The sequence below is a fragment of the Hyaena hyaena genome, unplaced genomic scaffold, assembly GCF_003009895.1.
Source record: "Hyaena hyaena isolate Hyena2069 unplaced genomic scaffold, ASM300989v1 scaffold_517, whole genome shotgun sequence".
Taxonomy (NCBI): domain Eukaryota; kingdom Metazoa; phylum Chordata; class Mammalia; order Carnivora; family Hyaenidae; genus Hyaena; species Hyaena hyaena.
In genome coordinates this window covers 321,748-465,926 of record NW_024081148.1, presented here as the reverse complement: position 1 = coordinate 465,926, position 144,179 = coordinate 321,748, and the positions used below count along the sequence as shown (strand labels likewise).

The window sequence follows — 144,179 nt, the reverse complement described above, 5'->3', positions numbered from 1 at the left end:
TAAACGACTGAACTACCCAGGGGACCCGATGTGATACTTATTTTACTGTTGTTATTAATATCTATGGTGAGGAAATGTCATTTGTGTTATTTCTGCATTCTATTTTTCTTGTATCTTTTTTGTTTATTTTTGTATGAGTCTTTGCTGTTATTAGATGCAGGCATATTTAATAATTCATATCTTTATTATTAAATATAGCCTTTAATATTTTAAGTGTTCTTATTTGTCTCTTTTAGGTCTCTTGGTCTCATTCAATTTTGTCAAATACCAAAATCATGACCCTTGTTTTTTCTTTTTCATTTGCAATTGTCTTCTACATCTTTGTGCACTATTTCATTTTAAACATTTCAGAACCTGTTTGTTACAGATGTATTTCTTGTACGCAGCACACAGCATGACTTTCTTTGCTAACTGTGATATGTCGTTAACTCCTCTCTGATGCATTTCCCAAAATCTTCTTCTCTGTATGCTTCTGGGTAAAAGACTGTAAAAGGAACTTATATGAATTTAAAAGATCAAAATGAGTGAAAACATATGATATCTGTCTTTTTCTGACTGACTCATATGTGGAACTTGAGAAACTTAACAGAAGACCATGGGTGAAGGGAAGGGGAAAAAATAGTTTCAAACAGAGAGGGAGGCAAACCATAAGAGACTCTTAAAGAAAAAGAGCAAACTAAGGGTTGATGGAGGTTAGAGGAAAGGGGAAAAAGGGTGATGGACATTAAGGAAGGCACTTATTAGGATGAGGACTGGGTGTTGTATGTAAGTGATGAATCACGGAAATCTACCCCCGAAACCAAGAGTACACTGTATATGCTGTATGTTAGATAACTTGACAATAAATTATATTTAAAAAATTAAAAAATAATACAAATAATAAAAGACCAAAATGAAAGAGAAGGCATTCTTCTCTTTAAGCAATTGTAGCTGGACAATGGGCATAGGAGAAATTCCTGACAACTCTTATTAAAGAGTTACCTTCATCTCCCCTACAGGTTGAGATATTTGGTGTGGAATTCTCAGATTCTTAAGAATTCCTGTAGCTTCCAGTCTGAGAATGATCCACTTTGGTCCTTCCAAATGAAAGTCAGAGTTGACTCTGACTTGAAATGTCAGAGTTGACTCATCTGACTTGCAGGAGACACTCTGACTTTCAGCAGGAGCTTCACTTCCAACAGAGATTTAAGCCCTTTATTCTACATTAAAACAATTATATCTGAATATATAGGGTGGCTTCTCTCTTCCTGACAGAACCGTGACTGATACGTGAATTGATTTGGCTTTCTGAGTTCCATAATTTGTTTCACCTTATGTTTACCTCTAAATGTCCTTTTACTTGAGTCTCTCTCTCCCCTTCCTCTTTCACCCTCCTTCCCTCTGAATATCTTTAGTATTTAGCCAAGTCTGTATTATTTTGTAATAGTTACCTTTATACTACTTTCTTTACATAATACTCTACATTTATTCTTTTTTTTCTTTTTGAATGTCTACTTGTTTTCTATTATAAGCAAGCTTTTTTGAGTAAAACCTCTTCCTTCTCTGCCTTCTCTTTGTACTTAATTTGAGGAGATATACTTTAACTCCCAATCTATGACCATTAGGCAATCAATAAACTCATTCCGCTTTCCTTCCTCTCTTCATTCTTCCTAAACTGATTTTAGTTCTATTGATAAAATTATATTCAATGCTTACTGTAAATACTTATGACAGTGCTTCTTTAGGCTTTTTCAATTTCCTACGATCCTTCTTTAGTCTATTTCTTATGAAAGACTCACAAAAAATAATTGACACTATGCATGTTAATAATAGGATGTCTGTGTTATGTAAAATGTATTTACATTTAAAGTCCATTTGGATATGCGACTGTGGGCTTACATTTTATTCTCTCACATATGTTACTACATTGTCTTCTGGCACAAAATAGTACTTGCATAAATTCTGATAACCATCTTATATTATTTTTCTTGCAAATGACTCCATCTTTTGAGGTGATGGCTAAAAATCATTTCTTTAAAGCCCATAATTATGCTAAAAATTAATCTTCCTGGTGTAGTGTATCCTTTCAATATGTAGTTTCAAATAATTTTTTATTCCAAGAAAATTTAGTTGAATTCTGATTTCTAGTATTGTTTCTTCTCCTCTTTCTCCTCCTCTCCTTCTTCTTCTGCTCCTACCATTATACATATGTTGCATCATCATTACCTATTTCTATATCATTATCTCAAAGCCTTTTTTCTTTATATCTGTTTTCTTTCCTTTTTTCTCTTCTTTCCACTACCTACATCCCTATGACTTATCTGTGGTCTTCATTCTTATTTAAACTTTACTTGAGGTTATCTTTTTTTTCTCTCATTCCTTACTATTTTATGAAATCTGTTTGTTCTTTATATTCTCATTTGTTGAATGTATTATCACCAAGTTTTTCTAATTCTGATTTCTATTGTTTCATAATTCCTTTTTTGGCTGATTTCAAATACTAACATAGGTTTTATCTCTTTTTGTGTATGTCTTTCTGGAAATAATTAAATGTCTACAGACATGTTATTTTGCTCATTTTACTCCTATAAAAATTTAAAAGATTTCTATTGCAATATATTTCAACAGCTGATTTCTAAGTGAAATAGGTTTTCCTGGATTCCTAGAAGGGGAGGGTTGGCTAAACTATTGTCTAATCACATGACCCTAGAGCCATTTTCTCCAGTGTGGTCACTTAAGATTTAAAAAATATGCCCTTGTATTTTCTAGATGTGCTAGCTTTCTTCCTTTTCTGACTCTTTAAAAAAATTTTTTTAGCTTTTTTTATTTTTTAATTTATTTCTGAGAGAGAGAGACAGCATGATCAGGGGAGAGTCTGAGGGAGAGGGAGACACATAATTTGAAACAGGCTCCAGGCTCTGAGCTAGCTGTCAGCACAGAGCCCGATGTGGGGCTCGAACCCGCAAACCATGAGATCATAACCTGAGCTGAAGTTGGACGCTTATCAGACTGAGCCCACGTGCCCCCTTTTTGCTGACTTTTATATGAAATATCTCCTTTGTACTTCAAGCCTATTTTCTGCTCCATGTGCATTCTACTCACTGCAATTTTACCTACATATGGTGCTTTATTCTAAAAGTGAGGATTTCATTAACCACAAGCCTCCATAGTGATTAGACTACCTCAATGTTGTCTGAAATTCCTTTGGTCACCATTAGTTTCCTTGAAAAGCTAAATCTCTGTAGACACTCTTCTAGTTGAGTTGCTTAAGATTTTTTCCATTAAGTTTTCTACAACAAATGCACCAATTTCTGGATTCTTCAGTGCTCGGGGACATTTGAAGATTATTTACTCTCTGTTTCTGCTTTCTCTTGCAGATCTGTTAAAATTATACAGTTCTTACTGCTGTTTTTGGTTTGACCGCACACATAAAAGAATAGTTTTCATATAATTTTACTGTAGATGTTACCTGTTATATTACTAATATGTTATTTCCGTGGTTGTATCTACTTCTGTGAAGAGGTTCTGGACTATTCAAATCAGCTACCACCAGCTACCATGCAAAAAGAATATTTATATTTGTAACTACTACCCATACACAAAATGTAATTAAAAGTGAAAGAAAATATAGCCATTATAAAAATACTTTTCAAATGTAATCTTTAAGATATACTTGGAGCAACAAATCCAAATTTTATTGTATTTGTATATCTTTTAGCAATGCACATTGCTGTGGTCAAGAGAAGGTTAATTTCACTAAACTGAAGGAAAAAATACCTGATTATTATAAGTATAGGTGAATCCACCTCCCAAAAATGGAGTATTTTTTATTGTCCATGAAACCACGTAAGCTCTGCGGCTTATTTTGATGTGTATCCAACACAAGGTTAGATTCTTTTAGCTCTTTCTCTTTAAGATTTTGGTAAAATAGCTTCCCTGGTGTATCTAACAAGACCCAAACACATGTAATTTATGAGGGACCATGAATTAATCTCATCCCTCTCCTTAGTGGAAGAGTTTTCATGTTATGTAAAGTTTTCTCTTGATATTAATGATGAGTGATAACAATAATATTTAATTTTCAATTAATCTATAGGACAATAATGTGGATTCTAACATGGACTAAAGTATTAAGCTGTGTTACCAAAAAAAGAGACTGTGAACTCAAAGAACAAATCCTTAAACTAATTTTAAGGTGTGTCACTCTCTGTATCAGCCAATAAGCATTAAGTAGACAGCATTTTTCCAAAATGTAGGCTTTAGAATAGGCTTTATAACCTTCAATTTTATAAATCTAAAAATTTCCTCCCTACTCACAATGATTTATCTATAAGATAACATGTGATTTAAGTCAGCTCTTCTCTGATCATGTGCACTGTGGCTGAATTACAGATCCAAGGTTATTTTTTAATCATTTGAAATGCTCTTAAATTCAGAGAATACAGTTGGAAGCAGATTAGATTGAATTCTAGGAAAAGCCTCTTCCTGTGGTACTTAATGAAAAGCAAAGTGAATCAAATTTCAGTTTGAGTACTGTAAACCCAAATATGCAAACCCTATCTTGGCTTTCAAAAATCTTTGTTGGAAGAATCATAGTGTTCAAATTTGGAAAACCTGCTGATTTTTCCCTATCTGGCATAAGTGGTCAATTTTGGCCTTTTTCCCAGGGAAATGTTGCACATAGGATTTGATAAAGAAGTTTCATATTGGGCTATTTCCCAAATGCTTATAGAAGATGTAGTTCCATTCTAGACCAGAAAGGCACAGAGAAAGAACAAGGAAAAAATTAACTGTGTTCTGAACAATCAGGATAAAGTCAGGAAATATAAACTGAACAAGATCATATCATTCTGAACCACAAAAACTTGCTCAGTCCAAAATTCCATTTCTTTATCCAGAAACATGTGCATTATCCTTGAAAGATCCCCCAGAATCCCAGAGCACATCCCTTCCTAACTCAGCAAGTTCCCCTTAAGGTATTTTTTTTTAAATTAACAACGATATGATTATTCTAAATTGATTGAAAATAAATAAGAGCCATGCTTTGCTTAAAATCAGGAACATATTAAGCCTCACCACATGAGATATAATCCATGAGCACAATAATAAAACAAAAATGAGTGGCATTATGTCAGAGACTTGCAGCTGTGAAAATTTCTGCCTCTGTACAGCATTCACTGTCTTCCCAGGTTCTTGGGGGAAACAATCAAATATAAAGGAAATCTGATTAGAATGCACATAGCTCTGTAACATAGACTACAACTCCGTCTTTCTGTATCTAGCAAAACTCTCTTGACATTACAAACCTAACCATCAATATTAGACAAATTTCAATAAGCAAGCTTGACAAACACCCCAAATCTCAAGATATCTTTAACATTGTCTTATCCTACTTTTGCCCCACATTATTGGTAGAGAGAGGACATAATTTCTCCAAGCGTATACAGCTACATGCAAGAGCCCTGACTAGCATACCATTTCCCATGTTGGTATTATCTTGAAGACAGTAGCACTAGATTGAAGATTCTGAACAAATTCCTATCTCTAATTCACTCCTTGGAGTCCTCAGTCCTGTATTTCCAAGTTCTTCATGAATGAACAATAAGCCCTCATAGTCAACATTTTCCAAAATTAAATTCATTTTTTCCCGTCACCCAAATAAAACTCTTTCTTCTCCTATATTACCTCTTATAGTGGGTAATGTCAGCATTCATCCAATCTTCCCATGGAACCCCACAGAGGTTATCTTAGCCTTTCTCTTTTCCTTTATCTTATATGATGATTTGCTTCTATCTCCTGCCCCTCTGTTTCCCAAGTTTCTCATCAGCCTGTTAGTCCTCTATTTAATCCACAGCTGCTTCTGAATTCAAGTCACCACTATTCTTACCTTTTAATTAAAAATAACTCCTAATTGAATCCTTGTCTCCATTACTTCTTTGACTCATTATCCATTCCGCCTTGAAAGTGCTACTTTTAAAATATAAATCTTATTGTGCCATTCATTGGTCTTGAGTTTTCTATAGGGGCATCTCATTATTTTTCTACAAATTTTTCAATCTCCATTCAATGACCCTAAAGAGGTCATTAGGTTTCATATGAAACAACTAGCCCTTACTTGGAAAGGCCATTCTGGTATTTTCCCAAAGCTCGTCCATAAAATACATGAGTTTTGCTTTTAAAAAAGTAAACTAAAATGTACAAATTAATCAGTATAAGAGTAAAAGACACAAATGCATTGACCTTCTCAATTGCTTACTTGTCTCATTAATATGTTGGGTTTTGCTTGCTTGCATTTTTGTTTTATTTTGTTTTTTGTTTTTTTAATCATCCTGGAAATTATCTCCAAAACCATACATAGTGTTCACATATCTATTGCTGATTTTCAACTCGATACAATATGTTTTCCTAATATAAAATAAAGTGCTTATAATTCAATTACCTCTTGTCATCTATCCATATACCCATTCTTTCTAAATTATGCCAAATTTTGTTTCCAGTGTCCCTACTCATTATTTATATAGATTTGGATACTTACTTAAATTCTGCCTTATATCAAATGAAAACATGATTTCTTTAGTTTTCATGACATTAGCCAATGCAATGCCCCGTATACTTCTATGTTTTATTTACCACTACTTTTTTCATAAATGCTTCTGATATTTATTCTTTTTATTTCTATAAACTGAGTTCAATTACCAAATATTTATTGAACACATACCACACAACACAAAGATAATGGTACTTCATCAAGTTTGAAGCTGCTGCTAAACATCCTGCAATTCACAGGACAGCCCCTCACACTAAAGAATTATTGAACCCCAAATGTCAATAGTGTCCAGATTCAGAAAAACTGCAACAAGGTCATATAACTTCCATATGATTTTATTTATAACAGTGAATCCATTTTCTTCAATGACTTCCTTAAACTTTTGACTTGCTGTTCTACTTTAGTTTATTCATTTTCTAAGCCAACTGCACAGTTAACAGCTGGATCTTTAAATTTTACTTAAGTTTAACATGATGTGTTTTGAATCCCATGTCTTCCTTTTTCCTGTATTTTGTCTTAAATTTGCTGGAGTGCATTCTAGAAAATCACTTTAGGAGGTTAGTGGTAAACTTTAGGAGTCAATATATATATCCAAATATGTGTCTAAGCTGTACTTGCCCTTGATATTTTGGCAAGAAATAGCCTTTTCCTTTGGAACTTAGAATAACTTTTTCCCCCACTGTCACATTCAGTTTTGCTGATGAGAAGTCAAATGCCATTCTAATTCTCATTTCTTTGTGAGTAGCCAGCTTGTTGTTTTGTCTCTGTGTATGTTTGGAATCTTTTAAAATATTTTTTATGCTCTGAGATTTCATGAGGGATATGCCTAACTGGGAATTTCCATTCATCCGCCTCTGTCCTTGATGGACTCTTTTGTGCTGGTGATGCCCATCAGTTTAGCTCTAGGAAGTTTCATTTTACTATTCTTTCCCTTTTCTCCCTTCATTTTTTTTTTACTATCTTAAGACAATCTGTCCAACTCTTATTAGAAACCAAGTATTGAATCATATGGGGTCTAAAGCCAGAATGTCCCCGAATCCCAATTATATCTCTTATTATCTGAGTGACTTTGTATAAGTTACTTTACCTCTGTGTGCCTCAGTCTGCAAAATGGAGACCACAATAGCACCTACTTAATAAGGTAATTGTAAGGATTGTAAGGATTGTAAGGATTGTGCTGGCATTGATTTAAACAAATTAAAGCTTACCTGGCACATAACACCTTTAAAATTTTTTCTAACATTATTTCTATATGTTTAGTATACTATACAATACTATCTCCATAGGTCAATGAAAACTATTTCTGGCCATTGTAAAATGACAATTATACAACTTTTCTTCTAGATAAGATTAGACAGCAACTAGCAAAAATAATACATACGTAATTTACTTATCAGTTCTGTGTTTCTATAAATACTAGACTGTCAATATGATCACAGATCCATTTTAATTACTTCTGCTTTGCAAAACCACTCCAGGAGATTGTGAAAAGGAAGTTCTGATGAATGAATCTCTCCACTGACAGATGCAGATGAGTTACGAGTTGCTACACACATGCATGTACACATACATACAAAAAACAAAACCTCATACAACAATTCAACAGACCTTAACAATACCATCCCTTCTACATCTACTCCATTAAGGAATATTAGACATTCCATTTCCCCTTTGACATTCATTTTTCAGAATACCACACCCCCAATCTGAGGAAAGAGCAAATCAAAAGATTTAAGTTCCTATCTTATCTCATCTCCCTCATGTGCTACCTGCAAAGTCATAAGTAAGGTACCTCTTAAGGCTTCAGTTTTCCTGTAGCTTCTGAAATGCAGTTAACCAGGTGGTGTAAATGAGATAGGCGGTATATACATGTGCATGGCATATAGTAAATACACAAACTTACTCTCTTCTTTTCTAAGCCTAATTTCATGTAAATTATGGGAGAAAGAATGAGGTGAAGAAAGTGATCACAGACCATACCTGAACCTGTACATAAAATTCTCTAATATGGTTCTACACCTGTAATTCATAAGTGACTATGGTATCATCATATATTTTACATCTCTCTCTTTATATTTCACCTTAACCAACATTAACATTTCTTTCATGTTTCATTTTGTTGAACTTTAAATGCTCATGATATACAGAATGTTTAGGTTCTTGTGTTTAATTTCTATCACTTTTAACCTGTCAGAAATATTTATGTCTCCAAAGAATCATAGTATTGAAAACATGGGCTTTCTCCTTAAAAAGAACTACTGTTTTCTTTTCCTTAATGGGAATTCTTGATATTTTGGCACAAATATATGGAAAAATAAAATCTAGTTGGAGGAGTCCCAAAAGGAGAAATATTTGACAGGCTTATTCTGTTAATAGTAATTAACTTAAAATGCAAATTTTAACATCATTCTCTATATAATAAAATCTCTTTGGCTAACCTCAAAGTATTAAGTGATTACAATTTTAATGGAAAATTTCTGGCAAAATATTCACCATTGGCTTGTATAATGTCCCAAAGAAGGTCTTTTAATACCACCAAAGGGAGAAGGTTAAAGTCCATTGAAAGTGCCCTTCATTTTCCTGGAATGGTGCCTAGCTCTTGGAAAGCAATTTACAAAAGGCCTTTCTTTCTACTATAATCTTTTTTTCCCTTCCTGATGACTCTTTTATCTTAATGCTTATATAGAGTGCCAGATAGCCACTTAATGCAATGTTCTGGTGCATTAGGCAGTGTTCATGAATGACTGAAAAGATCTAAGATATGGAGAATGTGAAGATTGGGAAGGACATGAAAAAATGACCTAGTATCATGGCCAGTATCATTTATTAACAGCAGCTGAAGAGATCCATTGCTTTTGCAAAGGCAGGTACCGACCACCTCACTCGTTAAAACAATTCCACTCAAAGTAACCACCAGTAAAGGAGGATGTTCTCACTCCATCTTCTCCCCCTTTCTCTTTAGCCTATACCTATGTATCAAAGCCATCACAACCATTATAAAATTCCTTAGCTCCCTTCTCTGAACACTGCCAAATTCCAGATTTTTTCAGCTAACATTTTATTTAAAGGAGGTAGAATAAAAATATGTATAATTTCAGTTCTTCACCCCAGTGGTGGATTAGCTTCCTACTGCCTCTGTAAAAAAATAACCACAACTGCATTGGCTTAAAACCATACAAATTCATTCCCCATAGTTCTGGAGGTCAGAAATCTAAAATCAATGTGTTGGCAGGCTCTGTTCCTTCTGTAAGATTCAGAAGAGAATCCATTTTCTTGTTGTTGTTTTATCTTCTAGATGCTGCTTGCACTTCTTGACTCATGCCCCCTTCCTCCATCTTACAATGTATCATTTTATCCAAGGTTTCCATCATCCTCTCATATTTTTCTTCTATACTCGAATCTCTGTCCCTTCCCTCTAATAATGGCACATGTGATGACATTAGCCCCATCTCAATAGTACAGGATAATCTTAATTTCTCACAATTTCATCATCACAACTGCAAGGTCCCTTCTTCCATATAAGGTAACACAGTTTCCGGCAAGTGGGACATGGACCTCTTCAGAGGACCATTATTCAGGCCACCACAAGTAGAAGTGAATATTCAGACTCAATGAGGCATTCAGAGAAGTTTCAAAAATTACGTATTTGCCAGGGTATTAGACCTATCTAACATAGAAATATAGGAACCATTATACTATCTATAATATCTTCCCATATAGAAAATGACTCATCAAAACTATTAAGCAAGGTGCCTGGGTGGCTCAAATGGTTAAGTGTCCGACTTCAGCTCAGATCATGATCTCACAGTTTATGAGTTCAAGCCCTGCCTCAGGCTCTCTGCTCTGAGCGTAGAGCCTGGAGCCTGCTTCAGACTCCGTGTCTCCCTCTCTCTTTGCCCACCCCTGTACCGTTCACACTCTGTCTCTTTCGCAAAAATCAATAGACCTTAAATTTTTTCTTAAAAAATATTAAGCAAGATGAGTACAAAAACATTTTAGAAATTAAGAGTGGAAATAATAAATCCAAAATAAAAATGCATACTCACACTCGAAATGTAAAGATTTCAATATGATTCATATACTTATTACTTCAAAAGTTCCTTTTTTGCTGTTTTCACTAAAGGGCTAAGGCTATTCATAGTAATTAATATATTTTAGGTGCTAAAATAAGTTATATGGCTTCCATAAAAATATTTAGATATTTTATAACTATTTTATAATGATTTGGTAAGGTCCCTTTTGAGGAAATGTCTTAGATGGCTTGGGCCCTATTTACAAATGTCTGGAAGGTCAAATGACATTTCTCAATTAGTCATATTTTTTAAAAAGTGTGTTCAACTTATGGCCAAAACTGGATACTGTGATTGAGCTGAAAAAGTTCTGATCTCCAGGATAGTGCTATGTTTAAGGCCATTGAAATGAATTTTCCAGATAAACTTGGAATTTAAAGGTCAAGGGAAAGAGTTCATAATGAATAAATTACCAAAAGAGTGCTTCTCTTTTGTTTTTCACAAACTGCTATGCCAAGTCGAGGTTTAAATTAATAGTGTCATAAAATGATAATGATGCTGATAATATTACTGGTTGGCATTTTATACATTGACATGCACAAACATACATAAACATATATCCATGGAATGTTTTATAAAATCTTCATATACAATACTGAATCTGGATATGGAAATAATACCATAGATAAATGAAGCTCAGAGACTGCGTGCATAAAATTGCATTCTAAATGCCAAGACCAGGGTAACTAAGATTCTGCAGTCTCTTTATCTCCCACATATCTAGTTTGGAATACAAGTCTTTGCAATCTGATTCCAGCAGCTACCTGGAGTTGATACATATCAGTATCATGAACCCTAAGTTTGAGAGGAGTTTTAAGAAAAACAGCATATTTTTTGAAAAATTTAAAGACCAAAAGATATAGGTTCAGGTCCAACTTCTGTTCTTATTAGCTGAAACTCAGGAAAATCACTGACTTCTCCTAAAGTCTGTAATTTTTTTTTAATTATTTAAGTTATTTTTAAATTATATCCAGGTTAGTTAGCATGTAGTTCAATAATTTTCAGGAGTAGATTCCAGTGATTCAGACCTTACAAATGTCTTCCTTAATGCTGCTTATCCATTTACCCCATCCCCCAACCCACAGCCCCTCCAGCAACCCTCAGTTTGTTCTCTGTATTTAAGAGTCTCTTAATCCATTCATCTGTCAATGGACATTTGGGCTCTTTCCATACTTTGGCTATTGTCATCAAATAATTTCTGGAAGAGTTTTAAAACTTGGCAATGGGTACGAAAGAGGGAAGCATATTAGTCCTTAAATTCTTAGTTCAGAAGTTATATGCTCAAAGATGTAGAGTAACTCAAACATTCAACTGGAAACATAAGTAGCTTTTTTCACTAGTCTGCATGCCTCAACTAAGATACTCCACCTATCTACAAAAGTTGAGTTTATTTTACTAGTTCACACAGAATCCTCTGTATGTGTTATGATTATGCTACACATAAACCAGCTCACTACTCTTATCTCAAGCAACTGGTAGCCATATAAGCAAGTCCAAGCGATGGTTTCCAGTTTGATCTATACATCACATTGTACACATGATTTATTTTAAAGGTGATTTATCAGGTATGTGGTTTCTAGATACACAGGTACTTCTCTGGTTTTTGTTATTGTCAAGGTGGCTGTCTTATCCCACCCCATGTATGCTTAACCACACCCACAGCATTAATACTTTCTATTTCTTCCTAGTCTCTTCCTATTCTCTCCTTGCACCTCTGTTCTAAGGAAAGTCTACAGATGAAAGGCTCCAGCTGAAGATGCAGATATCACCCAAAATCTCTTCTTCAGTTCATGGCAAACACTACATATAAAAAGAATTGGAGACATTTTGTGGATGAGATGAGCCTATGAATGATTGTCTCTGGATGAAAATTTATTGTACCCAGTCTGTCAACAAAACTGACAAATTGATGCAGCAAAACTCAATTCTTTGTCTATTGACAATATATTACAGAGTCCAGGCATGGATTCATTTGTCTTTATTTCAAAGTTTCAAGCATACAGTTTGCTATAAGAAACTGCCCTACTCTATATGCACATTTGTACATATGCAAATATATAAACATTTTTGCAAAACACAGATCGATAGATTAAAAAAATTAATTATCTTTACAATAATTTAATTTCATTTTAAGGGCTTTCTGACAATGTTCTGGTTAGAGAACTACCACAGTATCAAAAGACTTTGCCTTTTCAGTCCTAGAATAAATACAACAGCTTGCTCCCCTTTGAGAGATATTGTAATTTCACTTAAAAAAAACTTATGATGAGTGAAAGTAATCTTGTCCAAAGCCGCTCTGATGTTCTTCTGAAGCCAGATATGGCAGTATTTATTCTCAGAAGAGAACAGGTTGGGAAGAAATGCATATTTAATTGATTTAACTGAGATGCTCTATATTGGATGGTAATTTCAACCAAATATTTTAGATCATAATAAAGGTCTTAAGATATCAGTTTTAATCACTGAGTGCATTTATCATCCTGGTTGTTTCAAACCATCAAAATCTAGACAAGAGAAGTCAGCCACCTACAAATCTCTTTTGGAAACAGTAAACTTTATGGTTCTTATGTATTTACTCCCATTTCTAAGCTTACATTTCCAACAAAGCTTAAAGAAGAACGAAAATTATTTCTTTTAGATGCGTTCTAAATTACAAAATAATCCATTCCAGGTGTGCATGCTCAGGGGTTGGGGTGATCTGAAACTAGATTTCAAGCTTTGCACAATAATAGGCCCTCTCCTATCAGCTGCCTTTGATCTGGATACAGGAGCCTTCAGTACCGCCAACTTACCACATCAGGTAACAAGGCAGGAATTGTGGGAATTTACTGAGTTAATTTTGAGTGTTCTAGAGATCCTAAACAAGATTGGCTGGAACTGTAAATATTTGTACTTTTGAACAAGTTCATGGCTCCTTGTCATTTTATGACAGCTATCTTTGGTATAAACAACAGGATCCAATTTCCCTAGAAATCAAATTATTGCATTTAACATATATCTTACAATATTCAAAAATCAAAATCTTCTTATAAAACTGAAACATTTGGAATATTTAGAATAAATTTATTCTATCTACAAAATTGAACATCTTAAATAAAACTCCACAGTGTCCATGTCAAAATTCAATTGTTATCAGGTAGTTGGTGGCAAAGATGGTTAAATAATGAAGCAAATTTGAAACTGTATATTTCTCTGTTGAGACGATCATTATTTGTCTTACCCAAGGGAAATGACTTGAACTGGATGTCTGAAATACAACTTATTCAGGAATAGTTCTGTAAACATATTTAAATAAACTGTAAAGATTTTATGAATATAGTATTTATACTAAAACATGGTATTTACTACTTCTTTTGAACTTTAAATCAGAAACATAACAGAAGAATTAACACAAGTCTTCTAAGTTCTGTTCTGAGGCAAACTATCTTAAATTTATTAACTTTGACACTCTCTTATGTTACTTGAAGACATGGGATAAAAAATAAAAGATATTTAGTTCCAAGATAATTCCTAGGCCACAACAATCAAAAACCATAGGCTTTCTTAAAATAATTTTTTAACCTTTTCCGTAGTCAGTGTTGTGATCTCTCCCAAATATGCATGTAAGTAAGACTGGTATTAAATATACGGAATCAATTATTTGATAAGAAGTACAAAATCTAATTTTGGGTTTGGCTGCAATTTCAGTTTCCAAGAGTCTCTCTTTCCCACCCAAATATCTCGCTAATATGTTTATCCATTTTGATTTAAAAAAAGGAAAGGAAGAAGGGAGGGAAGGGCAGAAAGGTAAAAGAAGAAAGAAGGAAGGAAGGAAAGAAGGGAGGGAAGGAGGTTGATTATATTCCACAATCAGAAATAAGGTTTAATACTTACTAAACATCAATTATAAATGGTTGTTGTATTTTTTTACTGAAAGCAATTTCTTTTAAATATACAAAATAAACAGAAGAGTATTGGTACAAGACTTCCTTGAGAAGTTGTACTTGACGACATCAAATATTGATATCACCTACCCAATAATTTTGTCTAGAATAAAGACCCAAGGAAAGGAAAATATCAGCCAATTCTTGAGATTCTTAATGAAATAGTAATAAGATTCCCCAATACTTATTTTAAAATAATTAATTTAAAATAACCATTAGAAATTCAGAATAAGACTATTATATTTTTGATTGCATAGGCATTTTTGCTTTTAATTTAGAAAACACTGGTTTATGACTTGCCCTATGTCAGCCCAGTGGCCAGAACTCACATCACATTCACTTGCAGGAATCTAGAACAGGAAGTCCATATTCCCAGCATAGCAGAATTAGGCATTTCTGTTGGGTGAAAATATTCACTGGAGCACATGCAGCAATCCTCACACCTATACAGCAGTTACCTTCTTTGTCCCCACTAGATACCAGTTACAATATGAAAGCAAAAATTCACACGGAGCAAGTGTGGGAGCTACTTTATCATAGAAGTTTCATTCTTCATAAAAGCCAATATCTCATTATAGCCCAAGGGCTACCCCAAAGAAATGCACTCAATTATAAGATTCACTTGTGCTCAAGGGAACCCAAGGCATGGTTTCCATCACATATTTATAATGCACCCAGGCCACTACCATGTGCCAAATCAGAAGCTGTCTTTACTGTAAATACTAATTATTCATTATTATCAGATCTCCAGGTAAACTAGCAAAAGGAAAAAATGCTTTATTAATCAAAGGCTATAGAGTAAAATATGTGTTATTTTCTGGTACTTGTTCTTAAATTCTTTTGCTATTGATTATGATTGATAGTGTTTTTAAATCATAAAAATAACATATACTTACCTGCATTCAAAGGATTCCAATATGTATAACATGTAAAATACCTGGGTAGTTAAAAAATATATATAGAAGCAAGAGAAAGAAGAATATATCTACAATCATGCCAAATGGAAACACCACTGTTTGTATACTCATTTATTTCTTTTCAACCCTATTAAATGTGTTTTACACAATGGAAACCATTATTCTCAGCATTTTCCAGCTTGCTACTATATTTTAGCTCAATATTACATCATAAATGATTTTCTCTGACATTAAAATGAATTATAAATCATCTCATGATGGCATATTTCATCACGTAGATATATGAAATGTTGATTTCTTGTCAAGTTTCTAACATGTAGGTACTTTTCCACTATTTTTAATAAATATTTACAAAATTTCACAAAATATATTCATTGAGTCCTGTGTTTAATTATTTTTGTTTTGCTTTGTTTTGTTTTAAGTGGGCTCCATGCCCAGCATGAAGTCCAGTATCAGGCTTGAACTTAGACCCTGAGATCAAGCCTGGCACTGAGATCAACAATCAGATGCTTAACTGACTGAGCCACCCAGGTGCTCCTGTGTGTTTAATTCATTTTGAAATATATGAACACAAAACTCTCTATATAAATGTATCTATGTATACATGTGTATGTGCGTGTGTGTGTGTGTGTGTGTATTTATTTGCAGACTTGGGTTTAAGGAATAATATTGAATAGATTAACAGTTCACCCACCAAGTAAAAAATCACCAATATAGGGGCGCATGGGTGGCTTAGTCGGTTAAGCGTCCGACTTTCACTTAGGTCATGATCTCGCGGTTCGTGGGTTCGAGCCCCGCGTCGGGCTCTGTGCTGACTGCCGGCTCAGAGCCTGGAGCCTGTTTCAGTCTGTGACTCCCTCTCTCTCTGACCCTCCCCTGCTCACGCTGTCTCTCTCTCTCTCCTAGAAATTAAAAAAAAAAAAACATTGAAAAAAATTTTTTAATAAAAAAAAAAATCACCAATATATTTCAAGCCCACCATGTATGCTTAATCCCAGTCTTCTTCCATATAAGAGGTAACCTGTCATTAATTTTGTTTATTATTGTGTCTCCTTTCTTACTGTCTTTGTCATGTTTATATTCCCTAAAGAATGCATTGCTTAAGTTCTCATTGTTTCTTTTTTTTCTTAAGTTTATTTATTTTGAGAGAGAGATGGGGAGAGGGACAAAGAGAGAGGAGAGAGAGAATCCCAAGCAGGCTCAGTACTGTCAGAGTAGTGCCAGATGCAGGGCTAGATGTGAGAACCTTGAGGTCATGACCAGAGCCAAAATCAAGAGTCCGACACTTAACCAAATGAGCCACCCAGGCACCACAGGTTCATGTGTTTTAAGCTTTATATTTAAAAATATATATTATTTGCTTGCTTTCAGGACTTGCTTTGAGGCTTGTCCTCCTGATTTTTATATTTATCCTGGTTGATATATGTGTCTAAATTAATTTGTTTTCACTCCTGTTTAGTATGAGTTGCATTATTTTAATGTTATTTATGTATTTATTTTATTATCATGAGAATTTTCCCCCAAGCTTCTAGTATTACAACTGATATTCCAAGTAATGCTAAGCTTGAAATATTTAAAAGAACCAGAAGTTTAAGTATTAAAAAGTATTAGCTCAGTATTGTTTTCAATTCTTTTAGTTGCACGCTTCCACTTTCTTATGCCTTTTATAATTGACTTGCCTCTGAATTTTTTTTTGAAGCCATTGCTCAATACCACTGTCTGTTACCTGGAGATTACATTCCTTTTGATTACTGATATATTTGGATTTAATTCTATTTCCTGTTTTGATTTTTATTTATCCTACATGTTCTATGAGTCTTCATTTTTTCTCTTTTTAAGAAAGCATTTGAATAGATATTAATTTTTTCCTCATGACTTTCTTCTCCCTTCACTAGATCAGAAAGTATTTCTTTTTTTACTTCCTCATTTTACTTCCAGACAGCTTAATATGTCAAATTTTTAAACAAAGATAACATTAATCAATATCTTTATCCTGTTCCTCCTCAATATATTTGACTATAGTCATCTTTTTTTTATTAAATTCGTTCAACAAAACATTCTAGTATTCTTTCAGGTTATTAAGATGAAGAAGACATGATCTGTATCCTCTAAGAATGAGCACTCTTGTGATAAGAATTATACAAAAAGATCTTCCTTGTTCATGGAAGTAAGTGAAATGAGAGCACGGTAGAAAGTGTCATAGGAGAATAGTCCATCCATCCTGAAATGTAAATATTCCTGTAGGACATGATGTCTGAGCTGGTTCCCTAAAATGATGAGGAAAAAAAAAATAGAAGAAAGTTCAGGGAGAGATATTTCAGGCAAAAAAATGCATATGCATGAACTGTCAAAAACTGTAATCTAGAAGTAGACAGCTTCCAAGTATATTAAAGGTGCTGAAGCCTAGAGGACAGATCAAGAAGTAGTACATTTTTCTAGAAGAAAGCAAAAAGGAAAGAGACTCCAGTAATTTAGAACACCTGATGTATCCAGAGCACCTAGAATACTAGAAAGGAAATTGCTAGGTCAAAGGTATAAATGATGTTAAAATTCTTGATATATTTCAGATAGTTTTCATAACTGTATCTTCCATTCTCTTGATGTTCCTCCTATTCCCTTATATCTTCCCCTTCAAGGCCAACTTTCCTGCTTGCATTTAAAATGCCAGCCTTCCCAGATTTAGTTTAGTATATTTAAATGAGTCCAAGTGAACTCAAAACGCCTCCCTTTTCATGGGAATTTCCCCATCATCATTCCCTGGAGGAAGGAAGAGCAACAGGCTGTTTTATAATGTGTGACTCTGAGCACCAGGTCATGCTATTAAACTCAACAAATCATCCAACACTGTCTATACCTACCATCTTCCCTCTCACAGAAATTTGGGGTTCAGATTAATAGTAATTTGTGTCAGACTCAAATTCTGTATGCACCTGGACCTATGATTTACAAATTCATTAACTGTGAAGTTGTCATATTACACAATGTAGAAGAAAGGGAGTAGGGTATGGAAAGAATATCTATTTGGGGTAGACAGATTATTTCAGATAACTCAGGTCTAGTACCACAGCAAGGTGGAGCAGACACTCAGAGGAAGAGAGAAACTTGCCAGACTTCATCCCTTCTCCAGGCCATTATCAATGGCTATCAAAGTGTAACCAGATTAATCTCCCTAAAACTCAAATGGCTTTGTCATTTTCCTGTTTGGCAACTTGTCCATGATTCCCTACTACTGCCTACAGGAAAAATGTCTAGCTCTTAATAATGTTATAGAAAGTCTTCCTATCTTTATCTTCCTTATTTCCCAGCTTCAACCATTAAAGACACTCTCTGCACTCACTAAAATCCAGTCATGCTGAATGTGCCATGCATTCTTTCACTTCTAGAACATTACAGTATCTGTTCTCTATGCATGTTTATTCATGACATCAATTTCAGTATACTTTTCAGGACTCTGCTCATGACCTCTCCTCCCAGAATCCTGTCCTTAAACACCAGACTGTGGTCTCAGAAAGCTCTAAAATTTTTCTTTAGGAGTTATCATATTACACTTGCATTTTCTGCATGTGTGCAAATGCATGTTGAACCTCTACTAGCCTTTAAACATGTCTGTAATACCTAATGTTACTAAATAGATGTAACTCACTCCAGGGTTTATGGCTTGATGGGGTAGAACACTGCATGGTCTTTAGGACTCCATTTGAACCTTAAACTGAGTACTCTGTGCAGTGTACGTCCTGCATAATCATGCATTGTGGATCTACTGGTCTATTTTTCTCACACACAACTCAACCCCCCCATCCCCCAAAAAAGAAGGTGATTTATTTATTTGTGTAAAAGACCTAGAAATAGTACCCAGTGAAAGCAGGGCTTCAGTTCATTTGCTGAATTACTGATGGGTGAAAATAAGATTATTATTTAATCCATTATTTTTATTTAGCACGTCTTTGATTACAAGTTGATAAAACATTTAATTACTTCCTGATGAATTATGGAACTTTTTCCTTTTTGATCGGTATGAACTTTATGTATAAATGCTATTAACATTTAATGTGTCATATGTGTTGCATGTAGTATTTGTTTTCTATTTGTATCTTAATTTTATGAGATTTTCATAGACAAAATATTTCAAAAGGATCAAATCTGATATATCCTTTCATGATTTTTCCCTTTTATGATGAGAGCTTCTTCTCATCCCATCTTAGAGATAAAAGTATATTTATACCCATTTCATCCCTTTTTATTTAATCCTGCAACTATTTGGGGTTTGTTTCGTGGTGTGCTGTGACTTAAGACTTATAATTACTTTTGTTGGAGAGAAGATAATAACAGTTTGTTTCAGAGTCAAACTAAAAAGGAGAGTCTTTATTTGTTTGGCCACCTAACTACAAAATGCAAGTGAAGAGTATGTTTTACTTTTTCAAAACTGTATTTAAAAATTTCATAAAAAAGGTTATGAAAATCACTATTGGCTGAACCCTGAGGCTCTGTGTTCAAAAACCCAATGTGTTGTATGCTGTTACTCTTTCCATATTCTTGTTAGCGCTTTGCTTTTATTTTTTGTTGTTGCTGTTAGCACTTTTAAATAATTGAATAAAATAAATTATCATGTTGTTTTGCAAGAAAGAGTGCCTACATGTGATGTCTGAGGTTGATCCAAGGATTGGAAATTATATTTCAGTCCCTTCTCTTGCCAAGATTACATATTTTAATCTAGAGACCATTTTGCCTCCCAACACAGCATTAACTGCTAATCCTTCTGAAATCAGGGGAAGAACATAATCTTCTAAATTCCACTGAAGAAAAGAGAAAATATTCCAGATAGGTCAAATGAACATAACCAAAATCAAGAATAAATACTTCAAAATTGTAATTTTTACGTAAGTTTTTGTGAGCTAGTATATAAAATTTGGAGTCAACCATTAAGATGTTGGCTATATTGGGCGCTTATTGTAAGCTATTAAGGAGACACATTCGGCTGATCTCTATCATCAGGTGTGTGCCTGACATAAGGTGTTAGGCAGACTGGGCTTGTTGGTTTCAAATGGCTTCCTGGGTCATATGTGATGACTGGCTCCTCCCTCCACCTGATCCCTTGTCCTCCAGCTGGCTAGCCCAGCTTGTCCACATGCTCAGTTCCAAGGGCATGAGCTTGGAAACTGTAACACCTCCTGGGACATTGGCTTGAAACTGTCATATGTCACATTTGTCACATCCTCCGGATCAAAAGTTTAAACAGATACAAGGCATGGGGAAACTGAGACCACTGCTAAATGGGCAGCATTGCAAGGATGATGGCCATTTTTGTAATTTAGCACAAATAGATGTGGCTTTTTGTTTTATTTTAGGAATTTCTACCTTGCAGTTGGGATGGGGCAAAGCAGGAAGGATCGCATGATGCTGGTGGGCTCTATCCAACACTTCACTTGTTGACCTTTCCTCCACTACAAATAAAAAATCCTCTACTACTGCATTTGTGTAAGAAAGATACCAAGATTATATTCTTTTTTTAAAATATTTTATTTATTTTTGAGAGAGAGATAGAGATAGCATGAGCAGGGGAGGGTCAGAGAGAGAGGGAGACACAGAATCCGAAGCAGGCTCCAGGCTCTGAACTAGCCATCAGCACACAGCCTGATGCGGGGCTCGAACCCACGAACCATGAGATCATGACCTGAGCTGAAGTCGGACATTTAAACGACTGAGCGACCCAGGCGCCCCACCAAGATTACATTCTTTACTGAAGCAGCAGTAAAAATTATCATGGGCCTAAAGTATTGTGTATAACGTGCCTTTTGGATAAATCAACCCTTATTGCAGAGGACAGAAAGATCATTTACTTTTTCACTAAGCTACCTTCTGTCTTTATGAATTTCTATATTCTGATATTTCTCACAAATTGACTCATACAATATGTGGTCTTTTTTATCTGGCTTCTTTCACTTAGCAAAACATTTTCAGGAATAATCTTTTCATAGTATACGGAAATACTTTATTCCTTTTGACGGCTAAATAATATCCCATTGTATAAATACACTGCATTTTGTTTATCCACTGATTAGTTGATAGACATTTTTTTTTCATAAGTAGTTTAGTGTCAAGTTGGTTTCCAGGTAACACCCAGTGCTCATCCCAACAAGTGCCCTCCTCCAAGCCCATCACTCCCCCTTTTCTCCCCCCCCATCAGATCTCCATTTGTTCTCAGCATTCAGAAGACTCACGTGGCTTGCCTCCCTCCCTCTCCCCAACCATTTTTACCCTTCTCCTCCCCCATGGTCCTCCGTTAAATTCCTCCTAATCCTCCTATACTTGCAAACGTATGGTATTTGTCCTTCTCTGCCTGACTTTTCTCGCTCAGCATAGTACCCTCAAGTTCCATCCGTGTTGCTAAAAATGGCCAGATTTCATTCTTTCTCATTGCCATGTAGTATTGCATTGTATAGATAAACCACATCTTCTTGATCCATTCGTCCGTTGATGGACACTTAGGATCTCTCCAGGTTTTGGCTATTGTTGAGAGTGCTGCTATGAACATTGGGGTATATGTATGCCTATGCATCAGCACTCCTGTATCCCTTGGGTAAATTCCTAGCAGTGCTATTGTGGGTTCATAGGGGAGTTCTATTGTTAATTTTTTGAAGAACCTCCACACTGTTCCAGAGGGGCTGCACAAGTTTACATTTCCACCAACAGTGTAGGAGGGTGCTCGTTTCTCCACATCCTCGCCAGCATCTATAGTCTCCTGATTTGTTCATTTTAGCCACTTTGATCAGTGTGAGGTGGTATCTCAGTGTGGTTTTGATCTGCATTTCCCTGATGAAGAGGGACGCTGAGCATCATTTCATGTGTCTGTTGGTCATCTGGATGTACTTTGGAGGAGTGTCTGTTCATGTCTTCTGCCCATTTCTTCACTGGATTATTTGTTTTTTGGGAGTGGAGTTTGGTGAGTTCCTTATAAATTTTGGATACTAGCCCTTTATCTGATATGTCATTTGCAACTATCTTTTCCCATTCCGTCAGTTGCCTATTAGTTTTATGGATTGTTTCCTTTGCCATGCAGAAGCTTTTTATCTTGATGAGGTCCCAATAGTTCATTTTTGGTCCTGATTCCCTTGCTTTTGGGGATGCGTCAAGTAAAAAAATTACTGCGGTGGAGGTCAAGGAGGTTGTTTCCTGCTTTCTCCTCTAGGGTTTTGATGGTTTCTTGTCTCACATTCAAGTCCTTTATCCATTTTGAGTTTGTTTTTGTGCATGGTGTGAGAAAATGATCTAGTTTCGTTCTTCTGCATGTTGCTGTCCAGTTCTCCCAACACCAGCTGTTAAACAGGCTGTCTTTTTCCATTGGATGCTCTTTCCTGCTTTGTCAAAGATTAGGTGGCCATATATTTGTGGGTCCAATTCTGAGTTCTCTATTCTAGTCCATTGGTCTATGTGTCTGTTTTTGTGCCAATACCATACTGTCTTGATGACTGCAGCTTTGTAGTACAGGCTAAAGTCTGAGATTGTGATGCCTTCCGTTTTGGTTTTCTTCTTCAATATTACTTTGGCTATTCAGGGTCTTTTGTTGTTCCATACAAATTTTAGGATAGTTTGTTCTAGTTTTGAGAAGTATGCTGGTGCAATTTTGATTGGGATTGCATTGAATGTGTAGATTGCTTTGGGTAGTAACAACATTTTAACAATATTTATTCTTCTGACCCATGAGCATGGAATGTTTTTCCATTTTTTGGGTCTTCTTCAACTTCCTTCATAAGTTTTCTATGGTTTTCATCATACATATCTCCTATATCTTTGGTTAGGTTGATTCCTAGGTACTTTATGGTTTATTGTGCAGTTGTGAATGGGATAAGTTTCTTGATTTCTCTTTCTGTTGCTTCATTGTTGGTGTATAAAAATGCAACCAATTTCTGTATGTTGATTTTGTACACTGCAACTTTGATGAATTCATGGGATCAGTTGTAGTAGGCTTCTGGTGGAATCTGTCGGGTTTCTATGTAGAGTATCATGTCATCTAAGAAAAGTGAAAGTTTGGCTTCTTCTATGCCAAATCTGATGTCTTTTATTTCCTTTTCCAGTCTGATGGCTGATGATAGGACTTCCAACACTATGTTAAACAACAGTGGTGAGAGTGGACATCCCTGTCGTGTTCCTGATCTCAGGGGAAAATGTCTCAGTTTTTCCCCATTGAGGATGATGTTAACTGATGGCTTCTCATAGATAGCTTTGATGTTGTTTAGGTAAATTCTTTCTATCCCGACTTTCTCGAGGGTCTTCATTAAGAAGGGATGCAGTATTTTGTCAAATGCTTTTTCTGCATCTATTGAAAGGATCCTATGGTTTTATTCTTTTCTTTTGTTAATGTGATGTATCACATTGATTGATTTGTGAATACTGAACCAGCCCTGTAACCCAGGAATGAATCCCACTTGATCATGGTGGATAATTCTTTTTATGTGCTGTTGGATTCGATTTGCAAGTATCTTGTTGAGGATTTTTGCATCCATATTCATCAAGGATATTAGCCTGTAGTTCTCTTTTTTTGCTGGGTCTCTGTCTGGCTTGGGAATCAAAGTGATGCTGGCTTCATAGAATGAGTCCAGAAGTTTTCCTTAGATTTCTATTTTTTGGACTAGCTTGAGAAGAATGGGTATTAACTCTGATTTAAATGTCTGGTAGAATTCCCCAGGGCTCTAATTTGTTGGGAGATTTTTGATAATTGATTCCATTTCTTCACTAGTTATGAGTTTGTTCAGGTTTTCTATCTCTTCCCGTGTGAGTTTTAGTATTGCGTGTGTGTTCAGGAATTTGTCCATTTCTTCTAAGCTGTCCAGTTTGTTGGCATATAATTTTTCATAGTATTCCCTGATAATTGCTTGTATTTCTGAGGAGTTGTTTGTAATCAGTCCATTTTCATTCATGATTTTGTATATTTGGGTGCTCTCTCTTTTCCTTTTGAGAAGCCTGGCTAGAGGTTTTTCAATTTTGTTTATTTTTTCAAAAAACCAACTCTTGGTTTCATTGATCTGTTCAACTGGTTTTTTTGGATTCTATATTGTTTATTTCTGCTCTGATTTTATTATTTCTCTTCTCCTACTGGATTTGGGATGCTCTTGTTGCTCTCCCTCTAGTTCCCTTAGGTGAGATGTTAGATTTTGTACTTGCACTTTTTCTAATTTCTTGAAGTAGGCCTGGAGTGCAATGTACTTTCTTCTTAGGCCTGCCTTTGCCCCATCCCATAGAGTTTGCATTGTTGTATTTTCATTTTCATTTCTTTCCATATATTTTTTAAATTTCTTCTCTAATTGCCTGATTGGCCCATTTGTTCTTTAGTAGGGTGTTTTTTAACCTCCATGTTTTTGGAGGTTTTCCAGACTTCTTCCTGTGGTTGAATTCAAGTTTCATAGCATTGTGATCTGAAAGTGTGCATGGTATGATCTCAATTCTTTTATATTTATTGAGGGCTGCTTTATGTCCCAGTATGTGATCTGTCTTGGAGAATGTGCCATGCGCACTTGAGAAGAAAGTGAATTCCATGGCCTCAAGATGTAGAGTTGTAAATATATCTGTCAAATCCATCTGGTCTAAAGTGTCATTCAAGTCCATTGTTTCTTTAGTGATTTTCTGTCTAATCTATCCATTGCTATATGTAGAATATTAAAGTCCCCTGCTATTAGCACATTCTTGTCCATAAGATTGTTTCTGTTTGTGATTGTTTTATTTATTTGGGTGGTCTCATATTCGGTGGGTAGACATTTATAATTGTTAGCTCTTACTAACAATTAACAATTGTTAATTAGCTCTTACTAACAATCTAACTACAGGTTAGTCCCTGTGATTATTATATAATGCCCTTCTTTATCCCTTGTTACTGCCTTTATTTTAAAGTTCAGTTTGTCTGATATAAGCATAGCTACTCCAGCTTTCTTTTGACTTCCAGTAGCATGATAGATATTTCTCCATCCCTTTACTTTAAATCTGAAGTTGTCCTCAGGTCTAAAATGAGTTTCTTGTGAACAGCAATTGGATGGATTTTGTTTTGTTATCCATTCTGCTACCCTATGTCTTTTGATTGGAGCTTTCAGCCCATTTACATTCAGTGTTATTATTGAAATATATGGGTTTAGAGTCATTGTGTCCTTTTTGGGATTCATGCTTGTGGTGGTGTCTCTGGCATTTTGTGTTCCTTGCAACATTTCCCTCATAGGGTCCCCCTCAGGATTTCTTGTAGGGCTGGTTTAGTGGTGACAAATTCTTTCAATTTTTGTTTATTTGGAAAGACTTTTATCCCTCCTTCTATTCTGAATGACAGGCTTGCTGGATAGAGGATTCTTGGCTGCATATTTTTTCTGTTCATCACACTGAAGATTTCCTGCCATTCCTTTCTGGACTGCCAAGTTTCGGTAGATGGGTCTGTCACCACTCTAATAGGTTTCCCTTTTTATGTTAGGGCCCTTTTCTCCCTAGCTGCTTTCAGAATTCTCTTTGTCCTTGTATTTTGCCAGTTTCACTATGATATGTCATGCATAAGACTGATTCAAATTACTTCTGAGGGGAGTTCTCTGTGCCTCTTGGATTTCAATGTCTGTATCCTTCCTGAGATTGGGGAAGTTCTCAGCTATAATTTGTTCAAGGACTCCTTCAGTGCCTCTCCCTCTCTCTTCCTCTTCTGGAATTCCTATGATTCAGATATTGTTCCGTTTGACTGTATCACTTAACTTGCTAACTCTCCTTTCGTGTACCTGCATCACTTTATCTCCCTTTTTCTCGGTTTCCTCTTTTTCTATAATTGTGTCTTCTAATTCACCTATTCTCCTCTATACCTCTTCACTCTGTACATTGGTCACCTCCATTTTATTATGCATCTCATTTATAGCATTTTTTAATTCATCACAACTATTTTTAAGCTCCATAGTCTTTGTAGCAATAGTTTCTCTGATGTCTTCCATTCCTTTTTCAAGCCCAGTGATTAATTTTATGACTATTGTTCTAAATTCTTGTCCAGTTGTGTTGCTTATATCTGTTTTGAGCAGTTCTTTAGCTGTCATTTCTTTCTGGAATCTCTTTAGAGGAGGGTTCTTCTGTTTCATCATTTTGCCTAGCTTCTGTCTCTTGTTAGTTTTAAAAGCTTGCTATGCACTCTGTACCTGAAAGTACTGCTGTATTAAATAATGCTCTTCGATTGTCCAGGTCCTGTCCGTTCAGGAAGTGTTCTTTGAATGGTTTCTCTTGGTCTCTTTTGTTGAGACTTTGGTTATTTTATTTCCCTACTTGTAGTGGTATTTTGGACTCTCCACCATGTGTACTTTGGCTTGCTTCTTGAGGTAGCCCTAGAAGGTTGTTTTCTCAGCAGAGTCTGTCTCCTTTTCCTTCCAAACTTCTGTGGTTCTGTAAAGGTTCCTATGGCTTCAGGCCTTCTCCGTTTGAGAGATAGGGTGAGTGAAATATAGAGACCTCCTTACTTCTCCGCCATCTTGCCCCTCCCAGTTGATAGACATTTAGATTGTATCTACTTTTTCCCTAAGCTTTTGGTGGAGAGATGTTTTCATTTCTCTTTGAGATATATATATAAAGTTTATTAAATATATGTACACACCTTAGAATGGAATTGCTAAAGTGAAACACTATGTTTCATTGTTTTAGGAATTGTCAGATCATTGCCCAAAGTAGCTGCACCGTTTTATATTCCCACGTGCCGTTTACATGGGTTCTGTTTTCTCCACGCCGCTTACTATTATTCTTCACCAGTACCTGTTACTATCTAACTTTTTTATTATAGCCATCCTTGTGGGTAAACAGTATCTCACTGTGATTTTGATTTCCATTCCCCCGATAACTAACCAGCCTACCCTCTTTTCATGTGCTTATTGCCATTCACATATCTTCTTCAGAGAAAAACCTGTTTAAGTCCTTTTAACCTATTTAATTAGGTTGTTTCTTATAGTTTACTTGTAAAAGGTTTTTTTAATATACATTCTATATGCGGGTCTCTAACCAGATATATGATTTGCAAATATTTTCACCCATGTATACGTTGTCTTTCATCTTCTTGGTTGTGCTTTTGTAGCACAAAAGTATTTTAACTTTTAATTGAGTCCAATTTTTCCGTTTTTACTTTTGGTGTAATATTTAAGAAACCATTGCCTAATTCAAAGTCAGGGAGATTTACTCCCATGTTTCCTTCTAGTTTCAGCTATTACACTATATCTTTTGATTAATCTTGAGTTAATTTTTGTATATTGTGTAAGGTTGGGGTCAAATGTTATTCTTTTACACATAGATACTCAGTTGTCTGGATCGGTTGAAAAAACTGTTGTAAAAACTATTTTTTAAATTGAAGTATAGTTGACATGTAATGTTATTCTCTTTCCAGGTATGCAACATAGTGACTGGGCAATTCTATACATTATGCTATGCTCCCCTGGGTATGTGTAGTTATCATCTGTCTGCATACAAAGCCATTATCATATTATAATATGATATGTATATTACATATACATATGACTATACTTCCTATGTTGTATTTTTCATCCTTGTGACTGATTAATTTATAACTGGAAGTCTATTCCTCTAAAATCTATTCTTTCTCCTAGTTAATTGTCTTGGCAATTGGATATTGATAGAAATTACCTTGAGTTTGTAGATTAATTTTGGGAGTAGTGCCATCTTAACAATATTAAATCTTAACAATATTAAATCTTTCAGTCCATAAATATAATGTCTTTCCACTTACTTAGGTCATTTAAAAATTCTTCAGTGATGTTTTATACTTCCCAATGTACAAGTCTTACACTTCTTTTGTTCTAGTTTATTTTTAATGAATGTATTCTTCTTGACATTATTGTAAATATTTTAATTTCCTAATGTAGTTTTAACCTTAGCTGCTATCTAGAATCAGTTATAACATAAAGACAACTTAGTTAAGTATCTAATATATGTATACTAAAAACCTTTATGCACAGTTTTTGGTTTATGGAGGATACAAGGATAAATAAATAAAGCGTGAAATAATATGAAAAACATATGTTGATCTTTGGCCCAAGTTCTTTGAACAGAGCTCCTAAAATCCTTATAAATTTCTAAGTAATAGGAATAGTAGGAACATCTATTGTTCTATATTTGAACTTTGGCCTTGGTTCCTGATACAAAGCTCCTAAATCCCTTAGAATGTCCTGGGTAAGAGGAATATCTTTTGTTCTACTGAGGCAACTCTCAGTGGGCTCCCAGATGGCTTCAGGATGGGAGCTGGTCACCACAATAACCAAGCCATGATTAGAAGTTTAGAACTTTCCATCCTACCTCACACCTTCAGGGAAGGGGAGTGGGAGTGGACACTATGCTGTTTTATCATACCTATGTGTTGAGGACCTCATAAAAAATCCCAATAGTACAGGGTTCAGAGAGCTTCCAGATTGGTGGACACATCCACGTGCTGCAACTCCTGGGGCAAATCCCCTGTGCTAGAGACACTTCTGGATCTTGCTCTGTGCATCTCTTCATCTGACTGTTCATTTTTATCCTTTATTATTTCCTTTATAGTACACTGATAACATAATGTAGTATTCCCTGAGTTCTGTGAGCCATTCTAACAAATTACTGAATCTAAGCAGGGGGTCGTGGGAACCCCAAATTATAAATAGTCAGAAGTACAAATGACAGCCTGAGACTTGCAACAGACTTCTGAATTAGGACAGTCTTATGGGACTGAGCACTTAACCTGTGAGATCTGATGCTATCTCCCAGTACTAGACAGTATCAGAACTGAACTGAATTATAGGACACCCTACTTGGCGTCACAGAGTATTCACTGATGTGTAAAAAATCCACACATCTGGTTTCAGCAGTATTGTGAGTATGAGAATAAAAAAGAAACACAGGAATGTTTCCCCAAACTGTTCTAGGACACTCTCATGCCACATTAAATGGCAGAGCATCTGCCATATAATAAATGCCTGTGAATAGTAAGTAAATGAATGACATAATGATGACAGTGGTGATAACAATGCTTGTTTTATTTTTTTAAAATTTTTTAAAAAATTATTTATTTATTTTAAGATAGTGTCAGAGCTTGAGTGGGGAAGGGACAGAGAGAAAAGGGGGGAGAGAATCCCAAGCAAGCCCTGATGTAGGGCTCGAACTCACAAACCATGAGCTCATGACCTGAACTGAAATCATGAGTCAGATGCTTAACTGCCTGAGCCACCCAGGTACCCTGATCTTTGCTTTAATAAAGACAGAATATGTAGCCTCTCAATCTATTCATAACCCTCCTTCCCAATTCCTGTCTCTTACTCTATACTCTAAAAATTCCAACTACTTCTGTCTCCTAGAATGTGCCATTTCACTCACACTTACAGGCTACTATACATCAAAGAATATGCCTGGAATACTTTCCTGTCCCCTGCCCAAAGCTCCCTACCTTTGCCTACCTCTTTCTTACCTCTCTAGTCTTCCTAACTGCCACTTCCATTAAGAAGGCTTTCCCAACATTTTCAATTTGGGTTAGTGGGCCCTCCATTTGTCTCCCACGGTGACTCCCAATTATCCCCGTGGTGGCACCATCACATATCTCTTTGATTGTCATGCCCACTAGGGTGTAAGCTCCTCGAGGTCTATCTTCACCATCCAGAACAAAGGCTGCTACATAGCAAGTGTTCAAAAGATAATCAAACACAAATGAATTAAATTATCCAGAGCAGTCTGTGTCTCTAGGGCATTGGATTTAATGAACATTTCTCCCTTAATTTTCCTGTTTTCTCTGTTCTTCCATTACATTTCTACACTTGTCTTACTCTTTAATTTTTATTGTCATGTGTCTATTGTCAAACATGGTCCTGTTGAAAGCATAGTGAAAGATTCCCTCTGGGGCACCTTGGTGGCTCAGTCAGTTAAGCGTCCAACTTCAGCTCAGGTCGTGATCTCACTGCTCGTGGGTTCAAGCTCTTCATTGGGCTCTGTGATGACAGCTCAGAGCCTGGAGCCTGCTTCAGATTCTGTGCCTCCCTCTCTCTCTGCCCCTCCCCTACTCGCAGTCTATCTCTCTCTCAAAAATGAATAAATGTTAAAAAATAATAAAAAAAGAAAGATTCCCTCTGACCCTAAAATGGGTCATAAAACCAATTAATTGGTACATAAAACCATGATGAAACTACTCTAAAGATGGATGCAAATCCATTTCCAGACCCACTGACTATTACCACAATACCCATGTACCAAGGGGGTTGAAATAATATCGTGCATTGGGAGAGATAATTTTTGACTCATTGAATGTGGTGCTATTTTGTATTTTTAAACCATACATAAAATCGGTAATTTTTCAAATCAGTCTATTGTTTTACCCTATTCTCTTCTCTTCACCAACATGTTCTATATATCGCACATCCGACCCAAGGTTTACTGACCATGAGATGTTAGGCATGTCATTTTACCTCTCTGACTCCTAGCAATGATACGTGAACACTAAAACCTGTTTCTCACATCATATGGAAGGAATGCAATCTAAAACGATGTGTAAGCTGCCTTTCCTTATTCCTCACATGTTGGGTATGTACAATGATTTAGTTCCTTCTCCATCCTCCCCACTTCCTATATAGACACAACTATGGTTTTCAGATAAATGCTTGAGATAGAAACCTTATTTTTTAGTAAGCATGTGGTTGATGGTCACTTTGAACCACTTACCAATAAAAAAAATTCAGCATACCACGAGAAAAACAAAAGTAAATTGATTTCTTACGTTCCTTTTCTTTGCTATTTTTATAAATGTTACTTAAATCTAAGAAATTATTATGTTTTCTTGGGATTGGCTCTGGTTATTCCTCAATACATGTACCTCCTTGTAGAATGTCAGTGTTGTTCATGGACACTACCATATTTTTCTCAAAGAGTTGAGTATTTTCCAAAACCCTGCAACCTATTTCCCCTATAAATTATTCTTATTAATGTTCCTATACTACAATGCCTACATATTGCATTTTTTTAGTGCAGGGGGCGATTTCAATATTTCAAAGACCCCTATAAATCAAACATAGTGTTGTAAAAATGAAGCAATTTGGCTGGAAAAGCAAAGACATGGTTCCTGTCTGACATTTGCATCAGAAAGTCAGCCAAGCTTCTGAGTGCATTAGTCCATGGAAACAAGAGTCCTCTTATGATAAACAAGCGCTCTGGGAGACAGGGTATTATCACAAAGAGGATTATTTATGCTAGTTCGAGAAACAAGAAAAGGGGAAAAATGTAATCCCCTTCAGATCTTGAGGCTGCTGATCAAATAAAAATTTCAAAGTAAAATTTTTGAAAATTGGCTCTGAGAGTGCTTATGGTGTTAGTGAGAAAATAAGTGGGCAGAGGGATCTGGGGATGGGAGAATATCGACAAATAGAAGAGCTAATGCTGAATTCTCTTGAAGCAGGATTTTTAATTCTCTTAAATATCAGAAGCTACCCCAACTTCATTGTAGACCTCACTGGAAATAAAACCGTCTCTGTGGGAAAAAAACAGACTTGCATATACTCATTCAGAAACGCACAGTCATTTGGAAACACAGATATGAAGCCCAGACTAGAATACATACCCTCAAAAAGCACCCAAATATGCCCATTCACAAAATTTGCATAGCTATTCTGAGGTCCTAGATAGGCCGAGGGATGAAAAACAGGGCCAAACATTTAGTCAAACCCTTAATGTTCAAGAGCATAAAGTGTCTTTAAAGTTAAAATGCCAAACAAAAATTAATACCTTCTATTTTTTCTTTAACATGTTCAAGAAAATTCTCATCTAGATTGGTCTTTGGTATTCTTTCATTCAAGCCAAAGAAAACTTCTTCTAATATATACAAAGGGGGCATGATTTTTATTTATATCATAGGCATATAAGGCAATTTGGATCTGTTCTGAAAAACAGATGAAAAATGAGGAAAACAATAAAACCAAGTCTTTCATACATACTATGATAAAAACTGACTGAAAACAAAACAAAACAAAACACCCAAAAAGTTACTGTAGTGATTGTGGTCACCTAGGAGAAAGTGAGACTCATTTCAGAAACCATAGAGTAACAGTATGAAACATATCAGAAATGATACACCGTATCAGCCATGGCTTCAAATCTCATCCCTGTCTGCCATTCATAAGTTCTGGAGCACTGAAGATGTTTAGCCTCTCTGTGCCTCATTCTCTGCATCTTTAAATGGAGGTAACAAATATATAACTTACAGACCTTTGTTAGTATTACATAGTCTCGCATTTTAGTATAATGCCGGGTACGTATTAGGTACTCATTCAATATAATTATTATATACTAATATAACAGTTGCCTAAAATAGTTTATAGATTGCATTCAACTTAAATCAACTCTAACATAATCTAATACAAGCCACATTAAATGAGTAATAAAAGATGTTCAAAAGAGCTTAAGAATTTGAAAGCACAATTATATGTCTAAAACACTTTTTTATTCAAAATAGTTGTTTATCAGTAAAAAACTCAGGAGAAAGGGAGCCCTTGATGTATAGCTACAGTAAGATAGATAAGCAGAATGTATTGTACAGGTTAGATTAGGGGAGATGATAGGTCCCCAGAAACACTCATATACAATCTTCCTTACAATAGTAAACCACGACCTAGTGTCTGGTGGAAAATCCACCCCATCAAGCAGTTGTCTTCATTACTAATTAGCACCAAGAAAAAGGAGGGGGGTCTTCTGGATGTTTCCCGGTGAACTGACAACCTGCTGCCGTGCTTTTGTGTCCTAGGGACTCGGGTTTGAAGCAATCTTCCATTCTATGTCTCTATAATCTTATATCCTAAGATATACCCTAAAGGGCAGGTACAGCTTGATTATGAGACAAGAATATGGCAATACAACAAGGGACACTGGCTAAATGAAGAAGATCTAAACTCAATACCAGAAGAGAATGGAACTAATAAAGAACATAATGTTTGGAGCTATGATGAGAAAACAATGGAAAGATTAATATAGACACTTAGCACATTATAAGTTCTCAGGAAATGAAGGTAAATGTTTTTATAGATAAGTGTACAAAAGTATCAATTATTATACTTAGAGGAACATATTAAGTTATTACTTTAATATTATGTCTAACAGGAACTTCTGTCAACATGTCTAAGGAATGAGATTAGGATCAAATGTCAGAGATCAAACACATTGAAGACAACAAGGCAATGAGACCCAAGTAGGCGATCAAGATAGTGACAGTAAATTATAATAGGGCATTACTAAGAACTTTTTGTTAGCCAAAAAATAGAAAGGGAGATGGCTTATGCCAGAGGAGCAATAACGGGACAAATATAATTCCCACATCCCATTTCATATCCCTGTTCCTCATTTCAACTTTCAACTACCTGTGCCCCATGAGACCTTTGCTACCTGGGAATGGTATATTGTCTTTTCCTAGATCATTATACCATAACCATGTCCCACACAACCAAAACCTTGCCTTGTGATTTCAAAATGACAGCTGACAAATATGTTAAAACTGCCCATGTTGGGGAGATATTTTGTTTGTTTTATTTTATTATAATTTAATTTTTAAATGCTTATTTATTTACTTTTGGCATAGAGAAAGAGCACAGGGTGGAGAGAGACAGAGAGAGAGAGGGAGATACAGAATACAAAGGCTCCAGGCTCTGAGCTATCAGCAAAGAACCCAATGCAGGGCTTGAACTTACGAACCTTGAGATCATGACCTGAGCCAAAGTCAGATACTTAAATGACTGAGCCACCTATGTGCCCCTTGAGGAGGTATTTTAAAAGTCTATGGCTTCCTTCTTCACTCAGGATATAGATTTATTTTCTCATAGTGTTTGTGGGAGGGGGAGAAGCACAGTCTATTATGGACTGAAATGTATTTCCTCAAAATTCCTATGTTAAAACTCTACCTCCCAACGTGATTCTATTTGGAGATAGGATATTTAAACTTAAATTAAAAGAGTTCCTAATATAGAGATTTCTCTCTCTCCCTGTCTCCCCCCCAACCCTCTTATTCATGCATGGAAGAAAGACTATGTTAGGACACAGTGAGAAGGTAACCTTCTGCAACCCAGAAGAAAGGTCCCACCAGACACCAACTCTGTCAGTACCTTGCTCTTGGAGTTGAAGCCTCTAATACTGTTAAAAATAAATGTCTATTGTTGAAGCCACCCAGTCTGTGGTATTCTGTTACTGGGGAGGAAGAAATTTTTCTCTGTTCAAAGTTCTTTTAGCTGGACTAAGTATTATATTTGCATGAAACAGATGAACAGGAGAAAATAAAATTTAGTTTCCTAAGTATAAGGAATCCACAGACATGAAATTCCAAAGACAGGCAACAGGAAGCTTACCTGACATCCTGGGCTAATGGCTAAGGAGAGGAGTAGGAATCTTAAAGAGGAGGGAAAATCATTAGTGGAGAGGTAAGAGGAGATATCTGGGGAGAGGGGGGGGAGGGAAGTTTGCTCTGTTATGCAGATGTTTCTTAGGTAAAAAGGAATCTCTTTAATAGCTCTCTTTGTGGTAAAGTTTCTCAATGCAAATTGAGGTAGCTGAAGGGGAGGTTAAAAGATTTTCCTGAATTAGTTAGGTTTTGATTGCATTTTTAGTCAAAATAATCTTCATGCCTAAATGACCCATATTGGAGCAGGCTGCCCTTGGCCCCTACACTGTCATGGTAGCCCTAACACACTAATACGCACACAGCCTTACCCAAAGGACTGAATAAAGTGGTAAGAATTTCAGACATCCTCAAAGACAGGATAAATAGAACATAAAGGAAGTGGATTTTATAAAATCCTCAAATTAAGATGCATAAAGTCTTAACTCCATTTTTCTATTATCAGAGTTAAAAATTTTGCCTAATTCTGCACACTGGAAAATTAATATTACAGGGCTCACTGAGTGTTTATTATTCAAATATTGATTGATGACCACGGAGAGAAATCTTTCCAAAAGCGACTTATACTAGGATTCTGAATTTATTTATTCATTTATTTTTAATTTTTTGATGTTTATTTATTTTTGAAAGAGACAGAGCATGAGTGGGGGGGGAGGGAGAGAGAGATAGAGAGAGAGAGAATCCGAAATAGGCTCCAGGCTCCAAGTTGTCAGCACAAAGTCTGATGTGGCACTCAAATCCATGAACCATGAGATCATGACTTGAATTGAAGTCAGAAGCTTAACCGACTGGGCCACCTGGGCACCCCAGAGAATTCTGACTTTATTCATCAGCTTTCGGTGAATCGGGGCACTAAAAGGAGGAATCTATAGAGGTGATGATTGTAATGTGAGATGCTGAGGACACAGCATTCTTTTGTTGTGGCTCTTATTAAACAATTAATTTCACTAAAGAAATCAACTGAGATTCTCTTTTCAATGATGATACTCCATATACATGCACATCTGTTTTCAGATTCTAGTTTCTTGGTGTGGAGTATTTGTTGCCTCCTACTAAAACTTCCCTACAACCCTCCAAAGTTACCTTTCAACTTTTCTTTAATGAGGATTGATAAGGTAAAAATAGGAGTGTAAAAACCAGTGGAATCTGAGTCTAATACAATACAAAAAAGTCAAAGGATTTTAAAAAGCTATAACTCATTTAATAATTGATAGTTGATTTAACACTTTTAATGCCTAAAAGTTTTTAAGTTTTTGTTTTGTTTTGTTTTGTTTTTTAGAGAGAAAGAGAGGTAGAGAGAGAGAGAGGGGCACTCTCTCACTCATAGGTGAGAGAGAGAGGGGCACTCTCTCACTCATAGGTGGAGAGAGAGGGGCAGATAGAGAGAGAATCTTAAGTAGGCTCCACACTCAGAGCAGAGCCTGGGATCATGACCTGATCTGAAATCAAGAGTCAGATGCTCAACCACCGGAGCAACCCAGGGCCCCCATAAGATTGTTTTAAATTAATTGAAGCTTCTGGGGCACATGGATGGTTCCACTGGTTAACCATCTGACTTTGCCTCAGGTAGTGATCTCATGGTTCTTGAATTCCAGCCCCACATTGTGCTCACTGCTGTCAGCCTGTCAGCGTGGAGCCTGCTTTGGATCCTCTGTCCCCTCTCTGACCCTGCCCTGCTTGCATGTTCTCTCTCAATAAAACATTAAAGAATACTTGAAGCTGCTCAGAAATTTCTCCTCATTAATGGGAGGAGTGAAGCAGTGATCATGTACTGCTGAAAATGTCATCTTTTTTTTGTTAAATTTTATATTTTATTTATTTCTGAGAGAGACAGAGAGACAGCGTGAGTAGGGGAGGGTCAGAGATCGAGGGAGACACAGAATCTGAAGCAGGCTCCAGGCTCTGAGCTGTCAGCAGCTCAGACGTCAAGCCCCGACGTGGGGCTTGAACCCACCAACCGTGAGATCATGACCTGAGCCGAAGTCAGATGCTTAACTGACTGAGCCACCCAGGTGCCCCTGAAAATGTCATCTTAATGCATGGATACATTCCCTAGTATTCTTATTATCACTGGCTCTACAACATTTTCCCTCTCATTTTCCTAAGGAGAAAGCTCAAACATCATTGTGTAAGCAACCCTTCCAGACATATATTTATTTATCCGGGGCAATTTTTAAACAATTTCATGGCTCATGGACATCTGACCTCAAAATTTTGGCAAATGGATAGGCTTGTCCAATGTTTTTGCTCCTATGTTTTTTATTACCTTGTCATCCCCATATTTTCAGGGTTGAATCTGTTCTGTGTGCAAACTTGTATTATTTGTGTTCCCAGGTTTTCCTCTCAAACTGAAAATTCAACTAAAGCTGATGGTTTAAAAAATGGAGATTTTAACTACCCAAGGCATATAGGAGAATATTTGAGACCTGTACAATCATATCATCAAGTAATTGAAAACAAACCATGTTCCCCCCAGCCCCCAAGGGCTTAACTCTAGCTACCACTTTCAATGATTTAATTTTCTTCCTGTTATGTCATCTCCCACAAGATTGCCTGAAAAACAGGCTTGCCAATGGCATGTGAAAACTGCAGCTGCCTGCTTTCGGATGGGTGGCAAAACAACATTAAGTAGCTATTTATTTTTCTTCTCTTTTAGAGCTGAGAACCTAGTATAGTGCTGCTGCCTTGATTATAATCATTCTTCTTTGATCTACATATTTAAGTGACTTCTGACAAGTACTCTCCTCTCTCTGAATTTCAACTATCTTATCCATTGAATGTAGACAATAAGATCACCCCGAGAGAACTGTGCACTGACATGCATGTGATACAGATGACTAATTATTCCTTAGTATCCATTCTTCCTTTCCTATTTTTAATAATGAAACCGCCGGGTTTCAGCAGAGTGCTGGCCTCCTGGTTGAAGACTATAGATTCCGGGCTCCCTTGCAACTAAGGTAAGGCCCCGTGACTAATTTGCCACCAGCTAAAGCCAGCTAATTGTGATGGAAGTGGTATGTTCTACTCCTGGGTAGTGTCCTTCAATGCAGTTTCTTCTTCTCTTTGTCTGCTGTCCTCTTTTCCATGGCCAAATTTAACATTCTTTCTGGGTGTGTCTGGGAGGTGTTTCCAGATGAGATCAGCATCTGAATCACGGATCCCTTCCTTCATAAGGTGGCACCATCCAATCCAGTGAGGTCCTGAGTAAAACAAAAGGTGGAGGAAGGTGGAACTCACCCTTTCCCTACCTCGCTGTAGGAGCTGCATCATCTCATCTCATCTCATCTTCTCTGGCCCCCTGACTGGGATTTAGACCACTGGCTCCTCTACTTCCCAAGTCTTCTAATCTGAACTGAATTACCAGCTAGTTTTCCTAGTCTCCAGTTTGCAGATGACAGATTGTGGGACCTCTCAGCCTCCATAATCATGTGAGCCAATTCCTCATAAATATCTCATGACATAGATACAGATCTGTTTAAAAAGAAACAAGCCCAAAATGGAACCATTTGCCCCCACCCCCAGGACAGCAAACCAAGATTACTTACAATTTCAACAATTTCAACCTATCCCAAGAATGTGACCTTTTAATAGTCAATCTAAAATTTCCTGATCAGCCCTAGTGAAGTCATCTGCATAATAAAAACCCTATCATTGCCTCCATCTCATAAAGGGGTCCTGCACGCTGAAACAATCCTTTCTTTTCTTTTGCTAATAACTTCTTGCCCCACCCTCTCATCTATAAAAACCTTTTACTGTGTACAACTCCTCAGAGCGGCTCTCTACTCACTGGATGGGATGCTGTCAGGTTCATGGATTGCTACTACTAATTCTGTTTCTCTAGAGAACCCTAATATACTTGTAAACATGCAAATTCTGTGAAAGTACTTAGATAAAAGAGCTATTTAATCATATATTTAAATACCTGTGATTTCCCTGCTTTGATCTGATTTATCTTTAGGTATCAGATCAAATACTCCTTTCTCTCTGAATTCTTCCTTGATTTTCTTACTCATTTAGACACTTGCTGTGCCATATTTTCACATGATGGGTTATAATGCTTATCACATCCTATTATGTATCTTGTCATTTCCTGGTCTTCCTAAAGTCAAAAACTTGATTTCCTTAACCCTTAGCTCAGGCCCTGACTATAGTAGGTGTTCAATAAATATTTTAAAATAAATAACTAATGCCAGTAATATTGCCAATATTATTGTTTTTTTTTAAATATTTATTCTTAAAAGAGAGACAGAGTATTAGTGGGAGAGAGGCAGAGAGACACAGAATCCCAAGCAGGCTCCAGGCTCTGAGATGTCAGCACAGAGCCTGATGCGGGGCTCAAACCCACAAACCATGAGATCATGACTTGAGCTGAAGTTGGACGCTTAACTGACTGAGCTACCCAGGTGCCCCGCCAATATTATTTCCAACCTTTACAATGTACCAACCACATTCTGATCCCACAAGGTACGGGGCTATTATTTGCCCCAATGCACAGATGAAAATCTAAAGATTAAACTTGTTCAAAATCATACAGCCAGAGCTTTGCGGAGTGGCAGCATTATAGCCAATGAGGTTTATCCGAGGCACAATTATTGCTAATTCGAAATTACACAGCCAGTAGGAATCAAAGATTAGACCCAAGGTTTATATGATATCAGTTCATGAACACTTAACCACAACTTTACACCCTTCTCAGCTGACTGAGAACATGAGTCAACTAGAAGTGCTAAGCACCAACTATATGCCTCTTATTGTGCTAGGCACAAAGGTAGTAAAAGAGTTATAAAAATCATTACTTCTGGCTCTCAAAAACAGATGTCCTATTTAAGCAGAGGCAAAGAATACACTCGTAAATTCTCAATCCTGTGTGGTGGGTGGAGAGAGAAAATGACTAAAAACCAAATAAATATCCCTTAATGGTCTCTACCAATTTCATCTAAATTCATGAAGGGAAATGATGAAGTTCAATGATCTGCCATATTGTGGTGGTATAAAAACTCTTCTCTCCATAAGCACATTTATTTATAGCTTCACTAGAATGATACACTACTTATTCATGAAAATAGCCTGGTAAGAAAATACACTAAACTATGAGCTAGGATTAGCATAGATTTCCAAAGAAACTAATCATGCTCGAAAAAATGAGTCTTTGTGTCGTGCCATTCGAAGATAAGTCGATTGAAGATCATCGAAGAAGTACTGGATTATATTTCATTTATTCAGACCCAAGTCAGTGTCTCAGGATAACTTGTGCTCATATTAAGCAAAATTGCTCTAGGTGCTGGATGAGCACTGTCAAATAGATCACATACTAACTGAAAGGTCATAAAACAAAGAGTAGTCACAAATTGCCTGGCATTTAGATGAAAATGCTCCAGCTACAAGAATTTACAAAACAGATGTAATGCAGAAGTCGTGACTGTGCCATATAGTTCTATAAACCTAAACGCTCTTATAAATGGAAGGGCTGGAATGAGAGGCTGTCGTCCACCTATCAAGTATTTGTTTTCCTATATAATATACATAGTACACACATATTATCATTTTCGTGATTCATTCAACAAAATAGTAAGTATCCACTCTATGGAAGGCATTAGAAATATGTAGAAATAGGGGCACCTGGGTGGCTCAGGGGGTTGAGCATCCAACTCTTAATATCGGCTCCGATCATGATCTCATGGTCGTGGCATTTAGCCCTGCATAGGACTCCGTGCTGAGCATGGATACTGCTTGGGATTCTCTCTCCTCTCTCTCTCTCTCTCTGCCCCTCCCCAACTCGTGCTCTCCCTCTCTCAAAAATACATTAAAAAAAAAAAGAAATATGTAGAAATCAGGGACTTTGTCTTATAGAAAGTTACACATTAAATAGTTTAATTAAGAGTATGCCATGGCTATTATAGGCTGACCATGTCCCTTCAAAAGACCCCCTGACCCCATAAATATGACTTTACTTGGAAATACATTCTTTATAGATGTGATCAAGGGAAGGTCATTAGGATAGGCTAATTCAATATGATTAATGGCCTTATAAGAAGAGAGGTGACACCAAGACAGATAGAAAGGTAGATGGTTATGTTAAGATGAAGGCAGAGACTGGAATTAGGCTGTCAAAAGCTAAATTAGAACCACTGGGGCTATCAGAAGCTGGAAGAAACAAGGAAGGATTCTTCCCAGGATCCCTTCAGGAGAACATAACCTTCCTGACTCTTAATTTTCAGACTTCTAGACTCTGGAACTGAGAAAAGAAACTTACTATTGCAAGAGAAAGAAAGAAAGAAAGACAGCCAGTGATAGAGAGAGAGAGGTCAGCCAGCCGATATTTATTTGGTGCTTAATATGTGTCATGCTTTGAAGTAGGAGCTATCCATAATGTTATCTTTTTTAAAGTTTATTTATTTATTTTGAGAGAGAGTGAATGAACAAGGGAGGGGCAGAGGGAGAGAGAGAAAATCCCAAGCAAGCTCTGCACTGCAGGGCTCCACCCCACAACTACCCTGAGCCAAAATCATGAGTCCAATGCTTAACCAACTGACCCCTCAGGTACCCCCATGATTTATTTTATTTAAAGACAGTGTAGTTCTCTACTTCAAAGCCTGGTCTCACATGCCAGCTGTCTGCCCTTGGCCAAGTCAGATAACTTCTCTGTTCCTCAGTTTCATCACAGGCTTGCTGTAAGGATTAAATATGGTAATACATGTAAAGTGTTTACATTATTGCTATCTTGGTCTCACAACTCTAAGACGTAGGGAGCCAAAAGAGCATATGCCTTAGTATTTGCGAGACCCAAAGTCATATGCTGTTACACTAGTTTTTGTTTTGTGACCTGTGGCTAGTCTGGTCAACAATTTGCACTTCAGTTTCTTCATAATTAAACTGAGGACCATACCTATTTTTTAAGATGATTTTAAGGATAAAAGGTAATGAACTCAATTTGCCTATCATCATGCCTGGCAAAATAAAAATTCTCATCGAATAGAAGCTGTTATTGTTAAGAAAATTGCATTGCCCTTGGAGCTCACTGCTTCAATTTCAAATTCCAATGGTTGTTCGGAAGCTATTTATATTTTAATAAAAAGTTCTGATTGTACGTTCATAATCTTCCATGATTAAAAGCATATACATCCATAATCCCACAGCCCACCAAGCTTATAACCCTAAACCCTTGAGCAAGTTTTTCTTCTTTATTACTTTTTATGATACACTATTTATTAAAGACATACCAGATGTCTGAAGGGTGAAGGGGTCAGTTACAACTACTGTTCAATGTCAGACGTGGTAAATTACTTATCCTACACAAATATGTTCTTAATATCCAGAAGCATTTTGTATAGCTGTTGCTTGCTTAAAAACCAAAGATAAAAAAATATATATTTGAGTTCCTCAGTTCTGATTTATGTCTTATATGAGATTAACTTAGAAATACCTATTTTCATGCTTGAAAATGTTAACTTGTTTTGGTTTCAGGTTTATAACTAATTTTAAGATTATTTTATTCTATATAAATTCCATCTGCCTTTAATTTAGTTAAAAGCAATTAATATTTACTAAGGACCTACTGTGTGCTAGGTCCTGGGAATAAAAATATAAAATGGTATATCCCTTTCTCTCTAAGAATTTGAATCTATTGTCACAGACAAATTAGAGACTTTGATTATCATTAGAGCAGGGTCATTATACATTTGGTACTCTCTCTAAAAGTGTTCAAAACTGCTAGTAATTATTATAAAAACAAGACTAATTCTATTGCTCTTTGACTCAAAGTATACAATTCTAATAGAACATAAAGTTGTTACACAACTTAAGGTCTTTTTATAATTAGTTATAAATATATATGCAGTTTCAAATCTTCTAGTTAATTTTGTTTGTATACTTGTTTGCTTGGTTTTATCCATTTCAGTTAATTCTATCAGTGTTTTATGGTTGGGTAAGAAGGTATAGTGTTGAATCTGGGACACTATAGAAATCCTTGTCAATGATAAATCATCTAGATTATCAGAAAATTTGAGTTATTTTCCTGATTATAGGGGGAAAATATTTTAAAATAGAAAAACTCACAAAAATATCTTAAAATGAGATGTAACATATCTCGTACCATAAATACGTGGTTGGCATCCAAAGATTCTCTATAAATATTTATTGAATAAAACCATCTGCCATATTTACTTATCAGACGAGGCATCTGAAAATAGGTAACAAATATAGGAAAGTGAATAAAGCAGTTTCAAATGTCATCCAGCCTCCCATTTATAAGACTTGAAAAAAGATGGCTGCCCCCTCAGTATACCACAGACTGAGTATCCCAAGTGTTACATGAAATTGATCTGAAAAATGAAGGTTGAGATGTAAAGGTCAAAATGACTCTACCCTTCTCATAGTGTTTATGCATTATACCAGATAGTTTTCATATGATCGTTTCCTCTCATCTAAAAAAAAATGTCTGGAATGCAAGATAGCTCTTCTTATATTCGTTTTAAAAATGAGACATCTAACACTCAGAGAAAGAATTTTTACAAGGTTACATAGTTAGTAAATGAAGTATAGAAAATAAGGTTCAAGACTTTTGGCTCTATAATTAATCTGGTAAAAATATGTAGGTCATTTTTCGAATGGATCAAGAAGATGTGGTTTATCTATACCATGGAATACTACATGGCAATGAGAAACAATGAAATCTGGCCATGTGTAGCAACATGGATGGACCTTGAGGGTGTTATGCTGAGCGAAATAAGTCAGGCAGAGAAGGACAAATGCCATATGTTTGCACGTAGAGGAGGATTAGGAGGAACTTAACNAAATTTACTACTTATATAATAAGAACTCTTAGCGTATTAAGAGTATTAGCCTGAGTGAAATAAGTCAGGCAGAGAAGGACAAATATCATATGTTTGCACGTATAGGAGGATTAGGAGGAACTTAACTGAGGAACAAGGGGGAGAAGAAGGGGGGAAATGGTGGGGGAAAGGGAGAGAGGCAAACCATGAGAGACTCTTGAATGCTGACAAAAACTGAGGACTGATGGATGTTGGGGGGGAGGAGGGATGGGCATGGAGGAGGGCACTTGTGGGGATGAGCACTGGGTGTTTTGTGGAAACTATTTTGACAATAAACTATTTGTAAAAAAAATTTAAAATTCAAAAAAAATATATGTAGGTCATTTTTTAACCACTTTACTTCTGGGCTACTTATACTCTCTCTAGCATACTAGATCTGTTTTATGTGCTAGACAATTCTGATATACTTGTGTAGATTATTCTTCCCCCTCTTGGCCTCTCAACTGCTGTATGACTCTCTTCCAGTGTTGATGTCAATTCACCTGCTACAGTCACTCATCCCCATGGCTCCACCTCAACCTTGTCATTTCCAGCTATGACAACTGTCCCACGTCTTTGTTCCATGCATACACCTCTCTGACCAGCATCCCTTCTTTCCAACGCACTCTATTGTTCCAACTCTACCAGTCCTTATGTAGAATCATGACTTAAATCCATTCATCCTACTCTTTTTTTCTCCTTGAAGGGCTCAATACTTATAGGCATTATCTTCTTTACACCCAGAACTCTCTTGTCTTTCCCTTATTGTACTATTACACTGATCTGAAAAAATAAAGGTGAAAAATGTTAAGAATTTACAATATACCCCATTGGCACAAAGAGCTGGGAAAAAAACAATTCTATCTTCCCAGCATGCTGAGAAGTAGATGACTCTATCTTCATTTTACCTGAGAGAAAATTGGTCCTCATGGGATTAAGTGACTTACCCAATGCAATAATTAATTTTGTGTCAACTTAACTAGACTAAGAGAAGCCCAGATAGCTAGTAAAACTACTTCTTGGTGAATCTGCGAGGGTTTCTACAAGAGATTAGCATTTGATTGGTAATCTAAAGGTCACCCTCTCCAATGTAGGTAGGCTTCATCCAACCAGTAGAGGGACTAATAGAACAAAAAGACAGAGGAAGGGTGAATTTGCTCTTTCTTGAGCTGGAACATCCATCTCTTCTGCCCTCAGACATTGTTGTTTCTGGTTCTTGGGTCTTTGGGTTTGAAATGGAACTACACCAATGTCTTCCCTGGCCTCCAGCTTGCAGATGACAGATTGTGGGACTTTACAGCCTCCATCATCACACAAGAAGCCCATCATAATAAATCTCTTTCTATGTATCTATCTCTCTATAGATACATACCTATATCCATATATACTGGCATAGAGAACAGATACCCTATTGGTGCTTTTTATCTGCAGAATTCTAGCAACATTTAATATCAAAACAATTTACTTAACTTCTCTGCAGAGGTGAAACTTGGTGAAAAGATTACCATTTTAGGAATCCAGAAACTCCTTGACTGCAATTCAAAAACATACTCTGTGAATTAGTTTAATAGATTAAAAATATTTGAAAAATAACTGCAGATAATAAGCTATGTTGAAAATATTTTTAAAATGTCTTTTCATCTATTTATTTATTCACACAGACGATAGATTCAATACCTTCAATTTAGAAATTTTGGGGTTAGGATCTTCAAATTCAAAGCAATTCATCATATGGTAGGAAAAGCATAGATAGATTGTATCTATATATCTGTCTTTATTTTTATCTTGTCTGGAGAATCCTAACAACTCTGACTGATACAGGGACAAAAAAATAATTTTATAATGAAACAAGCAAAAGTTTCCTGTAGTTTGGGGAAAATTTTTAGTGATAGCTCTGAAGGGAAATCGCCATATTTGAAAGAATTTTAAAAATAGAATCAATAGAGTTTGGTGGCAGATTTAATGTGGAGGAAATCTAGAAGTGATTTAGTTAAGTAAAAACATGGAGTTTCTCGTTATATCTATTTGGACTATACTGACACTACTCAAAATGAAATCTGACTTGACATCAGAGATTTCTCCAAGACCCTCAAGAGAAGAAGAGATGCAGGCATGACAGTAGGCTCTGTCAGTCTGGAATTCAGAAGAGAAATGTGGGACAGGGGTATAATTTGTGGATCATCGGGATACAGTCAATGATTAAAGGTATAAGAAGTAAGGTGAGCAGAGAACAAAGAAGGGGAGGAGAAGGGGGTACAAAATTGAGCTGAGAAACTTCAACAGTAAGAGGTCTTGGGTCCTACATTATTCTTGACCCCAATAGAGTACACTACAAGGGCCTAGGCCTCTTTCCCAGATTTCATGCTAAAATTGGGACAGTTTTAGCTAAAAGAAAGAACTGAGCCCATCAGGCACAATGGCTGACATAGCCAACTTTATCGAGTTTCCAATATATTGTTCTCTCCAAAGATAATTCACAGGTAAACTCAAAGGTCTCCTCTTCCATGATGTCCCTACTGATCACTCCTCTCTTCCCTAGGTACTCATCCTTTGAGCCTCTTTTAGAGGAGGCTGTTACAGTTGAGGATTTCTACTCTGCCTGTCCCAGCAGATGTTTTTCCTCCATAAGGGCAGTAGCCATAGCAATTATGTCCCCACTATTCATCTGGCATTTACTGGATATTCAAAGAACCATTATGAAATACGTTCATGAAACCTTGTAAGTATATTCTTTATTTTACTATAGCTATCATCACGAGATTCATCAGAGTACAAATATTTTAGCAAAAATCCCACTTCCAAATTAACTTTCTAAGGGTTTTCAAAGGCAGAGTATAAAGTGCCATAAATCTACATTCAAGCTATGCATTTTTCTTACATAATGTGTTTCCCTTAATGATAACATTTTAATCAGTACTTTGTGGATCCTTCCACAAAGGTCATTTTCTCCTGATCTCAGCAATCCATCTCTTGTGCAGCAGAAGACCTTGTGTGATGGCTCAGGTACATCAGGAAGCCAGAGCCCAGGGGTTTGGCAATGATAATAGAAAAGATGGTGTACTCTACGCTCCATGTCAACTTATCACCATCCAAGAAAAGAAAGTAATTTGAAGGCTTTCATTTTGTTCGTGGACACTGAGGTCAGCATTAAACATTTTATGGAACTGCCCCCAAAGTGACCTCCTCTAACAACTTTTCCTAAATCTGTCAAGTTCTATGTGTTCAAAATAAGAATTGTGCATTCTACATCTCTACTCAAGGTTACTAAAAATCCTCTTTTGAAAGTGCATCAATGGTTTTAAAAATACACATGGAGAGAAAACTGAAACATGCACTTTCTAAGAAAAAGAAAATTAAAAAGTTTCTTCCTTGTTGTTTTTGTGGACTTTTTTTTGTTCTGTTTTGTTTTTTGTTTTTGTTTTTGTTTTTGTTTTGTTTTGTTTTGTTTTAAGATGGAATCAGCTTTGATGTGAAGGGCACACTGAACATGTCAGACAGAATGTTATCAAAAGAAATAGTCTGAAGCCATTCCTGGGGGAATTTATATTTTGATGTCCAACTGTCCTTGTCTTACATAAAAGTATTTGGTTTAGACAAAAATTTACTTTGACCAAGAAATGACAAACATGTACAATTAATGTAAAAACAACAAATCTAGGCCTTGGAATAGGGGACTTTGAACTCTTTGATTAAAGATAGTTCAAACAACCTTACAATATATTGCTTTTGTAGGAAACCCCAGTTTGTAAACTAGGAAAAGAAACTGTTTCACTAGGTCCTATGAGAAAATGGCAAATCTGGAAACTGAATCTTGAGTATTCTTTTGATCCCTGAAAGATGACTAAAATCCTTTGCTTCAGCAAGGGTAAATATCCACAATGCTTGACTAAAAATCTTAAGCAGTTAAAGGAATACCTCTCTCTCTCTCTCTCTCTCTCTCTCTTTCTCTCTCCCCCCTCCCCTACTGTCCCCTCCCCTTTTCTTCTTTAACAAAGCAATTTACAATTTACAAGAAAATGAGAGCAAAACAATTCTTGTTAGAGACCGGAGATAATTGGCAACCCATGCTGTTTTTCCCTACATTTTTCTTTTGCCTGAAGCTAACCTCAACTGTGAGTAAGGACCCTTGTGCATGCTAAAAAAACCAAATCCTTTCTGATTATAATCAAACAAAAACAACATTTCATGTATAAGACTTCAGCAACCACTGGGCAACAAATATGGCCTTTCAGTGGGCAAGACCATCCAAATCTCAGACAAGTTTCCTATCTGACTTGACAAGCATAGAAGAAAACGATATGGATCCTTAAATTCAGCCCTGTGGCTCTGCCTGGGGAACATGGCTGGAGCAGTTGCCCAAAGGAGAAATGCTGCTGAAAGAGAACTTTTCAACCCCTTGTCTTCTTTCTTTTCTTTAACAGCAAATTCCTGCCCACCCCTGTTCAGCCTGGAGGCATTTGTCTGACAAGTGGAGGCACATCCTCAAAAGGCAGAAAGAGAGAAATGAAGGCCCCCTCCACCTTGCCCTGGACGATTCCAGTAGAAGCTGAGAGAACTGACCAGAGGTGGGGGAACCAGGAGGCAGCTCCCAGCTTTGTGCACAGTCATGTGCTAACCTCCAGCAGACAGACCACCGAAAAGCAAAGAGGAGCATGGGAGCAGATGAGGAGGAGATCTGGGGGAAGACAAGAGAGGTGGGCTGTGGGGACAGGAGAGGAGGGTTCAGGGCTCAGGTCCCTGGTCATTTTATTTCTTTTGGGGAAAAAAATGCACATCCAAGAAAGGAGTTCATGTACAAGATGAGGAATCCCATTTAATGTCTGTGTGTTCTATATTTGGGGTTTACATTTATTTTATGCCTCAATACAATGGAGAAGGGTCAGCCATCCACATCCTGACAGCGCTTACACATTTAACTCAGTATAAACCATGCCAGTTTTCTCAGTGACATGGAAAATCCGAGGCATTCCCATTTCACAAAGCTCCTGCTATCCTAGAAAATGAAGTCACAGAATAAGCTTATAAAAACAGGTTCTATTTTCAAGGCTCATGTTTAAAAATTAAAAGGATGTAATAAGCATCTCTTCTAATATTGTCTAGGCAGACACAGATTGGGAGAGTATGTTTAACTTCATTTGCAAATGATGCCCAAGTAGAAAAGAACAGGCTTGGGCAAATAAGGTCTCCCATCTTCCTGCCTGGGGGGCACAGAACTAATCCCTCTCCACCCCTCACTACCATCCTGGGCTTCACCTAGGGAGGCTTTGAATCCAGGTGCCAGGAAGAAGCCTCAATCATCTGAATCAAAGAGAGGCCCCTGTTCACTGGGAATCATCATTAAATCCCCTGTATGATGAAACGGTGAGTGGTGGCCCTTTAACAGCGCTTAATGGCAGGAAGAACCCGCCTCTGGGAACTACTCACCACCCTCCAACAGAGAAAGTCACTTTTTAGTAACGTTGCCATCTCACAGTGCATAGGACTGGGCTACACGGAAGTGATTTGAAAGCCATCCCCAAGTGTCACCTTTCAGGCAGCAGAACTGAATTAACTGCAACAAAGCCCACTCACCAATACAAATGCACACTCTCCTGCACGCACAAGGGCCACAGGAAAAATAGTGACCCTTATAAAGCTACGTCCCAGGCCCAGTGTTGATGCTGGCTAGCAGCGGCTGCTTAGAGCAGCGGTGGATGAGGTGAATGCTGCAAGCCCAGCTCCTGGATGCCTGCCTGGCACCGAAATCACATACTATTTGTATTCTGTCACTTAGGTCTCATTTTCTCGTCTGTAGAAGAGATCATCACAGCACTTATGATTACGGTTGTCAGGAGGACTAAATGGCTTAGTTCATGTGAAGGTATCCAGGAGAATGCCAGATGCATAATGAGTATCTACTAAGAGTTAGCTGTGAATAGGATATGCTCACTCCTAACCATAACTTCAGGCAGTTTCTATTACTGGCCCATTCTAACAATGTCACCGAGATGTAGACCAGTGAGGAAACCGCCTATGTCACACCATTTATAAAAAGGCAGGTGGAGGTTCAAGGGCAAGTGTGTCAGACTCGAATGTCTTCTACACTGATTATTTTTTCTTTTCCCACGTTACTGACTCCCTCCGAGAACAAGCTGAAACTGATGCAAAACTAAAGGGAAAAATGCAATACACAGCATTTTTCACCTTTTCTTTTCTTTTCTTTTCTTTTCTTTTCTTTTCGTTTCTTCCCTTTTCTTCCCTTTTCTTTTCTTGAAAACAGGAATAGAGAGCGCTGGACAGTTCATTTTACTTCATTTTACTCATCGGCTTCCCTTTGTCTCCTCTGGCTCCTGATCTTTCTCTCTTTTCCCTCACTCTCTTTCTAATGATAAAATGATCTGACATAACACAAAATGCAAATTATGAGCTACCGCCTTAAATTGTTCCAGTTCATTTAGCTCACCACGAGCATTCATTACAGCTAATTATCGTAACAGATTTTTATTATTCATAATTATTTTTTCATGTTGTAATGATCATAAATTTTAAAAATTCTGGCCATCATGAGTCACCATTCATGCTTGTCAGGGATTTTTTTTTTCTTTTTCCTTACAAAACATTTAGATGCTCATTATCATCAAAATATTTGTAGGTTGGTATTACTCATATGGAATAAAGCCCTTTCAGGGTATGCACAGTGACTTCAGAAAGACAGTAATTCTGAGGCCTAATGACACACTGATGCTGTGCTTAATTTTAGAAAATCAAATTAACCTCTTCTGATTAAATGTACGGCAGGTTTCACTGTGATAACTGTGTCAGGTTTAGGACTCCAGGCAGAGAGAGATACTTCCTTAACTCATCACTATGCAGAAAGTTTTTTTTGATTTTTTTAAAAGATCATCTTCTCAAATTGGTACACTAGGCAAGTACAAGAATTCCCTGGGACTGAGAAAAGTGTGAATAACAACAACCACACAACTCAAAATCTCCTTCGGTTAATCAGATCAGTGTATTTGCACCATCAGTGATCAGAGTCAGGGGTAGCAGGTACAAATCTCAGGCGACACGAATCAAATCTTACTTCATTATTTTCTTTAGATCAACTTAGTTTGGTTTAATTGCCCCATTCCTTGGCTAGCTCATGAGAATTTCAGCTCTTCTTAGCATATCACATTCTCTGAAGTGCCCAGGGCACTTGAAGGGCACGTCCTATCTGCTGGGGTGGTGTCAAGAAAAGGGAATTATTCAATGCCGAGGTGTCAGATGCGCATCTCTGGTGGCCTATCCCCCACCTCACTCCCTCCCGCCCACAAGCCTCTCCTTCATGGTTCTATCAGTTTGTTTTCTCTACCTCAACCAGGCAGAAATCTTTGACTTAGCTGGGAGTCCAGGACACATAATTCATCCTGATACTGGCACATCCTCAGATGTGGTCTTAAAAGGTATCAGTCCCACTCTTCAGCTAGACCTACAGCATTCATTTCTCCGTGGCACAGCGTGCAGGAATTCACTATGAGGCAGTCTCTTCTCTGTCAACATTCTCATCATATGGAGATCCCCTCCAGGTGAAGGGCATGAAGTAGCCTCTAAATACTCAGGATTCCTACATATGAATTGCAAGTTCTCACCTACTCTCTGAGCTTCAGACTCTATACTTTCTTAATATCTCTTCTTATGTATCTAATAAACACTCCAAACTTTGTATGCCTAAACACAAATACTGATTAGCTTTCCAAAACCTGTTTCTTTTTTTTTTTTTTACAAATAGTTTATTGTCAAGTTGGTTTCCATATAACACCCAGTGCTCATCCCCACAAGTGCCCTCCTCCATGCCCATCTCCCCCCCCGCACATCCATCAGTCCTCAGTTTGTTTCTCAGCATTCAAGAGTCTCTCATGGTTTGCCTCTCTCCCTTTCCCCCACCATTTCCCCCCTTCTTCTCCCCCATGGTCCTCCGTTAACTTCCTCCTAATCCTCCTATATGTGCAAACATATGATATTTGTTCTTCTTTGCCTGACTTATTTCGCTCAGCATAACACCCTCAAGGTCCATCCATGTTGCTACACATGGCCAGATTTCATTGTTTCTCATTGCCATGTAGTATTCCATGGTATAGATAAACCACATCTTCTTGATCCATTCGTCCGGTGATGGACACTTAGGCTCTTTCCGTGTTTTAGCTATTGTGGAGAGTGCTGCTATGAACATTGGGGTACATGTGCCCCTATGCATCAGCATGTCTGTATCCCTTGGGTAAATTCCTAACAGTGCTATTGCTGGGTCATAGGGGAGTTCTAGTGTTAGTTTCCTGAGGAACCTCCACACTGTTTTCCAGAGGGGCTGCACCAGCTTACATTCCCACCAACAGTGTAGGAGGGTGCCCGTTTCTCCACATCCTCTCCAGCATCTAGAGTTCTCTGATTTGCTCATTTTAGCCACTCTGACTGGTGTGAGGTGGTATCTCAGTGTGGTTTTGATTTGTATTTTCCTGATGAGGAGGGATGCTGAGCATCAGTTCATGTGTCTGTTGGCCATCTGGATATCCTCTTTGGAGAAGTGTCTGTTCATATCTTCTGCCCATTTCTTCACTGGGTTGTTTGTTTTTTGGGTGTGGAGTTTGGTGAGTTCCTTATAGATTTTGGATATTAACCCTTTATCTGATATGTCATTTGCAACTATCTTTTCCCATCCCGTTGGTTGTCTATTAGTTTTGTGGGTTGTTTCCTTGGCTGTGCAGAAGCTTTTAATCTTGATGAGGTCCCAATCATTTATATTTGCTCTTGATTCCCTTGCTTTTGCAAAACCTGCTTCTTTATTATTTCTCCATTCTGGTAAATGGTGCCCCATCTACTCACTAACTTGGCCTGAGAGTCATTCTTGATTCCTTTCTCTCCTTTCCTCAGCTCAGCTATCTCTCGGCAAATCCTGCCAACACTGTCTCCAAAATACGGTCAGCATCTGACTATTTCTCACGATCATCACTGTCAAAATCCTAACGCAAGCCCCATCGCCTAACAACTGGGTACTTGCAACTCGTCCCCAAAGCCTCAACCCAAAGGTCAGCAGTATACTGTCAGCCTAAAAGTAAGTCCATTTTTGGATTACCTGTGCGCCTCAATTGGATCTTGTCTAATCTCTAAGCCTTAGTCCGGTTCAGTGCCTATTCATTGTACAGCCCCACTCAGCCTTCACTCAGAACACAGTAATTAAACTTTTGTAAGGTATGCTGGGGAGAAGAATAACAGAAGATAGAACTGACAAAGTTCAGATGGGAAGCTTTCTCGATGTTATTGAGAGAGAGCAGCAATTCTATCCCCCAGGTCCACACAACTAGGCAGCACTCAGGCAAAGCTAGATCTGGTACAGTTTTGCCAAAACACAGAAAGTAAAAGCAATTCAGGCCTTAAAATCCAGGAGTAATAATAGTGTTTGGTCACCAACAGGAGACCAATTAGCCTGGCAATTTTCTCTTCGTACCCTGGAGTCATGACCCTGGGTACAGCTGTAACCTTTGGCAGTCATCACAGACTCCACCTCCCTAAATTCAAAAGTCATTTGTCAGCTCTCAGCCTATGCCTAGTGACACCAAAACAAACCACTTTACTTTCCTCAGGCAAATGTCCAGTCAGCTAAATGTGAAATAATCAGCCAAAATGATATTTAACTGAAATGACTAGGTGTTTGGTAATTTTTTTTCCCTTTACTCTTCTGAACTGACAGGTCAAATTAGTCAGTAGGAACTGCCAGCCCCAGGGAGACAAAGTCTAAATTATTCCTCCACGCTCCTTGCAAAGGAAGGTTAAAATCACCCTCCCTGGGCACCTGGGTGGCTGTCAGTCGAACATATGACTCTTGATTTCAGCTCAGGTCATGATCCCAGGGTCGTGAGATCAAACCCAGTGTCAGGCTCGGTGCTAAGCATGGAGACTGCTTGGGATTTACTCTCTCTCTCTCTCTGCCCCTCTCTCTAGCCATGGTCTCTCTGTCTCTTTCTCAAAAATAAAATAAAATAAAATAAAATAAAATAAAATAAAATAAAATAAATAACCCACCACAAAACTCACCTCCACTTTCACTGCATTACTAAAGTCACACTCAAGAGAGGCAAAGAAAAATCAGTTTTGTTTAACAAATAATTCATTAGAGTTTACTATCCACTAGATACTTTCCTAAGCTCTTTATTGGTATTAACTACGTCAGTCCTCTTCACAATCCTTGAGGAGCCTTATAAACCCCATTTTACAGATGAACAAACTGATTCACGTAGAGGTTAAATCACTGAGAGAAAAAGCAGAAAGCTAGTTAGTGCTAGAGCCAGAATCACTCCAGGATACCCAGGTTCCTGGCCACTAGTGCTACACAATTTGACCTTAGACCCACTGTGGTCAGATCACACACCTAGGTTCATGGCTGTCCTTTGGACATTCAGAAGTCTGAAGATACTAATGAGCTGGAAGTCATGGATCCCAGCAGTGGCCAAGATGGCAAGATGTTTTTGCAGAAGAGATCTGGTAGGATTACAGTTGCCTTTCACAAGCACTGACAAGGTCATTATTTATAGAGTTAACATATCGTGCTGTTTCTCCAGCAGACCAGGCTGGATATAATGAGGAAAAATGGATATGATATTTCATTCATTCTGTTTGCTTATTTTTTTCTTTCCTCCACTCAACATTTTGTGAGTGTGACATAGTAGTTAAGAGTTAGGTCATTAAAGTCGAGCAGACAGGGGTACAGGTGGTCATTGCTCTCATGTTTAAAAGCTGCAGTTGCCATGTCTTCTCTATCTATTCATCGAAAGACATCTATGTTGTTTCCATATCTTGTCTATTGTGAATAATACTTAATAAACATGGGTATAAAGATATATGTTTGAGATTCTGATTTTAGTTCCTTTAAATGTGTGCCCAGAAGTGTGATTGCTGGATCATACTGCAGTTCTATTTGTATTTTTTTAAGAAAGAAACAGAATGGTGGTTTCCAGGATTGGTGGAAAGGAAAATGGGGAGATGTAGGTGAAAGGGTACAAATTTTCTAGTGGAGGGAGGCAAAGGCAATAAACACAAACATATGTAAATATATGATGAGTTTTATGATGATAAGTGCTGTGGAGAAAATAAAGCAGGAAAGGGGTATAGGGAACATTGTAGTGGGGTCAGTGCTTTATATAGGGTGATCACAGAAGGTCTCTGAAAAGGTGACATTTAACCTGTAGACTATGAAATCATGGGTCAGACAAGAAGCCACCAAAGATATAGGAGGTAATAAGAGAGTGGATCCCAAGAGCCACATGAAGGTGATATGGCAAAGGGGGTGCAATTATCAATTTTCCTAAATGTTGCTGAGATACAGATTCATAATAGATAATGGAGTTGCCAATGAGATGGTAACTAGGGTAGATCAACTGTAATGAGTTGCTGTAATGGAATGATGAGGACAGAATCTGACGGGCATGGGTTCAAGAAAAGACAGAGGAGAGGGAAGGAAGATAATAAGTAAAAATAACTCACTGAGATTTGCTGTGAGGGGAGCAGAAAATGGAGCTTTGGCTAAAGAGGAATGTGAGGTTAAAGAGTGAATTTTTTTCCTTCTCTTTTTTAGATGTCACATGACAGCACATTATATGCTGATATGAGCAATTCATCAAAGAGAGAAAAATTAATACAGAAAAGAGAGGAAAGGATTGCTGGGACCTTCCCTAAAGTAGAGAAAAGGGTATGAGATCCACTGCACAAGGGGCCCTGTTGTACTCAAAGAGAAACATGGATGTTTCATTCACAGTGATATGAGAAAATGCAGGGTAAAATGGGCTCACATCCAGCGAGGTTAGAAGATGTGCTTCTTTCTTTCTGTTTTCTTTTGATATTTTACTAGAACAGAGACCAAAATTAATTAGCAAAGACTTGGCATGGAGTGGGGAGTAAATGTAGAAGGTCTGAGGAAAGAGAGAAGGTACAAAATAGTCACCAGGACAGCAGAAGTTTGGTCTGAAGAAAGGCCACGAACCTACAGCTTGTTCACCAAATCTAGCCTTCTGTTTGTTTTTGTAAATACTTTTGTTGGAAGACAGCCGCACCCATTTATTTATGTGCTATCTATGGCTGCTTTCCTGATCAGATAGCCAAACTGTGACAGAAACCATATGGCTCCTAAAGCTGAAAATAGTGTCTATCTGGCCCTCCACAGAAAACATTTACCAACCCCTGGTCTAGAGTTCAACTGGATTTTGAGTCGGTGTCAAGAGTCACAAGGTTATGGTCACAAATTTGAAGGGAACGTAGTAAACATGGATGTGACTGTGTGCATATGTGGGGACAGGAGTAGGGAAGGAAAATTCCCTCCAGATATCTTGAGCAGTTCAGATACATGTATAGAAGAAGAAGAGTTGGAATTAACCAGGATGGGTGGTCAGTCAAGACAAATACAATAAAGGGAAAGAATACTAGAGAAGCCGAGGGAGTATTAAAGATATGAGTAATGGACCCTGGAATCAATGCTGATTAAGTGAGGTCATGAGAGGAAGAGTGTCAGGAAAATGAAATGTCAGGGGATTCTAAGTCTTAGTGGGCTCCAGGAAATATTAAATTAAAGGGAATGAACACAAAAGCCATGAGGAGAAAGAAGATTTTTGAAGTTAAAATTATGGTGGGTTTACCATTTTGGAAAATAAGGAAAGGCAAGGGAATCAGTTTAATGAGGTGGGGATAAAATAAAGCAAATGTAATAATACTCTTCCAAAGGAAAATCTCATACAAATGTAAGAGATTATTTCCAATCTCCTAGACCTGTATTTGCACATGGTATAGCATTTCAATTTGGGGAGCACACTTAGAAAGCATAAGCAGTGAAGAACTTCCCTTGTTTGTCTAGTTTCCAAGAGATTAGTGAAATTGCATTAGGAAAAGGGAAAATCAAAAGCAGGTAGGAGAAAGTATATGAGTTTTCAATGTATGTCTTATTAATAATTCCATCTCTCTAGGGAAATGGCTCCGAATGAAAGACACTACCCAGGATTACAGTCCCTGGAATGGTTTAGATGACAGATAGAAAGCAGGAACTGCAGATTTTGTTATTTCTCTACACTGTTGATGAAATGGAGCCCAGCCTGAGTTATGTGAGGTTTTTCAGGTCTTTCCAAACTAAACATAGTTTGTCAGTTTTCAAAATTGTAAAGAATGACCCATCTTCCTACCTTTACCCCTGACCTCACTCATAGCTTTTTCTTTTTTAATTATTGTGCCTCTTACATCAAACACTTATATGGGGAGATTGCTCATCTTAGCTGACTCTATCCATGCTTGCCATCCTTCCTCATCTACCTTCAAAGTTACGGATGCATTCCAAACTGATTAAATGGGTCATAGCCTTTAGGAGAGGTCAAAGCCAGCTGGTTCCAGTCAATTGTATTCCTTCCAATTGACAAACGATAAATGGAGGTTTTGCTCATGAGGTTGGCTCTACAGTTGATGATTGATGACTTGATATTATGCCTTTCAAGCTGGAGTAACATCTCACTCCCAGCCACAGTCCATGAATCTATCTAGATCTGGGGTTAGCCCATCTCCCCACACTACAAAACACCGCATATGAGATCATTTCTAAGTTCAGTTATGTAGTCAAGGAGATATTTATGAATTCATTTCCCTCAATATTTATAGAGTAGATAAATATACCAATCTACTGCCTATGAAAAAATAGAGCTTGATCTTTAAGGATAAGTAGTCAATCTTTAATAAACAGAATAAAAATACGATTTTTTTTAAAAGTAAAGAAAAGCACATGGAGAGAGACTATTCAGAAAATTTAAGTAATCTGATGTGGCTGTAGCATAGACAAAGAACATTCTGGGCAGAGAAGGGTAAACTGCAAAGATAAACTGGACCCAGATTAATCAAAACATTCATAATTGGAATATATTTTTGGCAGTTCCAAAACAAGACATATTATCAGAATTACCTACCTAGATACTTAAAAACATAGCTCTCTGATTCTAGTCTTACTAAGTCAGAATCTCTAAAAATAGGACCCAGGAATGCCTATATATTAAAAACAGTTTAAGGAATTATCAGAGCCTTGTTACTCAAAGATTGGATACTTGATATAAATGCTGGATCTCAGAGCAAACCTGCAGAATCAGTATTTGTAATTTCACAAAATCCCCAAATGATTCCTATACATGTTAAAACTAAGAAGCACGATCTAGTCTAGAGAAAGTCTTTAAGAATATGTAAGTGTGTGAAATTAAAGGCCAGAAATATACTGTAGGCTTGTTCAGCACTGTCAGTTAAAAAACAAGAGGAATGCATATGAAAACATGCACATTTGGATCACCCTTTCCAAATCTGTCCCACATGGTAAATTGAATATTTACCAGTAATATAAAATATGACCAGCTTTCATAAAATCATATGGGAAAGCAAGGGAGGCGAATATGTCACCATTGATCACAAAATAACCTCTTATGACCCAAAATCCAATCTTGACATAAATCTGCATCTCCCAGGATCAAAACACAATTTTAGAGCCAATGAAAGACATAAGAAAATTTACACAGTTCATTATACAATGAAAAGAAATAGATATTACTTTTAAGAGCATTTCACATTTGTCCTTCCAGATTCACATATTCTTCCTCCTCCTCTTCATTATCATCATCAAGAGAGCATTTGCAAAGTCCAGCACCGTGCTAAGATTTCATACCAGTGCTGGTTTGTCACAGGAATTACCACTCCATTTAACAGATGAAAAACTGATATGCTGAATGAGATGTCTGTGGTCACGTGGCTAATAAGCAGCAGAGTCAGAATACAATCCCCTATCATCTGACTTCCTATGTCTTGCTTCTGATCAGTCTAACTGAAACTTAATTGTAAGAGGATATGCATGCCAGCCCCAGCTACACCACGCTGCAGGCTAAATCATAAAATGTCTCAGTCAGTTTCTCCACCTGCAAGTCAAAAACAGAAATATCTAATCTACCAGGTTTTTAATGATTAGCTGAGATTGAGTCTGAGAGAAAAAAAGCATTGTATGATGAAAATCACAATAAGCAATCAACAGAGAGCTGTTGTTTTGACCTTGCATAGCTGTCTCTGAATAATTGTGATTATCCTATAAAATTGTGTTTCTATCAAATGCACACTTCTTAAGAGTAGGAACCTCTCTAATGTATCTCTGGAGCATGTGGTCAGGTAGACAAGTTAGACACCTGGTGAAGGGATTCTAACCAAAAGAAATGAAAGACAATTACCTGTGAAAATAGAAAAAAGACATGGTGATGGTTTGGAAAAAAAACACTAGATGGGGAGAAAGCTGGTCTAAGTTTTTCTCTAACTCTTCCTCTGATAAACTATATAGGATTGCACAAGTCATTCCTTGTCATACCACAAGACCCCATACTGTCATCAGTAATATGGCCACATTGGTCTATGAGACTTCTAAGCTCTCTTTTAGCCTGTAAGATAGTATGAATCTGTGTTTAGGCATCAAAACTGCTGTGCTCAGGGACCCTGAGGTGTTATACCACTTTTACAAAAAACCTTCTGGACAATGGATTTCATCTACTCATTTCTGAAAAGCAGCAGAAAGGACAGATAAAGTTTCTGCTTTCATGGAGCTTACAACTAAATAGATAAGATAGAAGAAAACAATAAACAATGTATTAACTGCATTCTGATACATGCTATGAAGGAAACAGGGTGCTGAGGTCAGGCAGGAATCAACGTGTCTTGGTGAAGGAGAAGCTTAGGCAGGAGAATGGTCAGACCTTCATTTCAAGTTGTTGACAATCAACTGAGACCTAGACCTCAAGGCTAAGAACACAATATAATTTCAGTCAAGGAAGACAGCCAACACTAAAATCATGACATTAGAAAGAAGTTGGCATGTTGGAGGACCAAGAGAATTCAGCGTCATTGGTGCAAAGAAGTAAGATGGAGAGAGGCACAAAATGAACTTGGTAGGAACCCTGACCCTGGAGTCCTTAGCTAAAGGATGATCTATTATTTAACTTTTCTGATATGGGTTTTTAACCAGAAAATTTATACCAAATATTCACTGAGTTCTTCGTGCTTATTATGTGCTGTCCTAATTGCCTTTCATATATTAATTTATTTAATTATTTCAACAGCCCTATGAGGTGGGAACTGTTATCATCCATAGATGAAGAATCTGGACAAAGAGAGGTTAATTAATTTGCTGAGGATCACACAGCAAGGACGTTTCTGAACCTAGATCCATTACAAGGCAGCCTGACTACAAAGCCTGTGCTCTTAACGAATGTGCTATTCAGGTGTGTTTTATAACTTGGCGGTTTCAGGTGCTTGATTTGTGTTGACTGAGAACATTCCAGAGCCAAGTTTCATTTTTCTTTTCCCTACCTTATGAAGAAGCACTGCTTGACACAATATAACAGTACATGGAGTGTTTGTGAATGCCATGAGCCCACCTCCTTCAAAATGAAAAGTGCAACCCTTAAAAGAACAGACTAGTAAACAGGGGGTTGCTGATATCTGAAAGATTATTTTTTTAACATGTTTCATGACACGTTTACCTTGTGTCTTCAGACTCAATGAAATTAACCTCACTATAAGCTTGATTGATATTATTCTGGACGTGTTTTTTTTTCCTTCTTTTTTTCGGTTAAAGAAAAACTAAGATTTGCTGAATTAGATTTGCTGGCAGAGTTGCTCAGAGTTCTTTGTGCCTCATTTGGCACACATATGAGATGGAGATTATATATCTATGTGTAAAAATAGATAAATAGTTCAGACAGATGAGTAGTCAGATAGATAGACAGACAGCTGATGGACTGACAGACAAACAGGCAGGCAGATTGGGATAGATATCATATGTGAGGGTATCCAATGACACTTCTATTATTAATATGTTAAGGGAACAGTAATGTCAATTTACATGTATACTGAATGTCCAGTGCGTCAATTGGGTTCCAACCACTTTACATGAATTCTTTTAGTCCTTTAAACAACTCCGTAAGTTACGTATAAGTACCTCCATTTTACAAATGAGGAAACTGAGGTACAGAGAGATTAAGTAACTCCTTCAAGGTCACAGAGTTATTAGCAGGTAGTGGTGTCAGGATTCACGCCCACCAAATCCATCTTTAGACTCTGTTCTCCTGACCACTACCTCTACTCAGTCTCATGCATATCTTAATTAGCCTTCCTTTACTACTGTCAGGGAAGACTCTTTTTGCTTTTCCTAACTTCACTATGTACAGCATAGAAACACCGAATAATATTTCTGATAGCTGTCAAAGAGAGTAACTAATTAAAAAGGAAGAATATGTCAGTTTATTCTTTGCAGGGGAAATCCTTAAAATAACATTTATCTCACCTCTCTGACTTTGTGCTTAAAGAGGCAGGCCAAGATATCTGGAAAGAAGTCAGCCTTTTCTAAGGCACCCTAAGGTGGGTGCTCATATGCTGTCCCAGGTTCCTGTGAGACTTTCTCCCTCCTGCTCCCGCAGCCTTATCTGGAGTCACTCAATGTGCATCTAAAGGCTTTGCCAATTTACCCAGCCCGTGTCTGTCTCCCAGTTGCTTCCAGCATAGGCCACAGCAGACTGGTCAAACCCCCGTGGCATGAGAGTGTTCAGAGGGAGAACTTATCCCACTGGGATCAACTGTGTTAACGACAGACCGTTTTCGTTTTGATAGCACCCAACGCATCCTCACTACGGAACAATTATATCATGAAGATTGCTGTGCTTCAGGCTTATATCTCTTTCTCACACTATTGTGTAAGTGATTGAGGATAGGCACTGTCTCTTGTTTCAGAGAATGTCTGGATTTTTTTTTTCTGTAAGAAAGATATAATTATAGACATTGTTAAGAACCTCTCATTATTTTTGTGTCATCTGGCTTTTTTTGATTGCTGGAAAAAGCTTCAATTTTATGTTTTATTTTGTAGAAGATCAAAACTGGCATAACTGGGTATCTTTGTGTATGTATCTCATGCTTTTTGGTCCCCGGAAAACTGAAGGTCAATTCTTTCGATCTATCCATTCATCCATCAATCTATCTACCCATCCATCCATCCATCATTAGCCTAATCTAGGAAAGAACCATTTCACTAAACATTAGGAAGGAATTAATATCATAGCTATAGACTAATGTCCTTTACTAAGTATCTTGAAACAGTATGTCACAGATGAATAAGAAAGGGACTAGATGACACAATCCCATCTGTACAGTTGGAAGAAATACTCAATTTTAATATCATTATTTCAACTACATATTCATATTTTTGGTCAAAACAAAATAAGGCTAAATACAGAGATAAAGAAATGCACACAGCTTTGGCAAACCATATAACCAAGAGAACACGTCTAATCAGTCATATCTATAGTGGTTATATTTTGGTAAAATTCTGGCTATACCTACACTTAAAACATAAAACTTGCCACGGCAAACACCTTCTGAAATATGTTCACTTCCTGCTATGCTTTCTGCAGTAAACAACTTTTGTCTAACACCCCCTGTTCCTTGGGGAAATTGCTTCCTTCTAACTTGATTAATTTGATTTGAGTACAACTCTTACTCACTACCCATAAGCACCCTCCATTCCTGAGCAGAAAAGCTGACCTGGACTTAATGAATCATAACAGCCCATTTTACTTGCTGCACTGTCTGATCCAGGAATGGACAAAGGAACAATGTGGAGCCAATGAGTCTTCTGGGAGGACTCAGTTTGGAGCTGGACATAAAAGGATCACCAAACTACGGTAAGGTGAATCGAAGGTGCTCACTGTCACCTTCTCCATGATGTAGAAAAGAGTGACAAGTACAGCATTGGAGACTTGACAGTGTACAGGGAGAAGAAAAGGAGTAGAGGGAACAAGATTGAGACTAAGGACTTCATTGGACTAGTTTGTCCCTTGTGTGCTTGAAATCAGCTCCACTTCTAGACTCAGACTGAGCTCGCGTTCCCACACTTAAACCTGCAAGTGTTCTAACCAATATAGTTCCCAAGAATTCTTTCTCCAGCCACATTAAGGTATTCAACTACTTGTTATTCAGGTTAGAATGTATTTTTTCATACCTACCTCTTCATTCTGCATACACACCCTCTATTTCAGTTATTTATTGCTGTGTAACAAACTAAACTTAGTGGCTTAACGCAGTCTTTCATTTCATGGTGCTGAGAATCAGGAATTTATAAAGGGCCTGGATCCATGAGGCTTCAGCTGAGGTGTCAGGGGCTAGAAGACATACTTATGAGACAGTCTCTTCATGTTCGTGTCTGGTGCCTCGACATGAGGCTCCCTGGCCTCTCGTTGTGAGTGTGATGTCCCATCCTCTGTATCTCTTGCCATGGCTCAGGCTTTTCACACCACTGGGGACTTCAAATAGGTGCTCTTCTGGCGTGCCTTACAAGAAGGAACAGCCTAAGAGCAATAGTTCCAAGGGGCCCAGGTGGAAGCATAACATTTCTTAAGATCTAGCCTCAGAAGTTACACAGCATCAACTCTGCTACAGTGAGAGGCAAAGGGCCAGCCCCATTTAAGGACTGGGGACCACACAAATGCAGGAATACCACGAAGTATGGCTCATGGTCTCAGGGGGAGATCTTTAGAAACCAGGTATACCCACCCCTCTCTGTCTGGAATTGGATATCCTTGTTATCCTGGTCACTCCTACACATCCCTGGATTCAGAGCTCAAATACTCCCTTCTGTGACAAATCATTCTTTCTTCCCATATACATACTTTTGTCATAGTTTGTTATATCTCCTTGTAGTATGATTTATACGTTTGTCTCTATACTAGACTGTAAACACCTGGAGGACGTTAAAGATGTCTTAATTCATCTTTATATCTGAGACCTTAACTTATCGCTGGTGCTCAATAAACGTTGTCTGGGTGAAGAAGCTTATATATGTCAACACATTGACTCTGCAGGTTGAAAAAAATTGCAGAAGATGGATTCAAGTGGAATTCTTGCTCCCAGAGAAGTTTCTGGGTCAGGACTATGTCAGCTTGTGGACTATTTCCCACACGTGATGGATATATTCACACATGATGTCAACTAATATCAGGATATAAAAAATTGACTCAGCCCAAAGCAGTCAAAGCGACTGATGTCAAAGTATTACAGGATCTTGTCATCTTGATGAGACCTGTCGTTCTCACACACTTCAAGAAAACTTGTGAAGCTGTATTTATCTAGACAGTAAGGTCCACAAAAAATGTAGCACAGGACAAAACACAGCTGGGATTTAGTCAGAGGAAAATTATTTTCCACGATTTCTCTAATTTGTTATTTCAGAACACTTGCTGAGGCTCCACATTACTATGAGCCATGAAGGTACTGCCCTTACCAGGATGCATTCATCATAGAACCTCCTGCAGATGAGACGATGGGAGCTGATACATGCAAAAATACAGACACTTGCACTTAAGTTTCAATAACCATGAGTTCCAATCATTGCCAACAGAAAATTAGATTATTCTAAGCTTCCTTTCTTTCACCTTACTGAGTGTAAATCTAAGAAATCACAGGAATTTCTGTGTCTGTATGGTTTGGTGTATGTATATGTGTACGTATGATACAAACATGTTACATGAAATCTACTCTCTTAACAAATTCTGAAGTACCCAACCCCATATTATTAACTATAGGCACTAGGCTGCACAACAAAACAAATCTCCAGGACTAATTCACCTAGCATTATTGAACCTTAGTACCCACTGAGTCACAACTCATTATGAAAAACAAAACAAAACAAAACAAAACAAACAAAAAAACCCAAAGGGATACAACATTCTGGAAAGTGTTGGATGTGTTCTATTCTGCTTCTTGTTATGATATCAGAGGTGTCTGCAGATGCCCAAACTCATAAAATTGTATACATTAAATATATGCAGTTCTTAGTATAGCAATTACATCTCAATAAAGCCATTTTAACAAAGAAATCAATTAAAATTTTTCATTTTCTACTGCTATACTTTTTGTTTCTATAAAGAATAAGGAGGGACATACACTGAGAAGGAACCAAAAAAACCAATAAAAGGAAAAACAGCACAGAAGATAACTGAATGGTGAAATCTGTAAGAAAGATCCTTAGAAACAAGGCGAAAGAAAGCGTAATCTGGGATATAGCATGGGTAGAATGAAGACCCCATGGCACCTTGAAAAAACTCCATGATAGAATTTTTTTCCAAATTGTGGTTTGACCCACCGTGCCGCTTAACTAAGTGTTAACCTGCAGGTTCAGTTCAACAAGACATTAGAAATAGTAAGATAAGATGAGTCCACATAAATATTTAGAGAACAGCAAAAATACAATTAAAAAGAAAGCTAGAGGGGTGCCCGTGCAGTTCAGTTAGTTAAGCATCTGACTCTTGATCTCAGCTCAGGTCTTGATCTCAGGGTTGTGAGGTCAAGCCCTGGGTTGGGCTCTGTGCTGGGTGTGAAGCATGCTTAAAAAAAAAAAAGAAGAGGAAGAAAAGAAAAGGAAAGGGGAAAAAAAGAAAAAAAGAATCTAGAAGTGTATGACAGAGAATGATAGTGCTTCACAAAGCTATTTGATAATTGCCAAGATGTTCCAGGTCCAAAACAGGACACACAGTGTAACTTGATTGGATGTTTACAGTTTTGGCTCATGTAGCAGTGAGTGTTCCTATGCTTGCTGACTCTGAAACCTTACTGATGTCACTTCCCAGAGAGGAGTTATTGGCACCTTTCATCAAAGTCTCTCCTTGAACACTAGAAATGGGTCACATGTGTCCAAAAATTTTAAGAACTATAAAACAGAATTTGGATCCCTTAAGAGTATGGTTGTCTACTGGAGACACCAAACACCAGGATCAGACTGTAAATATCACAGACTTTGCAGGCCACACAATCCATCACAATTGCTTAACTTTGCCTTTTAGCATGGAAGCAGATAAATACAACATGTACTGAAACTGGTATATTTTGTGTTCCAATACAGTTTATGTACGATGATGGAATTTTGAATTTCATTTAATTTTCACATGCCACCAATTTGTTTAAAACTTTGCTTAGCAATTTAAAAACGTAAAAATATTCTTAGCTTGCAGGCCATACAAATATGGGAGGGGGCAGACTGGATTTGGTTCATTGTAGTTTGGTGACCCGTAATGTAATATAGACTATGTCTAGTCAGTGACAGAACAAAGGGATTGATTCTTTTTGCATGTATATATATCCAAAAGTGTCAGCTAGAGTTATCTTATCTTGCTTTTAAATCAGATTACTTTGGACTACTATTCCACAAGGTGGAAAGCAAAAGTCCAGAGTCACTCTCGCTCTCTCTCTCTTTCTTTGGGCAGATGTGCCTTTTCCTATCTCCAACATCAGTTTCTATCTCTGTCTCTGTATCTCTCTACAACCCTCTCACTCTCCCCACAATATTTATCATTGCTCTTTCATCTCCACTCATCCTCAGTTCCAATCAGCTATAACAAAGTACAAACTGTAGTACAATTTCTTGTTGACCTATATTTGTTAACATTTTTAAATGGTGGAAAAATTTTACAGGAATAATGTTTTGTGTCATGTGAAATTACATTAAATTCCAATTTCTGTGACCACAAATAACACTTTTGGGGGATATAATCTGTAAATTACATTATAATAAATACATTTTTATATGCAGGAAAAGAGTTCTAAGAATCAGACAGTCCTGAGATCAAGTGAGAGCCCCACCAAATAAGTAGTATATATATAATCATTGCTAAGAAACACAACTACATTTCAAGGTAATTTAAAAACATTTTTTTAAGCAGGGGAACCTGGGTGGCTCAGCCGGTTGAGTGTCTGACTTCAGCTCAGGTCATGATCTCACAGCTTGTGAGTTGGAGCCCTGCATTAGGCTCTGTGCTGACAGCTCAGAGCATGGAGCATGCTTCTGATGCTGTGTCTCCCTCTCTCTCCACCCCTCTCCCACTTATTCTCTCTTTTTCTCTCAAAACTAAATAAACATTAAAAAATTTTTTAATCAAAAACTGGGGAAAAAAAAAAGCAAAATGAACAGAGTTCTATGTCAATTAAATCATTCAGCCAGCATTAAGCCTGGTAAATGACACAGCTGAGATTCAAACTCAAGTTGGATTCCGGAAACATTCTTCCTCTAACAATGATGTATTACAGTTTTCAATCAAGTCATTTTTTCTCCCGTAGGCAGTCCTGTGTAGGGAATTCTAAAAATAATCAGGATAGAGAATGATTTCTTCATGGAGCAAAATCTCAGAAGAAGAAACTGAGGGTCAGAGAGCTAAAATGAATTTCAGAAGAATCCTTTCCATTTTCCATGCACTGCCACAGGGACTCTAACTGGATATGGATGGAAAGAAGTGTAACAATTACTTGGGTTGTAGTTGTTGTTGTTGTTTAATTGGAAAAAGGTAACGGTCAACAGTTTTAAGAAATGGACAAGACAGAAACCACAATGTGAGTGATGAGACAAAGTCCTGGCTCTGATAGTCCAGAGAACAGAGACAGTGGGGAGAGTGTCTTTCAATGGCTCCTTTAAGTGGAGAGACCACCCCTTCTTCCACAGAAAGCTTTACTACAGACCTTAGAAGAACAAATAAGTGAAATATCAAAAATCACAGAGCAAAATATACAAATCTGCCACACTTAAGAGGAGAAATTTGGAGTCCAGATCCCTGTGGTAGACACACTGATCAACCACTTAGGTCTTTCTTTACTGCTCTAGCAATAAGTCCCTCAGGGTTTGCTTCAGCTGCAGAGCCCCAGCAAACTCTCCTTAGGGTCGTCACATATAATGGCCGATCAGTTCTTGGATATTAAGGCCTAACCATTTTGGCTCAACTTTGGACAACTCTGACCATCCATGTTTGTCCCAGAGCTTGTAAGACTGGAAGAGACTCTGCCAGGCCTTGGACATGATTCAGGGTCTCCTTTGACCTGATCTTGTTTTCCTCTCCTCTCTTCCAAAGGAGCTAGTTCCTAATAAACATCAAGCAGGCTCAACTTCATCTTAGCATCTACATCCAGTGATGCCAAACACCAACAAATGGTACTGAATTTGGTCTGAGGAAGCATGTACAATGAGGGGTTCTGGAGATGGACCACTTGCTGCCCAGCTGGCAGGAAGGACAGCCTGCCTGTGGCAGGTGGGACATCAGGAGACCTTGTTACCTAAAGAGAGCACACTTTCTCCAGGAGACACAGCAAAGGTCCTATAGAACCACTGGCTGCAACAGGCACCTGGGCACTCTGGGACCCTTTGTCCAAGGACCAGCAGTGAAGGAAAGGAATCACCATCTTGACAGAAGTAACTGATTATCAGGGTGACACCAGACTGCGGTCACAAAATGGGGGTACAGAGGAATAGGTGTGGCACCCAGGTGATCTACGCAGGCTTGTTTTGGTAGTTTCTTGCCCAAATTGTCATTTAGCAAATGAGATTTCCCAACAACAAAATAGGTAATAACATTTATGTTTTACTGTGGAAAAATATCTGCAATCTAAGAATATTATCTTTGGCCTCATTTTAAAAAAAGTACATATTAGCAGTTAGGAATAAAAAAATTTAACTTAAAAAAACATGACTTAGGGGCACCTGGGTGGCTTAGTCGGTTAAGCGTCCGACTTTCGCTTAGGTCATGATCTCACGGTTTGTGGGTTCGAGCCCCGCGTCGGGCTATGTGCTGACTGCCAGCTCGGAGCCTGGAGCCTGTTTCAGTCTGTGACTCCCTCACTCTCTGACCCTCCCCTGCTCGCGCTGTCTCTCTCTCTCCTAGAAATAAATAAAACATAAAAAAAAAATTAAAAAAAAACATGACTTAACAATATAAAAATTTAGAAATAGAGCTCCAAGAATGAACATTTTCCCACCATGAGATCATTTAACACATTAAGAATATTAAAAATTGAAGTTCAATAATACTAACTATTGGAGAGGATGTGCTTGAAACTTGTCTCAAAGTTACATTTTGTGGCTCATAAAGTTGAAACTGTTGACATCTTTCACTCTTCTATGCAGACCCTGATTTTTGTATGTGAGAGACTATTGCTTCTATAGGTGCTGAGATAACTGGGAAACTCAGGAAATTCTGCAAAATGAACAATATTCTCAATTATCTTTTTTTCTTTGTTAAACTATATGAATTAAAACTCAGATGTTCTCACAGATACTGTTTTTTCCTCCATTCAGAGTATATTTCTTCAACAAATACTTTGACAGGGTAAAACTCATCACATAACTTCTCCATTCAAATTTTCTAATGTTTCAAAATCGCATGCTGCAAAAGCAGGCCTCATCAATTTTGTTTCACTGTTATCAATATAAATTCAACTAGTAACAACTGCAATGATTTTTTTTTTACCAATCAAGACATTTCAAACACAAATAGGGAATTTCAAAATTATATCTTATACATATTTGAAAACTCATTTTCAATTTGTTAAATTACATTGATTTTGTTGTAATTAGTGTCATTGACTTCTCATTTGCAAGCTTTGTTTTCAATAATATCATTCAATAAAAGTGTCAAAATCTGAAGTTTCATGGATTCCATTCATTAAACATTTGATTAAAATATTGCAAGATTCTAATTTTTAAAAAAAGCAACCAAAATTGAGAAGATTCAGTTATACGTGAATAACTTTCAATGTAATAAATTTCAATGTAGGTCACATGACGACTTTCAAAATAATTGTTCTAAGGCTTCAGGTTTCCTAAAATCTAAGTGATGATGGACAGCAATGAGAAGCATGTACTCTCTTGAAGACTATTTAAATTTATTTGTAATGGTGATTAAATATAACAAAATTTACCATCTTAACCCTTGTAGGTGTACAGTTTAGTAGTGTTAAGTACATGCACAATGCTGTGCAACCAATTCAAAGAACTCTTTGAAAACTGAAAATTTATACCCACTGAATAAATCCTCACTTCCCCTTCTCCTCAGACACTGGCAACCACCACCCTATTTTCTGTCTCTTTTAATTTGACTACTCTAGGTATGTGTAAGTGGAATCATACAGTATTTGTCTTTCTATAGTTGGCTTATTTGACTTGCCATAATGTCCTGAAGGCATGTATCAGAGCTTCCTTCCTTTTTAAGGCTGAATAATATTCCATTGTATGTATCTACTGTTAATCTGGAATATAAAACTGTCAGTTATTTTACCAGAAAATATATTTTTTGGGGGGGTAATAGAGAATTGCAATTTGGGGCAAGTAAGATATGGCAAAACCATAGGCAAGTCAAACTTAGGAGAGAAACACTATTTTACAGAGAAATAAGAAGTTGGGAGGGATAGTTTTGAATGAAAGTGCACTGGAGTTCAGGGTGATGACAATTTCTTATTGGCTGAGTTGCAGGGGTAGTTGACTTCTTGCAGGAAATGCAATGTACATTTTTTACCTGTTGAGGTCTGTAACTGATAATCCTTCCCCTTTGACAATTCTTCTGTTGGGGTCTTTAACTGACAATTCTTCCTGTAACTGATGTCAAATGGTATGGCTCCTCCTTCTAGCTTCCCAACTCCACTTTAGTGAGGTTTCTACAACACCACTGACAGAATCTTTCTTGACTAAACTTTAATCAGACTCCTCTGAGCCCTCTTCTCAAAGAGGCCTCAACCTTGGCCTCTGTCCTTGCTGAGATTGTATAGCTCAGTCTTAGCAAGAATCCTGCTAAATCTGTATGAAGACAATACTCAACTCTTGATATCTGATCACTCTTGAGATTGGATTAAGTTCCTCACCCTCCATTCTGATATCTAATCCCTTGTCCTGCTTTCAGCATGTTGGTTTATCAGGAATACCTTCCCTTGATGCCTCCTCTTTAATAATTCACTCACTACTTCACTCTGCTCATGGACGATAAATCCCCACTTGTCCTTTAATTCCTGATTTCTTTTCCTATTGAAATGCCCCTATTGCAATAGTCTTGAATTGAGTTTCCATTAGCTGTCTGGACAAGTGTCAGAATAATTTTATCTTTAATAGGACATTTTGTTTATCCACTCATCAGATGGACACAAGTTGCTTCTACCTTCTGGCTGCTGCAAATAACACTGCTATACACATGTGTGGACAAATATCTCTCAGCCATTGCTTTCAATTCTTTTGAGTATATACCCACAAGTGAATTGATGGATTACATGGTAATTTTTTTGTCCAATTTGTGAAAAATGCCTATACTATTTTCCATAGTGGCTGTATCATTTTATATCCTCACCAAAAGTGCACAAGGGTATCAATTTCTCCTTGCCAACACTTTGCTATTTTCTGTTTTTTTAATTACTTGTTTGTTTTTTACAGTAGCCATCCTAATGGAAGTGAGGTAGTATCTCACTGTGGTTTGATCTATGTTTCCGTAAGATTCGTGATATTGATTATCCTCTCATGTCTTTCTTGGCCATTTGCATAACTTCTTTTAAAAATGTATATTCAAGTCCTCTGTAAATTCAAAAATAATTTGTTATTTTTGAGAAAGAGAGAGAGAGAGGGAAGAGAGAGAGAGAGAAGGGGGGAGGGACAGAGAGAGAGGGAGACACAGAATCTGAAGTAGGCTCCCGGCTCTGAGTTGTTAGCACAGAGCCCAACACGGGGCTCAAACTCACAAACTGTGCCTGATTATGGCTTGAGCCAAAATCGGATGCTTAACCCACTGAGCCACCCAGGTACCCCTTTGTAAATTTTTAATTGGGTTGTTTGTTTTTGTTGTTGAACAGTAGGAGCTCACTATACGTTCTGGATATTAATCTCTTATCAGATATATAATTTGTAAATATCTTCTTCCATTCCAGAGGCTACCTGTTCACTTTATTGATTTTGTATTTTGAGGTACATAAATTTTTAACATTGATGTAGGTCAATGTATATTTTTACTTTTGTTGCTTGTGCTTTTGGTATTATATTCAATAAATCGTTGCCAAAAATTATGTCATGAAGTTTTTCCCCTATGTTTCCTTCTAAGAGTTTGGTAGGTTTGTCTTTTATGTTCAGATCTTTAATCCATTTCTGTTAACTTTTGTATATAGTGTTTGGTTTGGTAAGGGTGAAACTTCATTCTTTTGCATGTGGATATCCAGTTTTCCTAGCACCTTCTGTTGAAAGGACCGTTCTGTCTCTATTTAAGAGTTTGTTCATGTCTGTTGAGGATCATTTGACCGTATATGTGAGGGTCTATTTCTGGGCTTTCTATTCTATTCCATTGATCTATACGTATGGTTTTTACCAATAATCACCCTATTTTGATTACTTTGGCTTGGGAATAACTTTTTGAATTAGAAGTATAAGACCATCGACTGCATTTTTTCAAGATTGTTTTGGCCCTTTGGGTTTCCCTTGAGATTCCATATGAATTTTAGGGCAGATTCTATAACACTGTTTACAAAAAAACGTTAATGGAATTTTGATAGGTATTACATTAAATCTGCAATTGTCTTGAGTGGTACAGACATCTTAACAATTAAATCTTCTAATCCATCAGCACAGGATGTTTTTCCATTTATTTGTGTCTTTTTAAATTTTTTTACACAATGTTTCCAGTGTATGTATCTTTTGCCTTGTTGGTTAAATTTATTCCTAAGTATTTTATTCCTTTTGATGCTTTGTAACTGAAATTGTTTAATTTCCTTTTCAGATTATTCATTATTATTGAATAGTATGGCATATAGTATAAAGAAAAGTAATTGATTTTGTGTAGATTTTTAAAAAAATTTTTTAATGTTTATTTATTTTTGAGAGAGAAAGAGACAGAGCACAAGGAAAGGAAGAGCAGAGAGAGAGGGAGACACAGAATCCGAAGCAGGCTCCAGGCCCTGGGCTGTCAGCACAGAGCCAGACACAGGGCCTGAACCCACGAACCATGAGATCATGACCTGAGCTGAAGTCAGACACTCAACCGACTGAGCCACTCAGGTGCCCCTGTGTATTGACTTTTTATCCTACAAGTTTGCTGAATTCTTTTATTAGTCCTAACACGTTGTAGTTTTGTTGTATGTGTGGCATCTCTAGGGATTTCAACATGCAAGATCATATTGCTGCAAACAGAAATAATATTACTTTTTCCATTCCAATTTGGATTCATTTTATTTCTTTGTTTTGCCTGATTGCTCCTTCTAAGATGTCCAGTTCTGTGTGGAAGAGAAGTGGCAAAAGCAGACATCCTTCTTTTCCCGATCTTGGAGGAAGAGCTTTCAGTCTTCCACCATTGAGTATGATGTTAGTTGTGGGTTTTCATACATGGCCTATTCTCTTAAAGTAACTTCCTTCTATTCCTAGTTTGTTGAGCTTTTATAAAGTATGTTTACTTTCACCAAATGCTTTTCTGCATCAAATGATATGATCAAGTAGGGTTTTTCCCCTCTTCCTTCTGTTAATGTGGTATATTGATTCATTCCATTCTTTTCTTTCCGTCCCAAGGGAGGAGCTGGGAAATGGGTGCCATATTAGTCTTCCCTCCAGTACTACTTATTATGTTTCCCCAACCCAAACTCAAAACGTAGAAAGCCAGAAGGATAGTCCACTGAGAGATTGGTGTGCTTGTCAGAAGGGATACTAACATCAGGCTTTAATTTTCTGAGCTATAGAATTTCAAAGGCCCATCCTATTCTGTTACTGGGTCAGAACATATCGAATGTATTTTTGCAAAATTTCATCCTTGGTAAGGCAAAGTGATTTCATGTCAGGCACTCCCTTTGGAATGCTTAAATCTAAACCTTGCTGGAGCTGCTTAGAACTGCACTGCAAAGAGCAAAGAGACTGAAGTCTTAACGTAGGCTTGACTGGACTTTTAAAAATATCTAGAAATGAAATTTTATTTCTATATGAAAATGGCCAGATAGCTATGGATCAGTTCAAAGATAGATGGTTCCCAACTTGCAATGGTTTGACTTAATGTTTTTTGACGTTATGATGGTGTGAAAGTAACTGGTAGTTTGGGTATACTTTTGTGCTTTTTCTATTTACAAGGTTTTCAACTTAAAAATGGGTTTATTGGGAGGTGATGTCACCGTAATCGAGGAAGATCTGTATTGGACTGGGAAGGGGATGGATACTGTGACAAAGTGAGTGACAAGAAAAACAGTAACCTGATCTCTGCTTGCACCCCCAGGTCCAGCACTTTTAGGGTACTGAAGGTAGATGTGTAAATACACTGGAAGGTATCCAGGATGCACTGCCAACATTTAGAAAAGGGAGAGCTCATGTCATCTTGAAATTGTCATGGACAGCTTTGTAGAGGAGGTGATATCTGGGGGTGTGAGTTGGTATTTACGGAAGGTGGAGTATGGGGGCGGAGACAATGTTACAGATGGTACAAACAAGAACAGTGAAAAGAGAATGCTTAAGATTTTCCAAAGAAAAGTTAAGCACCTAGTTTGATGGACAGTGAGGAATTGTATAGAATGTAAAATGTTAAAAGATCCGGAAAATATATTGGTGCGTGATCCTGAAGGTCCTTCAGCTAGAACTGAAGAGAAAGAATTTTGGTGGGGAAGGAGATGGCAATTCGGAGGAACAGCAGTGAAGTGTAATTTCCTGAACAAAACACGAAATGATCAAAGTAACGTTTTAGGATGCGTACGTAATCTGACATGATGGAAGAAAAAGAGGAAATGTGTCAGGAAACAACCTTAATATTTCAGTTACACCATCTACTCCCTCATCTTTGGATTTCTTTAAAGCATTCCCCCCGCAGCTTACCTGGGGCACCTAGGCAGGCGGCTCAGTCGGTTAAAGCACCTGCCTCTTAGTTTTGGTCAGGTCATAAGCCTCGAATGTGGGTTCGAGCCCCACACTGAGCTCCGCACTGATAGTGAAGAGCCTGCTTGGGATTCTCTCTCTCTCCCTCTCTCTCTCTGCCTTCCCTCACTTGCACCATCTCTGTCTCTCTCAAAACAAATAAACTTAAAAAAATTAAAGAAATAAAGTATTCCCCATGCAAAGATAACCTTCCACCACCCTCTTTCATTTTTAGCCTATAAATAAATGCTTTAACTGTAAATCCAGAATTAGTACCTTGGTCATTTGACTCCCAAAACTCACACTTTAACCACCACAGAGTCAGTTCACAATCAGATCTATTACGAATACTCTTATATCACTACCATTCCCCTTGTGCTAGTGGAGAGATGAGAGAATTCTATAAATCATGAAGGACTTTATTTTATTTCATTTATTTTCTGCTTTCATCTCATGATCATACTAACATGATCTTAACTTAAGAAAATATTGCTGACTCACCAGGAGTCCAAGAAATTAATCTGCACATCTCTAAAACAATCCAAAGTGAGAACCAAAATTTATATTGGTTCCCAAGCTAGAGCTGCTTTTTGTAATCTTATTCTTGTTTTCTTAGTGCTCTGTGTTTATTCTTCAGTGAGAAGTCCTCCCAGAATACCCTGCATATATTTTAACTAGGGTCTTAACTAGGGTCCTTTGCGTTCACAGAATAAAATCACCTATTCCAAGTACCATGAGCCCAAGAGTCTGGTTTCCATTTTATCTCTCTGTAAAACATAATGCTGTAAACTATGAGAACATGTGTGAATGTACCACTGGAAGATGGCCTTGCTGGATCTTTCTGGACCATCCTCAGGTCAGCCCTATAAGCATCTACTATTCATGACAATGGTGACTGCTCTTCTTTTATTTTTTTTTTCTCCATGTTAACCTTGCTTCATTGGCAAAGGTCTTTACAGAGACCTGTTTAGCAGGAATGATAGTAATATACTTGAAATGAATTTGTCATTCTAACATAAACTGAATTCTTTAGGCAAGATTTCTGTTTCACAAGCATAAATGTGTGACAATATTACTGTTCATAACCACACCTTGCACTGTGGACATAACTTGTGCTGCAGCTTCTGCTTACAATAAACCCATTTTAATATTTTTCTCATTTATACACTATGCTTGACTCATGTTTTTCATTTGGGAACATGTAAAATCATATGCATTTTAGTTTACAAAGGAAGTGTGGCATTTTCCCCCTTTGATATGAAAACATTTATTAATGTTTGAATGGAGCTTTCAAAAGTCAAGCAGATTTAATTTGAAACTTATGAATAAAAGATTTGCACTTGGGTTAAATTTTTCTCCAAGGCACCTGTGTCTTTCCTTTATTGATCATTATGTTGCACAAGAAAGCTGTGATAATTCAATGTATTGCTATTTTAATTAATGCTCAACTGAATTTATTCTCAGCGATACAACACCAAGATCTGCAGACACGGGTCAGCACTCTGAACTCTTTCTTCTGCATGCTTTTCTTTTTAAAGAAGACTTTATGCAAATGAGAACAAAAAATCCCATCAGTTTCAAGTCATAATCAATTTAAATAAATTATTTTAGAATCAATTTAGGCAAAGACCTAAAAATCTGATTGAGGCTCAAGACTACCCAAGATTTTATAACAAAACTAATTTATAGTTTTCAACACATCTCCAAGATGGGAAAGTATAAAATGATGAGGAGTTAGAGATTAAAAAAAAAAGAGTTTTACAGAAAGCCATTGGGATGCTGTGAGTCCTACTATTCCCAAGAGGTCAGGGATGGGGGGAGTTTCTACCCTTTACCTCAAACCTAGGGAATCCAATGGACACTCGGATGTTTATTACATGTCCCAGAAACTTGGGAGATGAAGTGGACTCATTTATGTCTCTTGCCTGAAAAATATAAAGAAGGAGAAACTGACTAAAAAGGCCACTTGAAACAGCACTGGTAATAGCAGTTTGGGAATCAATTGCATTCTCTAAGAAGACATGGCCAAAGTAGCTGGTTGCCATGGTAGACTATGCAGGAGAAAGTGAAACAGAGTAAGTTTCATTCTCCCACAGGTGTAAAGGCAAGGGACCTTGGAAGACCCCTTGAAAACTAGAACTGTATTATCTGTCACCAAAAGCTTAAGAAGTCATAACTGCCCAGACAATTAACTTAATATACTTATCTAGTCATAGAATTAGATTAGCAAGTTCCCAGTGAGGAGAAGAGGGTCTCAAGAGAGCCCAGAAAACTTCTCAATGAGTGCATGAGTCAACTTTTCAAACAGCTCCTAGACTCAGAGAGCACTAAACCCAGTTCATTCACAACGTCTTTTGGAATGAAAGCATTGTTTGCCGTTCCATGTATCTTTCCACCACTGCTGAAAATTTCCCAAGTTTCACTGGTCAGAAATGTATGGAAGAACAAGTTCTGGTAGTGGAAAGAGCAGCACTCAGTGAAGCTCCGCCCCTATTCCTGCATGCAATCTGCTTGAAGCAAGTTCTAGCTAAGAGGTGGAATGGAAAAGCTGGCCTGCATACAAAGTTTTAAGATTTTGATCACTATTCTATACTGAACAAATTAATGATCAGATTGGTACGCCTTTGTGGGTAGAAGTTACAAGAACTTTTCAATATCTGAGAGTGAGCACAAGATTCATGAGCCCCTGACCTAACTCTTCTATGCAGGTGGACAGAAGAATGAGTCCCAAAAAGTTGGGTTTGAATGGACAGCAGGGGGCATTGTTGCTACAAAAGGAGTCTTCCTTATTCAACATAGTGGTTTCCTTTCCCTCACCGCCTTCATGCAGCAAATAATGTGCTTGTTAAAATTGGTAAGTTTTCTACAAACCAGTCAGTTCTTTGTCTTCTTAAAGTTATTCCATAAACCCAAAGGGCTGTGATTACTGAAAAAGTAATCTTGGCATTACCAATAAGATGATATTTACTGTTGTCCCTGCTCTACCTGCTCAGTGTTCTGTAATCCTGCCACATATGTGGAATGCCTCTTTTCAAGATCATTCATAGCTTCTCTTCCTAGTTATGAAATGCAATGCAAAATGGACAAACTTCGCTTTGGCGTAGCTAAATGCTCCCTTCTTGTGTTCCTCTCTTCTCATGACTTTTCTAACAACCCTCCAAGTTGGATTTACTTTGTAAGAACTTGAGCTCTGCAGTCAGACTTCCTGAGCTTCAAACCCAAATCCATCACTTGTAGCTGTCGGGATATCACTTATTCTCACTACTCCTTCATTTCTCACATATAAAGTGAGATTATAATAGTATATAACTGGGCACAGAGTCTATTATATAATAAACACTCAATGTTAACCAGCCTTTACTATTTTTATTGCCAGAATCACCCAGTCTTTGCCTCAAGTCTTTACCTTGAACTCAATTCCTCATCCTACTGATATTTGTATTTCCTGGAGTTATGTATTTGGTTATCTGCTTTGTGTACTTTACATATTCAATGTATTTCATTTCTCTGCCTGCAACTATCACCTATGTTCATAAAATTCACAAATCTCCTTGAGGCTCACTCCTCTCTTCCAAACTACAGATCGAAATATATAGCTGCTTATTAAAAATTTCTGCTTGTTACCCATTACCTCCTCAAACCCGACATCTCTAAACTCAAATTCTTCAACCATTCTTACCTTCTAATTCAATACACACTCCCACACGCACGCACACACAGACATGCACACCTCTTTCTGCTGCTTCATTTCCTAGCTAGGTACCAATATAAAAAAAAATCCCAGTCACTTATGCTAGAAATTGATGAGTTCTCCTAGATTTCTTTTTCTCCCTCTTTTTCCATCCCAATTTGTCACTAAACACTATGCTCTGCCTCCCAAATATTTCTGAAATAAGTCAACACTTCTCCATTCCAATTCTCATAATTAGAGAAAAATAAAGGCTTCTGGCCAAAACACACATAGTTCTTCAAGATTTAGCTACTGCCCATCTTTTCTCCCTTAAACGCTGATTGTCAGTTACATCCAACTATTATAGTTTCCCGAATGCATCAAATTTCTCTTTCTTTCTTGGCTTTGAATACTATGTTCTCCATGCTTGGGCTGTACCACTTGAGAATATATTTGATCTAAAACAAGTACAGACAAGCTGAGCACCGCTGACCACATCATCTCAACAGCCCAAGCATGTAAATATCATCACTATTCTCTTTTTAAAGAAGAGAAAAGGAGTTCAGAAAAGTTAAGTAACTTGCATCTGGTCCCTCAGCTGGAAATGGTCAGAGCCACTTCTGGAATATTTAGGGGCTAAGTAAATGTCGGTTAAGTGTTGAATCTTGGAAATTATTATTCCTGTTATTCCTCTTCTAAAGGATATCAAAATAGAATATCAAAACTTTTGAGTAACTTATCTAAAATCCTATAACTTGTTCATAATAAAGCAGAGCTTTAAATCTTTTGTTATTCTTGGTTGCCTTTTTCAAATCGTTAGAAAAATTGAAAAATAAATCATTATGGTACAAAGTGACCACAATTTTGTTCAAACAGTTCCCCTTCCCATTCTAAACATGCCCTTTTTCCCTTCCTTTCAATAAAATCTGAATAAAATACTATATCTTTCTCTATCAGAACTTTCTGATCTTCCAGTTTATGGTGATTCACTCCTTTTAAAAATCCTGTGACATTTCCAATCTATATCATCAGTGCTAAAACTTAAGCCTAGATGACTTGCATTGTTTCTTTCTAAATCCTCCTTCTAACAATTATCTATTATTAAGGTATAAAATATAGAATAAACTCATACTTTTTTTGTATATAGTTTTCTGAGTTTTGCAACTCAGAATTGCATAGTCACACTAAATCTCCAAAATCAAAAATACAGAAAAATCCATTAACACAAAACATTCCCCCATTCCCCCTTAGTCATCATCCTCCCCTCTTACCCCAGCCTCTGACAATAACTGATCCATATTTGGGGTCGATAGCCTGATATTTTCCAGGATGTCATACACATGGAATCATGCAGTATGTAACCTATGAGAGCTGCCTTCTTTCACTTACTGAAACACATTTGACATTCATCCTCATGTAAGTATATCAGTAGTTTGCTCCTTTCCTTAGCCAAGTAGTATTCCATAGTGTTACGCACCACAGTTTGTTCATCCATTGACCAAGGTTAAGTTTTGTCAATTATGAATAAAATTAACACAATATTTGCATATGGTTTTTACATTAAAAGAGTATTTGTTTCACGTGGGTGAATTCCCAGAAATGGGATAGTAAGTGAACCTTTCACTTAAGATATTAACAACCTGTTTACCACAATTAATGTACCATTTGGCATCCTCAACAGCAAATTAGTTGCTCCACATCTTCACAAACACTATGTATCATCAGTTACTAAAATCTCTGCCCTGCCAACAGTAGTTATTTCATCATGTTCTCAATTGAAACTTCCCTCGTGACTAATGATGTTTAGCATTTTTACATGTGTGTATTTGTCATCTGTATATCTTCTTTGGTTAAAGTATCAGTGTAAGTATTTTTTTTAAAAAAACATATTTCAAGTATTGTTGCTTTCTTCCCATTGAGTTCCAGGTGGTCTTAATTTATTCCGGATACAAATTTCTTATCAGATATGTGATTATTAAATATTTTCTTTCAGTCTATAGCTTGTACTTCTATTTTCTTAAGAGTGTCTTTCATAGAGCAAGTATGGAAATTCTCTATGTTGATAAATTCCAACATAACTTTGTTTTTTTTCTTTTATAGATTGTGCTCTTGTAGTCTAAATAAAGAAAACTTTGCCTATCTGGGATCACAGAGATTCTTCTATGTTATTTTCTAAACTTTTTACATTTCTGGACTTTATTTTTAGGTTATATAACCCATTCTGAGTTTAAGAATCAAAGTTTTTGTTTGTTTTGCTTTTTGCATATAAATATCTAATTTTCTTAGTGTCATTTGTTGAAAAGACGGTCATTTCAACCATGAATTGTCTTCACTCTTAAAATTCCATTGATCCGATGCCTTGGGTCTACTCCTGGACTCTGTTTCTTTGATCTTTGTATCTATAATTTTACCAACACCACACTGCTTTGAATAATACAGCTATATAAGTCTTTTTAAAAATTTTTTAACGTTATACTTATTTCTGAGAGAGAGACAGCACGTGCACGGGAGGGTAAGAGAGAGAGGGAGACACAGAATCCGAAACAGGATTCAGGATCCAGGCTCTGAGCTGTCAGCACAGAGCACGACGCTGGGCTCAAACCCATGAACCGTGAGATCATGACCTGAGCGGAAGTCAGATGCTCAACCGACTTAGCATCCCAGGTGCCCTTATATAAGTTGTACAATTAGGTTGTCCTAGTACTCCAAAATTTTTTTAAAAATTCTGTTCTATTCTAGTTCAGTTTCCTTTCCATATAAACTTTAAAATCAGAATATTGATTTTTAAAAAGATTTTTTTGCTAGATTTTAATTTAGACTGAATTGAAACACATGATCAATTTAGAGATAAATGACATAAATAGTAACTCTTCTAATCCATGAATAATGTATATATGCATTCATTCAAATATTTCATTCATTACTGTTTTTTAGTGTTCAGTGTACAGAATTTGCACACATTTAATTATACATATGCCCATTACTTCATGTTTTGGTGCTATTATAAATTATGTTTTTAAAATTCAAAATAAATAATTTTTAATATATAGAAATGTTATTAGTTTTTGTGTATGGGCTTTAAATCCTGAAACTGTGCCAAGCTCACTTTTTTTAGTTCCAGTGGTTTTGTGGAGGTTTTTAAAGTTTATTTTTGAGAGAAAGAGAGCAGAGGGGCAGAGAAAGATATAGAGGGAGAGAGAGAATCTCAAGCAGGAGGGCCTGAATCCACAAACTATGAGACTGTGGGGCTCAACATGGGGCTCAAACCTAGGAACCGTGAGACTCAGTGATCTGAGCTAAACCCAAGAGTCAGAGGCTTGACTGTCTGAGCCACCCAGGTGCCCCTAGTTCTGTGTCAGGATTCTCCCAAGAGTCATGACACTCAGGCTTTTCTTTCCAGGAAGCAACTTTATTCATGCCAGCACGGCTCATTTGGGTTCGTACCTGAAGAACTGAGCCCCAAACACCATGTGGTATAGGTTTTTATACACTTTTTATTTCTTTGTCTCCCATATATGGTAACACACAAACATGCAGTCTGATTGTGTGGTCTCGCGTTACAAGGCCCCTCGTGAGGGATGTTGTCACGTACCCGTATAGCCAGGTTGCCTTGAGGTTTTTTGTTATTTTTTGTTTTTTTGTTTTTACTCCTTAGGGAGGGGAGCCTACCACAATCCCAGTAGTTTTTTCTGTGTTTTTTTCTTTTTTTGTAAATTCTTTGGCATTTTCTAAGTAGATAATTATGTTGTCTGAAAACAGATTGTTTTGTTTCTTTCTTTCCTACTGGTATGAATTCATTTCTTTTCTCGCCTCAGTTTACTGACTAGAATGTAGAGTATGATATTCATGAAAGTGGTAGGAGTGGGCAAACTTTTCTTGTTCTCAATCTTAAGAGACAAGCATTCAGTTTTCCACCATTAACAAGTTAGTTATCTTTTTGTGGAGATAGATGCTTACTATCATGTTGAGGAAATTTCCTTCTGTTACTACTTTACTAAGAGGGTTTATCATGAATAAATATTGAATTTTGATAAAGTCATTTATCTTCTGGGAGGATCAAAAGAGTTTTCTTTTTAGATTGTTGATGTGATAAATTATGCTTATTAATTTAAAAAAATTTTTTAATGTTATTTTTGAAAGAGAGACAGAGATAGAGCATGAGCAGGGGAGGGGCACAGAGAGAGGAAGACACAGAATCTGAAACACGCTCCAGGCTCTGAGCTGTCAGCACAGAGCCCGGTGTGGGGCTCGAACTTATGAGCCATGAAATCATGACCTGAGCCAAAGTTGGATGCTTAACCGACTGAGCCACCCAGGTGCTCCTATACTGATTAATCTTTTTAAGTAGGCTCTGCCCTCGATTTGGGGCTTGAACTCATGACCCTGGGATTATGAGTCTTGTGCTCTACTGACTGAGCCAGCCAGGAGCCCCTGGTTAATTTTTTTTTAACTTTTATTTACTATTGAGAAACAGAGAGAGACAGAGCATGAGCAGGAGAGAGGCAGAGAGAAGGGGAGACATAGAATCCAAAGCAGGCTTCAGGCTCTGAGCTGTTAGCACAGAGCCCAACGCGGGGCTCAAACCCACAAACTGCAAGATCAAAACCTGAGCTGAAGTTGGATGCTTAACTGACTGAGCCACCCGGGTGCCCCACCCACGGTTAATTTTCAAATGCTGAATAATCATCACGTTCCTAGGATGAACGTCACTTCATCATGAGATATGCACGCACACACACACGTTTCTATATATTTCATATAAAATTAAATTTTCATCCTTGGAAGATTTAGATATAGAAGAAAGGGTAGTCTTTTCTGCTCCACGTTTAAATCAACGGCTGAAACAAAGCAGTAGAGGGCAAGGTCACCAGTACGCTAATGATAGGTATCCAGATTCAAAATGACACTAAAGAGATGGACACAGATTATTTAAGGTCTTAATTACTAGGGTCAAAACCATATAAAGTACAAATATACTTTTTAAGAAAAAAAAACAACCTTGGGGTATTCTCTGCCCAAGGTTGGTAAACCTAATATGCCAAAATACGTTATGAATGCCAACTTAAGGCTTTGATAGTTTTATACTATATTAAAGTATGTAAATCTAAAATATGAAAAGTGATGATCTTGCTGTGTAGCATCCAAAATATGTCTCTCTTCCATTCAGAGCACAATTTATAAATATATTTATATCTGTAGACATATATACCCTATGAATTTAAAACCTTATTCTGTTTGGAAGACTTCAAGTGTTTTTAAAACTATGATATTTTCTATTTTTACCAGTGAACACACAATAAAATACCTAATAATTGAGAATTAAGTTAACATAGGATTTTACATAAATTGCATAAAATGTAATCACATTTAAAAATTGGGAAATTCAAAACTTGGAAAATTTAACCAAGAGGTTGAAGAGAAATAATGCTAAAAAGGAATGAGGTGCATGGAGACTGTTTTCCCACACTTAATGACTTGCAGTTTGCAAGTAGACTATTTGTTCTAAGAATTAAAAATCAGAGAGTCTGTAGGCAGGCAAGTGTTCTTCTCTCTAGAAGTAACGAATTCCTCTATCACTAGGGTTGTTTGTGCTTAGAATGTATGGACACTTCCCGAAGATGATGTAGACAAGATTCAAGCAAAGAGGTGAGAATCCTGAGGGAGAGAGAATAAAACTATCACATAAATGACCCACAGGCTGTATTTTATCTCCTCCATCTGGAGGCTATAGTTCCTGAAACAGACAATAAAATTGCAACAGTCGTGCTCTGTTCTCTTGATTTCCTTGGCAACCGTGAGCACAGTTATGCTTTCAAAGGTTACAACTGTTGTTGTATTCTCCAGTGGGAACGCCAGGGCTACCTTAAGGACTCTCCTTGGTCAAAATGCCCCAGGAGGTATGAATTTGTTCCTGAATTATATGATAGCAGGGATCGTTTAGATTCTTTACAAGGAGGTTTACAAAGATGATCTAAGGACAAATGAGCCAAAGGCAACAAGATACTCCCACAACCACAGTGTGTGGTGGCATCATGCTAGCACATACCTGAGCCTCGTATGAAATCAGAGCCCAGAATCAGCTCCACAATACCCTCTTCCTTCTCTTCTCAGACCAGAGCCCATGTTGAAAGCAAAGTGCTTTAATTGACTGAAGCCAGCTGGAGAGTGAGTCACCTACATGAGTCACTGATGTACGAGAATTTGGGCTATGAAAAACAAAAAAAATATGACATGTTCGCTGGGAGACTTCCCTTACCTAGACTGCCTTGGAGCCATATGCAGAACCAAACTCCAGGTGACACATTTCAGAAACTAGCATTTTTCAGAGCGCCACCTGCCTCGGGTCTCTGTCCGGGTCTCTTCCTGTCCAGCCAGCTTAAGTCAATGCCATCCACCCCCATGAATTTTCCTCGGCCTATTCACGTCATGCTCAGGGCCAGGGTTGCTTGGTTTTATAACCTGTACTCCCTCTTAAAGTTGAAAGCTTTAAGACTTGCCCCTGGCCTTAGAGAGATGTAAAATGTAACGTCTAGGTTTCCTAGACTGTGGCTGGTGTACACAAACAGAGAATGGGCGAGGAGGAAGGGGGAAAGAGTTCTGTTATGTTGTACTTGATAAAGCTTTTTTTCCCCTCGTGGTTAATAGGAAAATAGATACTTTGGAAATCTTCACACTTGCTGTAGGCTTCATGTTTAATGAGGTAAAGGATATCCAATAGTTTTTCAAAGCACAACACAGCTGGAATGAAATAACCCAAGTATTACCAATTTGCATGCTCTATATACAATTGGTGATATTTTTACTGAGTATTTAAACAATGCACTTAAAGCATAAGGTATGAAACAAAGACAGACACACTAACTGCTTTCAAAGTGTTTCTGGTCCTTACAGTGATCTGCATAAGCCTCTTAATAAGACAGAAAAATCCTATTTGATTGAACTGTCTCACTTCAGCAAAGACATCGCATCACTCTGCAGCCCTATTTTAGAGGCTGTCACACAATTCCTTTATTTTTCCACTCCTCTCTGCATCTGAAAAGTGGAAAACTTCAAATGTGATTTGATCTTAAAATCAACTTATTTGAATAAACATCATTGTACGAGATTCTGTGCAAGGCACATTTTGCACCCCGCCTTCAAGGAAATCACGCTATTTAGGAGAAGAAAATAAGCAAGAAATTATTACAAGTTGATAAGTGACCACAGAAGAGGGAGGGCTTTATGCAGCTGGCTCTTGAAGGGTCAAGGAAAATTTCACAGAGGAGTTATGCCCAAGTGGAATATTGAATGGCAAATGGAAATTCCTCCCAACTGAAAATTCGTGATATTTCAGAGGGAGAGACGATAGTTTTGTCTGTTCAGGAATCCACAAGTGACTCAACATGGCTGTCAGATAAATAAAGCACTGCTTGAGGGGATGGGCTGGCAAACTGCTGGAGACCAAAGTGGACAGATGGAGGAGAGAGAGATCAGGAAGGACTAATATGCAATGCTAAGAAGCTTGGACTTCACTCTGTACAGAATTGGAGGCCTTCGCTGGATTTTAATCAGAGGAACAGTTTGATCAGATTTTATTTTAAAAAGGAAGTTACACGGAGGCTAGATTAAATTGAGACAAGACTGGAGGCTGAGGGATCATTCAAAATACTATTAAGACTCGGGCAAAAAATAATTAAGGTCTACATTAAAGTGGGGGGTGGATGTATGGGGTACACTAAAGAGGTAATTTAAGGGTGGAAACTGTGGTGGAGGGTGAGAGAGCCCAGGCGAGTGGGATATGTGTGAGAGAAAGATAAGGATAATTTCAAAATTTCAGAGACCTCTTATTTTGATTTTCCTCCCTAGAAACATTGTGCCCTACGTCCTTGATGCTCTGAACAGGGTCCGGGAAATTACTGGAAGCACTGGCATTAACAAGAAGTATACTGGAAATGTAAATTACTGGGCTCCTTCGCAGAACATCTGGGGGCAAGGTCCAGGAATCTGGCTCTCCAGTCGGTTCTAAAACATGCTGACGTTTGAGAACCGCTGTTGCGTATGAACCAATATCCTACACATCCCTCTCGTGAAAAACTTCCTTTCTCTCAGCTGTCTCTGACATCTCGACTTCTCGTTGTACTCCTGCCTGAAGGCTAAACAAAAGCAGCCTGAAAAAGTGGTGTCAAAATTTGGAAGTGAACAACCTCGTTCCAATACTAAATGTGAGGCTCGTCCATATGGCTGTAGCAATTTAATGACAGTGCCGAGGTGTTTCACAATCCACTTGGTGTCATTCCAATATGGTGTGTGCCTACTTGTTATTGCATTAGACAAAAACACTTACAAAGAATGGACGCTGCAGTACTTGAACTTATGTCTATTTTCTCTCCACCGTTCTCATTTCGATACTACCAATGACGGCAGTATCCTACTGCGATGCCCTTTATTGTAAATGCCTCCATTGTAAATAGTGCAGGAAAGAGACGCCGAACTTACAAGGCAATCCTGAAAAGATGGAAAACCTTGTTCCTAATTAGGCTCTTGAGTTTGAAAAACTCTATTCTTTCCATGAGAGGAAATACTTCAGACGGCGCATCAGGAAAAAGAGATGGTATATAAGAATTGAGAATAGGAGATTGACAGACGAAAGGGAATGTCCGATTTGTTGCACTTCTGAATAGAGGTTTTTCAGTGTTCTGCCTTAAATTGTTTCACACTATCTACTATTCTTTCCCTCTTTTTCTCTCCCACAATTGCGGCGTTTCGAGTTGTAACTTTCTCAATTCATCTCCTTCCTCTCAATTTATTAATCTCTCTCTGGTTTGAATGAGAAATCCTTTTAAAAGAGCATACTACTTTCTCCTTTTTCAAAGAAACATCCCAGTGAAATGAAAATGAAGATACCTGCAGAAAGAAAGGAAACAAGGGAGGAAAGTAAGGAAGACCACATTTAGATGAAAGATAATGAAAGCCCCCTGCTGGGCTCTTACACACATAGTACAAGAGACAGTCCTGGGAATGCAACAGACAAAAAAGGCAGAGCAATAACCTCCACTTACGATTTGAAAGAAGAAAAAAATTATACCCTTTCTCCTCCCATGAAGGCACAACAGGACCACCTAGGAGGAATCAGAAGACTTGGGGCTCCCCCTTTCTTTCATCAGAAAAAAACAAGAGAGAGAGAATGCAAAAAATCTGGCAAACTATGTAAATTCCAGTACGGATGAAACTGTTTCTATATGGGCGTTTTGGAAATTCCATTCAGAATGCTGCCTCGGCCACATTTGGTCCTGGAAGTTTAAACTTATCCCAGAGATACTACCACTGACTGACACAGTTTGGGATACCTTCTTGAAGGACTGTCTTCAGGACACTATTTTCTTTCTCTTGCTCTGCAGTATTCTGGTTGGCTGGTTGGTTTGGTAGGCTGTATTTACTGTGTTTGTTGTATTCTCCAATAAATAAGCCATTAAAATGATGTGCAACGCAGAGCCTATGGTTAATTCTGAGTATGTGGCCTGAGAGGGGCTCTTCTAGAGCTAATCCCTGACAGTCTGGTACTCATGCAATCACAGGCAGTAAGGTGACTCACTTCACCCATGACTTCCTGGGCCCTAGCTTTTGTATTTCAGTCCCAACTCCTGAAGTTTATTGTCAGATATACAGCTCCTATGACCCACCACCAGTCTTCCTTCCTTTCCAAATATCTCAGAATGCTGGCTACATGCAACTTGGGTTCTGAACAAGGGACAGGAAGGATATTTCTACCTACTTTCATGTAAAAGGGCTCAAGGTGTTTGGTAGCATCGTATTTCTGGTTCACTACTCTGTTTTTAATCCATCTCTGGAAATCCTCAATTTTAGCAGTAGTGTATTTTCTTTATTGGTAATTACTTTAGGTAGACAAAAGCACTGTACATTCACATTTTTATTTGCTTTTACTCACATGTATATAGTAGCTTTTTTTTTTTTTTTTACAGTGTAGACCATATTAAATACTGTTCTATCTCTTCCTTGAGGCTAAGCAAAATATGTACAAGTAATAGAAGTGCTTTTTAAAAACTCTGCTTTTGCTTAATAATCATTTGGCTGTAACAGCAAGCTCACCAAAGGTTAGGATATTTGCACAGGCTAGGGACTGCCCTACAGGTTTCCATATATGTGCAGGGACACTGCATCACATGTGGTCCTTCGGCTTGGTCCCACTGCAGAAAGGATCACTCGGCTGCCTCCTCCCCTTTAAGGGGTATGCAAACCCTCGATTTCACCACTCTGAGGAAGAAAACCAAGACTCCCTGAGCCTGAATAGAGTTTAGAAGGTTAACTTGGCTGTTATTCTGAGAGGCAAATCAGGACGCTCTCAGAAGTCAGACCATATGGACAGGGATATGGAAAAATTTAACAACACGCCATGTTAAAAGAAACATTTGGTGATGTTGAAATTTGGCGTGTGAATGACAGGGATATGTGTATCAAATACAGCACACAAATTAAAGTGCAGGTGCAAACTGTAAAGCCCAAGACCAGGAGTTTCTCAGAGTAGCAGAATTACCTGGACTGACAGCTAAACATGTAGATTTCTAGGTTTCACTCCCTCAACTAATAAAATCAAGGATCTCCTGGTAACAACCTTTCTTAAGAGCTAGCCTAATGATTCTGCAGAGGACTAAATCTGAAATACCGGTGTACAATCCATCTTAAGGTTTTAAAAGTCTAACTGAATCAGTATATTATTGCTTTTCAAGTTGCTTTATAAATTAGATAAGTATTATTCTAACTTTGTACAATATATTTTGTAGGTAGAGCAAATATTGGACTACAGAGAGGCTGTAAAAATAAAAACAATATATATGTTAATTTCTCTTAAAGACACATTACTAGAACTCCTTATAAACTGAAAGTTCCAATTATCTTTTTTTCTAGTCATTTTGTTTCAGATGAATAGATTACTGGAATTCAGCAGCTATTAAAATAAAGTCAATTTCCTGATCATTATCAATCAGACTTCCATGCTTCAGGTTCAAGACCTTTTAGTGTTTCCCAGACCTTATCCCTAAGTTAAAGTCAATTTTTAATACAAAATTCCTTTCTAATAGATATTGATTTTACCACACCATTATTTAGGCCAGACCATTATTATTACATTACACCTGAAAAGCTTCTCAGCTGCTTATCGAGTCTCCAAACTTCCACAGCATCTTCCTCATGCCAACTATAACCTGCATTATACCCAATCCGTTATATATATGGGGTATAACTATTGGAATGAAAGAAGAGAAAGTGTTCTTATTTGTAGATGCTATGATTGTACACCTAGAAAACTCGGAAAGCATCACTGAAAAGCTATTACAACTAATAATTGAGGTCAGTAAGTTACCCAATAGCAAAGTAAATGTATAAAAATCAATAGCTTTCCTATGTAACAGGAAAAGAACTTAAAAGAGATAATGAAAACAACATCATTCACAAAGCCATCATCTTCGCAGTGCCGGAGCAGCCCCAGCTTCCTCGAGGAAGGCAGGTAGTCTATTCCCCTATCCACTGAGGAAGTGTGATTCAGCAGTGCGAGCCACACTTCTTGCATTCGAATTCCAGCTGCTGCTTACTGGCTGTGCGATTTTAGGAAATTATATAAGTCTATGCCTCAGGTGCCTCATCTCTAAAATGGAATAATTAAAAAAAATGCTTCATAGAGTTATTGTGAAGACTACATGGGTTTTACATGGATTAATGCAGGATGTGCCTCTGATGATGGGCAATGATTATATATATGACTATATGGGTAATTCACTTATAACATTGTCTACTATAAATGAGGAATACTGAATTTATCTTCACTGTGATTACGTGGCACCTAATTTTCTGTAACAACACCAGTCTTGTGCATGTGCCTACGACACAGCGTAACTTCAGAAATCACTAAGATTGAAACTGACCATTTAAGATTCCTTCCAATCTTGAGATTCTATGGTTCACTGAAACTGTAACTTGGTATTTTTATTTGTCATTTCCTCTATGGTTTTCGTTAGATTGAACACTGGAGGTTTAGTACATACATATTCATGTTCTCTCACCTATAACAAACTAAACTGAAAAAGGAGACAAGGCAGTTTTAGCTAAAAATCTACAAAACAGTAATCTGCTCTCTTCTCTCCTATAAAACGAATCAAGAATTGTGAAGGGAATGGCTGACAGAGATGAGCAGAGGGAGAGCTGAGGACGGACCTATGCTGGGAGAGGGTTTGTGGAGTCAGCTTGGCTGAAAGGGCACTTAGAAAGGCAGCTTGTTGTAATGCAAAGAATGTGGGCTCTGGTGCCAAAGGGCAAGATTATAATCTAAACTCTTACATTTCCCATCTGGGGTAATTTAGTGGCTCTCATTTAAATCCATAGCCTCAGTTTCTTCACTTCTTAAATAAAAACAGGAATCTGATTCACAAGACTACTATGAGAATAGAATTAAGAGCTTGGCAAAAACAAAGTGCCCTGTGAGTCTTAAGAGTCAGGGGTTCGTTACCCGCTGTAAATTTCTCTCCATTTTCTAAAATGCAAAGCCTCCACAGGTGTCATTGTACTTGAAATTATGCCCTTATGGATTCTTCTGTAGGAGAGAAAGCAATCTCTTCCAGGCATGTTCAGCTATTAAGTCTCTTTCCCCTTGGTAAGAGAAAAGCCATGTTCCATGTGAATTCTAATCATGTGGAGTGAAAAAAGGATAAAAGTAGCCCAAATCTGAAATGAAGGGGACAAAACGTCTCCTGAGCCAATCCCATGATTCTCCCAGTAACAGAGGATCATAAACATGACTTACAAGATTTATGTGGTTTTTTTGTACATAAACCAGATTCTCCAAATAGTTGACGGTGGATGCTGTGGAATATTTTCTTTACAAACTCAGGCCACAGCTTAGTCCAGGTGAACAGCACTGTATATCTTTATATTCATAATCTCTGTTCATTAAAATTTCCATAGTGAATAAATAAAATTAGACCATGTGTTTTTCCATTTGCATGGTTTTAAAAATAAACATAAAAATGTATCATTTTTAAAGTTTAAATGGAACAGGTGGCTTTCCTGTTATCCCCTTTTTTAAACCACTCACCATTTCTTTTTTTTTTTTTTTTTACCAAATTAAAAAAAAGTTATCTAGACATACACCAGAGGTGCCAAGTCAAAAATAAGTCTCACGTTAAATAAATTTCCATAGTGACCACTCAACAGATTTGCTTCCATTTGGGAGAATTTGCTTAGAGAAAATAACTTTTAGAATAAAAAAAAATGGGCTTTATATTGCTATAATCTTTCTTCCAAGTCAAGGCCTTCACCTTGACATGGAGAAGCAAAAATAACAATCTGTGTAGACACAAAAGTCTTTGAGATTATAGGTGTACCTTTCTAATACAACAACATCTGCTTAACAAATATTTAGATGATTTACTGATAAATAATTGCCTTGGGTAATTTTTTTCTAGTGAATCAGCAAAAGTTTTGATCAAATAGACAAGATATTTTGATGCTAAGAAAACACAGCTTAATAAAGTCTTTGATTTTCTAATGCCAGCTCCTTGAATGATATGGCCATGAGGGTTTTGTTTATTTGGAATTTTTTTTTTCAGGGACAGAGGGAGGGCGACAGAGAATTGGAAGCATATGTTCTGACTGCATTTATCAGCCTGTGAGAAATATGCTATAGAAATATGAGTAGACACCTAGATCATCCCATAGAGGACTCAAATGGTAAGTTCTAAGAAAACTAAGTTTTACTGGTAGGTCAAAGTGTTCATTATTCATCAGCTGCAAATAGAAAGAAGCATGGCACAGAGCAGGGCAGGGACTTTGGAACTAAAGAATCTGAGCCCCAAACTCTGATACTTTTATGGAGATGTGTAACCCTTGTGAGTTATTAATGTCCTAAACCTTGTGTTCCCTAACAGTATCCTAAGGGTTTCTTAAAGGATTAGAAACAAATATGAAAGAATAGAGAATCAAAAGTAAACTATTGGGTCTACACCAAAATAAAAGCCTTTGCACAGTGAAGGAAACCATCAACAAGATGAAAAGGCAACCTACTGAATGGGAGAAAATACATCAAATGATGTTTTTGATAAGGGATTAATATCCAAAGTGAATGAGAATTTATATAACTTAGCACCAAAACAAATAAATAAAACAAATCTGATTAAAAAATGGGCAGAAGACATTAACTGACATTTTCCCAAAGACATACAGATGGCCAACAGTCACATGGGAGGGTGTTCAATATCACTCATCGTCAGGGAAATGCAAATCAGAACTATAATGAGCTATCACCTTATACCTGTCAGAATGGCTAACATCAAAAACACAAAAAATAATGAGTATTGGCAAGGATATGGTAAAAAAAAGGAACCCTCATGGACTGTTGGTGGGAATGCACACCCATTCCTCAAAATGGGGATTCCTCAAAAAGTTAAAAGTAGAATTATCATATGATAATCCCATTATTGGGTATTTACCCAAAGAAAATGAAACCACGAATTCAAAAAGATATATGCATCACTGTTTATTGTACCATTATTTCTAACAGCCAAGATATGAAAGCAGCCCAAGGTCATCAACAGATGACTAGATAAAGAAGATGTGTACATACACTACACACACACACACACACACACACACACACACACAGAGCAATATTATGCAGCCTTAAAAAAGGATGAGATTGTGCCATTTACAACAACATGGATGGATCTAGGAGGTATTATACTACATAAATTAAGTCAGACCGAGAAAGGCAAATATCACTGGATTTCACTCAAGTGTGGAATATAAAAAATGAATCAAATGAACAAAAGAAAAAGCAGAAATAGACCCACAAATACAGAGAAGAAACTGGTGGTTGCCAGAGGGGAGGGGAATGAGGAGATGGGCAAAACGGATGAAGGAGAGTGGGAGATATAGGTTCCCAGATATGGAATGAATAAGTCACAGGGATGAGTGGTACAGCATAGGGAATAAAGTGAATGGTATTCTAATAGTGTTGTATAGTGACAAATGGTAGCTATACTTGTGGTGAGCACAGCCTAATCAATGTTGAATCACTATGTGGTATACCTGAAACTAAGATACCACTGCATATCAACTGTACTTCAATAAAAACAATTGGATAAAATAATAATCACCTAGCATGTAAAAGTGCTGAATAATGATACTAGTATAAAACTCGCTCATATTAAAAGAAAATTATATAATGGGGAGGTGAATTTTGATCCTGATTTTACCTGGAAACCCAATATAATAAAGGTAAAATATCAAAGCAAAAATAGACCTTGCCTTGATCTGTGTCTCTAGGGATGCTGTTCACTGGGCATTTTTGCTCTGGGCACAGGAAGCAAGAGCAGTTAACTGGATTCAACAAGTATGAGTTTCTTGTATTAAATATAACTGCTTGGATTTATTCTACCTGGCAGTACATAAACTCTGTATCTTTTGATGTGTGGTCGTGTGTCATTCACTGATCACATCTGTGACTCGCCCACAACCTCATGGCCCTGCTGTGAGTCCACATGGGTACCAGAGCTGTGATAAAACAATCTGCATGGAATCTCAACTCCTACATCTGCAAATAATTAATTTCAGTTTTAATTTTTAAAAAATCAGTTACATTTTAGATATTCAAACCAAGTGTGACCAGGAAATTGTTAACATATTACTACTTTGAACTGGAATTCACTCCATTGCTATGTAAATGCAGCAGCTATAAAAATGGCTTCCCCCTTACAGGGTGCCTACTGTGTGGGAGGTGCCCTACTTGATGCTGACCTCATTTTACTTCCTCTAATCCTTCAAACAATCTGATGAGTTATGTGTTTTATCCACAAGTTAAAGATGAGAAAACTGGATTGCACAGCTAAATAAATGAGATCTTCCAAATCATACGGCCCATGAGAAACAGATCTCAGGCTTGAATTTAGATCCACATGACTGCAAAGCCCAGGCACCTTCCTGTCTAAAACAGTCTGCTTCACAACAATCCCCATCATTACTGTGAGGACTGTGTCTTAAAGGCATGGGCTCTGGAATCAGATGGCTTCAGATGGGATCCCAACTCTGCCACTAAATTCAAAGGCATAAACTAATAGTAATGATTAATAAGTATTTATTTAATAATATTATCAATATATTAATGCCAAGGATTATCAGGTAACAATAATAATAGGAGTACCACAAGGATTACATGAGTATATGAGTAAAGTAAGTTAAGAATGGCTTGGATGAAAGCAAAATCAACCTAAGCATTCTGTTAGCGAAGTACTCTGTAAAAGGACTACTAAGACAAATACTTGGACATTTCTTGCAACTCTGTCAACCTTAGATCTATGGTCTTCTCGGTTCTAACAGAGGACAGAGATCCCTTTAGTTAGAACAGCTGTAGTTACCTCTACGGTCTTTGGCATTTTAATTATTCTTTGCTCGTCTGCCCCAGACTTACACAGACAATTTACAGTTTAAAATGCAGATCACAGCAAGATTTCATTTGCATTTTAGAATATGATGTTAGACTCTATTATTGCCTAGATGGTTCATTTGTTCTGTATGTAAATTGTATTTTATTCATGAAAATTCGCACTGGACTCTATGTTGTGGTATCAAAGCCATTACACTTAACTGAAAGAAATCTGCCCATGAAGCTGCTAATGAATCTCTTTTTCTTTCCTCTCTGGGGTGTAGTCAATTAGGAGCACATAACAAACCACATCAGAACTAAAATACAATGCAACTTTATTACTGATAAAACTATGCTATATCCCTCTCAGAACCTACGATATCAAACCAAAGGTACCCAGATTTGTCCACCCAGGGGCAAGAGGGGAAGTTGAAAGAGAAAAGAAATATGCGAACTTTTATCCATACAGGAAAATATGACTTTGCCCTACACCACGGTGGTAGGTATAGGAGAGAGGTGGTATGCATGGGGACCTAACATATCAAGTTTTCCCCAATTTTCCAGGTCAAATGATACTCTCCCTTAAGCAGGGGTCCTTGTGATTCAGCTCCCAGATATTCTCTTTCTCTTTTTCCACCTTGCCCTTACAACATACCACCAATGATGGCTCTTGATCAGTCTTTTGTACTTGCTGTTGGTATTTTTGGAAACGCTTTGCCTCCTGGTTCTTGACGTGATGCACTTCTTATGATTCTGGTCTCAGTTCCAAGTTCACCACCTCAGAAAGACCTTCAATATCACTCAAATATAAAAATTCTCTCTGGCACCTCTATTCCATTATCCTGTTTTATTTTATTCATAGTATCCAAAATGATTTTTTTTTGCTTGTTTACTTGTTTATTGCATGGCTTATCCCACTGGGTGGGGTGGACAAACATTTTCTATAAAGGGTTAGACAGTAAAATATGTTAGGCTTTGAGATCTACAGGGTCTCAACTTCCCCATTCCCCCAGTGTAGTGCAGGAGTCACAGGCAGACAAATGAAGTAGCACAGCTGTGTTCCAATTAAACATTATTTTCAGAAACTGGCAACAGGCCACATTTGGATGGAGGCCATAGTTTGTTGACCTCTGTATTAGAACACAACCTCAGGAAAATAGAATTTACCTGTCTTGCTCACTACTCTCTCTTCACCTACAACAGTATCTGGCATTTAGCAGATTTTAAAAAAAAAAAACCCACTGTTGTATGGATAAACATTCACATGCTAAGGTCTGGCAAAAAAAAAAAAATCTCTTTATGAAAAACAAGAAAGATGAGGTGACATTTTCCCCTAAAAGGGTTAAAAATAAAATTATGTATTTTCTTCCTTCATATAGTAATTAATAAATAATTTGGAGTTGAACTGATTTTTTAATTCCATCTACACAGAAAACTTCTGTTAGGTCTCACTTACCAGAAAAATCACAGACTCAAAAGATTCTGTTTAAAAATTAATTTAATTTGAAAAGTAAGCCAAAGTGATTTAGGGCTTTTGAGAATAATCAAACTGGATGACTAAAGCAATTAGGTGGTTTTATAGCCATTCTCACTGGAACACAATTGCTCGGGAAAACGGAGGGATAATCAGGCTTAAAACCTGAATCCAGTCACTGTTCTGTCATTAGTTTTCTGTGACTTTCAGATAAGGCATTTTAATCTCTGAGTCTCAGTTTCCTGATCAGTAAAACTGCTGGATAACCTAGCAATTCCAAGAGCACATGTGTACTGAGGACCTATTATATAATAGGCACGTAAAGTAGCTTGACACATGCTATTTTACAATAACTCTATGAAGGTAGAGATCCCATTTTACAGATGAGGAAACTGAGGACAAAGGGCTTAAGCAAATGAAAAGTGGTAGAATGAAGATAATTATATAGGTCTTGTGACTCCAGGTCCATAACCTTATCCCTAGACTAAGCTGCCTGAATCTAGGTCCCCAATCAGGAAAATCAAGAGAATCTATGAAACTGCTAATATTTCAATGTTTTTTTGAAATCTTTTAGGCATCCTATAAGATCATCTTACTGTGACTTTCTATAAAGTTTGGTGCTATGGCAACAACTAGCATAAAGTAAAAACTACAGCAATAAGGGGAAGGGTTATGCAGCATGTGAAAATAAAATGTTTATTCATGGCAACAAAATGTCCATTATGCTGCTGTCAATTTTTTTTAAGTTGATTTTCAAAGTTTTGGACCAGAGGAGACCATTTATATCTTGTGTGCATTTCACAGGTAAAGAAAAATGAAACTAGCAGAGAACTGATTTCCCTGGGCCTCTCAGATGAGTAGTCCCAGAACTGGAGCCATAGCTCTGATAGCCTGACCCCCAGGTCAGTGTCCTTTCCGAAGCCCAAAGGCAAAAAGTAAGACAGAACAATGGGGAAGGTTTCTACCATTCAACATGATTTCAGTATTAATAATGCTATGCGTGTGAGTGTGTGTGTGTGTGTGTGTGTGTATGTGTGTGTAGAGAATGAGGGGGCGGGACTCCAGGTTGAGACTGAAGTGTGTTCTGAGGACTATGCTAGGCATTTTACACCGATTATTGCACCTCTGTAATTATGCCATAAGCAGATATCATTGTCATTATCATCATTTTATAAATGAGGAAACTGAGCTAAGAGATATTAGAGAATTTAGTCAAAGACAAAGAGTTTGTCATAGTAGAGAAGTAATTTAAACTCAGGCAATGAGATTCTGGAAGCCATACTTTTTTTTTTTTAATATTTTTATTTATTTCTAGGAGAGAGAGAGAGAGACAGCGTGAGCAGGGGAGGGTCAGAGAGAGAGGGAGTCACAGACTCTGAAACAGGCTCCAGGCTCTGAGCTGGCAGTCAGCACAGAGCCCGACGCGGGGCTCGAGCCCACAAACGGCGAGACCATGACCTAAGCGAAAGTTGGACGCTTAACCGACTAAACCACCCAGGCTCCCCTGGAAGCCATACTTTTAATACCTATGCTAAAATCCATCCTAAAGGGGATTAGCCTTTCCCTTAGAAACCAGTGCTATTGTCTGAGTTTCTCATTACTGGCTCTAATCAGCTTGGGTCATTGATTAATCTAGAAAAGTCTTCTGTGTAGAGAGACATAACCAAGATGATGACGGTTTATTTTGTTTCCTAGACGGAGGCTACAAAAATGTTCTACAACTTGGCTCTCCTCAGTGTGTGTTGTGATTAAATACATTTGGGAAACGTTGATTTAAACCAAGCTAAACATGTTTTGTTGTTTTTGTTTGCTTATAGGAATTCTCAGAAGCCTAAATATTCTAAAGACCTTGCAAATCTGGAAGTCTGGTTTTTGAATTTTTGGCCTCTAGAACTGTGAAAGATTTAGTACACCATATCTCTTAAATTTATTTGTCTGTGGAGTACTTTCTCTCCACATTTTTTAATTTATTTATTTCTAGGAGAGAGAGAGAGAGACAGCATGAGCAGGGGAGGGTCAGAGAGAGAGGGAGTGACAGACTCTGAAACAGGCTCCAGGCACTGAGCTGGCTGTCAGCACAGAGCCGGACGCAGGGCTCGAACCCACGAACTGCGAGATCATGACCTAAGCGAAAGTCGGATGCTTAACCGACTAAGCCACCCAGGCGCCCCTCTCTCCACATTTTAAAAACTATCTCAACATCTGCTTGAATTAATGTTCCCTAGTATTTCATTTCAGAAGTCAGTATAGAAAGTTTGGAAAAGGAGGAGCCATCCATATGACTCCCATCATTTTATACAATCTGTAGATGGATACACAGGACATGAAAGTTGGAGGAGAGGAAAGAAAGATAAAGGAAAAGTTTGAAACAGAACTTACAACTAGGAGATTTTAGAATTGTGTTGAATGTGGCAGCCTGCATACCTTAGGCAAAGAAGACACAGGCAAAGCAGACAAAGGAATGAGGAGGACATCAGATAAACACAGAAGGCACACCCAATGCCTATGGGTGGCTCTACTGGTTTTTAATGTAATTCATTGTGAACTTATCCTAGGTGTGATGTCACATTCCAACCAATAAATAAAAGCAATTTTCTTCAACTGAGGATGCTTAGTATTACTGTAGCATCTGTCATACTGGTCTTGGATCAGAAAACTAAGGGCAGAGCAAAGTATGTATTTGCTATAGGTTGAGCTGCATCTTTCAAAAAGATATGCTCAAGTCCTAACTCTTCGTGCTTATGAGTATGACCTTATTTGGTAATGGATCTTTTAAGATATGATCAGGTTAACATGAGGCCATACTAGGTTAGGGTGGGTTCTGATCCACTACGACTGGTGTCCTTTTAAGAAGACAGAATATTGGACACTAAGACATGCAGAGAGTAAGTCATGTGATGATGGAGGCAGAGACTGGAGTGAGTTGTTGATGAGCCAAGGAACCCCTAAGGATTGTCGGCAAGTAGTAGAAACTCAGAAGCAAGGAAGGATCTTTCCCTACAGCCTTCAGAGAGAGCACAGCTCTGCCAACTCCTTGATTTGGGATTTTTGACCTCTAGAAGTATCAAAGATGAAATTTTTGTTTTAAGCCACAAAGTTAGTGTTTCTTTATTTCAGAAGCCCTAGAAAGCTAAAACAACCTTGATTTTAATCCAGGCATATGGCAGATCATAATTCTCAAGCCATACTACAAATGGCCATGTATGGACTAGTGCTTTGCCACTTGTGAATAAGATTGCAATGTTGAGACAATAAAATTATATTCTCTGCACAAGTAGTGAAGCAGGCTGAAAAGTGAATAAGTAGTACAGTAGCTACAAGGGCAATTTAGTCTCTTCAGAGGCACTACCAGTTTCTAGTGCTTGAAAGCTGACTACGGACACACAACAAAAGGTAAGAATCATCAAAGAATGTCAAGTACAACCATATGCCCAAAACATTCTGACTCAACAGTGAACAAGAGAAGTCAATAAAGAATTAAGTGCTAAGAAATGTGGCTAAGACCTGCAGAAGTCCATGGCAGAAGAGGGATCAGTGACCAATGCGTTGCCGTGGATAAAATGTAAAGTATGGGGTTGAGAATAGTGAGGTTATTGCCCTGATCTTGCAGAGAGTACCTATCGGTAATAACAGAGGATATTAACATTTTCACTGATTTAATTTAGTTACTGTAGGTAAGACTTCCTGGAAAACAGATACTGATATTAAAATTTGGATGAATGAGAGGTACTGGTGAATACTCTAGAGAACAGCGTTTAGGGGGGTGAGAGATGCAAGGCTGGGCTGAGGAAGAAGTTGAACTGCCTTGCAGTTGAACTAGCAGAGCCTTTAGCATTATCCTTCCTTAAGAAAAAGGAACAGGGGCCTTTCTACTTCTGCCTCAGTCAATCAGGTTTTGGATGTGGGCTGCTACAAGGAGAGTGGTACCCTGAGGAAAGAGGCTCTTTTTGACTGAGGGCAATCACCAAAGAGGTGTCAGCTGAGAGCCAATGGCCACCACCACTGCAAGAAGCTGAGAGTGAGTACCTCAATCTAGTACATAGTATCCGGATGAATCCCTTTTGTCTTTCCCCAAGGAGTTTGGGCCTCCTTACAAGATGTTACAGGCAGTAAAAGAAAGCAATATAATTAGAAATTAAAACATCAATATCTGAAAATAATACTAAGGCAAATATGCCAGTATTTGTAAATATAACTGCAAGTTAAGAAAATGGCACCATATTATCTTCCTGGCAGTCAGGGTAGAAAGGGAAACAAGTTGTGTCATATCCTTATACTTACCAGAGAGGAGGAAGGAAACTAATTCCTCAGAGTAAACAAAACTTTCTTTTTTATTATTTTTTGAATATATTTTTAAAAACTTTTAATGTTTATTTTAGAGAGAGAGACAGAATGCGAGCAGGAGAGAGGCTTAGAGAGTGGGAGACACAGAATTCGAAGCAGGATCCAGTCTCTGAGCTGTCAGCACACAGCCCGATGTGGGGCACGAACCCACAAGCCATGAGATCATGACCAGAGCCAAAGTCGGATGCTTAACCAACTGAGCCACCCAGGTGCCCCAAAACTTTCTTTACTAATACATTAAAAAATAAAACTGACACATAAACCTTATAAGGAAGAACAGAATGACAAAAGGAATAATGCCCTCAACAGCATTTTCTTTATAACACATACAATAGTACGTTTCCCATAGTTGTTTCTCGTAAAACTTGTGAGATATGGGGTAGTAAAGATAGAAAACGGTGAAGGTTTTCATACTTCCAAGCTACAAGATAATGTGACCCAATATGCAGAATTCTGGTCCCGAAGTTCAGTTCTACAGCTAGACCTCAAATCTATACAGGCGTCCATATACCTCTTGGCTTTTAGAGAAATAATTGTTAAATAATGTTTCCTCCAGGCAAAAATTTCCATGGGAACAGGTTCCTGAACATTTTATTATTTTTTTAAGTTTGTTTATTTTCAGAGAGACAGAGAGAGCAAGCTGGGGAGGGGCAGAGAGAAAAGGAGAGAGAGAATCCCAACCAAGTAGGCTCCACAGTGACAGCATAGAACCCAATGCAGGGCTCAGACTCACAAACTGTGAGATCATGACCTGAGCTGAAACCAAGAGTAAGAGGCTTAAATGACTGAGCCACCCAGGAGCTCCCTCCTGAACCTTTTTAATTTTGTATTCCCAGGACCTACAGCAGCACCTGGTTCATAGGAGACTTTGATATTTGTTGTATGAGTGAATGGGCAGTATGAGTCTCTCACACTGATAAGCAGACAATCTGAGAGAGTGGGGGGGGGGGGAGTGAGAGAGAGAGTGTGTGCGTGTTTCATGAGCAAGTGTGGAGTTTCAAGGTTGATTTTAATACATTTTGGAATCTACACAAGCAGAAGGCAGAGTAAGGGAGAGTAATTTTTGATGGAATAGAATTATAGAAGGCCTTGAAAAGCAAAGAGGTTTAGATTTGACGGCTTAAGAAACAGGGAGCCAATGAGATTTCTAAGCAAGGCACAAGATAAAAGCATTGTCTGAAATAAATGATCTTGGCAGTGGAAAACTGAAAACAAATTTTTCCATCAAACAAGCTGTTTCCAACAAAGGCTGTTTAATTTAATTTATTTTGTTTTTAAAGTAAGTTTAGTCAAATCAGTTTTTCTTATGGATAAAATTAACTTTAGAAAACTTCTTTCTTTATCATGAAATTTTAATTCGCAAAGAAAAATATATTTTAATAGGGAAACCAATTATCAAATCACCCCCAGAAGAATTCATTGCTGACATCCTTCAAGTCAGAAAACCAAGATAATTTTTGTTACCTCAATTTTCATTTAAATTATAGTATGTGCATTTTTCATATTATTGAAAATTCTTTGGAAACGTAATTTTAACAATTTCATAATATTCAATCATATGTACTTAACTATTTCCTTATTGGTGAAGGTTGTTTTCATGTTTTAATTTTTAAATTTTAAGAATTGCTTCAGTAGGTATCCTATACACAAATCTTTATGGATATTTCAGATCATTTCCTTAATGAAATATTTCTCAGAGGGGAACTACTAGTTCAGAAAACATTAATATTTTGACATATTTTTAAATGTTTCCCCAAAAAATGTTATATCAATTTGAACTCTTTCCAAAACGGAGTGTGCCAATTTTCTATACACTCATCAGCAGGATGGGTTTCTATTAAAAGGAAAAATACTGGGCCACCTGGTGGCTCAGTTGGTTAAGCATCCGACTAGATTTCTGTTCAAGTCATGATCGCAGGGTGGTGAGAAACATCAGGCTCCATCCTGGGCATGGAGCCTGCTTAAGATTCTCTCTCTCTTCTCTGCCCCTTTCTGCCTCCTCAACTCCCCACTCACATGTGCTCTCTCTTAAAAAAAAACTTACTGATTACACAGGCAATAAATTATGTTTCACCATGGCTTTAATTTAAATTTTTTTATTTCCAATGGGTCTGAACATTTTACTCAAATATTTATTACCCATTTAGTTTTTTTACTCTGTAAATTCTTTTCTCATTTCTTTACTATTTATGTATTTTTATGTTTTATTTATTTAAGTAATCTCTACATCCAACATGGGGCTCAAACCCATGACCCTGAGATCAAGAGTCAGATGCTCTTCCAACTAAGCTAGCCAGTTTTCTGGTTTTCATTTCTTTGCTATTTAATGTAAGCTTTCAGTAATAATATTTGTTTTCTTATAGGTCTTTTATGAGTTTATTATATAATAAAGCACTTAATCTATTACATGTTGTATTTGTTAGAAATATTATAGAGATAGAAAATAATTTAATTTCCCATGTTGATTTTCTTTTTGTGATTTTGTCCATTTCTTTTTAATATTAAAATGATTTTTCATTCCTAGATTTGATAATGATTCACTTTTACTTTTTGTACCTGCTTTAGAAATCTACATCTTACTTTTTTTAAGTTTTTTAATGTTTATTTATTTTTGAGAGAGAGAGAGAGTACAATCAGGGAAGGGGCAGAGAGAATGGGAGACACAGAATCCAGGCTCTGAGCTGTCAGCACAGAGCCCAACGCGGGCTTGAACTCGTGAACCACGAGATCATGACCTGAGCTGAAGTCTGACACTATACCAACTTAGCCATTCAGGCGACCCTAAAAATCTACACTTTAAAATATAACACTTTAAATCCCTCTGAAACTTTTTTGCTCTATAGAGTGAAATTATGTATCAGTTAAGGATCATGAGTACAAAGAAAAAGTGGTGTCTCTGCCACTATCTCTGCCAAAAGATCAAATCTAAGCACCACCCACTTCTTCATTTACTAGCTTGTGACCTAAGTCATGAGCTAGTAGATAACAATTTTTGAAGCCTAGATCAAATGCTCTGATGTACCACTGAAACAGGCTGGGAGACTGTTCAAAATTTTGACTTTGAAGAGGTGGAATTTATAATGTGGGAAGTTCTCCAAGCATAACATGGGTGTTCAAAAGATGATGAGTTGCCAAAAAATGACAAATATTCCTATAGATGAGGAAATAAATCAGCCATTGTTTCAAAAAGCTTGCCAACTGTGGCAATACAATTTATTAAGTAATTTTTCATTTATCCATGAATGTTCTATACTTCATTATAGAGCATATTAAGTGACTATGTCTAGTAGGATGGGCTTTTGATTTGGGCACAATTTTTAATAGTAGTACCATGAGTATTTGGGAAGTTTAATATAAGACCAAGCCAACCAAGAATCACATACACACACACGAGACACCTCTTACGTCTCCCTATAGAACAGTGACTTATTTGTATGCACCTTGCAATTTTAATTTGTATCTCCTCTATTATGTTATTTAGCCTCTCATAGTCCTCAAATAAAGCTAATCATAGTACCCAAAGCCCATGGCTCCAAACCACTGATATCAGTGTTATCTCCACTTTACAAATGATGAAAGGGAAGATAATCATATCTAATTAATACTGTAAATATACTGATTAATATGCACAGATAAGAAATTCTATCAGTTGCCATATTTCAATGTTGGAAATAACTAGGTGTGCAATTCAGTGATAATTCTTTCCCCCTAGGCAGCTTACATTCTGTTTCATTCGGAATGTAGAATTATCATCCTCTTGATTATAAAATCACTTAGCACACTTCTCCAATTTTCACCAAGATAACAGAATGAGAATATCAAATGAAAACTTCAGTCCCCAAAAGGTTTACCAAGAATTTTTTGGTATAGTTTTTTTTAAATTTTTAAAAAAAATTTATTTATTTTTGAGAGAGAGAGAGACAGAGCACAGTCAGGAGAGGGGCAGAGAGTGAGGGCAACAGAATCTGAAGCAGGCTTGAGGCTCTGAGCTATTAGCACAGAGCCTGAAGGGGGGCTCGAACCCAGGAACCAGGAGCCAAAGTCAGACACTTAACCAACTGAGCCATTCAGGTGCCTCAGTAAAGTTGATTTATTTAGTTCTTATATAACCTTGGGAGTGTAATTAGCCCAATGCATCAATTTTCTTATGGTTCTATAAATTACAGAGATTATGGTGGAAAGGGGAGTTGAAGGTAGAAATTAAAGACTGCACATTCTAGGGAGTTGTGAATGGAGCACACTAATAAGCTACCTTTAATGTGAGAAATTCAGGTCTATACAGCTTGAGCTGAGAAATAAGACTTCCCACATACAGCTACAGAGTAACAGTTACAATCTACACCATGCCTGAGGAATATGAGACACCCTTAGGTTCCTTTCAGCTCTAAAGAGTAAGTAGCATTATTAAAGAAAAGGAAAACACCTTCCCCCCCCCCGCCCCAACCAACATGCCTATCCTCAAAGTCTATGTTTTCCCCATTCCCACTCTTTCATAAGTCAAATAGGCAATTTTTAAAAGATTTTTTAATTTATTGAAAATAGAGAGCATGTAAGTGGAAAGGGGCAGAGAGACATGGGGACAGAAGATCCAAAGTGGGTTCTGTGCTGACAGCAGCGAGCCGGATGTGGGGCTCGAACTCATGAACCGTTAAGATCATGACCTGAGCTGAAGTCAGATGCTCAATCCACTGAGCTGCCCAGGTACCCCAAAGAGGCAAATGTTTTAGTGTCCCCTCATTTTTCATCTCTTTCCACATATATTTGTTACTGATGTGTCCACCATGGCATCAATGTGGGAGTCAGGCCTCTCTGAGATCTCAGAAACCAGGAAAGCCAGTGACTCCTGACCTTAAATACTACAGTACTCTGGTACTAAAACTCCACCTTCTGGGGTGCCTGGCTGGCTCAGTCGGTTGAGCGTCTGGCTTCGGCTCAGGTCATGATCTCACAGTCTGTGGATTCGAGCCCTGCATCGAGCTCTGTGCTGACAGCTCAGAGCCTGGAGCCTGCTTCAGAGTCTGTGTCTCCCTCTCTCTCTGCCCCTCCCCTGCTCACTCTCTGTCTCTGTCTCTCAAAATAAAATAAAGACATAAAAAAAAATTCTACCTTCTACATGAATTTTAGTATAAAAAGGAGCATGATGGGAACTTACAAGTTTATTAGAAATGTAGGATTGTCAGAGAAAATTCAAACATTGGCAACAATATTCCCAAAATTCCTATAATTTTCCAGAGAGCATTTCACAAATGTTATTAATTGTATTTAATTATAAACATATAGACTAAAATACGATTGTAGCAATTGGTCACTGCTAACCAATGTGTGTCACTGGAGCATGTTTAGGGATGCTCCACCTATCTCATTCCAAGCCACAGCCTCACAGTTCACAGGCATGCGATCAGACCAACACTCAGATTAGCAGATTAGCTGCCAGCAGAGAAGCAGGCCTTTCTCCTGTCTGAAAACATCATGAGAATCAACTGCAGAAACTGATACCATGCGCAAAGTCACTGATACACCAGAAGCCAGTGTCTTTTCCTTGCTCTACTCACATAACTTCTCGTTCTTCCCTGATCCCTGAGGAAGGCTACACTATTTTCAGGCCACATGGGCAATGTGGATAACGTTCATCAAAGAGAAGGCTGTGGAAGATAGATGGAAGAAAGCAAGAAGTGTGGGTGCACAGGAGAAAAAGGAAATTTTCAAACAGTCCTTAAAGTGATCCCCTTAAAGTATAGTGTATAATTATTTGTGAACTGTGAGTCAAGACTAAACTACAGAGTAGGGCCAAGTGCCAGCATTTTAGCAACTGAAACATAGAGGCTCATGGGTTTATAAACATAAAAGGTAAAATTAGCCTCATTCCTGCCAGATTAAATATTTAAGCATTTTTTAAAGATGAATTGGCAAAAGTATTAGAATTCCTACAATGCTTTTAATAGTAATGTTGTTTTAGAGCACTGCCTCAGTATCTGCAAGTCTGTGATGGTCACTGGTGTTACCTTCACTAGTTGTTGGCTTCAGCAGAAATTCCCAAGATGAATAATACTTAGCACGGTGCTATTTACCGTGATTAAGTCATTTACCTCATATAGTTTTCAAATATAATATTTAAAGTTTTAATTAAAAAATAAAAATTGGGGGATGCCCGAGTGGCTCAATTAAGTGTCCAACTCTTCATTTTAGCTCAGGTCATGATCTTATGGTTCATGGGATCAAGCCCCATCTCAGGCTTTGTGCTGAGTGTGGAGCCTGCTTGGGGTCCCTCTCTCCCTTTCTCTCTGCCCCACCATACTCACATGCACACACTCTCTCCTCAAAGTAAATAAATAAATAAAAATATTTGAAATTTTTGAAAAAAAAATCAGTACCGAAATTACTATTTGAATATTTTGGTTTTGTATTTTTAAAAATTTTTTAAATGTTTATTTTGAGAGAGAGAGAAAGAGACAGAGTGTGAGCAAGGGAGGGGTAGAGGGAGGAAGACACAGAATCCGAAGGAGGCTCCAGGCTCTGAGTTGTCAGCACAGAGCCCGTTGAGGGGCTCGAACTCATGAGCAAGATCATGACCTGAGCCAAAGTCAGACACACAGATGACTGAGCCACTCAGGTGACCCTGTTGTTTTTGTATTTTAAATACACTATCAGTTTATTCCACTAGATAAAAGTTTAACAAAAGTAAAAAAAATATATGGGTTTAATCATTAAACATTAGCCAGGTTGGTGTGTCTATTCCAATCTGTTTTTAATGAAATGATAAAGACTACATATATGCTGACAGTCTCTCCTTCACCAAACTCTAGTCAGGTTCTTCTGAGTCCTCTTCCCAACAAGGCCTCGCCACTTGGGCTCCCTTGGGCTCTGCACTATCCAGTTTCAGCATGAATCCTGCTAAGCTAGTTAAACAGAATCTCCATCCTCCATACGTTCACCCTCCATATCTAACAGGGTTCCTCATCCCACGAGCATCTCCCAGGTGATGTCTGATCACCCAGTCGGTTCCAGCAAGGACTATGTCGGTGTAGCTGAGATCTCCCCTTATTCCTGATGTTTCCTCTTAGTAATTTTCTATCCACTACGCCCTACCCTACTTTCTTTGCTATATATCTCTACTTTTCCCTGTGTAATCAAGGTTGAATCAAATTTTCTCCTTCGCTGCAAAACTCCAAGGGCGCTTGGGTGGCTCAGTTGGTTAAGCGTCTGACTTCAGCTCGGGTCATGATCTCATGGTTTTTGGGTTCAAGCCCCGCATCAGGCTCTGTGCTGACTGCTAGCTTGGAGCCTGGAGCCTGTTTCAGATTCTCTATCTCCCTTTCTCTCTGACCCTCCACTGCTCATGCTGTCTCTATCTCTCTCAGAAATAAATAAAACATTAAAAAAAAAAAAAACTCCATTGTCACAATCCCTGTAACTATCATGATGGTCCTGAATAGAGTCTGTCTTTCTATCAACAAATGTCATGAATAATATTTCATTAATAACATTAAGTAATCAATAAACTGTTTGTATTAATATTACCATCAAGTACAGTAATAATAATTTCTACTAAATTCATTTTTGAATCACTTTTGGATACATTTTCCCTTTTTTTGTTATACACCTTTAGTTGATTTGTAGATTGCTTTACTTGAAGAGTTTAGTCTCATTTTTTTTAATGTTTTATTTATTTCTGAGAGAGAGAGACAGCATGAGCAGGGGAGGGTCAGAGAGAGTGAGACACAGAATCTGAAACAGGCTCCAGGCTCCGAGCTAGCTGCCACCACAGAACCCGATGTGGGGCTCGAACCCACGAACCATGAGATCATGACCTGGGCGAAGTCGGACGCTTAACTGACTGAGCCACCCAGGTGCCCCGAGTTTACTCTCATTTATGAGAGAAGTCACAACTTTTCAAGAAAACCAAGAGCTTCAAATTATGAGAAGTGACTTTCTGAATCTACTTCCATGAAGCTACTTCAGGTTTACATCTCTTAAACATGAATGTATGGTTTCTACAGTTGATTTTGGAAGACAAAAACAATAAAATTGTTTCTGGACCTGATGAATGAGAGTAGAAATTGGTGGCAAAAATGACACTTTAGCCTTAAAGTTTTCAAACTTGCAGTAGTTATAAGCAATAGACCCTGGGAAATAAACCATCCATAATCAGGGGGGGTCCCATGAGAATTAAAATATTTTTCAAACTATATTGATTATGTACATTATAAATATGGAAAATTCCCTTCAAGATCATGAGCTGAGGGTATGACTTCAATCCATGTTCTAAAAACATAGAACTTGAGTGCACAGATGCACTAGACAAGTCAGGACTAGAAAGAGAGTTTCTTTCTGGATGGAAATCCCAAGTGCAATCACACATCACTTAAGATGCACTGAGTATTTCTGCCAGTCACTCCACTAGGCTGTGAGGATGTGGAGGCTTCCTTGCCCTCAAGGATCTATAGTCCAGCAGGGCAGACAAACAAACACATAATTATAACAGAGTGTTATTATGAAAGCATCTCTAGGTCAGAACTAGATCCTTCGGATTTTGAGGAGTACATCATTGCCAGTAACAGATTTTTCTCAAATATATGTTGATGCCCCAGACTAACTGTATTATAGCCTCATCCAAACAGGACAAATGTCAATAGAAAAATCTAAAGCAACTTGAGAAATGTCACACCTTTTGTGTTGGGTAGTGAAGCAGAGTCTTTACACGTTTCTATCACCAGATTTTCTTCGGTGGTCAGGCTGTAAAGAAATATGTATTGAGTGCCTAGCACAGCACTATGCTAGATAATGAAAGAAATAATATGAATGATAGGAATCAAATATGACAGGAGTTCTATTGATGTTGCAGGACTTTGAGAGATACAGGTGATATTAGCAAAAAAACAAACAGGACTGTGTTTTTACAGAAAGAATTTCTAGGGCAAGTATACAAAAACATAGAAGTGGCTAAGCATATTTAAGAAGCAAGTTTTTTTATGAAACAACATTTGGCCAGGGAATGAGGGGGCTGTCTTTATAGGAGAACATACCAGAACTTTCAATATGCTGGTAACGCTGTAAATTTCAAAGAAGGTACATAGCATGAAAATTTTCTCCTAAGTATTTGCTTTTAAAAAATCAACGTTAATAGATTTGATTATCAGGAGTCACAACACTTCGGGAAAGTCAAAGTCACACTAAAAAGTCAAAGTCAAAATTACTCTAAATATACTATTAAGTAAAGGCTTTTTAGAACTAAGGAGATAGCCTTATTCCAACATTCTTCTATTTTAAGGCACCAAATTAAAGCATAAATTCTTTCCTTGACAAAACTTGGAACAAATTCCTTAGCCTGGGAGATTTTCCCCTCAAACATGAAGAAATATGTGTTAGCTATTTTTGAGCAGTAGGAATGTAAAAAATGTGTATTTTTGAGAATTGGAGACTTTTTGTCCTTGAATAACTCAAAATTTCTTTGTTCTCCTGAATCAAATTTAGCAAGTAATTAGTGCATAATGAGAACCAGTTGTAGCATCAAACTCTATTTAGTCAAAGTGCGTTTAAAAATACATAGGAAGACCGATAATCTGAATGTGCTTTCTAATGATGCTAACCTCATGAATGTTGTTGAAGAATGTATCATGGGCTCAAAAATCTGTTTTACTGATTTCCAGAAAGCCCTTGGGGATTAATTTTCTCTCCAAGCTTTGTCCAACAATATATCTGAAGCAAATGGGAGTTTTGAATCAAAGATCAGCAGCACAGAAGCAAAGAGGGTCTCTTAACAGCCTAGTAAGATGATTGCTCAAACATCGGCTCACTTGTTAGTTTATTGGCCATGCTTTTTTATTTTTTCAAAAATTTTTTAATGTTCCTTTTTATTTATTTCTAGGAGAGAGAGAGGGAGACAGCGTGAGCAGGGGAGGGTCAGAGAGAGAGGGAGTCACAGACTGAAACAGGCTCCAGGCTCTGAGCTGGCAGTCAGCACAGAGCCCGACGCGGGGCTCGAACCCATGAACCGCGAGATCATGACCTAAGCGAAAGTCGGACCCTTAACCGACTAAGCCACCCAGGTGCCCCTTATTGGCCATGCTTTAACTGCTAAAGGCAATGCTGAATCCTACTAGAATCCTATTCTGGAGTTTAAAAGTCTCACTCTTAAACTCACACAAAACAAATTATATGCAGAAATTAATCAGTCACAGCAAAAGCAGGTGAAGCACAAAGGCTCAGATGATTTTAGCCCTGCCAATTTCTCAAGTTCTTAAAGGGAGTAGGTAGGTGTGAGAATGAGCAGGAGGGATAAGAAGCAAAAAGACCTGGTTAGCAGCAATGCGAGAGTTCCTGATTGACAGTCATTGCAGAGTTGGGGTGTGTCAGCATTCTGCCAGCTTCTTTTTCACTTACCAGTCAAATTTCGGAAGTTTATTTACTTCTTATGTAAAGTTCAGAGCTTGTCACATGTCTTTGGGAATTCAGGGAGCTAGGCCCCTGTCATCTTACTTGCTGCACTATCTTTACTAACAACGTTGGCAGACATATCTGCATGAAGCTACCAGAAAGAGAAGAGCATGGAGAATAAAAACATGCAATATTTTATAAGGCAGTCCCTAAACTGGTTCAGTGACTACTGCTCACATAAACTACAACTAGTCACACAGCCACATCTCGAGCGAGCAAGACTGGGCACCACGCTCTATGAGCGTGTCCAGGAAGAAGACACAGATTAGTGCAATAGCAGGGAGAAAAAGCACATGCTTACAGAGAAATAGCCCTGCATTCTAATTCCATCCCAGTTCTGCCATCTACTTGATGAAAAGCAGAGGGCAGGTTAGTTAACCTCTCTGAGCACCAACATACACCTTCACTTTCCCCTTCCAATTCATCCCAGCTTCTATATCAAACTTCACAGGCTGTTCCCACCAGGAGCAGCTCAGGTCATCTGCAGAGTCTAAAGAATACAGCTCATGACTTAATTAAATATACCTGAACACCATGTCTTCTGAATTAAGAGAACAAAGCTGCATAAACCAGGAGCAATGACAAACTGGAAGCAGACACAGAAGGCAAAGGAGAAGATGAGAGGAGTCAGCTCAACCACTCCTTATCGCCGAACCGTGGACATATTCATCCCCACCTCATTTTCTTATCACACAGCTTCTACACAAAACTGACAGTCTAGCCTCCCTTCGGCCAAATACACCACTGAAATGCTAAGCGAATGCAAGGGTTCTCAAATTTTAGTGTGCACCAGAATCATCTGGAGAGCTTGCATGACATGCTAGGCCCACTTACAGTACTTCTAATTCAGTACCTGTGGGGAATGGCCAGGGAATTCACATTCCCACAAATGTACAGGCGGTGCTCATTCAGCTGCTCTCTAGAACATGACTCTCATCCTTGACTGAGAATTAGAACTTGGAAGTTTTCTAAAGATCCAGACTACTCAGACCAATTAAATCAGAATCTTTGAGGAGTGAAACCCACCACAGATATTTTTTTAAGTTCCCTAGGTTGAGAATCACTGCTCATGCAGAACACAAAATAAATATATCTTTATAATACTTTCAAGAAATTATTTTCTTGGTCATAAGTCTGAAGACAGGGTTCGGATCTGTTGGGTTTGTCTTGGAGCCATTGCCTGGAGTAGTTCTTGGTGCATAGCAGGCACTTAACACAGCTGAAGTTCTTACTGAAGTGGTTGATTTCCTTAACCTCTCTGCTGTAATGAATAATACTGACATGCTTTCTTTTGAGCACATCTTTCAATTCACAATATGCATTAGGAGTTCTATTGTTTCTGTGGCATTAACAACTGTCCAATTGCTTGTTTGTTTGCTTACCTTGCTAGATCCTTCTCCACTCAACTCCAAGGCTTGCTCTGCGTCCTATGTATTACCTGTCATATCCTCTCTCCATGCAAATCATGTTAGCATGCTTCTGAACTTCCAGTGACCCCCCCCTTAAAATTAGAAGGGATGAGATTCCTCCCCCACAAATTATTTCACTTGTTACTCTGATAAAGTAGCTGTTAAGAGATGTCATTATGGGAAGTAAAAGTGTAATTAGACATAGATCATAATAGCAAAACAGCCAACATTTATTGAGCACAAGGCATTGTACTAAGACTTCACAAGGGTTTCACCATTTATTTTGTATAAGAAACTATGTCTTGGGACACAATTCTTACACCCATTTTACAGACAAGGAAGGTAAGGTCCAGGGAGGTTAAATAATTGGCCGAAGGTTATGAAGCTGGTGAAGTGCAGACAAAGACTTCAAAAGAGTTACTCTGGCTCCAGAAATCAAGATCTAACAACTCTATATGGAAGAGACTGAAAAGAGGTTTAGAAATTAGAACAAGATTATAAAATTAAAAAAAAATAATCCCTCCATGGAGAATATTCAGATTCAACATAATTGAACAAAGGCATTAAAATAATAAGGCTCAAATGAAAAAATCATCATAGATGTTCATGGAAAAGAGGGGAAGGGAGAATCACGTGCATCAGGAAAAATCAGAAGGAAGATGGGTGAATGGCTATGGTCAGTCAGTGAATACGATTCGTGGGTGTTTCCCATTGACCTGATGTGGACAAATTAGAAGACAAAGGGCTGACTTGTGATCTTGGTGCCTTTCCAATATTTCAGCTTACAGGAACAGAAGGAATCCAGCCTCAAGGCCAAGGGCACTACATTTAGAAGGGCCCAAGAGAGCCCTGAAAAAAAGGCCAAACCAGTAATCCTAAGATAAAGAAAGACATAGCTTTAAACATAAGACAGCATGAGAGAAGATAAACTCAGAAGCATGAGAACAGATTAAATTTTCATCCTTTTTTATGTTCTCACTTCTCCATCCTCCAGCTTTAAACTTGAAGCTCTCAGACTCTGGGAAGCAAACAAATGGCAGCGAAGGAAGAGAAACAGGCAGAGAAACAGGACAGAAGACAACCAATTACAGGCTTATCCCCTGAGGCAGGTTAGAGCTTGAGGAAGGGAGAAGACTGACATTAAATCACGTTCAGAGTGTTGTTGTTGTCGTTGTTTATGGAACAATAATTTATTTACCGATAAGCATTTAATTATCCAACTAATAACCATTTAGTTTGTTTCCAGGATTTTGCAATTCATACTTTTATTTTATTTTTTATTTAAATTCAAGTTAGTTAACCTACAGTGTAGTCTTGGCTTCAGGAGTATAATTCAGTGATTCATCTCCTACATCTGACAACCATTTGATAAATAATATATACTAGACATCAAATTTCTGAATTAAAGTAGTACTTATTTCTTTGTTGTTGTTATTCTGTTTTGTTTTTTTATTTTTTAAAATATAATTTACCATCAAATTGGCTAACATACAGTGTGTAAAGTGTGCTCTTGGTTTTGGGGGTAGATTCCCATGGTTCATGGCTTATATACAATACCCAGTGCTCATCCCAACAAGTGCCTTCCTCAATGCTCATCACCCATTTTCCCCTCTCCCCCACCCCACGTCAACCTATTTATTTCTTAAGGTGATTATCAGACTGCATTTTATCTGAATAAAAACATGGTACAAGACCAACATACAGGTACAGTTGATTAAGTCATGAGTTGTAATATACTGTTCATACATGTGTAAAAAATGTCTCACGTGACATTTTTATTGTTTTCAACCCAGAATGGTCACATATTTGTCTAGAACAGTTACAGAAAAAGCCTGTAAGATGTTGTTTTCTATCAGGAGAAGTAATAGCCTTTGGAGTGTGGAAGGCATAACTCAAGACATCCTGAATTCTCAAAGGTCTGGTTCAAAGAATGTGATTCCATGTTGGATAGGAAAGATGTGTTAGTATATGCACCTGATTTTGTCACTCAGACTGTCCCTCAGTCTACCATGAGTCCTGATATGAGTAATTAACTATAAAAGAAGTAATTTTCTCTTTGAATTTCTAAGTAACATGGGGTAGTAGTACCCATGGGGTATGTTAGTCAGGTTTGGAAAATAAAACAGAGCTGCTTAGGTGTTTTAAGCAGGAAAGGATTTAGTAGAATTCAGTGCCAATAACATAGGAAGGAACCAAGGTTGGAGAAGCCTGACTAGCTCTCAGATACATCTGACCTGCCTTCTGAGAATCCTCAAGTTTCACCCAGGTCAGGAACTCGCAGGAAACCACTCTCAAATGGTCGCTGCTGCATGGAGTATTTAGCAGATGATGTTCAAAGTGTCCCCAGAAGCCACTGGTGAGGCTGAGCCTCAAATCTGTTGAATGCCAGGTGCTACCTGCCATTGACAAAGATGTATCATGCCTTCTGCTCCCTTCTACCTTCCAACGCTAATACAGTGTCACTTATTAGAGGAAAGCAGGCCAGAAACACATAGTAAGAAATGCTGGGAAATGTAGCTCCTGGTCTCCTGGCTCCTGAGACACCAAGGGGAGCATGACAGAGACACTGGGCATGGTGCTGAGGACCATCACATAATCCAACACATGAGGTATACTCAGTGGAAGAGGCCATACATTGGCTTATATCAATTAATATTTTCAAATAAAATAATAAAAATAAGTAGATCTGTTCACAGTTTTGATTCTAAAAAAGATCAATGCTTGATTGCTCTAACACAGATGCAGGGTTTTCCAGAGATGACACAGGCTCCTTTTGTCCTCTGCACCAGCCTCTGAGAATGCACCTGTCAGATACACGACATCAGACGCAGGGAAACAGGCGCAGGCAACCACACACAAAAACATATCAACCCACACAAGCCCAGAAGCAGAACACATCATAACCCACACTGATTCCGATGACAAACTCTGTACTGATCGAGGGAACATGGCTCTAAGTCAAATCCATACCTTTTATCAGCATAAAGACATTAGGGCTTACCCAGCAAAAACAAATCAGCAAACGTTCCAAGGAAATTCTAACCTTAATCCTTCCTTGGATATCAATTTTGATCAAGGTTTAGCAAATTTCTCAGGAAACATTTATTTCAACATCTGTATATAACATGTTTTTCCTCTAGGATAATAAAAAAAAGTCCTAATAATATGAAATACTGGATTAAAGTGGATATGAAAAATAATGAAGCAAGTGTTTATTATTATCCTGATCTCTCCATTCCACCACTTCCTCCCACATCTATTCACCTCCTCCCTGACACCCAAGTTAGTATTTTTAAAATTCAGATCTTATTTGTGATCAAATTTATGTCTCTCGTCTGTTTAAAAGGCTTCCAAGACTTGCCACAACATTAAAAAAAAAATCAACTGTCTGTAACAATATCCAAAAGGCTTTTTAGAACTGAGTTCCTATCAACCTCTTTAGCTTCAATTCTTACCATGCTCTTCAATTTCAACTATAAATGGCTCTATTTATTCCTACCTATAAATACTGATGTGAAGGTTAAATGAGATGATGCAGGCAAAGCACAGATAGGACCTGGCACGTATTAGATGCCTAATAAGTGATCCTCAAATACATCCTTTATAATATATGCATATGGGTGGTTTTCCATGTATTATCTCCTAAACACTCACATACCCATTGAGGAAAGTAAATGAGACTTAACATCTCCATTTAAAAAAAAAACTACTTATTTTGATGGAGAGAGAGAGAGAGAGAATGAATCCCAAGCAGGCTCCATGACTGTCAGCACAGAACCTGATGTAGGGCTGAAACTCACAAACCATGAGATCATGACCTGAGCCTCAATCAAGAGTGGGAAGCTTAACCAACTAAGCTACCCGGGTACCCCAACATCTCTATTTTTTTTAATTAAGAAGCTGAGGCTCACAGAGTTTATGTGGCTTGCTAAAAATACTACAGCTGGTAAGCGGAGGAGCTAGTACATAAATTTACTTCTGAATACAAGTCAGTACATGCTCCTCTCCTGTGTATTCCTTTTCCGACAGATTTATGAAAAGTTATATCTAGATAGAGATTGTTCTTTGCCCCACTGCCATAGTGTCTGTGCCAGACATCTCTGCCCATTTTCTTTGAGTTCTATTCCCTGGTCACAGTAGGCTGTTCCTGCAAACTTTCCCAAGCTGCCAGGCTTCTAACCATGTGCAGTGAATGGGAGGCACTAGTGGAGATTAAAGGCAGGAGGGAAGAAGAATCTAGACTATTTTACTGTCTCTATCTTGTGTCTGGTAATGGCTGTATCTCCACTATGGTACCAGCCTCCTCCAGGCAACTTCCACTGACGTCCAAGATCCCAATGCACATTCTTGGCTCCTAGATGCTGGTAGCACCACCTCTTCACACTATTTCCCTTGGGGGGGGGGGGGATGCACTTCCTGGTACTGTCAAAACTTAGGTTGCCTCTTAGTACCCTATTTGACCTTTCAGCTTTTCTAAATCCCCTGTATTTATGGTCTCATGTTGAACCATGGACCTCTTTCCCTAACTAGACCTTATTTCATAAGTGGCCACACAAAGAACTTAGATATTTTAATCAAATTTGGAGTTATAGTCTTCACTGAAATCAACTCATAACATCAGACATCTTTGTTGTCTGGGGCAGACAATATCCATTCTCCTGTTTTCCATCCTAACAGAACCTTGACTTGTTGGATATGACAATTTATCCAAGCAAAACTTAAAACAGCCCAGATTCAGTTGCAGATGTTAGTGTTCACATGATTAAATTCTGGCTAATGAGATAAATGGTTGGTAGGCCTTTGGGGAAAGTACCCTAAAATCACTTTACTTAATTGCCAAGTATCTGTACTCACTTTTCTTGCTTCTTCATGCCAAGGATGCAGACATGATGACTGGAGCTATGCAGTCACCTTGTGACCATGAGAAGACCTGAGAGATATCATTTAAGGTGAAGACTAAAAATACAAAAGAGCCTGGATCACTGAAGACACATATGGAGAATATGTACCAGCATGGGACCACCTAGGTACTCATATTATATGAGAACCATATTTTCCAGATACTATATCTATTACTCAATACTAAAGCATTCCAAACTCATACAAGACTAAACCTCACTATTCTTGCATTTGTTTACTCATTAGTTCATTCATTTCTGTTATGTGTCAGATACTATGAAAAAACCTGGGTGTAGAAAGAAAGATTAAGATGGAGTTCTTGCCTTTAAGGTCACAGCATAGTGGGCAGTCAGACACAGAAATGGTTGTTAAAACTGCAGAGAGGCAACTGAGTACAAAAAGACAGCATTTAGGGAATCTAGAAAAGGAGTATGAAACTCTTAATTCCTGGGGTTAGGGACAGTTTCTTGTGGAGTCATGGGAAACTGACACAATAGACATGATTAGGAGTGTGTTGGTGTGAGATGCTGTACCAAGATGGGGTTGGGAAGAAGCCAGTCGTTGGGAAGCGAGGCAATGTTACAGGTAGACAGGAATTAGAGGAAATAAGAAACACTTTGGCGTGAGGGAGGAACTTCTGGAAGTCCTGTTTTGTTAATGGGCAACACACAGATCAGAGTGGTGACAGATAAGTTGAAATTAGGGCTCTGTTCTAAGTGCCCATCAACAGATGAATGGATCAAGAAGATGTGGTTTATGTATACCATGGAATACTACATGGCAATGAGAAACAATGAAATCTGGCCATGTGTAGCAACATGGATGGACCTTGAGGGTGTTATGCTGAACGAAATAAGTCAGGCAGAGAAGGACAAATATCATATGTTTGCACATATAGGAGGATTAGGAGGAACTTAACGGAGGACCATGGGGGAGAAGAAGGGAAATGGTGGCGGAAGGGGAGAGAGGCAAACCATGAGAGACTCTTGAATGCTGAGAACAAACTGAGGACTGATGGATGTGGGGGGAGGGGGGATGGGCATGGAGGAGGGCACTTGTGGGGATGAGCACTGGGTGTTATGTGGAAACTAATTTGACAATAAACTATTTGTAAAAAAAAAGAAAAGAAAAGAAAGAAATTAGGACTCTGTTATTATAGCACCTCCTGCACTAAGACACAGAAGTCACACTTAGTGCTGAGGGCAAAGGGGGCTCATTGATGTTCTCTGATGTTCTTTTAGCAAGGAGTGGCACTAATAAATACTGCAGCCCCTCCAATAGTTATCCTCACAAATAGCTCAATTCAATACAACAAGTAGTTAATTTTGTTGTGAACTGTTCCCACCAACTGGTGTGGTACAGGCTAGTTTCTCCAAGAGTGAGTATCAGTAACTGCTGACCAGGATAAAAGTGCAATCTAAGACTGGGAGAAGCCTTTCATACGTTGTGAGCTTATAGAAGCATGTGTATTATTTGCTCAATAAATATTTTCTGCATGAACAAATAAATGAACAATACGTATGAGGAATAAGGTTTCTCCACTCACTCCCAGAAGTAGATAATCAATAGCATTTAGCGCCCACTACATGAATGTACTTTCATTCCCTGCCCCAGAGGAGCAAGTGTCTTGAGGTTTTTTTGCTTGCTAATTCAGGAGCAAAGTATTCTGTATGCATGAAAAGGAATTTGGCGGCTTTCATTTACTTGTGGGCTTGGAGTTTGTGGTCTCATATGAAGAGTTCTAGAACAGCAGCCCCAGAGAAACTGACTCTAGGTTCCTTCCAGCCACTTAGGAGTCTCCTTCTGTCTAGTACTTATTAATAAAGAAATGCAAACATTGGGGCACTAGAAGAAACTGAATCCTTAGATTCACTTCAGCAAAGCTTGAAAAAAATGGTTTTGAAATCTAAAAATTACTTTTAGGGGAGCTTGGGTGGCTCAGTTGGTTAAGGATCAGACTTCGGCTCAGGTCACATCTCATGGTTCATGAGTTCGAGCCCGTGTCAGGCTCTGTGCTGACAGCTCAGAACCCGGAGCCTGTTTTGGACTCTGTATCTTCCTCTCTCTCTGCCCCTCCTCTCTCTCTCTCTCTCTCTCCCCCTCCATCCCTCCCTCCCTCCCTCCCTCCCTCTCTCCCTCTCTCTCTCTCAAAAATAAATAAACATCAAAAAAAATTTTTAAATATATTTTTAAAAATAGTACTATGTATGTCTACAGGGAAGCTAGAAAGAGAAGCTCCTATACTGTTTGACTTGTTACAAATGAGAATGTATTTATCCATTACTTGCATAAAAATAAACAGCATATGCTTAAGAAACATAATAAGCTCCAAAGTGTTGTTTGATGTAATTGGAGAGGACATGCATAAAGAGCATGAAGACAAGAATCTTCAGGTAATCATGGCAGGATCCTGTAGGACATTGTGCATGCTATCAGAGCACACAGACTTTATAGACATCAGGGATCAATAAATCACATAATAAGGAGAACTAAGTGAGGTACATTTAGAAAGATAGCTGGTTATGGCACAGAGAGTGGACTGAAAAGGAAAGCCACTGGCATTAAGAATAGTTACCAAGTGTATTGGTCAGGAGGGGCTAATCTATGCCATGGTAATGAGATCTAGAATCTCCAGTGTTGTTCTGATCAACTCTGATCCATGGCAAACTCCCCAGCCATCTAGAAGGCACAGAATCTGGAACATCTGGCCTCAAAGTTTGCTGGGGCGGGAAAAAAAATGGGCATGGAGAAATAATTTCTATTTTTAAATTTCTTAGGCCAGGACTTTCACTCAAAGTCCCTGGGCCAGAACTGTTTGTACCTCTAATCTAACCACAAGAGGGATGGGAAAAGTGGGGAAGCTCGTAGATATAATCTTATCTCTGTTATAAAATACTATCAACTTTGTTAACTGTAGAACATATGTTGAATACAGAAACCAGGGCACTGAAATAAGAATTATTAATAGGGCACGAGTGATAAGACATATTAACTGGTACATGATTAGGCAGAGGGTGGGCCGGATAAAAGGAGAGGAGTAAAAACCAGAGGTTATTAAAGGATAAAGTAAGCATGAAAACGACAACCTGACTTCTCAGTGCACACTTAGCTGGGTGGTGGTGGTGGTGCTACAAACTGAATCAGGAATACGTGTGGGTACGTTATGGGGAGTGGCAAAAAGTAAGGACTCCCCCTTTGCCTGATGTGGATGCAAAACCATTATTTAGGATTCTAACTGGGCAGATGGAAATAATCTTTGGGAGTCACTGGCATTGAGAAGGACGGGTAGGCCCTGGGGACTGCTGAGAAGTGATCAGCAGTAGCATGACCATCAAGCAGCAAGTCCCACAAGATACATGAGCCCCGAAACCTCCTTCACAGGTGTGCTATACTTGGATCTCTGTATAAAACCTATTTGGTTGCAGTGCAATATTGCAGGAGGCAGAACACGGACCTTAATAGACTGTGTGATGTTTTGTGGGGTGAGTATGATGTGCTAGAAGTCTAAGTCTATTACAATGTTAGGCGAGTGCCAAAGAATGAATAAGGCATTGCTGAGATGTGTTAGAAGTTTATCTGGTTAGTCAGGTAGACTGTACACCCAGACAACAACCCTACCTAACCCATTTTGAGGGAGCCCATTCAAGGAGTACACTGTGTTTTATTCTTATACCATGATATATTTTTGAGCTATATCATAATCATTAATGATTTTCTTTTTTATATTTTTTAAATTTATTTTTGAGAAAGAGACAGAGAGAGGGAGAGAGAGAGAGAGAGCACGGGAGTGACAGAAGGAGAGAGAGAGAATTCCAAGCAGGTTCTGCACCATTAGCACAGAGCTTGATGTGGGGTACTTGAATTCACGGACTGTGAGATCCTGACCTGAGGTGAAATCTAGAGTCAGATGCTCAACCTACTGAGCCACCCAATTGGCCTCATTAATGAGTTTTGAATGTTGCTTTGAGTTCTTTAATCCATTTGATAGGCTCTCCAAACCCATATTTCTAATTTTGTAATGCCTGAAGCCCATACACAGAAAATTGGTACAAAGTCAGCAGAAAGGAGCCTTAAAGATGGGAATCTGGAGACAAACCACAGGTGTGTGTCCTGCAGAGGCATGGAAGAGAAAGAAGAGGGAGTGGCCACAGAGTAAGATAAGAACCAGCAGTGGATGGTTGCATGGAGGCCAAAGCAGCAAAACACAAGAGCTGTCAAATGGGTGGATGCATAAAGCACCTTGTACCAGTGCACAGGAAAGACCACTGGCAGCCTTGCTCAGAGCTGTTTCAATGAAATGTAGGAGTAGGAAAGTGCCTAGGCCAGAGGGGACTGAAATGAGCTGTGACTACAGCAAATTTTTGAAGTCTGGCTGTGTTGTGCAGAAAACAGACCAAATTCCCTCCATATTTTTCCTTTATCCATACTGCTCTCGATCTACTTGGAACACTGCTGATTCACTTAGTCTAGAAAGACAATGAGACAGGGGCGCCTGGGTGGCTTAGTTGGTTAAAGCGTCCGGCTTTCGCTTGGGTCATGATCTCACGGTTCGTGGGTTCGAGCCCCGCGTCGGGCTCTGTGCTGACTGCCAGCTCAGAGCCTGGAGCCTGTTTCAGTCTGTGACTCCCTCTCTCTCTGACCCTCCCCTGCTCACGCTGTCTCTCTCTCTCTCTCTTAGAAATAAATTAAAAAAAATTAAAAAATAAAAAAGAAAGACAATGAGACAAAGGGACACGTACAGCACACACATCTGGTTGGATAATGCACAGATCCACAGGGAGCCCTAATTTAATAATATAGCTAATGCTCAATATCCTTCTCTTTCTTTAAACAAAGTAAGAAAATGGATAGACTAATGTATTACTTGTTTCCTTATTCACATTCCAAGATGACAACATGTTCTTTATGCATTTCCCCTGCCAAAAAGACTGAACCTTTTATAAATGTCCATTTAAAAGTCCACAAAGGAAGTGCTCACAAATAAATAAATATAAAAATTGTCAAGCTTTGATTATGACCCAAATCAGGATCCACTTAGCAGCTATTTCTTTTCTCCTGCACAGAAATATCTCTTGGATATGCATTTATCATGGAACTCATTTCCTATTTCTTCCTCTAAGTAAATAAAACTGTGACAATCATTTCCATCTTCCCACAAAGTCAGCATGCAAGCATCAGTGGTCAACTATGACTAGAGCATTCTGCCTTCCCACGCTGGCACTTGTTCCATAACACGCATTATGGATACTGAAATTGCATCCCCTATTTTTCCAATGAAATTCAGTGTTTACCAAACATTATTCTATGGAGAAAAATGATATCGGCTGCCATGTTTTCAACACAAATGCTTTCTATTAGACAAGCAACAAGTTCAGAAACATGTTTAAGTAATGGTCACAGAGATTTGTTTTGTTTTGTTTTTACTCCCAATAGTAATGCATTTTATTTTTCCATTTGACATTGACAAAAATGTCTGTGCTACTCAAGAAAGGAAAGTTCCTGGATATCATGTTTTATGCAAGGGCATTTTTTTTTTACTTCCAGGACACCATGCTACTCTGGATAAACTTTTGTTTCTGATAACTAAGGCAACTCCACAGTGTTTTCTTTCTTTATCCATCATTTAACTCTCATCCTTGTCCAGCATTCTCTCCTTCTGGCTCTCTTTCCAGTTTTACTCCCGTACTGTGATCCGGGTGACTTCATCAACTCTCACGATTTCAGATGGAATTTATGTGCTTATTTCTCTCCAAGCAATAGTTTATTCTCTTTCAACTCCGGGCACATACCTCCAACAATCGCATTAAACGCAATGTGAAAAAATATAACTATCTTTACCCACAAATCTGGTTTTGCTCCAAAATGGTATGTGGTAAATTATGACACCATTTCTTCAAGGTGAAAACCCAGAAATTTTAAACTTCTCTCTTCTAGTCCTCCATCTTAACAAACATTTTATCAAATATTACTGATTTTTTCCAAGAAATTACCTATCTGTCCAATTTAGCTTGGCCTCTTCATCTCCAATACAATCCCCTTCTTGAATCTGAACTCTCTCTTCCAGGCAAGCGCAACAGCTTCCTACCTACCATTCCCAATTTCCACAAGTCTCCCCTCTCTCCAGTCCACTTGTACATCCTTATCAGAGTTGTTTATATAAATACATTTAGCTACTCACCTTGAAATCCACCACTGATTCCCAATCATTTACAATATAAAGTCCAAAATCCTTAACATGGCTTAAGATTCTTTACTCTTTTGTCCCAAATTGTGTCTTCAAGCTCACCTCACAGGACCTCCTTCCATGTTATGAATTTGTGCCCTTAATTCATGTGGTTCCTTGTGCCTAAGATGCTCTTACCTACTTCATCCCACTAATAAACTTCTACACACTTTCAAAATTTGTTACAGTAATTGCAAATTCTCATCCAGATCTGAGTTCTCTTCTTTTTGCATGGCACAGTAATAGACATACACATGACCAAGTTCCAGACAATGAAATGTGGGCAGAAGAGATGTCTGCCATGTCTAGGCCCAGCCCCCAAAACTATCTGCCTAATTCTCTGTGAAGACTCTCTTCCTCAGGTAGCAAACTGAGTGCATGGGATCAAGTGAAGGCCTCTGATACTTCAAGAATACCACTGCATAAAGCCTGATACGCTGAATGACTTAGGTTAGGAGCCACGCCCTGGAGGAAGCCTGACTCACTACATGACTCCACAGAGCAATGTTCCCTGCCAGCCAGCATTGCAACTGTATCATAAGCAAGAAAGCAACTTTTATTGCACTGAGTCACTGAGATTTAGGAAATGTTTGTCACAGCAGCTCTTGTTACTTACCCTAACTGATACAGTGACCTAATAGTTCGGATTCTCAAAGAACTTCAAAGGGAATGATAGCCCTTGTTGTGTTAACAAATTCATGCCCCTTATATAAAAACAATTAACACTTTGTACCTTATTATTTCCTGCTAACATTCTATTTTCTAAATGAGATTTTCCCAATCAATGTCCAAGAGGAGATAATGGGGTAGCTCCTAAAACATGAGTTCCAGAAGCAAATACATTTGGGAAAAACTGGCTTATACAAATATGTCCATGTGACTTCTAGTACACTGAGTTCCAGACTTATTAATCTCTAATGTACTAAAGAACTTTGGGAATCTCCAAGAGGAGTTAGAGCACATAGTGTTTTCCAAACCTCTTTAACCGGGGAATCTTTTTTTAAGACACATTTATCAATAATTTTTTTAATCGGGTTGCCAATTAGTCCACTATGAGATTTACAAGATAGCCTATAGTGAAGATGTGGCTTCTGTGAAGGCAGGGTCTACACTACACTGAGTTCTGTATCCCTAGCAAGGAGCCCATTACAAAATATACCAGAAATGTTCCATTATGTGTTCATATATGCCTTTTCTTTAGTGGGGAGCCTTTGTTTTCACACCAAACCAATCTTTTAAAAAAGATTTAGTCCTTCAGGTTCTCCTCTCAAAACATATCCTTCATCAAACTACTCACAAGCAATGTAGTAGTTTCTGGAGCTTACTACGAGAGCTTGTGATAAAGGCAGGACAGATTGTGTTGCACATCAAACAACTAACACCAAAAGAAAAGCTTATTCTCATCACCAGCCCTCTTGAGCCATGACCTGCAGGATTCCATCTCTCTTTTTGCTGCTTCCCTTTCCCAGCTCCTTTTTACACAGTAATTTGGTTCTTTCCCAGCTCTCTCAATCCAGGGTGATAATGATGTATTAATGTGGGTATCTCACTTGTTAACAAGTGAAATGGGATATTGATAGTGGCAGAGGCTATGTGGGAGGAGGGTCAGCGCGTACATGGACACTATTTTCTGCTCATTTCTTTTTCTGGGAACCCAATACTGCTCTATAAAAAAAAGTTTATTAAAAAACCAAAATACATACTTTGATGTGACAATAGGAGGCACTGTCTATAGCCAATAATTACACAGAGAGTCATAGAATCCGAAAAGGTAGAGAGCCAGACAACTTGTATCACAGACATCAGAAAGGAGGTGTCAGGGACAGGGAACCCAATTTAAAAACCTTGGTTCCTGGGATGGCTTAGTCGGTCAGGCATCCAACTCTTGGTTTCTGCTCAGGTCATGATCCCAGGTTCTGGAATCAAGCTCTGCATCAGGATCTGCACTGAGCATGGAGCCTGCTTAACATTCTCTCTCTACCTCTCTCTCTCTCTGCCTCTCTCCCCCACTCACACTCATGCCCTCTCTCAATAAATAAATAAATACATAATTTTTAAAAGGAAATTGCTTCCTCTTTAATTATTCCCTACAAGGTGTCAAGAGTACTACACCAAAGAATTCCAAAATAGCAAAATGGCAGGAAAAAAAAAAAAGAGGAAGGCTATAGAATAAGTTGCTTCTAAGATGGCACTCATGGTACCTGCCACCTAATATCTCTAATCTTTCAAAATTTCCTACCTCCGGTAACCAATAGAGTATTTCAGAGTCAGCAGACATTATTTCTGTGATTAGACTACAAAATTCTGACCTCGTAGCCAACTCTCTTCCTTGCCTAATGGAGCAAGTTGCCCATGGTGGGAAGGCTCATGTGAAAAGGAACTAAGGACAGTCTCCTGTCAACAGTCAGTTAGAAACTCTGGTCTCCAGCCCAGAAGCCCAAAAGGATAAAAATTTCACAAACAGCCACACAAATATTGCTTGGAAGCAGATCCTTCCTCAGTAGAGTTTTCATAGGATACCCCAACCCTTGCTGACCCCCTGAATGGAGCCTCATAAAAGACCTAAAGCAAAGGACCCAGGAAAGCTGTGCATAGATTACTGACCTACCAATACTGTGAGAAAAGAAGTGTTTGTTATTTTAGGTCCCCAAGTTTGTTTTCATTTTTATGCAGAAATAGATAACTAATATAAGGGTTTGCCCATTTGCTCCGCCAGGTCTCAATTTAATGCTAAATACTTTGCTTTAATTGAATATATTGCTGTAACTGTGTGTCAATGAAACTTAACCAAAACATTTAGCTTAACCAAACATGTTTAACCAAAACATGCCTGGGGAAAACTGCTATGCAATTTAGTGTGAAATATTCTTTGATTGAGCACATAGTGATGATAATAAAATATGTACTGTCTTGACCCTTTGGGTCAGTAACAGATACCATCCTATACTAGTAGTTTGTACATCACTACATATTATTATTATGTATTACATTACTATTATGTGTATACATAATTATTATGTATTATTATTGTTAATAGCTATTATTGACAATCACTGTTACTGTTAAATCTTAGGCAAATTATATAATTCCTCTGAGTTCCAATTTCCTCACCCTTTAATTGGACACAGGCAGAGGATTACATGAGAAAATGTCTGCAAATACCAGTGCAATTCCCAGACTACAGAATGCATTTAGTAAATACTCATTCATATTACTGTAAAATTTTAAAAGGAATTTCAGTTACCTTTAAAATTATAAAAAGAATTCCAGTTACCTATTAAACTAATTTATACCAATACACAGCCTAAGTTTGTAGACCTAAATGACACTACACTAATATAATTTCTTGAACATTACTTACCATCTTCTTGTAAAATAGGCAAATCTAATAATTTTCCAGGAATCTGTGATTAACAGACTCTGCTATTATCAAAAGGACCTTCAATGATACTTAAAAAAGAAGGAAGCTATAGGGAGAAGGGAGAAAAAAAGCTGGTTTTGCAAATCCTTAACCAATTAAATGTTACTGTTACCACAAAATCAAGGCAAAATGGAAGTCAAAAATATCTTTCTTTCCTTGAGAATAACTCCTGTCCTCAAATTCAAACAAAACAGACTCTGCTGAAAAGCTCAGTAAAATTTCTTTCTCTAAAGAAAGAAAAAAAAAACAAACAAAAACAGTTCTCTTTCTCTTCTGTATGGAACCAAAGTATCCTTGATTTGATTAAGCATGTAGTGAGATAAAATTATTACTTATCCATAGTGCATTATCTTTCCTTATTTAGAGTTTTGCCTTTATGACTACTCCATTAAACAATGACTGTACATCTTTTCTAAATAAACACCTAACAAAAATTCCTGAATATTTAATAATAAATACAGAAGACTCTAGAATAATTTCTTGCTAAAAAGCTATTTATGAGAAACATACACTTAGGAAAATATAAAGCAGATGAGACTGAAAGAAAAAAATCAACCTCAAGTTTGTTAAAAGATACTAGAAAATATGAAAACAACATGTGCCACATCTATTAGTACCAAGCGCTCGCTGTACGAGGTACCATCTAATTCTTAAAGATATCTTGCAAACATTCCTGCAAGTTGTATGTCATTTCTATTGTCTTTTTACTGACTTAGAAATTGTATCTCTGAAATTGTTTTATTTACCGTGATATATGTAGATTTACATTCTCACAATATTTATATCCTAAGTTTTTTTCTGGGATTTCCCAAAAGTAAAGCCCTTTTTGTGCACAGCTTTGGTGAAAACTGGTGGCTTCTAATTTTACAGAGAGAACAAGGTTGCTTTTTGGCCAAGACTGCATTTCTACAAAGGATTATCCCACAGTGAACCAAGTTATCTATGATAAAGTCAAACAATACATCCATGAAGATTCTGAGACTTGAAATCAGAGAGTTTACCAGTGTTCCAACCGAACTCCTGCTATCCTGCTAAAGAATCATGTTCTCATCTTTCAGATGCCAAGGGAAAGGAGAAGCGACATGAACCCTGTGACCAACCCTTTAATTTTGAGTTTTGTTGATATTCAATTTTGGGTTTGTTTGATACTTTATTTTAAAGCTCAAATAAAAATTGTACCAAACCACTGAAATTTTTGTTAGAAATTTCTGAGAAACACAAAGACTGAGGAGGGTTCAGGGAACTCCTGGTGTGAAATTCTAGATTGTGTACTGAAGGGTTTGTCCTGCGCATGCTAACTGCAGTCACCCTGATACAGGTGAAAGGGCAGGTTGGGCAGGGGTCATTTTCGGAACCCAGTTTGCTGTGGGCTGCCGGCAACTAAATGCCAGGTGTACAAATACCATCTTCATTCAGTTTATCTGGCTCAAGCACTTCCGTCTGCAAATGAGAAACACTTCCTATGATTTTAAAGATCTACCAGATTGGAAGCTATGTTAGTTCCTAGGGTCTCCGTTAAAAATGATTACAAATCTGCTGATCAAAACAACAGAAATGAATTCTCCCACAGCTCTAGCAGCCAGAAGTACAAAGTCGAGATGTCATTAGGGCCACATTCCCTCCCAAAGTTCCAATGGAGAACCTCCCCTTGCCTCTTCCAGTTTCTAGTGGCTCCAGATGCTTCCTGAGTTGGAGTCACATCATTCAATCTCTGCCTCTGCCTTCCCATGGCCGGCTCCCTTGCGTGTCACCGTGTGTCCCTTTTTCTGTCCCTTAGAAGGGCATGCGTCATCAGAGGTAGAGCATACCCTAAAATGTGGATGATCTCACTCTGAGACTCTTAATTACATTCACAAAGAACCTTTTTCTAAATAAGGTCATATTCATCAGTTCCAAAAGTGGGACACATCTTTGGGGGTGACCATTCAACCTTCTCAAGAAGCCTGGAACTCAAGTGCCCAGACTCTGTGGAATCAGGTACACCTTGGTACAAACCTAGTCCTCACTTCTCAACCGAATGACCCAGAACACTTTTCTCATCTGTAAAGCGTGCACAGTATCACTACTGATGTCCTGGTTTGTGGTGAAAAATAACACATTAGAGACAGTAAGACCCTTAGCATAATGTCTGGCACAAACGTCCCCTATTATTACTAGCTATTTCCTCAATAGCTTACATGAATGGAGAGGGCTAAGCCTTAAGCAGGCAAGAGCAGCTGGCCGGCATCCAGCGAGAGAGAACCCAAAACATGGACATAATGGGCCTCTTGCTCTAATTGAGCTAATTTTATAAAGTGGAATCTCAACGCTAAGAGGAAAATGATCATTAAGCCAGTTCACCTGATTCTACAGATGATAAAAAAAATAATCCTCAGAGGGAAAACGTGTTTTATCCTTAACTGCAAAGAAGTTGGTCACACAACAAAAACTAGAACCCAGCACTTCATGCTCCCAATTTAGTTCTTCCCTCTGCACATTATTATGTGTTAGATGAATCATTAGGGGTGATTATCTACACTGACATATAGAGAAATTAAAATCTTGAATTTTATCCCTATTTTAGAACATTTTTCCCAAACTGACCATACTTTTATAGTAATTAAGACTAGCAATTTTAATTATAACAGCACATCCTGGTATAGCAGGCTAGAGCAGATTCCCTCAAATAAATTAACATTCCCTCCATTTCCACTGACCATCGGTAAGAAAAGAAACACACAAGCCCATGTTGCCCCACTCACCCCTCCAGTAAAGTAAAAAGTGTAGAACTGTGTTTTTATGCTAATGACCTCAGAAATTTTCTAATAATATTCTGCTTATTATCTGTGCCATTATAAATTTACCAATTATCTTGTGTAAAAGAGTATGCTCCTGAGATCGCAAAGTTGGAGTAAGGGGAGAGGGGAAGGCCGTAAGTGCGGCAGAACATTCAAGTCACTTTATCCACATCTGATTTCGATACAGTCGTTTCTGCATTTATCCCATCTCTCTTCTAGAGTGTGTGCTCCTTGCTGTCTTACAGTGGAAAGTTCCTGAGGAGCCCATTTCGTGTTCCCCACTGCTACATTCACAAGGCACAGCACGGCACCAGGCACACGGTGCGTTCTAAATAATTTACTATTGAATAGCTTAACGTTCCTCTTAATCTCTTCTCACTTGATAAATATGAGGTTAGACATCGAGAGGAGCTCACCGTTTACACTGTCACTTCTGCATCTTCTGCATGACGCACTGTACATGGTTACAACTCAAAACATGTCTGTTAGACACCACAGAAAAGAATTTTGGAAGATTTCAAGTTTGGTTACTGACTTCTTCCAAGCAGAAATATGGTTAACCTCATCTTAAATTACCTTTATAGCTCTAAAGCCACTTCTGAAATAATTCTAACATTCTAAATTGGCAAATTTTACTTCCGGATTTAAGGACAGAAGGAAGGATCTATGTATTAAAAATGAATTATGGCACTATTTTGGCCAACAGAAGTAATCTCAGCGTTATGCCTGAAGTCTTTAATGTGGTCCATCTAGCTTGGTATGGGAAGAGCCCACTCTTTTGGCCTATTACTGGATTTTAGGGTGCATATCATCACTCCCTCAGGGCATCTAGGGCAACCCTGGCAAGATGCCACTTAGCTAGTTGATAATTAGGCTGGGTGTTAGTCTCAGATTTTATTAAATGTGACAATTATATTAGAACACCTCAAAGCAGAGCCATTTCTAGAAGCCCAGACTGCATGTCAGGCCAGGGTACCAAGATGTCAAGTTTGCCTTTAGGCTCAGTAGTTATGCTCATGAAACAAAGGTTAAAAAAAAAAAAGATAAGATTATTACATGAAGAGAGTATATTAGTTTTCTAGGGCTGCCTTAACAAAGTACCACAAAGTGAGTGGCTTAAACAACAGAAATATGCTGTGTCACAGTTCTGGAGGCTTGAAGTCCAAGATCAAGGTGATAGCAGGGTACTCTCCCTCTGTAAGCACGAGGGAAGTGTCTGTTCCAGGCCTCTCTCCTAGCTTCCGGGAGTCCCTTGGCTTGTCACAGAATCCCTCTGATCTGAAGATTGTGGAGTTTTCCCTGTATGTGTCTCTGTCCAAATTTCCCCTTCTTACAAGGATACAGTCAGACTGGATTATGACTCCACTCTACTCTAGTATGACCTCATTTTAGCTAACTATATCTGCAACAACCCTACTTCCAAATCACGTCATACTCTGAGGTAGTAGGGGTTAGGAGTCAGCATTGAAGCAGTCAGGGTTAAGATTTCAGTATCTTTTGTGGGGACACAATTCAACCCATAGCAGAATAAGTTTTAAAAAGGTGCCAACCAGGTAGGATTTTTGCAGGGAGGGGCATGGTAATCCAAGGTTCTTTTATTTCAGGCACTCACAGCGGCGTGTACAGGTAGGCTGAAGTGGTTTGTAAGCAAACGTTAAATTGTTTTAAGATTTATTTAGTTTTGAGACAGAGTGTGTACAGAAAGGGAGGGGCAGAGAGAGAGGGGAACAGAGGATCCAAAGCAGGCTCCACACTGACAGCAGTGAGCCAGATGCAGGGCTCGAACTCACAAACTGTGAGATCATGGCCTGGGCCAAAGTCAGACTCTCCGAGGACTGAGCCACCCAGGTGACTCGCTAAACGTAATTTTTAACACAAGGTTCTGTGAGGACACAGTCTCTCCTTTTCCTCCACTCATGACAGCCAGCTGAGGGAGCCCAGGCTAAGCCAGCCAAGTGTGAGAATGCAGGCGCAGACCCATTGGCCAGAACAAATTCTGTGCTTATCACCTGGACAATCTGACTGATGTGAAAGAGCTGGACTTGATAGATGCCAAAGAGCAGTGGGCAAATGAGCCCGCTCAGGCAAAGAGCTTGACACTTTTTTGGAGGGAAGACGTTATTCAATTATTCCTCCTCCCTCCAGTGCTGATTTTCAGGCAGCCTGACACTATGCGTTTTCAGCCCTTTGGAGTAAAGCACTTAGCAAGAGGCTGCATGTTGTTTCAAACTGAAAGAGACACAGTACTGTTTTTCCACCCTTCCTTGAATCAATGTGGCTATTTTCCAATATTAATAAAAAGCTCGGTTTCTGCAAAACTAACCTCAAACTCCATTCTCTCGCCTGAGTTCCAAGGATTTGATGACAAACTTGGCATACTAAATTTTACAGATCCAAATCAATGCTGAACACAAAAGAGAGCCCAGTGCCCTATGGTAATACAAGAGCATGATTATTTTTGGACTGAAACCGCTTAACACAAGCACAGCTGCAAAGGTCTTATTCCACTTCCAGAAGATGGTCTTTATACTCCAAATAGTATCCAAAAGTCACAGAAACCAAGCTCAGACAGCATTATTAATATGAAATAAAGTTATGTCACACTTGGTTTTCAAAGATAGTAAATCCACCAACACCAGTAAAATTAAATAAATATTTGAAGTCTGAAGTTAACATCTATGAGAGAGCCAGGAAAAATGAAAATTTCAAATCTGGTTTAGGAAAAAAAATGTCTTTTTCATTAGTTTCTCCCTGACCATTTAAAGTTAACTATATATTGACTACAGAAATGCTATTTATTCAATGATGAAATTTCCATCTAAATTGAAATTACTGAGGATAAATATACACTCACGTAAAACTGACTGTACCAACGGGGTGGAGTGCTGTCATCATGCGTGTTCGGGTACACAGTCCGATCATGTCACTTCCCTGCACAAATGTGTTATTGATGCTCCAGTGAGGTCAAAGCACCTTTCAGAAAGCCTTTAAGAATCCGGTCTCTGGTTGGCCCTTCAGCTTCCTGTCTAACCCATGCTTCTTACCTCCCTAACCCTCCTCAGGGATCCCATTACACCCACACTCCTCCCTTCTGGGCATGCTGTGCATATACTGTCCATGTTCTCTAGAAGCCTTGAGCATCTTCACTCAAGGGCTCAGTATTCCATGAAAAAAAGTCTCTGAAATGGGTCGGAGGCTCCTTTTATGTGGTCACCTGTGTTGTAGCTATTAGCATATGTTGTGTACTGGGAGATTTACAGCCTTATCTTCCCTGAGAGAGGAGAGACCTGAATAAATCCTGTTGTTTGGTCAACAGACATTTAATAAAGAACCTCTGAGTGAATAAGTGAAAGTTCTCACAAGCCTGTCCTTACTTACATCTCACACAAGAGATAACTGTGTTTGTTAAAAACAACATAAGGAGACTGTGCTTATAGAAAAACCAGGATCAGTGTCAGAGAGAAAACAGTTGTCTTTCGTTCTGCACTGCGCCAGTGATCTTGCCCGAGAGTTTTGCTCAACTGTGAACATCATATTGTTTATGGCTTTTTAATTGTTCAAAGGTTTCAAGTTTATCTTAGAACTCCTAGGAAAAATGTAAGTCAAAAATTATTTAATTAAATATGTTTTCCTGGTATCCAGAAACATTTCTTGATTATTTTTTCATGTTTTCAAATCCCTCTCCCTCTCTCTTTTTTTTTAAGTGAGCATCAATATTTAAAAGAGATGGTGACAGAGTAGACTGTATTAATCTAATGTTTACATAATGGTGAAGAATCTAGAAACAATTATCAGTGTGAAAAGATGAAAAAAGAACGTTTTTCAAAGGCACAATGGCTATCTTTCAATATCCACAAAATCACCATACAGAAGAGACAGTAAGCTCAAATCTATTACATTTGAAAGTTGAACTTGTATCAAAAGATATCCCAAGCTGTATTTCAGCTTAATATAAAGAATAACTTCCTACATATTTGAGCTGTATGAAAACTGATGTAGCTTCCTCTTCAGGAAGTGAGTTTCTTCTACCTGGAGGTAAATAACTGAAGCTAGTTGCCTATTTGTTGAGAATATTAAGAGGACTGATACATCAATCAGATTAATCCTGGAGATGACCTGGAGATGACCTCTGAAGTTCTCCCAAGCATGCGATTTAATGATTCCATGACAACGGATTTTTAAATTCATTATCAAGAATAATTTCAAATGAACTCATCTCTTTCATTTGGGGCAAGAAACAATATATTAAAGAAAAATAATTCATTTCACGCAGGCCCAACAAATGTATATACGTATAAATATATATATGTAATATATATGTGTATGCATATAAAATACTTCCACTGTGCAAAAAGGATGAGAAATATACATAAGTGTTCAACAAAAGGCATGTAACAGAAGGTTCACCGGAGCACTATTTGTAAAATTCAGACAATGGAATACTTTGCAGCCATGAGAACGAAGAAATTGGCACTTATGTAATAACGTGGATGGATCTCACAGAAAAGAAGTTGAGTAAAAGACATAAAAGAGTAAATAAAAGCAGGCAAAACCAAAATGCTGTCTTAGAAGTGAGGATAAGGGCTACCCTTGTATTAGATTTTGACTCAAAACAGGCAGAAGAGGGCTTCTGGTGACTTTCTGTTCCTTGATCCCAGCGCTCTTTACACAGATGTGTTTACTTTGTGAGAATACATTGAACTAGACATATGATTTGTGTGTTTTTCTGAACACACATTGTATGTCAACACAAAGTTGTAAAAATGCCCTCTATGTCTATTCATTTTCTATATTTAATACTGTGGAAAAAGCCATTATGGCAAAGTCATAAGATTTATATTTGAAAGAATTATTCATTAGAAGGATCTAAATAAAATGAAACAGGCTTAAATTATATAAAAATCTATGAACCAAAAAATGTGCTTTAGAGACAAACACTATCAATGAACTCTGGTCACCTTGATATTATTTCCTCTAATTTGTGCTGAAATCCATATGCAATAACAACTAATTATAGATCTCTATTAGGTTTGTTTGCATGCTGTTTGAAATATGTTGGTTTATTTTTCATGGGCAGTCTGGCAGAAATTAAACCTCCTAGATTTTTTTTAAGCATTTTCATTTATGGATAAAAGTGTGTAGCCGTATTATTGATATTCCAAAAAGCCTTCCACTATTCAGTAGAGCAGGTGCACTGATTTATCAGGCCACAGCCACAGTCATTCAGATAATCTCTATGCAAACAAAAACCCAACTGCCAGATTCTTTATATTTCCCAAAGCCAACAGAATAGGTCTGGATATTCCTACTGGAAAAGAAAATAATACTGGACCATGTAATTGACACAAAAATATTATTTTTCAGGTACTGGCAGCATTGTTCTGTTATAGCAGTCGGAAAATGTTTCTTGAAACTGTCCAGATAGTAAATATTTATGCTTTGCATTCCTTATGTTCTCTGTCACAAGTACTCAACTCTACTCTTGTGGTGTGCAAGTAACCATACACAATATGTAAACAAATGAGTGTGGCTCTGTTCCAATAAAACTTTATTTACAAAAAGTGAGTGGGCTAGATCTGACCTGTGAACTGTAGTTTTCAACCTTGGTTCTAGGAGAATAAAAAGGTGGTTTGAGTTGTTTTATTTTGTTTCCCCTTTTCCTGTGTGGCTATCAAACCAGTTGAGTATCTACTGTCATCATTCATTGGTTCCTAATCTGGGAAAACCAGATTTTTGGATGTCCTTAAACTCTTCCTTATTAAAGTTTGATTTAAAAAAATCCATTTATCTAGTATGCACAGACTAACAGAAATGTCAGTCTTACGTGCTTATTTTTTAGACTTCCCCCCATTTTTACTTTTGAAATATTTGTTGATAGTCTCTTCCTAGTTAATTACTATTGACCCCACAAAGCCTAGCTTAAAACTCTTTCCCAAAAAAAAGCATTTCCTGACATCCCAGGCTAGGTCATCTCCCTTCACCTCTCCCCTCCTTCCACTATTTCCCCTTTATGTCATAGTTGGTAAGCCATATAAAGTAGTTGTCAATATCCCAGACTCTAAAGCTAGACTACCTAGGATTAAATATCAGCTCTAAAATTATTAGCTCTGCAAACTTTGACAAGCTGTTTACCTCTCTGTGCTGTGCCCTCATCTTTAAAATGCAGGTAATAATAGTAACCCACCACATAGAGTTGTTGGAGATGATAATGGTAACCCACTATATACACCTGTTGGAGATGATAATAGTAACCACTAGATAGACCTGTTGGAGGTGATAATATAACCCACCACATAGAGTTGTTGGAGATAATACTAACCCACTACACAGGGTGTTAGAGATAATAACATTAACATACTACACAAGGTTGTTGTAAAGATTAAATGATTACATGGAGGTAAAGCACTTACAACAATATTTGCACAGAGTCAAAATTATGTGTTATTTGTAATAGTTAATAAATATTTGAATATTCATATATTCACTTAATAAAAACTATTCATGTGGCAACTACTATGTACCACATATCCTCCATAATGCAGAACAAAATTTGGTGGCTTATAACAACATCATGTATTAGCTTGTAGCTCTATAAGTCACAATCCACTAAGATCTATGTTCAGAGCGTCACAAGACTGACATCAAAATGTTGGCTGGATTGGGCTGTTATCTGCAGACTGGGAGAAGACTGAGGTCTTTTCCTTCCCGGCTGACATCCAGGGCCTATTTCAGTTCCTTAGGACTGCATGCATTCTTTCCCTTGTAGCCCCTTCTCTTCAAACCAGCAATGATACATCAAACCCCACTCATGCTTTTGAGTCTCCTAGACTTCTTCATCTACCAAAGAAAACCTCTGCCTTTAAAGACTTACATGACTACGCTGAGGCCACCCAAATTATCTCCCTATTTTAAGGTCAACCTGTGCCTTACAGCATAACATAATCATGGGAGTGACATCTCATCGTATTCACATCATATTCCACAAGGGCATGGAATCTTTGACTTGAGATGAAGGGGTGTAGGGAGAGAAGGTTAGAAATTCTGCCACCGTAAAGCACATAATGAATACTCAATAGTACCATGAACGAACCATAACTTCACCTCATGTTGTCCACAGGCTCATATTGACTTTAAATAAATGTATTATTACTGAATAAATTATGTATGATTGTAGGGCAAAATTGTCTTAGACGCTATAGAAGATACTGAATAGAAAGAAGATTCTTTTTTTAAAAAAATATTTTATTTATTTTTGAGAGAGATAGAGACAGCATGAGCAGGGGAGGGTCAGAGAGAGAGGAAGACACAGAATCTGAAACAGGCCCCAGGATCTGAGCTAGCTGTCAGCACAGAGCCCGATGCGGGGCTCAAACCCACGAACCGTGAGATCATGACCTGAGCTGAAGTCAGACGCTTAACCGACTCGGGGAGCCACCGAGGCACCCCAGAAAGAAGATTCTTTAACACTGAAAACTGGGAGCAAGTTTCTTAACTAACTAGTACTCACCTGGTAAACAATGAGAATAAACTCCTGATATCATTCATTTACCCAACATCTATTTTTAAAACACTACTATGGGCATTGTACTAGAAGCTGGTGGAAAACAGTAGCAAATATACAGAATTCTCACTCTCACAAAACTCACATAATAGTAAGAACACTCAGGACAGTGGTTAAGAATCTGGAGCCTGGCTGCCTATCTTTGAACATGGGTCTCAATTCTCACTAGCTATATAACCTTGGGGAAATTATTTAATGCTTTTTTGCCTCAGTTTTCTCACCTGTAACAGATACCAAAAAATACTATATGTTCATAAGACTATTATAAGAATATAATTAATTATTTTAATTAGCTCTCTAATATTTATTAATACAAATCCTTAGAATGTTAGGACAGGATTTCTCAGTCTCAGAACTGCTGACACCAGGGGCAAATAATTCTTTGTGGCGAGGGCTGTTCTTTGCCTTATTGGATGTTTAAAGCAGCGCTGGCTTTGGTCCACTGGATGCCAGAAGCACCACGCTCTCCACCCTCCCCCACCAGTTGTAGCAGCCAAAAATGTCTCCAGACATTGCCAAATGTCTCTTGGGAGCAAAATAAGCAAAATCACACAGGTGATTGAGAACCACTGATTTAACACATAGTAAATTTCCAACAAATATTAGCTATTACTATATTTAATCATCACCTGACTTTGAAGGGCAAAAGGAGAGCTTTCTCATAGGAGGTAACTCTTGCAGAGTTGTTTATTACAAAATACTACATGCTTTTTGTAAAAAACATCCAGTACAATGTTTTGCAGACATTAAATCAGTCAACATTAATTTTTCTTTCCTCCCAATTCTCAAAATTTACTTAAAGTGCAGTCTCAGAAGTCCTTGTTTTTTAAATTTTATAGCTAAGGATTCCATTTTTAATTTCATTTTTATCTTCCCCTTTCTAGTCTGTTAGCCAACTCTTTCAACCTTAGTTATAATCTTACCTCAGCTCATTTACTTGAAGGAATGGTTTTGCACAGATATAAAAAGTAGAACAAAACCACTCCTGAATGTGATATTCTGGTGCTTCCCTGTATTCCTGTAGGAACTTAAAAGTGGTTTCACAGAAAATCTTTTTTGTGTTTGTTTGTTTCAATTATTTTTTGTTGAAAACCTTCCTAAGATGTATCAAGTTTTTGCTTTGCTTTAGTAAGTATAAGCTGATGGCAATAACAGAAGTTGTCTTTAATGATTGAAGATCATTCCAATGCTAGAGGCATTGTTATTCTGGGCATTGATCTTTCTAATACAGGACTGTAGATGTATAAGACTGGGGTGCTAAGCACAAAACATACGAAGCTTTTCCACTCCAAATCATCAATCTTGGTTTGTTCTCTTGTCACTGGCTCTATCCTCAAGTGTCAGAAATATACCTGCTATTGTGGGTTTGAAATTAGTTGTGCCTGTTTAAAATTACAATGAAATATTGTGTGCCCTTAACTACATTTTAGGGGCATCAACTGAAAGTAAATATTGAACTCTGACAAGACATAAAAGAGAGTAAGAAAGGGACTGAGTGTGGGAGAATTTTAATTTCTCAGCTCCTTGAAGTCAGACTTGGTCTTCATTTAAACTGGTCAATGAAATATAAGTGGAACTAAGGTGTCTCACTCCCAAGCAGACACTTTAAAAGCAGCATGTGGTTCACATCATGTCCTCTTTTCCCTCTGTCAAGAGATCAGGAATATTCTAGATAGAAACTGCTCCAATTATTTGCATCTCAGAGTAAACATGTCATGGAAAAACCATATTGAGATGAACTTACAGCAAGAATGTGAAATAAACCTTCAATTTTGTGTTTGTTACTACAGCATAACCTAGCATATACTGACTGATACATGTAATAATAGTGATTCACTTATTGAACAGTTTTGCACTCTATATCTATACCAGGTAAAAGAGTAGATACTTACAAATAAGGAAATAGAAGTCTACCTGTCCCTAGGGGAGCTTATAACATAGATTAAAATACCTACTAACTGGAAAACTAGGTAACCTGAAAACCATCTTCTGACTATATTCCCATTACTGCATTCTAAAATTGGCTGGCTCTCTATGGCAAAGCAAAGAAGATGAAGCATTATGTGAGGCAGTTAGATAAGAAAATCTTGGAGGCTGGGCAGCCCAATGAGCCTAATTAACAAGGTGGTTATCTTCTCTTTTGGCAACCACAATCCATGCCAGAAACATGGATACAAATAGGAGCAGATTCTATGTCCAACTGCAGTGGCGAAGCCATGAGAGACTGTCAGGATGTGTTCTAAATGTCCACGCAGAGAAAACAGAACCCACTTGTTGGCAGTCAACACTTTCCGCTCTGAACGGGATACATGGTTCCCTGCACTCCTTGCTGCTCACTGCGCCACCCAGAACCGCTCTCCAGGGTAATCAAACACTACTGTGCACCACAGGGCATGGGGGGCCTGGTAAGGAACACCACAGGAACACAAAGACCACTTTATTATTTGGCCGTGACTGGCATTTGGTGTTCCAAGGAGTCTGATGTATGGAAATGAAGCAATTGAAACCAGCATAATTTGGGTCTGATGGCTGTCCTTTTTCCCCTAACAGGAGTAGGCAGCGTTTTATGGGCCTCATAAAAGGGTTTATGAGGCTTTGATGGGAAGTTGGCAGCTCAGGCTGCCTACACTGACCTGATGAAAAACAGCTCTTCTCCACACCTACGTGAAGGGTTTATGGTTGCGGTTGTTTACTCAGAGCCCAGGTAGAGCAGGGCCAGGGGGGTCAAGGAGATGAGCCTCAGAAATGAAGGTGGAGGGAGTACTTAGCTCTGGCATGTCAGAACTTAGAAAGGAATCAGCACCACCAGGAATCCTGAACCAAGATCCTAGAGAGGCTGAAAAGACTGTGCCCATTGGGCACTCTTAAGAGATGCCTTTCTTCCACTTTCACTAAATGATGACTGTCTTCCTCCCAGGCTACATTAGGACACTTCCGGTTTGGTGGCTCAGAGCATGAGCTTTGAAGATGTGGGACCAGACTTGAATTCCCCCCACCACGACTTAATATCTGATCCTCTGATTCCTACTCTTGCTTAATAATGAGTCAATGAAATTATTTTAACAAATTTCTTAAAACAATGCTCGGTACCCAACGACCATTAAGAAATTAATTGCCATCACCAGAAGATCTAGGTTTGAGACTTAATTCCACCTGAGGCAGGTCAACTGACTTGACAGATTCTTAGTTTTCTCACTGACAGCATGGAAAAGATGGAAGTGGGATGGAGGAATAAATTAAGATACTGAGTGTGAACATGGTTAGTAAATTTTAAGGTGGAATGCAAGGATTCATGCAAATTCTAAGAAGCACATTCATAAATAATAATATTATTAATGTTTAAATGCTAATATTATGCATGTCATGTGTCACAGTCGCTTCTAAGCACTATTATGTATTAGTGCACTACCCTCATTACATCGCTATGACCTATCTACTTTATTATTTCTATCCTACAGAATGGAGGAAAGTGAGGCAGAGAGATTAAATAATTTGTCTAAAGAAGAGCAAATATTAAAACCCAGAGAGCCTGACTCTTCTTCTATCCTTGCTGTATTCTCTATAATTTATATACATATTTTCAAATTTAGATACACACTTTTAAGTTGTCAGACATGCAGATGTGTTGCTCTTAATGAACCAGATGGCTGGTTCTATGTATGTGGTAAGTGTAGCTATAGCTAATTCCACAAAGAGAAAATGTGTGGCTTATCAAGATTTATGTATTTTTTTACTGGCTCATTCCACAAATATTGACTGAAGTCTTACAATGTGGTAGGCATCATGGTAGACACTGGCAGAGGCACACTGGCATATTTCTCAAATATTTTTCAAGATTTCTATACCTACTACTTACAGACCATTTAGTCACTGTTTCACACAACCTGGCTTGCTTCACCATGATCTCTACCATAATCACTCCAATTAACTACATTCTCAAATGTCACATTCTAGTTGCTTATTCCAATGTTTGTGTGTATGTGTTCACCATACCAACCTTAGCCAAAGTCTTTGTTTATTACCTTTTATTTAAAATTCCCTACTCTCCCAGTTCATATAATGACACTTCCCCCTTGGACAATAGTTTCATTGACTCATTTTCCTCACAAGCCATTATGCATAGAACATCCCCTGATCCCCATTTCTTCATAATCAAACTCTATGTATGCCCCAGCATTCAATGCCCTTCAAGATCACATCTCATACTACTTCTCCAGCTTTCCCTCCCACTATCTCCTTCATGCAGAAACCCTTCAGCATGCCTCACTCTTCTTTATTTGACCTATCTCCATGTCTGTCCTGTTTGTTCTCAATTAACTATCTTCCCCATTTAGTGTTTGGTTCAAGACATCCTTCTCACTCCAGGCTGAGCCACAGCTAAAAGTAACATTTCCTTCTCCATATCCCAATGGTAATTTGTCATGTCACTCTCAAGACACTTACTGTATTTCATCCTGAACTACAACCCATTCTGTGGTTGTCTTTTAGCCTCCAGAAAGGTGTAAACACCTTCAGGACTAGTCTTCATCCTCCATTTCATCCTCAAGCCTAGCATAGATTTGTACTCAGGGTAAGTGTTATTGGATGGATGGATGGATGGATGGATGGATGGATGGACGAATGGATAGTCACAGGCTGACATTACTAATAAACTAAGATTTCTACTAAGACATATGTCTTATGACATTTAGGATGAAAACTAATTAAAACATCCATATTAGCAGGTGTCATCAGATACAATTTTTTTCACTTTAGAAATATTCTTAATTTGTAAAATAAGCAAAATTACAGGGGGGAAAGGCTTTAAAAATAAAAAGTAATTGTTGCTGGCAGCACTAGCTGGAACTCTGAGATTCAGCATGCTGTTTATTGGCCAAACCCACAAAAGTCTCCAGTGCCTCTATTTCCTCCTCTGAATTCTGAAGTGAAGCTAAACAGAAATCTTCTAAGTGTCTGGCTGGCTCTGGAAATGTCTAGGTCCACCATGCATCCTTCCATGGATACTCTGGAAACAATACATATTATTTCCTCAAACAAGAAGAAATTAAGAAGGAAATCCTATGGTATACTATTTACAATCATTTGTCATGGTAACTGGGAATAAAGCAGAGTTCACACCTACCAGTGGGTTGTTTTAGAGAAAATTCTGAAAAGGATATTTATAAAAGAAGAAAGTGGCACCTATCAATATTCTCTGCCAATTCTAAAATTCTTTGTGTGTATACAACACCCTGAATTACACTGAGCAGTGGTTCTCACAATATACATATACATACACATACACATATATATATACACATACATATGTATATATCTTTCCATACATATGAATATGTATGTATGTATGTATATATACACAAACATACCTTTGCATATATTTGTGTATATATATACATCCACGTTTATTTCATGTATGCATATACATGTATACACATATATATTTATATATGCATATATGTACACAAATTTTACATATATATTATGAAATATTCAAGAAACAAAAGTTTTAAACAAGAAAAAAATGATAAAGAAGGGGTGCCTGGGTAGCTCAGTCAGTTAAGTGTCCAACTCTTCATTTCACTCAGGTCACACTCACAGTTTGTGGGTATAAGCCCTGCATCAGGTTCTGCACTGATAGCAAAGAGCCCACTTGGGATTCTCTCCCTCTCTCTCTGCTCTCCCCCACTCTCTCTCTTATGCACACTTTCTCTCAAAATAAATAAACTGTTAAAAAATGAGAAAGAAGACAATGGAGCTAACTCCATTCAGCTCAAATAAAACAAATTTTCCATTTCCATGCTGAAAAGACAAAGGAAGTGCGCCTTTTAAGATATTTATCATTACTCTACTTGTGAGGCCATTGCTCTGTTCTTGTCAGCAAGGAGAACAGAGCTAAAATGTGATGGAGTAGCAATGATATTTTGTATCATGCCCATTATTTTATCAGATTTTTCTAGCCCCTAAATTCTTCCTAAGTGAAACAAAACAAAATAATAAGAAATAAAAGTAAACTCATCTTCATTTTTTATAAAGGCCTTTGCTGGGAAAGTACGCTAGCACGTGACTTTAAAAGAGTGTCTGCCTCATCTGCATGGACACATCTATCACAGCCATGTGACAAAAGAATGTGTGGGAGAGGTGGTCACGAATTATCAAGATTCCAGCACAGGTACCTCGTTTCATTAAAAAAACAAAATGAAAATACCCACAAGAAATGCCACCACTATGATCAGAAACAAGTTATGAGCATGACAAGTGAGAATGTATTCAACCAACTTTTCCAGAAAATGGAGAAAGTTTGTTTACTTTGGGTTTATAGGCACAGTTGCAAGGGAGGGTCCTGGGGTTGCCAATATTTGCATGTCCATCATATGTGAGGCCTTATAAAAGTGTCACCCCATGGATTCCTCACAACAGCATTGTAAGACACATCTCTTCTCCCATTTTTAACAAATGGGGCTACAGAACTTCATCCAGTTAATAACTGGTGGAGCACAACATGAGGCCAATATTCCTGCCCCAAGGGCTATGCTCTGGGCTTCATCCTAATTCCTTTGGTGTCATCTACTACCGTACACATCAGTTTTAGAGTGCTTTTTTTACTTGATTACTTTTCACCTTACAACAAGAAATAATAAGGTTGAGGCATTAGAACTATTTTTAACTTAATGGATAGCTTCAGGAAGTTTAAATTATTTGCCCAAACTCATGTGTTAAGTGTAGTACCTAAGACAAATGGTCAGCTTCTGATTTTGAAGCTAATTCTTCCTGTAGTAGCGCCTACTGCATTTCACCAAACTTGGTATCAAGACAAAGCACTGCATATGTTTTTATTCCTTAACACATAGTCCCATTTGGAAATACAAGATTAGAATTACACACACACACACACACACACACAGACGATTAGAATTACACACACACACGCATGCACGTGCACACAGTACACTATAGGGTTACTTTAATAAGTATGATATGTGGAAATGTGTAATTTTTCATTAACATGAAGATTCCCAGCCAAATTGTTCTACCATAGGAATGCTGAATAAAGAAGAGCAGAAACTCCTCCAGCCAAAGAAAATTGCATAAACACAAAAAAACACTAATAGCTGTACTCTGTAATAGTAATAGAGGCATGTCTTTGCTTGATTGGACTAAAACAGCATTTTAATGGAATAACCTTCATTTGACATTTAGCTAACTGCTATTTCACAGAATCATGCTTCATTATA

The 144,179-nt window shown here is 37.9% G+C and overlaps 1 non-coding gene across 1 annotated transcript; it reads left to right on the top strand.

Moving 5' to 3' along the window:
• Positions 1 to 39,358: 39,358 nt before the first annotated feature.
• On the top strand, positions 39,359 to 39,500 carry LOC120247372. The gene has a single exon (XR_005532285.1). It is a non-coding gene; the product is annotated as a U4 spliceosomal RNA (small nuclear RNA).
• Positions 39,501 to 144,179: the final 104,679 nt, after the last annotated feature.